Source organism: Eumetopias jubatus, unplaced genomic scaffold (assembly GCF_037043125.1).
Source record: "Eumetopias jubatus isolate StellerSeaLion01/CBP00866 unplaced genomic scaffold, mEumJub1_p1.0 scaffold_5, whole genome shotgun sequence".
NCBI classification, from domain to species: Eukaryota; Metazoa; Chordata; class Mammalia; order Carnivora; family Otariidae; genus Eumetopias; species Eumetopias jubatus.
In genome coordinates, this window is record NW_028274811.1 from 100642215 (window position 1) to 100786393 (window position 144179).

Below are 144179 nucleotides of genomic sequence, written 5' to 3' on the forward strand. Positions count from 1 at the left end.
ACTCCAGGTGTGAGTGCTTCTGAGCCGGACCTCAGAATTGACCCTTAATTTTCTTACGATCTAACCTTTGTCTCAAAAAGTAAAATGTCCTCACATTTATGTTGTATCAGACAACATGTCAAATAAAACTGTTCTTATTCATTCATTATTTTTGCATTGACCCATTCATATTTGTTTATACACCCAATATTTTTTAGCAAGTTCTGAGCCAGAAACTGTGCAAGTTGCTAGGACTTCCAACAAGGACCATTGGAGACGCAGGTCCTGTCCCTCCCCGGCCTTACAGCCTAGTGTAATCGCACACGGTGCACTGTCTTCAGGGACAGCAGCAAAGGGAACATCACTGAACACCTACCATACGCCAGACTGCAGGAGGCACTTAATCTGCCTCCTCATTTAACCCCACAACAATCAGGTGAAATAAGATTCTCATCATTGCCCAAATGTACAAACAAGGACCGTGAAGCCAGAGATTAAGTAATTTTTTTTAACATATGCATAGGGTGAGCCCTAGCCAAAAAAATAAAGGTGACTGTGATGTAGCTGATCCACGGTACTATCTTGCCCTCACCTCACCACACAAAGCCTCAGACTGGCCTTTTTCTATTTTCCTTAAATGCCACTGTATGAAGGATTATCCACTCAGCCAAATTAGTGCTCATTAAAATTTTAAACCAATGAGCAACATTTCCCTAAAGTCCAGTGACTCTCAGACTACTGCAGCATTAAAACTGTTTGAGTGGCTGATTAAAACAGCTTGCTGGACTCCACCCCAGCATTTGATTTAGTAGGTCTTGGGTAAGGCCCAAGAATTGACATTTCTACAAGATTCCTCCAGGGATGCTGATACTGCTGACTTAGGGACATTTTGAGAATCATTACTCTAAACGAAAAGAACAAGTAGGGCTTCTAGCCCATATAATCTAAAGAGTTCAAAGTTAACAACAAGAATAATCTACAAAACTTGTCTTGTTACCTACTTAAAACTTGGAGACAGGAACATCCAAGCACATGAGAGAAGTTTCTCAATTATACCATTTTACAGGTGAAGCAAATGAGGTTCAAAAAAGTTATGTGGGGGCACCTGGGTGGCTCAGTTGGTTAAGTGTCTGTCTTTGGCTCTGGTCATGATCCCAGGGTCTTAGGATCAAGCCTTCATGGGGGGAGCCCCCCCCCTCCCTGCTCAGCAGGGAGTCTGCTTCTCCCTCTCCCTCTGCCCCTCCCCCTGCTCAGGCTCTCTTTTTCTCTCTCAATTGAATAAATTTTTAAAAAATCTTTAAAAAAAAGTTATGTGGATTCCAAGGTAAACTATGGACTTTCAGTGTAATGATATGTCAATGTAGGTTCATCCATTTTAACAAATGTACTACTCTGGTGGTAGATGTTGGTAATGGGACAGGCTGTGCATGTGCCCAGCAAGGGGTATGTGAAAAATCTCTGAACCTTCCCCTCAATTTTGCTGTGAACCTAAAACTGCTCTAATAACAACAACAACAAAAAGTTACGTGGTCCTTGGTTATGCAAGAAGTGGCAAGGCTAAGGCCGGGAGTCAAAGGCTGCAGGATATATAGATCAAAGAATGAGTTCTGCACATGGAGAGCAGTAAATACATTACAGTTATCAGCTATGGCTCCCCTTAGTGCCCAGAATGGCAGAGTGGGGATAACTTGGGATGGCCTGGATCTCATCATGAACCGCTTTTTCCAGACAAAATTCAACTGAATCACCTGATTTTCTCTTGCACCCTGCTTCACACCTGCTTGCAATATGTAGATCTGATCTGGAGTAGGACGCAGAAATCTGCATTTCTCCTATTACATTGAATTTTGAGAAAAATTAGACAGTTCTGAATGCCCCCAGGAAATATTAACTATGTCCAAAACAACCCTTCCATTGTCACTTCTTAAAATGTTCTGACTAGGCATTAAATATTAGGGTCAACAACAAAGCCCAGCAGGCAGCAACTTGCTTTCCATCGCTCAATTTCCCACATGGTCAATAAGCTCTGCAAATCAGGCTCGTATTGGGTCAGTGGATCTTTAATCTCCTAGATGATCTGAACTAGAAAGATGGCCGCAGCAGCAAGCCAATACGGAATTAATTTCCCTTAAAAATCTGTATTCCATATATTTGGTCATCCCTAATTTTCAGTTAATATGACCTAGTTTCATCAGAGTGTCTGCTCCCCCAAAATGATTCTATTACTCAAAGAACCTGAATCTGATTAAGCTTTAAGTATGTGTGTGAATTTGAACAGGAGAAAAGGGGGAGGTTAATTAGTATGTGTTAGAGGTTAAGAAACCGATCTCCTACCCAACTCATGTCCTCATTAACCAGATGCCTACCCTATACATGTGCTCTGTACTAGACCCTAAAGCCCTAAAGGAGCATGAAATCATGGTGTCTACCCTTGTAGAGCCTACAGTCTAGTGAACAAGAGTCTGCTAACCAGCAGAAGCAGAGGGGGAATAATCCCTGCCTCAATTACACACATGTGGATACCCAACACAAAACCAAGCTGGGAAAAAGTGACAAATTACAGTAGTAAAGTAGATGGATTTAGCAGCTTCACTTTAGAACAAAGGCGCTGTATACTTTACCTCAGCAACCTCAGCATTTATCCTGAATAAATGGTCCACGTTTTCCATCCTGCGTAGGATTCAGGACAGCCCTGATCAAATCTCTCCCCAGCTAAACCCAGGGTCCTTCAGTTACTCATCCCCTCCTTTCGGTTATGCTATTTCCCCTGATACCTTCCTGATGTCAGTTACTCTTCAGAAGATTTATTCCTTAAGCCGGGAATTCTCAGAGGTTTTGTGAGTGCAAGAGGTCTCTTAAAAGTACAGATTCCTGGGCCTTTCCCTCAAGATTCTGAGTCAGTTGTCTAGAATAATATTCAGAAAACTTCATTTTTAACAAGCACCTTAAAGGCTTGACTCTTCTGGTGCCAGACACAGAGCTTTATAAGTGGTGTGTCATTTATTGCTCAAAATAGCCCTACTTAGAGATGGGGACATGAAATGCAAGAAAGTTAAATAATTTGCCCAAATTTACACAACAAGGAAATGGCAGAATCGAGATCTTAACAGAGCTCCCAGACTCCCAAACCCAAGGACAACCCAAAGTTGGTAAGCCAAATGCCAGAGGCAGTTAAATTAAAAACTAATAAGGTTTAAGGGGAAATATTAAGAAGTTTTAGGTTCAGAGAAGAGAAAAATAAGCAATGAAATCAGAAGGGGCTCAGAAAGAGACTGCCAGCCACTCAATTTTGCCTAGGGCCAGCTCCACTCATGCTAAAGCCACAGTAGTACCCTGACATAAACAAGGCAAAGCACCTTCTATAACTGTGTCAGAAAAAAAAAAAAAACTTGAGATTTTACATGCAATTAATTGCAAAGACATTTCTTAATGGCAGCCTTCTCTTGCCTTTCCAAATTAATGAGTCAGAAAAGCACTGCTCTCAATAGCATCTTTAGAAGTGGGCAAGCCCCCCTCCTGGGCTCCCATTAAAACAGAACACAAGACCTTCAGCTAAATGCTGCAATGTCCTCCAATTCAGAAAGTCACCTCAAAGCTGTAAATGCCTTTGCACAGATTCCTTCCTCAAATTCTTTTTGGTCCCAGAAGAAAAAAAGAGATGGGGAAATAGATGAAGATATGTAACTTGGATAACATGTCATTTGGGTAACATTTTGAATAACACTACAGGCAGTTAACTTATGTGAAAGATGGTTCTTTCTGTAAAGGAAAATGTCCTTTTTATTGATAAATAAAAAGTTATGCAAGTAAAGAGGGTGGAGATGGACAAAAAAACCTAAACTATCATTATGTCAGGAAGCATACTTAACAGCATTTTCAAGTCCTATTTTCCCTATAGGTGTGTGTGTGTGTGTGTGTGTGTGTGTAACATATATCAGGAGGAACTAATATTGAACACATTTTCTTTTTATAACGTCCAATCTATAGATAGACTAGGTGTGATGGGCGCCAGCCTATTCCCAAATTAAACTCCAAGTTAAAGGCCTGGGTGGCTACCTGGTGGTTTGCATTCTGCAGAGCCTTGCCTTTTTAATGAACCAACAAGGGCCCACCTGTGTTTGCTACATGTCCCTCGGATAATTAATGCTGGTAATAACACCTAAGTGTTAGCACACAAAGCACCTGGAATGCAACTCGCTGTACACATTCTAATCACATCAGCCATCGAGCTCTCCAAATGACCTTCTTCAAAACAATGACTGTCTTTGAAACCACAGAAGCCAACCTAGGAGAAAGCGGTTTCCCAGGATTTGGCAGCGGCTGAGCAGTTCTTAAAGCTAGAGTGGCACCAAGTGGTCAGGAAGGGAATTGGGCTGCCAGTTCGTATTCAAATCCTCTGGCCAGGCTGCAGGCATGCCAATCCAACAGTTTCCAGGCAGTCAGAGGTCGCAGTCCATCTTCTCAGAGCCGGTGACCAAGGCTGAGGAGGAAAACGGAGCCCCACGTACCTCTGACATTTCGATCTGATTCTGAAACTCACATAAGCCTTAAATTATCCTAATTTTAAGGAGGTTTATGTTTTCATGAACACACATACCGGGAATGGGGGTGGGAGGATAGGGAACAGCAATGAGGACCTAGTCCTTATCATTGTTTATAATATTTACATGGCATTTTCGCTTCTTAGTAAAGTCTGTGTCGTTGTGCCCCACAAAGACGGTGAGAAATTCTATCTCTGTATTACAGATTTAAAAAGAGGGTGACATGATAGGAACAATAGGAGGATAATTACTCAGAGAACACGTAAGTGTTCTATGGCTTTATAGTGGCTTGTTTAACCGCTAAGACGATATCTCCTCCTGTAATTAGCTTTTCATGGCCAAACCCAATTTTTTTTTCCTTTCTCATGCACAGTCTTTGCCTAAACCTTTATCACTACTACATATTCTGATTTTCTCTTCTTTTCTTATATTTGTCTTATTTTTTCGACTTGTTTTTCCCCCCTAATGGCTCAAACTCAGATAACTTGGGTGGCTTCAAAGACCAGTATCAGAAAGGCTTTCTCCCTCCTGTGGTTTCATATAATTATAGACATATCATTTTCCCATAATGCTGCAGCATCGTTAATCACTTCAAATACAGAGAGAGCCAGGCAAGCTTTTCTGTGAACAGAGAGCTCAGGGTCCCATTTCAATTTGTGATTATATCAATAATCTTGAGACTGTTTTATGTGAACTAACCCATTATTTCTGGAGAAACTGGAGGGAAACTGCTGAAATCATATAGGGCATACCCTTGCAGACACAGGGAGTATATGTTTGTATGATCTAAAATTCCAGATGACATTTGTCAGCTGCTTTGTCCTGCATTTCTAAGTGGCAAAAAGGCAATTTTGTCTTTTCTGTCAGTACATTCACGTAAAGAATTGTGAGAACTTTTATCATTAAAAGCACAAATTATCTGTGGATCTCTCCCACACACAGCAGAGGCTAGTATGAATTTAAACTGCTTATAGATCAGAACAAAAACAACAAATTAATCCCGATGTACTTCTCTAAAATACTCTAGTGTAATTTTCATGCTGAAGTCCCTACACCCTGAGACCACAAGCAAATCTTGTAGCAATTTCACAGATAATCTTATGGCAGATTGGAAAGATTAAAGGAAGCAAAATTTCTAAAGAAATTATTTCACGGGGAAAAAAAGAGCTTAACACAAATATTGTCATTTGTATTGATTATTTCTCATAAATACATCTCTAACCAGGAGATCTCCAAGTAGACAATAAATATATCACACATCATCTCCAATCAGAAAAATATTTTATTTGGGATAATAAATGGGGAATAACATACACTACTATGGTCAAACAGTAGAACCACAAGACTGCAGGAAGGAATGTTGAGATATAATTTGCTATTCAGGGCGCCTGGGTGGCTCAGTCGGTTAAGTGTCTGCCTTCAGCTCAGGTCATGATCCTGGAGTCCTGGGATCGAGCCCCGCATCGGGCTCCCTGCTCAGCGGGAAGCCTGCTTCTCCCTCTCCCACTCCCCCTGCTTGTGTTCCCTCTCTCGCTGTGTCTCTCTCTGTCAAATAAATAAAACCTTAAAAAAAAAAGAAAAGAAAATGTATTCATTTGTTTAAAAAAAAAATGTTTACTGAGCACCTACTGTGTGTCAGGTACAATCCTCAGGACAGGACACAAGGCTCCCGCCCTGCGGACAGCCCTCGCAGATATTACATTCTAGTAGGGGAACTGTGAAAATTGTTCTGTGTAGAAACAAATAATATAATATCAGGTAAGGATAAACGAAATAAGTATGAAACAAAGTATACCATTTGAGAACTACGTTACAAAAGCTGCAGCTGTAGATTGGGTGGTTGAGGAAGGCCTCTCTAAGTATATAAATTTGAGGCAATGAGGATCCATAAACAGATGCGCACTTTAGGATTTAGCCTTAGTAGCAGCCAATAGAAGTACCAAAGGGAGAAAAGAGTGGAGGCCCCCAGTAGCTGGGGCACGCCTTTAATTCCATGGGGACTTGGGTAAAGAATAACCAACCATCAGGCATATTAAATGCCTATTCCTAAACTTCTTAGAATCTAAGTGTTTATCCAATGTCTTCTACTTTGGCAAGGGAAAAGACCCAGGGTCACACTATAAACAGATCATCCTTGACATTTCACAGTGGTTGGAATTAATTACCATGGGATAATAGCATCAAGACTTAAGCTTATAACAAATGTTACTTTCAAATCAGTTATGCAAATGCAGCTTTAAGAAGCCTAATATATGTAGATTTATGACTAGTTCCTTAAAGGTAATGATTTAAAAAAAATTTTTTTCAACACCCCTAAATTCTAAGAGGACTTTATGATATAAAATAAAAAGAAAAGAAAAACAAACAATGGACCTCTCTTTAATAAACAAAGAAATGTAGCCTTTTCTACTAGAAATAATAATATAAACCCACTGATTTCTTTTCTCACATCGCATATTTTACTGAGCTTTCGCATATATCAGAAGGCAAAGGCAGCCAGCAATCTGGAGCTCTGGCACATAGTAGATTCCATCTCATTTTGCATATATAGGGCCTCATGCTGTGGAATTAACAACTTTTAGATTGTTCTAGTGTAACCATTGAGCTGTTGCATTTGAATATGATGTATATTTTTTAATTTAAATAAAATGCATTTAATATTGATTTTTTTCATCCATATTCAGTATGCTAGCCAAACTACAAAATATACTGATGATATAAAAAGTCCTTTCCGGAGCTTAAGATATCGTCTATGATTCTGTATGATGTTTCATTTGTACTTAGTACAAATTTGCCACTCCAGAATTCCTCAACCTTCTCTAGTCCAATCAATAAATGTTGATAGTTTATAACGTGAAAAGTTTTCCTCCACATACTAGTAAAGTATAGTACACAATGGCTTTTTGAGATTCTATAAAGATATGGAATTAATGTATTAGATATGAGGCTATCAAATTAACAAAGCACTGGTATACTACCAAAACAGCAAATTTTATGAGGAGACACAATAAAAATCATGTTAGTCTATATGTTAAGCTTAATTAAAGATGAATATCTTCAAGACAACCTTCCTGTCCACATTAAAACCATGGGATGGCAATTCCCCAGAAATGCTTGAAGGACCTAGTACATTGGAAAGTTTTCAAAACAACTCCTGAATGGTATGGGAAAGCAATTTAAGAATTTATTTATTATTAATTTATTATTAATTTATTAGACATTAAAATATATTAAATATAGTAATAAAAATAAATTATATTAAATTATAATACATAAATAGAATAATACAAATATATTTTATACATTATATTAAATATATAATATAAATAATATTGATATGAATATATTAATTATAATATATTAAAATAAATATATTAAATTGTAATGTATTAATTAAAATATATTAAAATATATTCATTGTTGATGTTTATGGAATTTTACATAATCCCATCCAGATTGCAGATGAGAAAACTAGCAGACAACTATATGAACAGCACGATTGTGTCACGTAGGTCATGGGTAGATTTTGTTTGTTTGAGGTGGTGATATTCTATACAATGACCAAGAGAAGAAAGATAAATAATTTAACAGTTACAGTTCAGTTGAGACCATCGACCATCTCTATTTTTTTGCACCAGAGATTAAAATTTATTTCAAGTTTTTCAATTTAGTAAAAGTACAAGAAATAATACACACACTCTTATTTATAACTATAGCTTCTTTCTGAGTTTTATGTGAGCTCAAGTGAAAACTTTTATTAAAATGCAGAAAAGTCAGATCATACAGTACAGAGAAGCAAAAACCATTTACTTTAAAATGAATCCCACAAAAAATTTATAATTTCCTGATAGATCTTCTCCTGTCATCTTCAAAGACTGTCAGTGAAAGTTTTATTTTCATCATTTTTAAGCAGAAAATCCTTAATCATTATCAAAAGAATTTAAATTTGAGGTATCCATCTGTTGCATTTTTTCAAGGCGCCAAACACCCTTTGCAGAGAGAAACCTTGGTTTTGAACTTCAGTGATTAAACAGTGGTCTCCTTTGTACAATCTGCTTATACTGCTGTTAGATAGCAAGTATTTTAATGCCAACCTTCAGTCAAGAGCCTCTTGTCCTACAAGACACTCATTATTCAAGAAAAAAAATATCATCTACATTTAAAAAATAAAAGGAGGGAATCTGTGTTCACACAAGTATTTTATGTTTTTTGTTTTTTTTTTTTTAATCTCTAATTCGGAGACTTTGCAATCACCAGAATTGTGAACTATTTTTCCTCTCTGAAATAATAAAGGTACCACTTAATTATCATCTCATGGTCATTTTGCCTGCTATATGCAGATTGCAAAACTCAGTAACAAGTCTAATGAAAAGCATGTCTTCATGGCCACAACCTCTTTATACCTGGACTGAAGCTTTCAGAAGATGATTATATGGTTGCTGCAAGAAAGTCACCACACAAGGCCAGAGGAACAATCCAGATGCCTGAACTCCTCCTAAGCACCTTACTAGCACACTGCCCACTGAACAGCCCCAACCAATGGAGTGGCTTATAAAAGAGGCCATTTTTAAATATCCTAATAAAAATGCTTTGAAAAGACAATTTTAAATAAACATAATAGTACAACGAGGTTAAGATAATGGGCTGGCTTTATTAAAAAAAATAACCAACTTGTAGTTTGAATTAAGAATAATGCCAAAAGGAGATAAAAACTGATATTTTACAGTAATTTTCACCAAATGAATGAAACAGTGCTTAGATAGGAGAACCTAGAAAGAATGCAGAATTCTATCCATCAATTTGTTATAAACGACAGCATATGTTGTGTTTTATTTTGAATTCTCTGATAAATGAATGTTTATCCTGGGATCAATGGCTCTGGGTGAATGGCAGATTGCAGCAGCAATTGCTTTCTTACCAAGAGAATTATCTTAAATCAGATCTCCTTTGTTTGATGAAACCTAAATTGCAGGGGGAATATTTAAACATCTAAGGAGAAAATCCATAGATAAGCTAATACATGGCTCCAAGATGCATTTAGCAGAACTAATTGTCTCTATTATTCTTTTATTCTAAATGCTACAGATAGAACATACAATTCAAATAACAAAATACTGTATCATTATAGGTGCCCTGATAAGGGACAGTAGGCCACCAAAATAGTATATTTATGGCAAGTGATATTGGAAGGTTGGAACAAATTAGACAATTATGTGATAGTAAGTCTAGCTTAATAAGTGGATTAAGAACATAAACTCCTTCCCTGTGTTGTGACATACTTTTTCGAGGCAAGCAAAACACAGCAGCTATCTCTTCTGTATCTGTGGCCACAAATGTATTCAACAAGCCCTGGGACCAAGACGGCTCTCTATTCCATAGGTAACCACATACCCATGGCCCTGATGAAAGTGGTAGAAAAATTAACTGCAGTTAAGAGTACAGTGCTGCAGGGCAGACATTTATATGTTTGAATCCTGTGTCTGTCACTCATTAGACGTATAATCCCATTTAAAGTACTGAACCTTGGGGTGCCTGGGTGGCTCAGTCGGTTAAGCGTCTGCCTTTGGCTCAGGTCATGATCCCGGGGTCCTGGGATCGAGTCCCGAATTGGGCTCCCTGCTCAGTGGAGAGTCTGCTTCTCCGTCTCCCTCTGCCACTCCCCCTGCTTGTGCTCTCTTTCTCGAATAAAAAAATAATCTTTAAAAATAAATAAATAAAGTACTGAAACTTTCTGAAGCCCTTTTAACCTAGCTGGTTAGCTATGGAATAATAAGCATATGTAAAGTATCAAATAGATGACTCACCACCATATTCTTACCTCTCACACACTTCTCAACCCACTCCATCATGGCTTATTGCCTCCCCACTCCACTGAAAGAGCTCTCCTTAAGGTCACCATTGTCACTAAGCCCAAAGGCCATTTACATAGCCTCCATTGTTCTGCTACAATGCCTCAGAAGCATTCTCCTTTCTAGAAACATCTCCTTTTCTCTGTAGGGGGAGAGAGAGAGAGAGAGAGAGGCAGACACACAGAAGAGAAGCCACCATGTTCAGAGAGAAAACAGCCACCTGTGCTTCTTCTGGCTCTTGGAACCTGACCTTCCTAAGTATGAGTTCTGTGACACTGCCATGAATCTTTACTGTGACTGTCCCTTTGGGGCACCTTAAAAGACCAAGGACACTATGCAAATGGAAGACAGGATCACCTTTAAATCTATTTTAAGCTTTCTCTTCAATATCCAGCACCGTGTGCCTTCCCCACCTGGATTTCTTAAACTTTGGCAACAGATAAGCATACAACACATTCATTTGACAGGTACTGAGAAGCAGTGAAAAGAAACGTGAAGGTCCATGGCTCAATGTGATCCATTCTTAAGCCCCTTCACCAATTAAGTGGTGTCCCTGGAGGGTTCTTCCAGGTCAGGTGTTGGAAAGGTTTCCTAGAATTTAGAAGAAGCTAACATAGGACAGCCCCAGGCCTGTGATTTTTCTTCACCCCTTAAGAGACTTATTTAAAATAAATAGCCAAGGCTTTGTCTCTTTGCCATAGCCTTCCTTATTATGAACTGAGGTCAGGACAAATAGCTCATGTCCCTGACTCAAAGCTAAGGATGAAATGGCTCCTTTGAGGAATCAGTAAATCACAAAATCCTCCTGGCAAAGGACAAATGGAGTTTGCCCTTCGCCACCGGCTCAAACAGGTATCAACAGGACTTGGAACCGAGGCTCTTATGTTTCTGCTTTGCTTGAGGCCCTTCTAACTGCCCCTTGAATGGGTCACTCCATCTCTCCCCCATCCCATCAGTACCTAGGTAGAGAGATTCAGGGCTATATTACTGTCAATGTTCTGTGACTGTCAGTGATGCGTTTGCTAAGACAAAGACTGACAAATTGCACTCTTCACATTAATTTTCAAGTACATTTTTAAAGCACATGCCTCTGATGAAGTATTTTGAATAGTTCTGTGGATGTCAAGGAGACATTTAAAATATCTCACTCATAATTTTTGAAAATCTTCCTCATTCAAAGTTGTCACAGCTTGACAGCTTAGCTCTGTTTTGAGTATATTCTTTTACAATGTACTACAAACTGATTGAAGAGCTGACAAATCTGACTTAACCCAAACAAGAATCTTTAATATATCTGATTGAAAAGAATGTTTAATGAAAATGCATATACAGACATTACATCTAGCATCCTATTTTTAAAAAGTCAAATTACACAATTAAAATCTTTACTGAAAATATGCCTCTATCCCCCCACTAGAAAAAAGAAAATCACTCCACCATCTATTGAGACAAAATGCTGAAATTATTAGAAATCACCATGATTGAATATTCATGTATTTTTTTGTCTAAAGAAATTTCAAGATTTTATTTCCTACATGTACCTTTAAACAATGTTTAATATAGTTATTTTCCAATTTATCCATTCCTTTGAATCCAATGACTGATCCTGGCTTGTACAAACAACTTATAAGAAAGAGAGTAAAACACTGAAATAGGGTTATTATAATTCTTCTCTAATCCAGGCTGGAAAAGTAACCTTATGATTATTAAGTACAAAAAAGGAAGAGAAGAACAAAAGGAATCTGTAGCTAGATAAAAGGAGAAATTGCCTGTGTAATTGAGTTAAGGTTCTTAGTGCAGTGAGGGTTCTACCCAAACATCCATAAGCAAAGTAAGTCCATAAAATTCTACTGATAGCAGAACAAGAAACAGCCATAAGATAATCTCTCTAAATATTTTTTTGGTTTCGCTAAAATACACTTGGTTCCCTGCATCCTTTTCTTGCATTAAGATTATGCCACTAATAAGGAGTAGAAAAATAATACACCATAACACAAGGCACAAATTCCTGCCAGACAGGAGGATGAACAGAGAACCTTTCCAGTGCTGGGAAGAAAGGAAGAAATAAAGGAAAGAAAGAGAAAGATGGGAATATCCCAGCCACTTACATCCTTCAGGGTGGAAAAGTCACAGAAATATCCACATAGTGTTGTTGGAATTTAAGAACACTGGGAGCGGGTGCCCCATTTCCACAGGTATAGCTGAGGAAGCCAGAAGCATCTCAGAAGAGCCAAAGTAAGTGCACATCACAGCAGTACATCCCACATAGCATGAAAGTCATAGAGCAACATCATGCCCTCTGCGCCTGGCAGATATTTAAACTATGTACTTTTGCGGGCCTTTCAGAGCCTCCTTCCCTTCTGGGCAGTTCCAATGACATGGATGAGATTCTCCTTCCGTGTGGTTCTCCAGTGGCCACTCTACCAGACTTTCACAGTTAGAAGCCCTTTGCCTTCCTCCTGGGTAGAACCGAAAGCAGTTCAGAGACAGGTCTGTTCTGGATGTGTCCCACATTTGTTCCATGGAAAAGATGCATTATCTGTTTGGCTGTTAGTGGACATGTAGTTATTCCCTAAATGCAGTCTTCCAGTGGCTCTCTCTGCTTTTACTTAGGCTTCTGTAGCTCTTTCTGACATGATTGAGCTCCCAAAGTCCACAGAGGTCCCCGCTGTAGGTTCTCCTAACAACCCTCCCAATTGCATGAGCCAGTTTCTTAAAATAAATCTCTTCATACACATGCACACATACACACACACTCACACACACACATGCATACACAAACACACATCCTCTTGGTTTTGTTTACCTGGAGAAACCTGACTAATACAGGGTTTAGCATAATATTCTCTAAAGGAAATCTCTTCACCAAATCCTCTCTTGTCAGCATTTTGACACCTTTCTACAATTTTGATTTGACTGAAAGGTTCCTGTCCTTTAAAGAGCTATTTTAATCTGACACCTTACTTAGTTAAGGAGCATCTATAACATCCTTGTGCCTTTGAAAAATCCTATTGCAACATTCTGTTCTAGGTATTAATAGGTCTAGGGGAACAAAAGAGCAGTGCTCAGGACAAGGAGACTTCACAGAGGAGGGACCTCACAACCAGAGACAAGGATAGGATTCATGGTGATCAAGGCCGGATGCCAGCATTTGGGGGACCAAAGCAGCAATTCAACACCATGGCAATCAGCCCGGGACAAATAGCCCTGAGAGGTTAGTGCCAACACTGAATTGACTCCTTTGTATCTACAAGAGATGGTTTCAAACTAGAAGAGTCCCAGTTAACGTGTGACTGGCAAGTTTGTGGAGTTTTTTTCTTCTACTAGAGGGAATAACTAAACGAAAAACATGAGCGCAGTATGAAATTGGTTTTGGAAAACAAAAAAAGCTACATGTTTATTCACATCTGAGTCAAAATGAGAATTCTGACTTTTCTGATTTTATTTCAGAGGGAAGGTTGAGCAACTGCAGGCTACTCGATATTTTTGACTGTCATAAATCAACCCTGATATAATATGATATGCATGAGTGTATCATGATACACTCGATATAATATGATATGCATGAGTGTATCATGGATTTGCGTAGAATATGGAAAAGCAGGGAACACAGAGATGATCAGCACCCAAAGGTGAAGCAGGACAAAAAGTAATAACTACAAAATGATGAGGACTGGGACATTTCCATTAGCATATTATGGGATTATCTGGAAATGCCCAAATCTTTGGAGAGGACAAATTATAAGGAAATGCCAAAACTATAACATAGTTAGAACTGTATTTTTATTGTAGTGTGTGTGTGTGTATGTGACATGCATAAATGCATACTTATAAAATATTCATTATATAGTCCTGAGGTAAGAGAGATAGGTCATAAAATTCATTTATTTCTAGATATTAATAGCCCCAAACAGTGATGGGTCCTGGAAGTTGACATTTTGAACGCTTCTTTCATTCAACCAAGACTGACAGCATAGTATAATAGTTGAAAGCACATAATCTGGGGGTTTCAAATCACAATTCTTTCATTTAATAGTACTGTGACCTTGGGAAAGTTATATAACTTCTCTGTGTCTCATTTCCTGATGGGTAAAAGAGGAATAACAGTAACTGCTTCATAGGGGTGTTACAAGAATTAATGAAGAGACTTAATATCTATGTAGCCCTTAGAATAGTGCCTGGAATATAGTGAGCTCTACATAAATATTTGTTAAATAAAAATAGTATGGTAATACACATTAAGATCACAATAATAAATTGTATAAATTGTATATTTAGGGGGTTTTTTTTGGATATTTCACTTGTTTTTCCTCTCCTAAACCAATCATTTTTATTTTCTTTATCACATTCAAAAAGGGGGGAAGAAACCTCAATTACATTTTTATTTTTTAATTTTTTATTGTTATGTTAAGCACCATACATTACATCATTAGTTTTTGATGTAGTGTTCCATGATTCATTGTTTCTGTATAACACCCAGTGCTCCACGCAGAACGTGCCCTCTTTAATACCCATCACCAGGCTAACCCATCCCCCCACCCCCTCCCCTCTAGAACCCTCCGTTTGTTTCTCAGAGTCCATCGTCTCTCATGGTTTGTCTTCCCCTCCGATTTCCCCCCCTTCATTCTTCCCCTCCTGCTATCTTCTTCAATTACATTTTAAAGTTGCTTAAATCAAATGAGCCAATGTAACAACTACAATTAAAGTTGAGGGTCCAGTATACTTTTAGAAGTTTGGGAACAGCACTAAAATCAAGGTATTATAAGATTGTGGAGATATTAAATTGATATTTAAAAAGAAAGGAAGGGAACTGAGAAATATAAATCTTTCATGAAGAAAATATAAAAATACAGTGGAGTTTTGAAATTCAAACTACCAAACTTTCCACTCACTAGGGTTTTCCCATTTGACTGAAAGAGTCCTCTCCTTTAAATAGGCTATTTTAATCTGGCACCTTACTTGTTAAGGAGCATCTGTAACATCCTTGTGCCTTTGAAAAACCCTATTTATAAAGGTGACTTTTAAGAATTCTAGATATGGTTTGTAATCAACCAATGTTTAGGCCAGTCTTCTATCTACAATAATCAATGAAAATTGATAAATTGGAAAGGTTTACCTAGTGCACTATTAGATTTTTAATTAAAAGTGGCTCTCATTTGGTTTAATATACTGTTTTTAATAACAGGGGAGTGAACTCAAACATTATTCAAGATTTCCAGAGTTGCGGGAAAAAAAAAAAAGTTGCCTAACTCTCAGCTAACCAAGAAATTTTTTGAATTTAATTATCCAGAATAACCCAGCATTCAAGTTTATCCAAGTCTTACTACTATGTCCTGAGTTTGCTTTTGCCATATTGCTTATTACGTCCTCAGTTCTAATTTTTTATGTTGGCAAAATCATTGAAAATGCATATAATTGAGTAATGTGCTTGTTAACAAAAACAAGACACATTTCGACAACTGGTAACACAAAAAATAACCACTCACGGACATACTCATAATAAAAGTTCACAAAGAAGTTCAGCAGCTTAGTTCTTTCTGTGAGGAAAGTGTCTGGTTTTCCATACAAACTAACCCAGAATTGAGAAATAGGAAGGAAATTTAATATAATGGCACTCACCAAAAGCATTCAACCTGAGGTAGATCAGGACATGTGCAAAAAGATATCAGGACATCTGCACACCTGGCTTTAGGGAGCTGGAGTCTGTGGTCGTTACCACTTGTAAACTTTGGGATTTCCCACAGTTATTTATACAAATATAGCCTCACATCATTAAATCTCATCAGGGCTGCCACTCTCTGCCTCTGTCCACACAGAATGCTAAATAAGGAAATGGTGTTTCAGAGCTTCATCTTCAGGAGACTGAGATGTTACAATTTTCCTTCCTAGAGGACCCTGGCTAGAGGTTGAGACTCTCCTGGATATTTGTCTTCAGTTTCTCTCATTTGTCCTTTGTTCAGAAAGGTCATCATGTGCTCCTCAGAAGCATCATGCCAAGCCTCTTCTTTGAGACATATATATATAAATTCTCTTGTGAAACCCGCAAAAGAGGCAACCTTGAGCATAAATGCTCAGAGAACATTCTTGGCTTAAGTTGGGTTGCTACAACAGAATACAATAGACTCGGTGGCTTCAACGACAAACATTATTTCTCACATTCTGGAGGCTGGAAAAATCCAAAATCATGGTATAGGCAGATTTGGTTCCTGGTGAAAGCCCTCTTGCAGATTGCTGCCTTCTTGCTGTTTCTTCACATTGGAGAGAGAGAGAGAGAGGGTGAGAGAGAGGTCACTCGGTTTGGTCTCTTCTTATAAGAGCTCTTAATCTCATATAAGGACTCTACCCTCCTGACCTCATCTAAACCTAAGTACCTCCCAAAGGTCCTACCTCCTACTACTGTCATATCAGGGTTAGGGTTTCAACATAGGAATTTTGGCAGGACACAAATATTTAGCCCATAACAATTTTTCTATCTGTTCCCACTTTCAATATCACTAGATGCTATCCACACCATCACTCTCTCTTTGTATTATACTCTCTGGCCTGGCAAAAGGACAGTTTGTTAACAAAGGTAAGTAGCATTTTCTGATCTTTCTCTTCAGCATATATGATTCAGGGAAAATCAAAGATTAAAATGGGACAAAATGGTTTAAGTAAAAAGATCATATTTTGAAATCAGTATCTTTTTTATTTTATATACAATGCTTAATCTTGTTTCCTCCCCTGTCAAATGAGGTAACAATAATACCTACTTCTCAGATTGTGCCGTGGATACTAAATAAGAGCCATTTGGTGATTCCTCCCAGTACTTCTTGAGGGCCTAGTCTGTGCAGATACCGTACTATACACTCAGGATAGCACAGTGAAGAAGACTGTCAAAATCTCCACATCACTGAGCTTCCATTCTAATCGGTGTGATAAGCAAATATGTACACTTTACAGTTAGGCAGTGCAGAGAACTTTGTAGAGAAACAAAAGCAGTGTGGAAGGCTAGAGAGTGACAAAAGGTACTATTGGGGATAGGGTGGTCAGGCCAGACCTCTCTTTGGAGATTAATATGAGTGGAAACCTATTAAAGTGACAGAACAAGCCATGCGCAGACATGCAGAGAATTCTAGGCAAAGAATAGGAAGTACAAATTCCAGAGAGATGGCAACTTCTTGGGATCTTCAAGGAATAATGAGGAAGTCATTGTGGCTGGTACACAGTGGTCAGTGGGGAGATTGGTGGGGGGGAATGAAATCTAAGAAATAAGGGGAAAGGAATGGAAGCAGATCATAGAGAGTCTGGCAGAGTGAGTAATCAAAACATAGCTATTCCTGACACATTTCAACCCTGTATTGTTGATGCAGGTTGGGATAGATAGTTCCCTTCATATTGTCAATAAGTCCTCTTTCAAAAGAAGACACTTGCTGAATAGATGATGGTCCTGTCACTTTCCCCCAATGCTATCAGTACCATATTTGGGTTCTCATTGACCCTGGGCTTTCAGCAAATGACAATTGCTTTTCCTCTATCCAAAGCCCTGTTCATCCTAATGAAGATGCATCATTGGCACTTGCTTCCTGCATAGCTGGGAAAGAGCAGTAGAACCAAAAAGCCCCATACAGATGGAGGAGCTCAGTAGAACATCTGCCTTGCGTGTCTGTCACCTCCCTACCTTCTGCTCCTGTGTTAGCTGCCAGCCATTGCAGCAGTTCCTGAATCAAGGGACCCTCCTCTTCTGGTGTTTTCTTAGAGCTTTGACAGATTATCTGTACTGTTATTCCCAACAGCATCACGCCATCTTTCTTAAAACTGTAGGAAGATCCTGATGGAAATCTCAGTCCTTAAAAAAAAAAAAAACAAAAAACTGCACCCAGACAGATCCATTAAACCATAGCCACACCTGCAAGTGTCCTATCAACTGACATTAGGCAGTTAATCCATTGCATCAATTACATGGATGACCTATACTGGTCCATATGACATTAAAGAAACAAGACAGCTATGGAGAATGTATTTGTCCCTCTCCAACTCCTGCACAACCACTCTAGTCCAAATCACCCTCATCTCCTGCCTAGATTACTATAGTAGCCTCCTGACTGATCTAGTGGAAACCGCTTTAATCCAAACTATCACTCACCTGATTATTACTAATACTAAATAGGCCTCCTAACTAACCTATTTCCAGTTCAGTTCCCTTTACCCCAGTTGATTTTCCACATTTGGGCATATGAAGTGACATTCTGAAACTGAATTCTAAACACCTGAGTTTTGTATAAAACCTTTTTATGATTTCCCAAAGCTGTTAGAAACTATTTAGTATAGGTCAAGATTCCTATTGGCACCTTAAGGTGATGCCTGATCTAGCCTTTGCCTAGCTCTTATCTAAGAACAGTGTTCCTCCACCCTACCCCATTCTCCATACTTTAGTCCTAGTGGTCTTTATTCTGTTCTGCCAACATGCCATGGTCCTTTCTGCCTTGGGGAATTTTTTAAAACTGTTGTCTCAGACTGGAAATTCTTCCCAACCACATCTCACTTCACCTACTAAACCTGCAGCTTTCACATACAACTCAAACATCTAGGGTTACATGCCTTGTGCTTCTCAGACAGGTCCACCACTCTCTAATCCTCACTACAGTTCCTTTTACTCTAGTTTTGAAGCTCTTCTAGTTTGTAGTTACATGTCACTGAGATTGATTATTTTATTAAATACCCATCTCCCTCCACTAGGCTGTACTCACTAGGAAGCCAGGGAATTTGCTTTTTTCACTTCTTGAATCCCAGCACTTTCTGGTTCCAAAGCTAGTGCTCATTCTACTGCTTTCTGGACCAATTTGTCAAAGAACAGATAACCATTTAAACTGAGACAGCTCTTAATATAAAGACTGCCTGTATAGGTTTTTTAAACCTATGCCATTTGTTTCATTTTATACAGGAGAAATAATAACATCAGTTCTTTCAGGCATGAGTTTGAGCTAAGAACTGAACGAAGAGCTGAGACATCCATAATACGTGTTTTGAGCAACACTTTGCGAAACCAAAAACTTTGATCTTTCTTCTCATTGAAGGTATATCCAAAAAGCTTGACTGTGGACATAGTGAACATAAACAAAAGGTAAAAATGCGGAGCGCCTGGGTGGCTCAGTCTCTAAGCGTCTTCCTTCGGCTCAGGTCATGATCCTAGGGTCCTGGGTATCCAGCTCCCTGCTCAGTGGGAAGCCTGCTTCTCCCTCTCCCTCTGCCTGCTGCTTGTGTTCCCTCTCTTGCTGTCTCTCTCTGTCAAATAAATAAATAAAATCTTTTTAAAAAAAGGTAAAAATGGAACTAGTCAATCTACTGCTTCCATGAGCATACCTAGTTTGTTCAGTGAAAGTGAATATCTACTTGTTTACTTGTGACAGGTTCTACTTGGGTTCCTTGGTACCAATTCCATATTTTAAGTGAATAAAAAGGCAAATGACAGAGTTGCAACATCATGCCTTCCTACAAAAAAATAAACTATTTTTATAAATGTATTTAATAACACTACCATAAACTCCTGAGCTTTTAAAAAAGCATTACTTCATACTTGAGGAAAAAGAATAAAAGAATATCACCAATCTACCCAAATTATAAATTCCCATGAAAAAAATAACAAGAAAGAAGGAAAGACAGAAAGATATAGAAAGCAAAAAAAGGAAACCAAAAAAAAGAGAAAGATACAGAAAGATAGAGAGACAAAGCAACATTGAGAAAGCACTCAGTCGTAAGTCTTAGAACTAGGGATTCTCTGTGAAATCATCATGTCATTCTAATGCAGATGCAGGAAAATGTAATAGTATTATACATATATATACATATATAGTTATATACCCTATAACTAACCTCTCAATTAATAAGGAAATCGGAGGGGGAGACAAACCATGAGAGGACTATGGACTCTGAGTAACAAACTGAGGGTTCTAGAGGGGAGGGGGTGAGGGAATGGGTTATCCTGGTGATGGGTATTAAAGAGGGCATGTACTGCCTGGAGCACTGGGTGTTGTACGCAGACTATGAATCATGGCATGAAACACTACATCAAAAACTAACAATGTAATGTATGGTGATTAACATAAGATAATAAAAAAATAAAGCACATAAAAATGATGTTTGATATTCAAATCACAGTATCAAAATTCCATCAAATGGTGGGCAACAACTTTATTTCTTTAATAAAAGCAATACATATTTATTGTTAATCTACTGTATGCAAGCCACTGGAATCCCTGTCTCCATAAAATTTAGATGTTAGTAGATAAAGGTAATCAATAAATAATAAATATAATCAGTACATTATATGATCTGTTGGAAGATGACAAATGCTATGAAAAAGTAAAATAGAAAGGAGTTCAGAGTGCAGGGACAGGGAATTGCAATTTAGACACGATGGAGATAGTAAACCTCATTAGGGTGGTGACATTTAGCAAAGTTTAAAAAAGTTGAGAGAGCTAGCATTGTGAATATTTGGGGGGAAGTGCATTTCAGGTAGAGGTCAGGACTGTATCTGGGACATTCTAGAAACAGCAAAGATATGTGTGTGGCTTGATGTGGAGCAAGTGAGGCAGGAAAACATGGGAGAGGAACTCAGAGAAGTATTAAGGAGCCAGACCACATATTTTCATTTCCCTGCTGGTTAATGGTGTTGAACATCTTTTCATGTGCCATTTGTATATATTCTTTGTGAAGTACCTAAATATTTCCCAATTTTTAAATTTGTTCGCTTGTTTCTTCACTAGGGAGTTTTGAGAGTTTTTATATTTTTTTGGATACAAGTCCTTTGTTGGACATGTGGTTTGCAAATGTTTTCTCCCAGTCTGCAGTTTGTCTTTTTATTCCCTTAATAGTCTGTTGCAGGGCAAAGGTATTCAATTTTGATGAATTCCAATTTATCAACTTCTTTTATGGATCTTGCTCTTGGAATTCCATCTAAAAATACTCTGGCTTAACCCCAGGTCATGAATATTTTCCTCTAAAAGTTTTATAATTTTAAAATTAGATTTGCAATTCATTTTGAGTTGATTTTTATATAAGGTGTAAGGATAAGATTGAGTGTCATGTTTTGTAAATGGGCTCAAATAGTGCCAACACTGTCAAAATGACTATACTTTTTCCATTGAATTGCTCAGGTGCCTTTGTAAAAATCAAATGGCAATTATATAATGGAATATTATTTAGGAGCAAAAAGGAATGGGCTATCGAGTCATGAAAAGATATGGATGAATCATAAATGCATATCTTTAAGTGAAAGAAGCCAGTCCAAAAGGACTACATACTATCTGATTACAATTATATGGCATTCTGGGCAAGACAAAACTATAGACACAGTAAAAAGATCAGGGGTTGCCAGGGGTTCAGAAGGGAGAAGTTGAAGCATGGGGGATTTTTAGGGAGGGGTGTAACTATGCTGTATGATACATAATTCCTGACATATGACACTACGCATCTGTCAAAGCTATTCAATTTATAAAAATTTACAAGGGACCTTAATGTATGCAAAATTTTAAAAATTACTTAGGATGACATGGGATCCCAGGATGGAATACAGAATGTGACTGTATTATGGATGTATAAAAAAACCTCACTGGAAGAGGTGATGCTGACCCAAGTAACTTTGGAAATTGGTGGAGTTTATAAAATTAAATGTAAAAGAAACTCTATTGAAATGCTATGCTCAATCACTTCTCATTATTTTGGTTAAGATTAAGTGTAAACACTATGTTCTAGTTGATAAAGTTTTTCCCATACAAGATTAAGAAATCTAACTCAGCTATACATGTATACTGGAATTAAACAATTAAGTATATAAATGGTGAATGATGGGAGCCAGAGTCTCATTATTGGCGTGGGAGTTTACAGATAAGCAAGAGACGGAGCTAGAATGATCCATATGGTAATGGAATTAGAGTTGAAGACATCATTATTAACTCATGTTTAGCTTAATATAAATTAAAATGATCACATGCTGAAATATTTACAGACACATGTATAGACACAGGATACACACATATATTTCCTTGATCCATCAACCTAGAGGGCCTAGAGTCAGTGACATCTCAGTAGCAGTGAACAAACCTAATGCCCAGGTCTTGGTTTCTAACACTATTATCCAAGAAAAAGAACCAGGTCTTCTTGGAGAATGGGGGAAAGGGGCATTCTAGGACGGGAATAGAAAATATAGAAGAGGTGCCTAACAGGAAATACACAAGATATGCCAGGAGTATCTTGTAGTGCCAGGAATTAAGGAAATACTTTCAAAAACAAAAAACACCATCAGGGCACATGAAAGTGAAACAGGAGCCAACTGAAAGAGATCCCAATGTTCCAACTTGGAAGAATTTGAGCAACAAAATAAAATAGTATTGGATTATAACCCATAAAATAAATATCCATGGGCCCATACTGATCAAAATAAATTAATTAATTAATAAATAGGGAGAAGAGCTAAATCTTCCACACAGAAGAATTTCAAATGATTTATTTGCATATTCTTCCCTCAAGGAGGGGGGAACATAACTCAACTTGGGTTGATCTATTTCTGGACTCTCTTCCAGTCGATTGAGCTATGTATTTATACTTTTGGCAAAGGAAAAAGAAACTGTATAAAATTTATGTTAATTATTCTTTACATGTTTACTAGAATTCACCAATGAAACCACCTGGGCCATAGATTCCTTTTACAGATTTTTAACTACGTATTCAGCTTCTTAATAGTGATAGGACTATTCAAGTTACCTATTTCATCTTCAATGAGTTTGGTAATTTGTATTTTTTAAGGAATTAGTACATCTTACCTATTTTTGAATATTGAATTCGGCGTGCATAGAGTTGTGTGTAGGATTTCTTTAATGTCCTTTTAATGTTTGTGGAGTCTGTAGTGATACCCACTTTTTTTTTTTAGTTTCAGAGGTAGAATTTAGCGATTCATCAGTTGCTTACAACACCCAGTGCTCATTACTTCACATGCCCTCCTTAATGCCCATCACCCAATTACCCTATCTCCCTACCCACCTCCCCTCCAGCTACCCTCAGTTTGTTTCTTATAGTTAAGTCTCTTATGATTTGCCTCCTTCTCTGTTTTCATCTTATTTTATTTTTCCTTCCTTTCCCCTATGTTCATCTGTGATACCCACTTATTTTATTCTTGATATTGGTAATTGGTATCTTTTCTATATTTTTGTTTGGTCAGTCTTACTAACAACAACTGTATACTTTTTTTTAATTTTTTATTGTTATGTTAATCAACAACTGTATACTTTTGATACTTCAGAGATTTCCTACAATAAACATTTGTCATTTTATAATTAGAAAATATACCATTTTAAAATTACTTGTTTCTTCATTTAAATTGTGGATAATAATATTTACAACATGGGACTGATATGTGAGTTAAAAGTGGTAATGCATATAAAAGTTCTGTGCAATTTATAGACAGATGCTAACTATTATGATTATAAGATAAGCAAAGGAAGAAAGTTGCATGACTAAATTAGAAGAATATTGTTATCCAACCTAGGAATAGATGGCAATATTTATATTATCATTTTATGGATTTGAAAGAATCCACATTTTCAAACATGGTTTCCCACAACATTTCGGGTAAGATTGTTCACAATTATACGTGTGACATTTATTTACTTAAAAATTTTTTTTAAAGATTTTATTTATTTATTTGACAGAGAAAGACACAGCGAGAGAGGGAACACAAGCAGGGGGAGTGGGAGAGGGAGAAGCAGGCTTCCCGCGGAGCAGGGAGCCCGATGCGGGGCTCGATCCCAGGATCCTGGGATCATGTCCTGAGCCGAAGGCAGATGCTTAACTGACTGAGCCACCCAGGTGCCCCATTTACTTAAAATTTTTAATCACTTTTGAAAATGACTAGTCACAACTAAAAATTCAAATATCTTTGTAAACAAGTATAAAAGAACAGGAGAAGATAGGCAATTGTCTCATTAATTCTGCAGCATCCAATGTATTTCTTTGAAGACCAGTCACCTAAACTCCCATATACTTAGATGACTCATATTGCTTAGGGCCCCAGGTAGATTACCTGTGGGCCTAGAGCATGCTGGCTTATTCATCCTATGTTTCAGATTAAAAAACAAAATAAAATAAAACTAATATAATCCTTCCCTGAAAAAAAAAACTAGTTCAGGTAATATAATACTTTTAAACCTCACCTTTTATATTAGCATAGAGTTTAGAGGCAAATAGGAGGGTGAGAGAATTATATCTTCCTTTAAAGCACTTAGGTGAGATGGTACAAATATTCTATCCCACAAAAAAAATTTGCTAAATTCCCTCCCTGTGAAGACCAGAAACACTCTATCTGGCATTTGGAAGATGCCACGCTATGAAGAAGTGGTCTCCTAAATACTGAGCTCTCAAAGCCCCACGAATTTGCAGGTAGGAATGAGGAGAGAGAAATGACAAGATAAGAAGGATTCCAATTGTAGGAGAAAGAAGAACATTAGATGAAGCCAACACATTCAGCTATGATTTATGCAATACCTAAGTACTAACTCAAGCCAACAGCATACTTCCAGGCTATATGCAACTACCAAATTACCATAAATTAAGCTCAGGCAAAAATAAGGCCATAAAGTGGACATTTTACAGTGGCTATTGACTACGATGTTCAGTTCGCATTAAATCTTCTGAAACATTGTTACTTTGTCAACTGAATTAGTAATTGGTGTCTTCTTGGGAGGGAAATATATAATACTTCAAACTCCATATATATTACTCACCACAATTAAAGTCACTCGCTGTAAGAAGCTGCTATCTATATGCATCAGACTAATTATTTTGTGCTTTTTTACTAAGATAATGGGACACTGCTGCCAGTGGGCAAATCCTGATCATACATTATACCACACTTCCTAGCAATTTTTGATGAAAACTACAGGTGGAGACAGATTATAATGGAAACATCTAATTGAAATTCATCTCCATTTTGCTTCAGATGGAAGACATGCTGCTTGAGCCCTGAAACATATTCAATTTCATTCAAATTGGATGCAGATTTTTCCAGCAAAACTAAATTCAAAAAACATATATTTCAAAGGGTCCTGGAAGTACCCAACATTTGAGGAGTACCACAAATGTTGACCACTCAGGTTTATTAAGCTACTGCTTTCCAAGGTAGGAATAGAAAACTGAACTTCTGATAAAGGCTATTATCTTTGTGATACCACATTGCACTGGCAGTTAGGAAGTTCAAAGCTTCACAAAGACCCTGAGGAATACTGTCCAATCCTTTAGTAAATTTCTCTAATGCTCCACAGTCAGGTCTCTTCATTCATGTGCAGGACCTCGCTGTCTCCTTTTTCCATGTCTGCCTCTGGCGTCATCTCCTAGGCAGAAGATGGAGATTTTCCAGTGAGATATTGAGTATTAAGCCATCTCCTTCCTGGGCCAAAAAAATTTTATATACAAACACACTCATACTCGTACATACACATACACACACACACACACACATTCTTCTACACACTCATACACTCATACACATACGAGCATACACACTCATATATATATTCACATTCATGTATATATGTGTGTGTATATATGTGTGTGTGTGTGTATGTGTGATATGCATATTTCCCTCCTTTGCAGTAAACCAAAACATCCTTCCATTGGCAATAAGGCTGATAAAATGCTTATCAGATGAGTACTCAATACAATATTACTTAAAATGAAAATTTTATGAGTTATTTTTGCTAAATGCTGGATCATACACTTCTTAAGAATAACTGATTTACTCATAAATCCACTCATTTATTTATCAATATTTGATGAGCACCATCTATGTGCTGTGTACTAAAATAGAGGTCAGAGATACAGCAGTGAACTCCATGATCTTGGCCCTTAAAAGCTTTCATTCTCATGGGGATGAAACAAACATGTAAATATGTCAGGTGGTGATATGTGCGAAGAGGAAAAATAAAGCAGTGAAGAGAGTGATGGTGGGCCATATATATATATATATATATATATATATATATATATATATATATATATATGGTGTTCGGTGAAGGCTTCTCTTAGAGGGTCATGTTTTAAGAGACCTGAATGAAATGAGAGCATAAGCCAGGCAAAAAACTGGAGCAAGAACATAGTAGGCAGAAGCAACGGCATATGTAAATGCTGGGAAGCAGGAGCATGCTGTCGCTGGAATATAATGAGAGAAGGGGAGAGTGAAAGGAGATGAGGTCAGAGAGAGAGCTGAGGAGAAGAAATGATTCAGCCTTCTAAAGCTTTGGTAATGGCTTTGGCTTTTCTTCTGAGCAAGATGGAAGCCACTGGAGGGTTATAAATAGAGGAGCTACATGATCTGATCTTTTACAGGGCTTTCTCTGCTAGCTCTATTAAAAAAAAAAAAAAAGATGGAAGGGAGAAGGGAGAGCAGGCAAAGCATTTAGGAGGTGACTACACTAATCCAGGGGAGAGATGATGGTGACTTGAACCAATGCCCTGCACTGCAGGTGGTGAGAAGTGGCCAGATTCTGGACATATTTTGAAAGTAGTGACTTCCAGAGTTTTTGACAGATTTATGTAGATATGTGGGAGGAAAGGACTCAAAGTTTACTCCAAGCTTTCTGCCTGAGCAACTGGAAGGACTAATATGGCATGTAATGTGCTTAGGATGCAGTAGGTACTAAAAGATGCTGGCAATTGGTATGCACATTACTCCCTTGGTGGGAGACCAGGACTGTCCTCTTTACCATGCCCAGGTGGTCTAATGAATCTCTGTAATGCAAATCTTCGTTTTTGAGCTGTTAGTTCCTATCATGAAGGGGGACTCTAAATGCCAAAACTTCTCCACTGGGGGAAGGGGCTGGAGTCTTAAAACAGAAGCTACAGAAAAAATCTCCAGAGATTCCATGAACAGTTTCTATAAAGTTTCTTTTACTGCTATATTTTAAAATGTGCTCAAATCTTCATAGGCAACATACTAAAATCAAAATTAATCCAGTCCTTCTGATGTGGAGTTATAATTACAAATGAGCATTAAATGTATGCTTCAAATACAGTGAAATAAATGTTTGACATAAAACCAAAAGAAAGCAATGCAACTGAATTCAGTCTTTTAGGAAGTATACAATGTGGTTTCTTTAAAGAGATATACTCAGCATGAAGATCTTGTTGGTTACAAATATAAACAGCTTCCTATAAAGTATAAGTAACTTCAAGAATATGGAATGATAGATACATAATTACTTAACAATAGAAAATAGAGCATCCTTAAACTATATTACTAAATGTAAAGTTGACAACCAGGTAGACAGTTATGATCTTCCAAAAGATTCTCCTTGCAACCCTTTCCAGAGAAGGAATATGAACTGGCTGAACCATGGGCAAAGTACAGGAAGATAAATCTAAAGATGTCACCTCTGTTCTTTAAGAGTTTCCAGTCTCCATGATGGAACTGTGGAGGAGGCAATTTTATACAAAGAGAAAAAGCATGCCTGCAAAACAAAACATATCTTCATATTTGCCATTCACATATTGACACAAATGTGTAACTAGAAAATGTCATCTGTACCAGCATGTGCTAGATACTCTTTATTTGCCCCTCCAGGTCCACTCTCCAGCCTTCTCCATCTTGTTTGGTGTCTCAGGAGTCCAACTTTTATAGACCATATTGCCTAGACTCCCTGGTCCTTCTGGTTTGTCCAAAAGCACAAGGAAGAGATCAAGGGGCAAAAGGAGAGAGAGGTTTTATTCTCCCTGCTGGATCACGGACTGACAACGGCTGTCCACTGTTCCCGTCCAGAGGTCCTCTCTTACACCTACAAGTCTCACCAGGTTCTGATAACTACTTCCTCCTCTTGCACCTATTTCCCATGACTGCTAGCTGTGGATGCCTCGCTATCCCTTAAAAGTTCCTCTTAAACTTGCCCACACATTTGTAAATAAGCCATTATTAAAATTTTGTTAATAACCCCTTTGAGTTTACTGTTTCCTTCTACCCAACTGATACACTGATCTCCAAACTTAATTCATAATCATTTGGAGAGCTAGTTAGAAACTGATTCTCAGATCCTGTCCAAGACCTAATGAATCAGAATCTCTATGCTTGGAGCTAAAGAGCAAATAGCTTCAATAAACAACATAGGTGATTTTGATGCAGCCAACCTGGCAACAATCCCCAAACCAGCATTTGGGAACCCCTGCTCTGAAGACCCTTCCATGCCAAACTGAGGCATTTGAAAACAAATGTGACACTTCCAGAATACAACCTCAGCTACACTTCCCTCTGACACTGGAGCAATCAGTACACAGAAAAAAGTGGATTTTCTACGGGGACATCAAAAGCCAAGGAAAACAAGCGAATGGTCTGAAGTGAAAGGAGGTACTCCTGAGCACATTCAGTAAATGCTCAACGACCCCCTTCGCATTTTATTAGATCCTCAATTGAAAATCACTTTTCAACCATTTTATAGGAAATGAAATGCATTTACACCTCCATCTGGTGCCAAAGTGAACAAAGTGGAAAACGCTGACTAGCTTCGGCCTGCCCAACTTTAGTTTAGAGAGGACACTGGAGCACCCAGTGCCCTTCAGCTTTGGGGAAACAGGGCCTGTTTATTCCTGAACACCATGAACCTCTAGTAGGACTGGCAAATAAACAGAATCAAGAGCCTAACCTGCTCCAGTCTCATGAGATCTACTCTCCATTCTGAAGCCAAAGGCATCAGGAGATGGGCTAAGCTGACCATCTGTTCTTCTCTCTGATAATATGTAATTAAGTAATTTATTTATTCAGCACTTGAACCCCCTCCTCACACCTCCCATTACTCAGGGATGATTATGCCAGACCCAGCTGTAGGTAACATATTGCACACTTAGACAAGCTCTGTGCTACAAAGCACTCTGCTAGCCTCCTGGCTATCGCCACCTCTCAGACCTGACCATAGGAGTGACTGCAGGAGGCTTGCTGCTCTGCTGCATTGCTTTCTTCCCCAACTCTTAGGCACCACTTTCCTGCTGTGCATTAAACCATTTACAGTGCATATTTAGTTCATTTGTTCAAAGACGAATTTACCCACATCCTCTGATCACTTCCACCAGGCCAGCTAGGCAACACCAATGGATTTCTCCCATCTGGTAAATTTTATCTAAAATATAAACAAACACAAATGTACACAGAGCCTGACACACAGCTATAGAGCACTGGGATTGATTCCATAAGCCTCCAGCAAAACGTACAGCTGAAACTATGATTACATATAGCATATGTAATGTTTTGCATATTACATGTGATGTTTTACAGTACGTCTGTTTTTGTAGCCTGACCAACAAGTGTTTCCTTTTTGCTGATAGTGGCTTTTTAAATATTTCATGAGAGACTCCTTACTCTATATCCCTGCAGTGTCATTGGGGCTGGTTTGATTCAAGGTTGGGCCAGCCCAATGAATGAAAATTCTAGAAATTATTTTTTTTAATGGAGCTCTTTCCACTGATATCTAAGAAGATAGAAAGGTTGCCCAGGTCGTTGGTAATCATCTTGTCATCCTAGCATTAGCTTGCTAAATAAAATAAATTAAAAAAAAAAAAACAGAACTAAGAGATGGAGAGACCAACTTCTGAGCAACCAAGACACCATCTGCGTACCTGGATCCCGCTGAAGCTACATTTATTACAGGATTTCTCTGGTATATAAGCCAGTAAATTCCTGTCACTGCTTTAGTCAGTTATTTTTTTAGCACTTGCAAACATAAAATTTTGATTAATATACTTTCCTTATTTTAAATGTTATAGGTCACTATGAAACCTCAATAACTGTTCAGGCATGGATTGGGTAAATTCACCTGAACTTAGCACACTCTTTTTTTTTTTTTAATATAGATTGCACAAATGGAAAGTAAGCAAACATAAATGAGATTGCAAAAGGAGTAAAAATCAAAACTCCAAAACCATGGATTCTTGAAAATAGGAAAGGGTTAAAAGTTATTTAGTACAATCTAATGGCTGATGATATTAGTTCTCTCACACTGACATTACTCAAGGGGAGGCTGGAGGACACTTGCCCAAGATGTTGTAGAAAGTGTTCTTAGAGCAAAGAAGATAGTTTGATGTTCACAAAGATTGCTGTGGTAGGCTGAATAACAGACCTCCAAAGATATCCTGCCCTAATCCCTGGAATCTGTGAATATTATCTTATATGGCAAAATAGAACTTTGCAGATATGATTACATTAAGGATCTTGAGATAGTGAGATTGTCCTGGATTATCCAGGTGGGTTCTAAATGCAATCACAAGTATCCTTATAAGAGGATGTTTTGCCATGCTAACTGTCCCTGTCATAACACACCACAAGTCTATTACTCTGGAAAGTGCAATATCTAGAACACAATGCCATGTTCTAGTTAGGTCTTATCCTCACAGAATAGAAACTATTACCTCTACTGGTCTGGTCTCAAATTCCATTAGGCCACTTTAAAAATATATTCTTTAACATGAAAGGCACTCAATATCACTAATCATCACAGAAACACAAATCAAAACCACAGTGAAATATCATCTCACACCTGTTAGAATGGATAGCCTCAAAACAACAAGCTAGAACAAGTGTTGGCAAGGATGTGGAAAAAAGGGAAACTCTGAACACTGTTGGTGGAAATGTAAATTGGTGCAGCAACTACAGAAAACAGTATGAAGATTCCTCAAAAAAAATTGAAAATGTAACTACCACATGATCCAGCAAGTTCATTCTGAGTATTTATCCAAAAGAATTGAAGAGATATCTACCCTCCCATGATCAATGCAGCATTATTCACAAGAGGCAAGATATGGAAACAACCTAAACATCTATCAATGGATGAATGGATAAAAAAGATGTGGTACACATACAATGGAGTATTATTCACCCATGAGAAAGAAGGAAACCCTGCCTTTTGCAACAACATGGAAGGACCTTATTATGCTAAGTGTAATAAATCACACAGAAAAAAATATATATTATATATTACTTATAAGTGGAATCTAAAAAAGGTAAGCTCATAGAAACAGAGACTCTAATGGTGGTTACCAGAGCCTGGGTGGTAGGGCAATGGGGAGATGTTGGTAAAAAGTATAAACTTTGAGTTATAAGATGAATAAGTTCTGGGGATCTACTATCCAGCATAGTGATTACAGTTAATAATACTGTGTTACATACTTGAAAGTTGCCAAGAGAGTAGATCTTAAATGTTCTCACGACAAAAGACATGGTAATTATGTGATGTGATGGGTGTGTTAGCTAACACTATAGTGGTTGGTGATCATTTTGCAATTTATAAATGTATCAATTTGACACATATGCACCTTAAATTTACCCAATGTTATATGTCAATTATATCCCGATAAAGCTGGGGAAAATACTTGATTTAGCAGCGATGCCATGGGGAAAATTACATATACTTTCAAAGTGAGGATAACATTCATGGAGTATACATGAAATAATTCAGCAAGAAAAGTTAATTTTAGGACTTCAGGCAACAATATTAGATCAGATAATATGAAACTTTCTGCTATAAAACATATAGATATTCTGATTTAAATATCACAAGTATCCTTCTAAACACATGTTTGAACTCAAATAAAAGTAAGAGAAATCCCCAGGGGTCAAAAATGAAGATGAAAGGAAACTCAGTGAGATATTATCATGTTGTCCTAGTTTGGTGATTGAGGAAGGGATTAGTCTGGTCTCAGCCTAGGGGCTTTAATTTTAATAGCTACACACATACTACATAAGACCTGGAACCTATGAGAAGCAGAGAGTTGGAAATGAGACCCTCATCCTTAATCCAGGATCTTTGGAGGACTGCATTTTTAGTGAAATGGTGTTCTATATGCTCACTGGCACAGAAAGGTAACAAGGAGGCTGGTGTAGTCCTACATTTCAGGCATGAGGAGAGGGGGGAAACTCCCCTAAAACTTCTTAACTGGAAACCCATCTTCCCATGAGTTTCGGTTTTATTTTACACTCTCTTTGCAGAGTCCTGTGTTCCTAAGGCATGAAATTAACATAAAAAGACATCCTGGAGCACCTGGCAGGAGAAAATGAGAAACTTCCAAATGGAGAAAAACTCAGCCCAAACCACACAGAAACCCCATAGATAAAGCTTCCACTGAGGATGTACATGCAAAACAAAATTATAGAGCTGAATAGGAAAAATCTAGTATTCATGTTAAATCAGCAGATAAACAGAAGGAAGACCTCCAAGAACTTCACATAACAGATTTAAATATATATACATATATTAATATATATATGTGTATATATATATATATGTGTATATATATATATATATATATATATATTAAAAGGGCAGTGTAGTAAAAGCATGCATTCAGTTCTGGTTCTTCCCAAAGCCCTACTAAGATGATAGTAAAACTTTTACCTCTCTGAGGCATAAACTCACAGATGCAAAAAGAAAAAAAAATGAGAACAAAAACAGAAAAAAAAATTGGAGGATAAAATCTAATGGACTACAACATCGGGCTCCCTGCTCCACAGGAAGTCTGCTTCTCCCTCTCCCACTCCCCCTGCTGTGTTCCCTCTCTTGTGTTCTCTCTCTCTGTGTCAAATAAATAAAATAAAATCTTAAAAAAAAAAAACTAATGGACTAGTGATAACTGACTAGCAGACAAGTAAAATCTAGCAATAGAAAGTAGCAATGAGAAAAGCCAAGAAGCATCCAATTTACTCCACAGGTGACAGCCACACAGTCAACAAAGCCCACCCATATGATCAAAATGTTCACAATTCCACTGGTACATAGAAGCAGATAACCCAAGGATGAGTTGAGAAAGAAGGTGTAGAAGTCAGACTACATTGAATTCCAACTCTGAAATTTTATACTCTGTAACTTTAGGCAAGCTATTTACCGTCTTTATACCTCAGCTTCTCATCTGTAAAAGTGAGGAAATGACAATAGTCACCTGTGATATTTAATGTGAGAAGAATGAAATAAGGTAATACATATTAAATAATATGTATAATCCACTAGAAGAGTGATGACCACATAGTCGTAGGTGCTCAATAAATGTTTGCTACTAAATTTGCCATTGTTGTCTGAAGAGAGTTCTAACATAGAAGAGAGGACAAAATGAAGAAATTAAAACAAATTGGAAGAAATGGAGATAATGTAGGGCAAAAAAATTTTTAACTTTTAATACTCTCCTCAGAGAGATAAAATATCCTGGCTATTGTGTCCAAGAAACAAGAGCAGACATTTATTAAAAAAAAAAAAAAAAATAGTACTCAGGGAATAAATTTGGCCAAAAGAAAGAATGGAAAATAGACTTCAAGAAATCTCCAAAGGCACTTCTGTAATGGTGAAAAAAGGATACCTGATAATCTGCTCCCCCATAAAAAGCAATGGAACACTAGCAAAAATTCTCAAAATAAACTTATTCTGAACTTTGGAAATTAACCAATGACATAAAACTATTCAAGGAGTGTTTATTCAGGGAAAACATCTGGGTCTCATAGGACAATGAGGTTTGTGGTATTCTAACTTAGCTTATTCCCAACACTCTCTACCTAGTTCTGCAATAGCTTTAAAAACCAACAGTTTAACAAACACAGTAGCTATGGAAACCAGCAGCGTAGGGAGTTCAAATGGTATACTAGGAAATATCTACTTAACACAAAGCAAAACTGCAGTGGAGGAATAGAGAAAGAAAAAGACAAAAGACATAGAGATATAAATAGCAAACTTGCAGACATAAATCCTACCTTAGCAGTGATTGCATTAAATATAAACATATTAAACACTCCAATCAAAAGGCAGAGATTGACAGATAAAGAGATAAAAGAGATACACTTTAGAATCAAAGACACAAATAGGTGGAAAGTAAAAGGACAGTAAAAGATATACCATGCAAAGAGTAACCAAAAGAAGTTAGAGTGATACTCATATCAAACAAATAAAACTTAAGACAAAATTGTTACTAAAGACAAAGACATTTTATAATGATAAAAAAGTCAACCCATCAAGAAAACATGATTATAAACACATTCAACTAACAAAACCCCAAAATAAATACAATCAAAACTTACATAATTAAAATGAGAAATACACAATTCAACAAAAATACCTGCAGACTTCAAAACCCAACCTTCAGTAATGGGTATGATAACAAGACAAAATATCAACAAAAAAACAGCAGAGATGAACAACATTATAAACCAGCTAGACCTCGCTGAGATCTATAGAACTCTCCACTCAACAAGAGAAAAATATAATTATTAAGGGCAGGTGGAACATTCTCCAGGATATACCATGTGTTAGGCCATAAAAGAAGTTTCAGTATATTTATAAGGATTTATATCATACAAAATGTGTTCTCCAACCACACAGAAATGTAATTAGAAATCAATAACAGAAGGACATTGGAGAAATTGACAAATATGTGGAAATCACACAATAAAGTCCTAAATAACAAATGGGTTAAGAGAAATCACAAGAAAAATGAGAAAATATATTAAAATGAATGAAAACAAAAACACAACATACTAAAATTTATGGGATGAAGCTAAAGTATTCCTAGGAAGGAAATTTATAACTGTAAAAACCTATATTAAAACAGAAGAAAGATCTTAAGTCAGCAACCTAACTTTCCACTTTAAGAAACTAGAAAATAAAAGAGCAAACTAAACTCAAAGTGAGCATAAGAGGAGAGAAGGGAAGGGAAGAGAAGAGACCTCTCAGAAAATCAGAACATAAAGATGCAAAAATTGAAAATAGGAGAGAAAAGATAATAACATTAGAGATATAGTCCAGGAGATCCAATATCATAAGACGAATTAGAGAGTGAAGGAAATAAATATAAACGAACCATCCAAACAAGAACTATTATTATTATTATTATAAGCTCCAAATTTAAAAGGCACATTAAAAGGCAAAATGGATGAAAATATATATACACTAAAACACATCAATGTGAAATTTCAGAACGTTAGAAAAAATACATAATAGCATACTTCATGACTTGATTGTGAATAGTGCTAATAAAGCCATAATAATAAAGACACTGACTATAGGAATATCAATCTAACAAATTTCAATTAAACAGGGAAATGGGAAGATTTTGTTTTGTGGTAGGGATCAAGCATGAAATAGAGCTAAATCCTTTCTTATCTGAAATTGCATAGAGAACACTTAAAATTTTTAAATCTACAAAAAGCAGTAAAAGCATCTTATGTAGAGGCATGATGTTAAATTCTAAAATAAGTTAAAATAATTAAAGTGGTTTCCCTGGAAGAGTAAAACAAGGAGAGAAGAAGAGAGGGAAGCAGAATAAAGTAAAAGAACATGCCCCACTTTAAAAGAGCAGGAAAATTTGAAAAATCCAGGGACAAGAAATATAGTTGCAGTAGGAAAGTAGACACATTTACAATGAAAGGTGGGGCATGATCATTGAAGAACAGACATTTGAGCCTTAGCAACATTCTAGAAGACATTCTTTTTTCTACATAGAAATCATGGAGGCTCATCAAATCTCTTTCCAAGGGAGTACCAAATGGGGACATTTAGAGGCATTCAAACATTGACTGTGAGGGGGCTTTACCTCCCTATATCACATCCTGAAAGAGCTGCTAGGAACAAAAATTGTTAAAGAAATAAAAACTCAACTAAACTCTGTGCGGATGTAAACTTCAAGAGACGCAGCAGAAGATAGAGTATTCTGTGATTATCGTAACAACACTTAAGTCAAAAGAGACTAGACTACCCTGGCCAGTGACAAAGACAACACAGGCTTGTGACCTGGATCAGGATAACAATAGATAGAAAGGGCCAAGAGGAAGAACAAGAGACTACTCTAGCTGCTTCTGACAAAGGGCATCATCTACATACTCATAATGGGCAACTAGTAATTAACACCAAAGCTATATGTGATTACATATGCATGCCATTTGTAATTTCTTGTGGGAGAGTGCATATATTTGCATAAAATACTTAGAAAATCGTGGATAGTTCAGTATGCAGCATCAGTTCACAGCTCAATAAATGTTTTTGCTATTTTCATGAAGTTCTAGATCAGAACTTCATATCAAGTGGAATAAAATAATAACCATCTTCATTCACTAGCTGGGCTCCACACTGAAGGGTAGATAGGTAAGTACTTCTTTTTTTTTTTAATTTATTTATTTGACAGAGAGAGAGCGACAGTGAGAGAGGGAACACAAGCAGGGGGAGTGGGAGAGGGAGAAGCAGGCCTCCTGCCGAGCAGGGAGCCCGAGCAGGGAGCCCGAGCAGGGAGCCCGAGCAGGGAGCCTGACGTGGGGCTCAATCCCGGGACCCTGGGATCATGACCTGAGCCGAAGGCAGATGCTTAATGACTGAGCCACCCAGGCGCCCCTAGGTAAGTACGTCTTAATAAGTAGTATCCATAAACATTTTACATACCAACAAAAGAGTGAACTATTAATGACAGCTCTCTAAATTTTTCTTGACAGGCAGTATTTTACATCATTTGGGATTACAATACATACTTGGGGAAAAAGAGTTGCAACTTTTTAAAACTCTTCTTTTAATACAACAGCTAGAAACTTCCTCTGTGGCCTAAATCTCGCCCACAGACCTATATTAACTTTTATAAGTATTATTATTAAATTGGTGCCAAAATATAAAATGTGGAAGATTTTGCAACCCCCCCAAAAAAGTGCAGATTTTTGGATTCTCTGTTTCTAAAAATGTTGTTTAATAGTTGGCTAAAAGTAAGTAGAGGCTGCCCACTTCTTTACTCCAACCCCTTCCCAACCTCAGCATCCTTCCCTGTCTACCTGGCCCATGGGCATCTAAGATTGGGATCTTGGCTCTAACTACAGTCGCAGCCCATCCTCATGAAATCAGCTTTAGGCCAGATAGATCCAGTTTAGAACCACAGGTCTAGCTGACTCTACTGATGGTGAGTAATGCACTTACTATTTTAAGCCGCAGTTTCTCCATTTTTGGGAAAATGGGAATAATTTTGTCTTTCTCAATAGGACTATTGTGAAGATTAACAGGAAAAGTGCAAGTATTTAAAATGCTTGACAAATTTATTCAGTAAGTGATAGTTCTTCCCTTCTTCTAGTTGAACTCTCAACCAATTCAAACACATTCACATCTTCAATCTTTTGGCACACTTCTGAGTGACTTTACATGCAAGTGATTACACAAGGAGTGGTTGAGGGTAAAAAGACATGCATATCCCTTGCCTTCAAGAAGCATGTATGCTAGCAGAGAAGGTAAAATGTAAGAGCAAAATGAGTTAGAACATGATACCACCACACACCTATTTAACATGGTCAAAATCCAGAACACTGACAGCAGATGCTTAACGACTAAGCCACCCAGGCGTCCCTACTGTTTGTTTTTGTTTTTTTTTTTTTAAAGATTTTATTTATTTATTTGAGAGAGAGAGAATGAGAGATAGAGAGCACGAGAGGGAAGAGGGTCAGAGGGAGGAGCAGACTCCCTGCCGAGCAGGGAGCCCGATGCGGGACTCGATCCCGGGACTCCGGGATCATGACCTGAGCCAAAGGCAGTCGCTTAACCAACTGAGCCACCCAGGCACCCCCTGTTTGTTTTTTTTTTAATTGACTTTTTTTTTAGCGCTGTTTAAGGTTCACTGCAAAATAGAGGGGATGATACAGAGTTTTCCTGTATACCCCCTGCCACAAACCTGCATAGCCTCCTCATTATCAGCATCTCCCATGAGAGTGCTACACTTGTTATAATTGATAAACCTACATTGATTGACACATTGTAGCTGCCCAAAGCCCATAGTTTACCTTAGGGTTCACTCTTGATGTTGTATCATTCTATGGGCTTGGACAAATGTATAGTGACTTGTTCATTATGGTATCACACAGAATATTTTCACTGCCCTATGAATCTGTGCTCTATCTATTCATCCCTCCCTGCCCACGTTAAGCTTGGCAACTGCTGATTTTTTTCCTGTGTATGTAGTTTTTGCCTTTTCCAGAATGTCATATAGTTAGAATCACAGAGTATGTAGCATTTTCAGATTGACTTCTTTCACTTAGTAATACGTACTTTAAGGTTCCTTCATGTTTTTTCATGGCTTGATACCTCATTTCTTTTTGCTACTGCATAATATCCCATTGTCTCAGTATATCATAGTTTATCCATTTACTCACTGAGGGACATCTTGGTTGCTTGCAAGTTTTGGCGATTACGAATAAAGCTTCTATAAGCATTCATGTGTAGGTGTTTGTGTGGACATAAGTTTCAACTCCTTTGGGTAAATACCAAGGAAAGCAATTGCTGAATTGTGTGGTAAGAGTAGATTTAGTTTTGTAGGAAACCACCAACCATCAGGGCGCCTGGGTGGCTCAGTCAGTTAAGAGTCTGCCTTCAGCCCAGGTCATGATCCCAGGGTCCTGGGACCGAGCCCCACATCGGTCTCCCTGCTCCACAGGAAACCTGCTTCTCCCCCTCCCACTCCCCCTGCTTGTGTTCCCTCTCTCGCTATCTCTCTCTCTGTCAAATAAATAAATAAAATCTTTAAATTTTTTTTGTGGTATAGATCTTCATTTATTTAAGTTTTCTTTAATTTTTCTCATCAGTGTTTTTTTTATTATGTTATGTTAATCACCATACATTGCATTAAAAAAAAAAAAACAATAAAGGTGCAAGCAGGAGGGAAAACAAAAGGATAGAACATGATGAATGCAGAAGTAAAAACAAAATGCAATGACTCGACTGAGATCACATGTGATTAGGCAAGTGTTACTGTATTTTGTACAAACCTTGGTGGTACCTTTCCATGTGTTACCACTTTCCTCACCCTCACTTCCAACTCTACCGGTACAGTGCGGGGGAGGGGGGTGGGGGGGGATAAAGTCAAGGCTTCACTTAAAGAACTGAAAAATCACCGGTCTTCACAGGTCCACTTGCTGTACATCCAGCCGTGTTCTCTACAAAGAGAAACAACAGCCACAGCCGCTGTTTTAAGATAGGCTGTCATACCTAGCTGTGGAGGGACACTTAGAAGACTCTGCTTTAGATCCGAGTATACATGCGGGGAGGGAGAAGGAGGCCAATTTTTAAGAACAATCGTACTTGTCTGATGGGATTCACCCTTCATCTCAAACACAAATGCGCTATTAAGTGAATCTAAAATAACTGATACAAATCTCTCCTCTGAGCCAGTGGGAAATTCCAACCTTTATACGTTGGGAAGTGCTAAAACAACAACCCTTTAGAAAAGAGTATCTATCTTTTTGAGCTGTTTCTGGGGAATTGCATATAAAGCATTCTGAAAACAAAAATACTTCCTTATTTTTCCAAGATCTGTTTTGCCAGCTTGATACAAGGCTGCCCAGGACAGATATCGTCATGGCTCAAAGTGTTTTCAGAATTATATTCACAGTTTAAATGTTTTCCAATATGGTGTTGGAACATCAAAACCAAAACAGCCCTTGAGGAGATGGGGTGAAAAAAAAAAGCATTCCTTAATTCTTTAGTTTCTATAAGATGTCTAAAGGAATTTATTTTCTCTACCAACATTCTTATCACTTAATAATTTGACAGAGCTTTCTGAAAAAATGTCTTTAGGAGATTTACATTTAGAAGAACTAGGCACAATATTTTGATTGACTATAGTAAGCCACAAAGTGACACTCTGATTGATTTTATATGGAAAAGAAAAACCATATGCTAAATGTTTCTGTCTTCTTATGGATCAGAAGAGTAATTGTTGGTCAGGTCGCAGGACTTTCAGAAATGGTTAAGCACCCAAGCTTCATTTTCTAGTTAAATCTTTGAGTCATTCGTCTGAGGATTAATTCGATTTTGTAAAAACGATACTCCTGTGGCAACTTAACTTAGAGTAAGAAGTCAATGACAAAATCTTAACTTTATTGGGTTATTTTGGCACGACTGTCAAAAGATAACTAGATTTTAGGTAAAGATTAATTTATACATAAGAAATCCAAGAAAGACTACTAAAAGAGATTAAGAATGGAGCATATCCCTAATATTTGGGGGCTGTTATGGACTAAATGTTTGTGTCCCCTCAAAATTCACATGTTGAAGCCCTAACCCCAATGTGAAGATGGGGAGGTAATCAGGGTTGGATGAGGTCATGAGAGTGGGGCCCTCGTGATAGGATTATAAGAAGGAGACACCAGAAAGGTAGCCTTCTCTATCTCTCCCCCCACATTTTCGCACACACGGAAGGCCATGTGAGGACACAGTGAGAAGGCAGTCATCTGTAAGCCAGGAGGACAGTCTCTTGCAGAATCTGACCATGTCGGCACCCTGATCTCAGACTTCTACCTAGCCTATGGTATTTTGCTATGGCAAACTCCTAATACAGAGTCCATATCCCAGAAGAAAGTATCATGCTCTAACATCATTTAGAGACATCTTTTGGGATATGCCTGCCTGGCCCACATCCCTACTGCTGACCAGTGACTCCTCCACCCACAGGGTATTGATGGGACGCGCTCCCCTCTCCCCTGTCCCTAACCGACTGGCTCACGGGTAGACACCTAGTGAACTGCACTGCTCTGAGCCATACTGGAGCTTGAGGCAAAAGGAAAAGTCAGTAATAGTGACCCTGTCTATACTTATAATTTTGTGTTTTGTTCATTGTGGAATTTTTTGTATTAATTTTTATTTTTTTAAAACATTGCGTTGAAGTATTATTTATCCGGATTAACTGATATTTTTAGGCATTGCCTTAAACTTTGCACCTGAGGCTTTATCACCTCACCTTAGTCTCATCCTTGCTGACAAAGCTAGGTGTCCCCTGAATTTGGGAAATGGTCTAAGAAAGACTGGTCAAGGTAGCCTCAACACTACATTTGGCCATAGCACACTATGGCTATGTTTAGTTTTGCCATTAATAATGTTTAATTTAAAAGCTTTTAAGCAAGAAATGCATTCTGCATATTGGCACTGCCCCACCACTCACTGTTAATCAAAATGTGGCCCAGCTCCTGAAGGCCTTTGGGCCTGACTCTGGCTGGTGAGTGGGAATGGTCACTGGGATTAAGAATGTGCAGTCTGGGACCTGCTAATGTCACATATTCTGCACCAGGGCAGAGAGGCAGAAAAACGTAGAAAGAAAAACGAAGCAGATGTGCAAAGAGGAGCGAAAAAGAGACCTCTAAGAGAGATTGGAGTGTAAGCTTGACTGTGTTGACTTTGAACTTCCTGTTCCTGTCACCCACGAACAGCTCTAATTCTACCTTTAGTCTGAACCAAAAACCCATGCCCCTTCTCAGTCACCCAGCCCTCCCGCCTCCTTCCTGAGCAATGGCTCCTGATCCTGATCCATGGAAGCTACCAACCCGATCCAATGGGGAGAAATCATTTTCCTTTCTTACCTACTATATATTTACTGTGAAATGAGTACATAACCAAATCACCAAGCAAATTCTGATCTGCACAGAGTCCCCAGCCTGGAAAAACGCAGCCATTCGGGAGGAGGAATGATCCTCCACTCTAGTCTTTGTTGTGCAGTTCATAACCCCGTTGTGCAGTGAATATAGTTAATGCTGAAAAACTGGCAAGCACAGAGACGCTGGATGAAGACAGCCTCCAGGAGCTATAAAGAACTCTGCCCAGGCTCCTGCTGTGAATTACTGTTGTTATAATTATTCAGAATCAATTTTAATCAGGAAACAACACACCCATTTAAATAAAATGAAAATAAAACCACCAGGAAGAAAACCAGAGTTTGATTCCAAGCAAAACTGAAGACTTCAGCCTCTGCAAAGAAAATCTAATCCTGCCAAAATTTTGTACATTTTACGTTTAATTTTTTTCTGATTTACAACTGAATTTCCTGGGTACCCAATGGCATATAAAAAACCATTAACTCTGTGGAGGCAATTGTTAGTTTTTATAATAAAAAATGCATACTGCTTATACCCTTATTGCTTAGGAAATTAGGGAACAGAGCTTCTAATACCCTGAGTGTGGAATACTGTAGCAAACCACTTAACTTGCAATAATAGAGTATTGACTAGGTACAGTGATCTGTGAGACACGGCCACAGTCAGATTAAGCTACCATCACACTGGGCTCAATAGAGCTTCTCCTAGAATACATTTATTCCACCTTAGCCAAAGAATTCCCAACAAATTAGCTACGAAAAAGCTTTCCAAAAGGTTTTTCCTGTAAACTATATATCATTTTCCCTTTTTCACTTTGTTTTCAAATAGTTAATTAAAATACTGACTTCTTTCCCCTCCTATCGACAAAATCTTTCAGACTTTGTAATACTGAGCCCTTGATTTCAACAATATCTGAATTAAGAAGAGGTGTTTCTAAGGCTAATTTCATGTTTACCAAAGAAAATTACCATACAAAATGCATGGGGTTAGCATTTGCAGGCCTTGAAAGTATGAAAGAATAAGTTTAAGAGCTTTATGATGCGTTTCACATGAATTACACCCATCCAATGGTGTCAAAACACACAAGTGCACATGCTCTTTCTGAATACAGGCTGCAATCCATACCCCTCTCCCTCTTCTTCTCCCTCTCTTTTCCCCTCTCCCCCTCTCCACCTCTCCCTTCTTCCTTCTCCTTCTCACGCACACATCACATACAGTCACTCACTCACACACAGACTTTTCATTATTCCCCAGTAAATCGGCTGAAGCGATCTAGCATATTATACAGTGACGGGATATGGTAAGATATCTTCTGGTCCCTGTCACTCTTGCTTAATGGACACTGGAACATTTAATCTGAAGTCTCTCTTTTGCATCCCAATGCTGAAACCTATTAGCACCAAGGGCAGATCCTAAGCACCTGTGCCAGATGAGTTTAGGTAACAAGAAAAGAGAGATCTCCCTGGAAAATGTATCAAAGTTACAGGTCACAGGAGAAAAGCCTCAGTGGATATAACTTAAGAAACATAAAGGGGCACCTGGGTGGCTCAGCCAGTTAAGCATCTGCCTTCGGCTCAGGTCATGATCCCAGTGTCCTGGGATCGAGCCCCATGCCGGACTCCCCACTCAATGCGGAGCCTGCTTCTCCCTCTCCCTCTGCTCCTCCCCCTGCTCATGCTCACTCACTCTCTCAAATAAATAAATAAAATCTTTAAAAAAGGGGGAAACAAAAAACTAGCATGCCCCCCAAAAGATTCCTCTTGTTTTGCCATAACTGGTTTTATTCCTTTGACTTCAGGCATTACCTACCTCCAAAAATTATAAAAATGTGAGTCTTTGGAACATATTATTTGGGGAGAACTCTTCATGAGTCTCTCACATTCCTGCAAGTTTTCTGAGCAGAGGCACTGACAGTTTTTTCCCTAGACTATCTTGTCATGGATATTTGAATAGCAAACAGCCTTGGAAGATAGAGTCAGTTTTCCTCTGGGGCAGAAGACAGATTTGTTTCCTGACCACTTTAAGAAAGATAATGTCTCCCTCCAAGGCAAAGGTTAGTCAGGTTTCCCAATAGTCATTTTAAAAAACTGGGGTTTCCTAAGTTTGGCATTTCTCAACTGTGACACAAGCCCAGTGCATAGATAACATTCCCCTAAGACCTCCTCTGCATCATCCTATTGGACACGAGGTCTGGGGGGAACCAATGAGACCCTGGTGCTCTGCCTGCTGAGCTATAAGTAATTAAGTCTTTCGTCTCCACCCAGGAGTTTCATGTCTTTGGCCAACATCTATGAAACTGTGATGGGCTGACTTGTTAGTTTGCATGTAGGGTAAAATTTCAGACCATCACACTTCTTCATGAACTAACATGTAGTTAGTGAATTAACATGTCACTTGCATATAACCAATTCTACCCTCATAAGATTAACAAATTTCTTGACTCCTAAATTTTAATTGGTATAAGGGGTGTTTAAAATACTCCCCCAGCATTGTTGTTGCCAAGGCAATGCCTCACACATGCCCGTGAACTGATATGTCAACTGCAGCACTTACACAAAATTGCCATGTTCTCCCTGTCTGCGCCAAGCGCCTCCATAGGTGTTTTGGGCTTCCCTTCAGGAACTGCTGACTACATCCACCCTGTGAGTGGCAGTGTCCATGCAAGAGCGCAATCTCCAGAGAATTCTCCAAGATGCCAATTCCAAAGGTGCCACAACAGTGCCTAGAGACTCCCCTCTCTTCTATTCTGTGCCATACTCTGACATGTAGGCCTGAAATACCACTGCTGGGCATGGAATCCCTGAAGCATTTCATAAGGGAAAAAAAAATTATAGCAACTTCTGACCATTGACTATTAACCAGTGAACTCAAACCCATTCCACTGTACAAGGCAGAAAGACAAAACAACACCCTCAACATTTTGCCTCTCTCCTCTGTGTAACCTTTATTGTAACCAAACTCCTCCCTTCAATCAAATGAACAATCCAACGTTCTTAAATCAAAGGGTAAAGACAGATTCTGGGCAAGTATCTAAACCCTCCATTCATCCTATTAATAGTCTTATTACAAACCCTTTTAGTTTATAAAAATATCTGCCAACCAAGGAGCAGAGTATTATACCAGAAAAAATGAGGGTGCCTGGCTGGCTCAGTTGGTAGAGCATGTGACTCTTGATCTCAGGATCATGAGTTCAAGCCCCACATTCGGTGTGGAGCCTACTTAAAAAAAATAAATAAATAAGAAAAAGAAAATGGAACACAAGTTGGGTAACGTTGCAAAAGAAACAGAAAGAATTTAAAAAGGCAAAAAGAAATGGTCCAGACTTTACTAATACATGGAAAGAATGCTCCTAAGCATTGAATGAGCTCCTGGCAGAAAGGACAACATCGTCAAGATCATCTTCAGCCTTGAGCACCTCTATCTAGGGCAATAGTTTTTGCACATGTACCCCAAGCTTTGAAACTGGTCATGCTTTTATCTAGGTTGTGATGCTCATTTGTAAATTCAAATATGCTAACCGGTGAATATGAAAAGCAGTACATGTGAAACATAGGTGGAATAGAGTAATTGCTCAATATGAAGCTAACCCAAACCTGAGTTTTGTTATCTCTCGTTTTCTGTCTTCATCCTTAGGAAAAGAAGAAAATGTAGACTTTCAAGGAAATAAGAGAACCATCTGGATCAGAACACCTCCCAAATTTCACATTCAGTCCTGACATCCCAACAAGGATTTAGAAGCACTTTTCCTAAACCAATAATTGAGTGGTGCCTGCCAATTTCTCCCAGAACTTGGCTTTTCTTAACAAGCCATTCTCCCAACTTTGTCCCTTTTGTTTTTTGCAATGAGAATAAGAGAAACTGGATGAATTGTAAACAATCACCAGGATATCATGGGGGTAAAAGGTATGTTAATGAAGTGTAAAAAATAAAAAATAAAATACTGTTCAAGTATGGGATTTTCTGAGAAAAATCCACAAATAAAAAAATACCATCTAGAAAGCTGACAGTTTTATAAATTGGCCCATAAGACAGTAATGCTCAATTTTTTTTACTAGCCTAGAAACTGTTTAGTTTTGACAGAAATGACCCAAGTAGCAAGGACGATATTTCTATAAGGAAAGTGATAAATACGGAAAAGTTAGCCAGGACAAATTTTTACCAAAAAATCAAAGGAACTAATTAACTTCCAGAGAAGAATGGACTGACATCTAACACAACTTAGTGATTTCCTTGACAGAGATTTCTCAGGAAGGAGGTACCATCACCCAGACTTCTGGATCTTTCCACTATCCTGGCCCATTTCCACAACTCCTAGTTTGAGCCTAGATTAATCACTGAAACAATGTTCAGACTACACACTCTTTGAGAAGATCTAAGAATAAGAAAATTTCCATCTGAATCGTGATCCTGAAAGAGGAGTGTTAAGAAAATCTCTCATCCTTATAAAAGAGATTCTCCCCAGGCTGCATCTTCTTCCCGGAAGTAAGTTAAACTACTACAGATGTGCCGAATACTCTGCAGGATTATGTATCATGAAGTCAACAGCACAGTTTGGTGGAGGCCAGTCTCAGGTTCAAATCCCAGCTCTGCTGTTACCGCCCAGGTGACCTTAGGAAAGTTCTAAGATAGCCCTTAAGCCTACTTTCGGTATCTCTAAAAATATGGATAATAATATTACCAAACATGTCCTCCATGAAATAAAACTGGGATGATCAACCATAGATCACCTAGTTCTGAACTAGAATTTAGCTATAGGGCAGAATCCCCACAGGTCTCAAACAACTTTAACACCAGCTGAAAGAAGAGCACCACCGTGGAATAACAGCTGTTTTGTGATGAGATACAAAAATCCTTGCGGAAGGAAAAAGAAGCATTAAAGAAGAAAACAATTATTCACAACTTCTCCTTCTGGATCTGTTTTATTTCTCCAAACTCTAGAAGCTGTTGAGGCTTCAACTCCTACAAACAGGAGCTGACAGGTGATGAAAACGGGCTCAGAGCAGCAGCTGCGGGTCATGTAATCAGCACCAGCTGAGAAGCCCTAAAACCTTGCCCTGGCTCCCTGCTGATCGGCTGTGCCTGGGGCACCCACTTAACCTCCTTGAGACCCTGAATCCTCACTTGCAAAATCAGAGATTGAGCGGCATAGGTTCTAGAAGGTCCATTGGAGTTGATGAAAAACATTCTCAATTTCCACAATTCTACTAAATCAAAAACACAGATGATCCAAAAAAGATTGCAAGTCAGGTTACCTTTCCCCCCAAGAGAAATCGAGCTTGCGTTACAGGGAGCTCATGCCTTGTTTGGTAATGAGCATCCAGATCCACTGGGCTGGGCATCCAGGTGACCCACATTTCTGTATAAATGCTTCTGCAGGTGCCAAGGGCTGCATGCAGCCTGGAACTAGAAAGGAAGAGATTAAACTGAAGGCACAAACACCTGCCTCAAAGCCTATAGGGAGCTCTAACCATCCTGACCGGCCAGTTGTGGTAATTGTCCTGTCTTATCCAATAAACCAGCTATTCAAGCACTGAAAGGTTGATGCCTCCTGTCAGTTGACCATAATTCCAATCACTTCCACTGCACATATATGTTTTATTTGCATCACACCTGTGCCACCACAGACCAGGAGAGACCAATTAAACTATGATTAGCCCATATGCCACCTAAATCTGACAAAGGGCTGTTCTCAATGAAATCAAAGAACTGTGTTACAGAAAGCCAGATGATCACTTAGGTGTGAGAGGGTGGTACCAATGACATTGAGAATATGAGACACCCCGAAATAGATCTAAAAGAAATTAGACTTGTTAGTTACGTTTTCTATTGCTATTGAGAGATGAAGATTTTGATGGCACATGTTCAGACAAAGGAGAACATTTCATTTTAAACCCTTGTTAGTAAATAAAGTAGCAAAGGGATAGGATCATGTAGTTTCACTTATATAAGTACATCAACTGACAGGTTATCTGGACATTAGCATCTGGATACAACATCATCTGGACTACCAAAAGGCAAAACACAAATACAGGCAAGGTCATTACCCTGACTGATACACTGTCCCAACTCCCCTCCCCAGATGTATTAGTTAGGGCAATGCCACTTGCTCTTAAAAATAAAACTGTTACATCCAGTGAAAGTGTTCCTGGTGAGTAGGCCATTCTCCTCCACATGGAGATTGAGAGAACCAGGGTCCTTCTAACTTGTGACTCCATCAACTCCCAGGCCTCTGGAGTCTCCTGTATCCAGACAGACAGAGGAAAGATGATTAAAAGAGATATTGACATCTTACAAGTCCAGCTCAGGAAATAATACTTCTGCTCCTTTGCCAAAATGGTAACATGGCCACATGTGCATGCAAGGAGGACCAGGAAATGTAGTCCCTTAGGTGGGCAATTTCCTCCCAAGGTTGATCCTGTACCATGGAAAGCACAGCGCTAAATTTTGGCGGAGAGCTCTCCTCTCCCTATAATCACAGACTCTTGTGTAAACAGTTCTATTTAGGAGCTGGTTTTAGATCTCAATTATTTCAACTTATATTTTATCATTGACTAAAAGTGTTACATCATATCTTCCTGCTTCCTCATCATCGGTAATTTTATGTAGTATCATGCTGAATGTGTTTTTTCAAGATATTGGAGTTTATCCAACCAGATAATAAAAATACCTCACAGGTGTACTATTAGGCCCAGGCATATTATTAGGAGCAGGAATACAGGACAGTTGCCTTTCTCATGAGGAAAGAGAAACTACTGATTTGTCTTTACTTTTTTGGTTATTCTGGCTTTACATAGTATGGTGACAGACTGGTTAAAGTGTCTAACTTTGCCTCAGGAACGTGGATCATCACATGAGTCCAAACCAACTCTGCCACCAACATGCCAAAATCAGGGTTACAACTCATGGCTATGTTAACTGTGGGGGGTGGGGGGGTGGGGAGTGTAGATGATACTCAGAGACTGTGGTCCAAGATAATAGATGGCATGTGAGAGAAGAAAGAGATGAATTGAGAATGCCCTACTTGGCATATCACTTAAAAATCTCAAACTCCTGGGTGCCTGGGTGGCTCAGTTGGTTAAGCGACTGCCTTCGGCTCAGGTCATGATCCTGGAGTCCCGGGATCGAGTCCCGCATCGGGCTCCCTCCTCAGCAAGGAGTCTGCTTCTCCCTCTAACCCTCCCACCTCCCATGTACTCTCTCCCTCTCTCTCTCTCTCGCTCTCATTCTCACTCTCTCAAAATAAAAATAAATAAATCTTTAAAAAAAAAAATCTCAAACTCCTGGGGCACCTGGGTTGCTCAGTTGGTTGAGCGTTTGACTCTTGATTTCGGCTCAGGTCATGATCTCAGGATCATGAGCTCAAGCCCCAGGTCGGGCTCTGAGTTCAGCACAGAATCTGCTTGTCCCTCTTCCTCTGCTCCTCAACCCCCACCTTGTGCTCTCACTCTCTCCCTTTCTCTCTCTCAAATAAATAAATAAATAAATAAAATCTTTGAAAAAAAATCTCAAACTCCTGCTTGGCTTACATTTCTTATTCGAATTCCATCTTTTGTATCACCTTTATGAGTGATGGAGCATCCAGGGATGGCTAGACTTTGAGGGGAAAAGACCATAGTCTGATAAATGTAAAAACAAATCCCAAAACATGTCATTCATAGGCACGGCACTGAAGGAAGCGAGAGAATGTTCACAGACCAGGTGATAAAAACTACCACTCCCCAGTTTATTAACACATTGTAATGGCAGTGTCCCTTTTGTCCCTGAGTATAGCTAAGATCACCACCAACATGTGTCTCATGGACAGCAGGCTGAAGTAGCTTATGTCACTCAAGCAGGGAAGATGAGACCATGTGACATTCAGGAGAGGGGGGAAAAGGCAGATCCTGCAATCATAAGTTATCACACTTAAAAAAAAAACTATTTAAAAGGAGTATTCTGATAACATTTGTTTTGATGAGATCATAATATTTGTGCCAAAAAGGACAGACTCTCTGAGCTGCAGCTTTTGTCCAGGGTAGTAAATCATTAAAGATCTCTGAGCTTAGATTTTTAACTTCTAAAACACATGATGTAAAGTTCTGTTGATTATAGAGAATCTGATTTTCTAGTCAGCATCCACCAAAAGCAGCAACAGAAAATGCCTCTCTAGCACAGTTCTGCTGACTTATGATCCCTACTTCGCCGACTCTCATCTGCTTCTAGGCACAGCTGTTTCCAAGTGGAACAGCACTTTATGCAAACAGTACCAGCCTGGCCTCAGAGCAAGGAAGCCCAGAGAATAGGAGTTGGGGAAATCAGTATTTTATAGTTGGAGCCAAGAATTTGGACCATCACCTGCGACTTCAGATACCTGTGATCGTCCATGGCTTGCTCTTGGCTGAAATGCACTGCCTGAGGCAGATCTTAAAGAGCTGTTGTGGCAAACCCAGTTCTCTGAGTCCTTGTGAACTTTTAAGAGCCTGCCAAGGAAATGAGCAAACCGAAGGATGATGAAGAAGGCTGTGCTATGCACAGCACCTCCTCTATCTTTGCTCAACCTCATGGGGAAAACTGCAACCAAGCTGATCATTACAAGATTAGGATCCATGGAGTTTGTTTTTCTATAGAGTTCAACAGTGCATGGTTTCTATTAAAAACAACAACAACAACAACAACTAAACAAAATGAATACACTCTGTAGGATACTTGGAAGAGAGTGGGATATCAGAGCCAACAAAATATGAGTCATCAACAAGAGTAGGACCTTTGGAAAACTAAGAGAAGCAGACTGCTTAAAGAACAGCACTCCCTTTGGGACCCAACAGAATGTTTCACAACAGTTGTCAACCTCCTCCACTCCGCTCCTGACTGCTGGCTTCGAACTGCCATAATCCTACATCTTCCAAGACTTCCTAAGGCCAGGATTTGATCTGTAAGGCAAAGTATAAATTGTAGTGTTTAAGAGCAAAGCTTTGGAATAAGTTTGCCTTGTTCCATATAATGGCTTCACTACTTACTGTATGATTGTCAGTAAGTAACCTAGTTTCTATTAAGCCTAATTCACACATGGGAGAAAAAGAGCTAAAGATACATATATTTTTAAAGTTAACAGTAGTTATTTCTGGTTAGAAGGATTAAGCATTAAATTAGTTTTATTTAAGGGTGCCTGGGTGGCTCAGTGCGTTAAGTGTCTGCCTTTGGCTGGGGTCATGATCCCAAGGTCCTTGGATGGAGCCCCGCATTGGGCTCCCTGCTCAGTGGAGAGCCTGCTTCTCCCTCTGCCTTTACCGCTCCCCCCCACCCGCTCATGCTCTCTCTCTCGCTCTATCTCAAATAAATAAAATCTTTTTATAAATTCATTTAATTTATCTGCATTTTCTAAAAATATTTGTAATTGAGCATATATTATTTTTGTAATAAGAAAAGCAAACGTTATATAATAATAAAGGTAACTAAGGAAATTAGAACTTAAGTGAAGTAATAGTTTTAATAGAGTAATTCTTGATGAATCCAAACAAGAGTCAGATTCCAACTTTGTTCCTCTAAGTGTTATAAAAAATGCCAAAAGTCAATTCGAAAATCAGTTGATGGGCTTAATTTTAAATAAAGGCAAACAAAACCACAACACCAAAATAATAGATTAAAATACAAGACCTCCCCCATCTCCCAACTTGGTCACTGGATTCCAGTCCTCCAGGCTTTAGCCGGCATCGTAACTGGCTCCCATGACAGCCCCATGATGTCTCGTGTACCAAACTCTGTGCTATTTTCCAGATATATACCTCCCAGGCTTACCACAAAACTGCCCTTCCAAAAGATTCCAGCAAAATAAAACATTCTGTTGGAATATTTTTAAACAGGTTATTGAAACACAGAAAGGACATTGCTTTCAAAGTTTTAGCCTGTTCCAAGAACCCTGTTGAAATTCTTGGCTCATTCTCCAATAGCTCTGGCACAAAATTGTCTCTGTTCATGCTAGTTGATGGAGCACAAGAGGGTGCATCGGCCAACCTGATCATCAAGGAATTTCATCAAGGAAAAAACATATGTCATATGATAGACAGTGAACTCCCAAAGAACTGAGATACCTACAGTCCCATGCACACAAAAGAGGAGACCAACAGAATTACAGAATAATTCCCAAATAAGAGAATCAGGTTAAGTGGGCAAGCCCTGGCGGAGACAACATATCTTGTGATTGTCCATGAGAAAATCAATTAAAGTGCTGGAAAACAACTGCATTAGTCCCTGCTTTCAAGGTGACTTCAATATATTTTGAATGACAAGCCTCAAATATATCATTCTAAATTGAGTGGAGGATATGTCCCCAAAGACAACTCAAGTGAGCATGGGAACAATGGTGGTGTTGCATGAAACCACTGCTCATGCAACTAAAGAAAAGGCTCCACAGACAAATGTTGCTCTGTTCTTCTGCCCCGCATAGCTGTAGAGCCACTCATCCCATAATCATAACTCAATTATCTACCAGGAGAATTATTATTTTCACTTGTGTTGAAGAAATCCACTCCAACTACTGGTACTTCTCAATCTAAACTCCAAATTAGGGGTGCTTGGGCGGTTCAGTTGGTTGAGCATATGACTCTTGGTTTCAGCTCAGGTCATGATCTCAGGTTCATGGGAGGAAGGTCCCCCCATCCCCCGTCAGAATCCCTGCTCAGTGGGGAGTCTGCTTCTCTCCTTCTCCCTCTGCCCCTCCCCCTGCTTATGTGCTTTCTCTCTCTATCTCTCTCTCCCCAAAATAAATAAACAAATCTTTTTTTAAAAAAGTTAACTCCAAATTATAAATATAAGCAAGGACGCCAAAATAACAAAACTTATGAGGAAAACTAACAAATGAAAGAGACACTAGGCTGAAAGGTAAAATAACCAATCCCTATAAACAGAGCTTATAAACAATACTGAATAGAAATTTAAATATATAAAAATTATCCTCAAGAGATTTGATACGATTTATCAAAAGAGCTCTGTGGAAAGCAATCATCAGTCTGCAAATTAAAAATATGATTGCTAAGATTTTTTTAAACTAAATCAGCCAAATACCAAAATGGAGATCAACTAAAACTGAATTAACAACTGAAAATCTACCAAAGAGACAGAAATTATAAGACAAATGACAAGAATCATGATAGAACTTATATCTTACTTCTTTCAAAATAGGCCTTAGAAAGCCAATATCTGTCTACCATGAATTCTAGAAAAATGACAAACTTGGAGAGGGAATATAATGAAAGAAATAAAAGTCAATTTTCCTTGAGCTAAGGAAATTTTCCACAGGACATGGCCCACTGTGGAAAAGACAGCTAGTTGTCCATCGATACCCATTCTCGTTGTCTTTGAATAGAAACCTCCAAGAATTTTAGCTAATCACAGAAGACTTGGTGAAATAATTTCTCACTCTCTCTTGCAAATTGGTCTTGTGACAAAATTCTAACCAATAAGATGTGGATTAAAGCGATATATGCAGGGCGCCAGGGTGGCTCAGTTGGTTAAGCGACTGCCTTCGGCTCAGGTCATGATCCCAGGGTCCTGGGATCGAGTCCCACATCGGGCTCCCTGCTCAGTGGGGAGCCTGCTTCTCCCTCTGACCCTCTCCCCTCTCATGCTGTTTCTCTCTCTCTCAAATAAATAAATAAAATCTTTAAAAAAAAATAAAGCGATATATGCAATTGTAAGTCATTCTCTTAAAGAAAAGAAGATTGCCACTTCGCCACCCCTCTATTGGCTGAAATACAAATGTGATGGACATGGATGTCTTAGACCAAAGATCACCAAAAATAGCCATGTCCATTTGTTTACTTATTGTCAACAGCTGCTTTTCCAGTTCAGTGGTAGAGCTGCAAGGTTACAATAGGAGCCTTATGGGCAATAAAGTCCAAAGTACTTACTATTTGTCCAATTACAGAAAAAATTTGCCAACTCCCAGTTAAAATTTAAAGATTGACAACATATGTGTTGGTAAAGGATAAGAAGCAACTAGAATGCTCAGGCATTGTCAGTTAGAGTGTAAAGTATTTACAAGCACTTTCCAATACTGCTGGAACACAGTGTTAATAAAGTTAAATACACAGCTACCTTATTATACAGCAATTCCAAATCTGTGTATATTCTCAAGATAAATGAAAATATACATATATTCTCTCACAAAAGACATATTCAAGACTGCTCAGAGCAGTTTTATTCATTATAATCAAGAGTGGATAAACAAACTGTGATATATCCATGCAATGAAAAACTACACAGCACTAAAAAGGAAGACATTACTGCTACACCAATGACAAAAATGGAACCCAAAACATACTGATGAGTAGAGAACAGACACCAGACAGAATTTACTGTCTGATTTCACTTATATGAAGTTCAAGAAAAGGAAAAATTAACCTATGAGGATAGAAATCAGAATGGTCGGTATCTGCAGATGGTGTGTATTGACTGGAAAGGGCACGAGGAAGCCTTTTGCGGTGTTAAAAAGCTGTATAACTTGATCCTAGTGGTGATTACCAGGCATCTACATTTGTAAAAATTCAGCGAGCTTTGCAACTTAAAATTTGTGTACTTTTTTGTATACATGTTATACCTGAATAAAAATAAAATAAAAAAAGCTGAGGTAAACAAACAAGAAAGAATCAATGTATCTTATACTTAATACAAGAAAGTTATTGTTGATGATTTTTTGTCAAAGCAATAGACCAAAGCAGCAGATTGAACACATTTCCTGAAAATGTAGACTTAAAAACGTAACAGGCTAGAATAAGAGGTGAACACTTCTAAATCATGAATAAAAATAAATCCACCACAGCAATACTCAACAAATATTACAATGTTTAGTGAAAAGAATAAGACACCAAAAATGCACACAGAATGAGTCCATTCATATAACATTCAAGAACAAACAGATTTAAAGTATGGACATCAGGAACGCATGCTGAGGTGGTAAAGCTGTAGGAACACAGGGAAGCAAGTCTCATTAAGTCAGGAGGGTAATTACCTTAGGCAGTAATAGAATAGAACTTCCCCGTGATAAGGAGGTGATGGAGGAGAGGGGCTTCTGGCATGGTGGTAATGTTATTTCTTGATCTACATGATGAGGACACCCATGTTCGTGTTATTACTATGTTAAATCGTACATGTGTTTAAGCACATCTCTCAATGCATGTTTTATTTCACATAACCAAAGGTTTAAAACAAAGTAAAGATACAGAGGATTTGAATAACAAAAAGGTTCATTCGTTATTACATATATGTTCTTTCTTCATATATAAGTATGAATATTATATTCATAGACACAGTATTATAGATATAAACGCATATGAATTATATAATATACATTTATATGCATGTATGTGTATGTGTGTATGTATGGACCAAACAGAGAAGATGCAACGTATTCAAACGCCTATAAAACTGTTTTCAAAAGTCCATCATGTACTTCACCAGGGATGATTTCATCTTTGCTGCGGATTAGGGGCTGGCTGTGAGTTTCCCATGCTTTCAGTTTCCAAGATGAAGCTCATTTGTGTGTGTGTGGTTATACTGTCATTATTGGGTGTATGGTAGGGGTTGGGAAGACAATTCAGCTTTTGGTTCATATGTTGCCAGGCACAAGGAATCACATCCGTCCACACTTGACATAAGACCACACATTACTCTGAAAGCCTGTACTTTGACCTGGATTCAGTAAGTGAATGGGACTCTGGATGGTCTTTCTTAGGGAACAGTATGAGAAGAAAGGTGCTCTGAAATATTTGGTAGCCAGAGGAAAGAAGTAGAGCAAAGATGGCTAAGAGATCACCAAAAATCTGTGTTCCACTCCCCCCCCCGCCCCAATGGGTAGAGTTATCTCCGAGAGCTGGCTGGTCAGCCAGGAACTACATTTCCCAGTTCCTCTCACCCTTAGTGGTAGTCCTGTGACTAAGCTCTAGTCAATTAAATGTGAACCGAATTGATCACCATACCTTCCAGACCTGATACATAAAGACCCCCACACAGTACTCTATCTATATTCTTTTCACTTCTCAGTTGGCTGGAATGGAGGTGATCCCCCAGGGTGACCTTAAAAATTACTTGTTGAAGAGAGAAAAGCTCCTTACAGCCCAGGTTCCTGAATAACTGTATGGATGCCGGTGACGCCCTCTAAACTTTTCACCTACACAGTACTCTTATGTGAGCCATAGTATCCGAGCCATCATTCATTTTGGGTCTATTTGTTAGCATAGGTAGGCTACACTAATTAGTGCAGGGAACAATTATAGTACCTACCCCACAGTGTGGTTGCAGAGCTTAAATGAAATCATGAAAAAAAGAAACTTAGCACAGTGCCTCACACATCATAAGTGCTGTGTGTGTGTGTTAGCTTAGTAAGTACCCAGGAAATTATGACAAGGACTTTAGGGTCTTCAAAATGATTAAGTTTCAGGACATGAGCTCTTGAAAATAAAGGAAAGTGATTGATGACAATCTACTCAGTCCATTTCTTCCAGGTAATCACTCCTTCCTCCTAAGAATCCTCTGGGCCTGGGCATATGAGTAGCACAGTAGGGCGATCCAAGCACATTTGAGCAAGAAAGCTGTGAAACAAGCTCAATATGCTAACCATCAGGGACAATGATGAACCAGCTGGAGGCTCTGAGATGAGCCCCTAACATAAGTGAACAGAAAGAAGGGACTCATATGTAAATACGTGTGCAAAGGTAAGGTTTTTTCCTGCATTTTCCTTTTTTGCTTGCAGCGAGCACATGTGTGCACACACATACACACACACACTGACATACAGATAGATTGCTGCACTGCAAAGAGTATTGGTGATTTTATCGATGGGTCTCTCAAATCATCACTAAAACAAAAATAAGCTGTTCCCTTCACAGCTGGAGTCAAATGGAGTGATGACAGTTGTCTCACCCTTCTTTGATGATAAATGAGCCCTCCCCTGCTTACTCGGGTCCTTGACCCAAATTCACAGTTATTCCAGTGACCCAGGCAGATCTTTGGGAAGAAAAAAAGCCACACTCACAAAGGCCTAATGAAGCTTGTCTCAACTATTACTATTGTACCCTGTCATTCTAACTATAATTGATTTGCTAAGGTAGCTTTTTTTTTATAATCAGCCTAGCAGACAAAAATACCTAATATAAATTAAACACATCTCTCTCTCTCTCTGTCTTGGTCTCTCTCTCTCTGTTTTTCACATTTCACCAGCCCTACTACACCATGTTTATTTTAAACTTTCTATGAGACTTCACATTCTCCTCTTTTATCTTGGAAGTAAGCAAATAAGTGTCTGGCCTTTAAGAAGGTCTTTGGTAAAAGGATCTTAGAATCATGTAAAGAGGACTTCATTCCCTCAACAATCTTTGTCATAAGGCACAAATTTTGGTTGATTGACGGTGACTGTCTAGAATCCTCTCTGAAAATGGTTTGGAAACCACATCAGAGCTTAGTAGGAAAGAATACCATGATGAAGTAAGCGAGTGCGGTGGCGTGTTAGAATATATTCCATGTATTTATCCTCCCTAGGAGTTAAAGTAGAATAATAGAAAATTTCCAGAAAGCAAGATACCTAGCCTATTGTGTAGACACAGATACAAATACAGGAATAGCTATGTAGATATTTAGAATCTGAATCCTTTAAGGAAGATAATACAACCACATTTCAAAGCACGTTCCCTGAAACTGCTTATACTTATTGGTTGTTTCCCACAACAATCCACTTTAAATTCCTTGTGTTGCAAGACACAGGGATAAAATTAAACAACTTACTCAGGGAAAAAGGGAACAAGAGCTCTGAGAAGTAAGGGCCCAAGATTTCTAGGTTCTTTTCAAGATCCAAACTCCCTGAGAGATCCTCGAGCCTGAGATTCTCCTGGAAGCCATGTGCTTTGTGGTTCCCTAGATGTCTTTCTTCCACAATGGAAGGCTGTGTGTTAACAGCCTGTAGTAACAAGACTCCATTATTGCCAGAACATAACATCTCAAAGGGACTCCTAGCTACCCAGAGGTTGCAGAGAGTTCCATTTAGCACCATCTTTGTGAGGCGTGAACACCTGACACAGGATGAAAGTGGAGGAACCGGCCCTGGGGAGGAAGGGCTTTTTCCCTTTCAAGTTTCTGAACTCTTCTAGGTCTGTGGAGGTCCAAACCACAGAACCAAGGAAACTCAAAAGGAAAGCAACAAAAGGAGCTACAAATCAAAAGCGCCCTATCCAATGTACAGCTCCCGCTGTTCTGCTTTCATTACACACCAGCGTCGTGTGAATGGATAACAGCACCTCAGCCTCCTCATACAAAGTCAACACACTGTATTGAGGAGTGTGTACAACTTGCAAAGGAGCAGACTGGCTGCTGGCTAAATTCTCCAGTCCTTTTCAATCTCTCTCCAAGCTTTTTTTTCTCTGTGGGGCTGGAAGCTGGGGAGTTTTCTTTGTCTGGTTACTATTAGGTTCCTTTGGGATCTTTAGGAATACCATAGACCCCATTGCTGCCACCACCCATCCCCATATGGCCATGCACTCCCTGAGAACTGTCCCATAATTGGGACTTTTCTTTGCCCACCTACCACACATGTCCTCTTCCTTCCTCTGGGTCCCACCCTGCCACTAATTCTTTAAAGGTATTTATGTTAGCCAAAGCTCTCTGGGTTGTAGGAAACAGAAACTCACTCCAACTAATAGAAGGAACTTCCAGACATCATGTAACTAAGTTAGCTCAGAAAAATAAAGCAGGATCCAGGTTTTCTAGGGCCCAGAGCTTCAATAATAGAGAAAGGGTGTCTCTTTAATTTCTTTAATTTCAAATGCAAAATTAGGTATGCAAGTGAGTATCAAAAAGAGAAATCACAGCAAACTGCAAACTTTTAAATGTTGACAAATGTCACAAATATGACAAAACCCAGAAAAAATATCCTAATGTTTTTGTTAATTAACTGGCTGATAACACTTCTGTAATAACTTTTATTGGCTTGCTCTTTGATCACCTCCCCATATGACAATAATTTTTTACTATAACTTTCAAGGGAATAAAAAGGTAGTTCAAGTCTTTCTTCTAGCATAGCAATCAAAATTCATTACTGAAGGTGGGATGCAGAAAACAATCAACATCACACACAGGTGTACTCCGGTCTGTCCTGACTCTTTTAAGACAGAAACTCTGACAAATTATAGTTTGCATGATTCACAAAAGGAAAAAAAAATATGGTGCATTTAAATTGTCTAAATTACATAATCAAACATATTCCACCACACTTCCATTTTGATTAAACATCAATAAGAACTGAATCCTCTTCTTATAATTTTCTATTTCTGATAACTTAAATGTACAAAATTCTTTCAAGCCTTCCTTCTCCTCCACTCCCCACATGTATTGGATGCTAGGAGCTATCCAGTATGTTCCTATAATAACCAGGTCACACTTTCCCACTGTGTCTTCCCTGCAGGAAATTATGGATGGAGGGGGTAGGGAGAAGAAGTGCAGAGTGGAAGCAGAGAGAGCAGTGTGGAGGCTCTTGAAACCATCTACGCAGCAGACGATGTGATGCAGACTAAGGCAGTGGTGGTAGAGATAGTAAGTGATCAGACTCAGACTTACTTTGACAGTAGAGCCAGTGTGATTTGCCACTTTGGTATGGGAGACAAGAAAATGAAGTTCACGGGCATCTGGCAGGCTGTCAGTGGAGCATGTGACTCTTGATCTCAGGGTTGTGAGTCCAAGCCCCACATTGGGTAGAGAGATTACTTAACAATAAAATCTTCAATGGGACGCCTGGGTAGCTCAGTCAGTTGGGTAACCCACTCTTGGTTTTGGCTCGGGTCATGATCTCGGGGTTCTGGGATGAAGCCCCATGGTAGGCTCCATGCTCAGCACAGAGTATGCTTGGGATTCTCTCTCCCTCTCCCTCTGCTCCTCCTCCTTCTTATATGATCTCTCTCTCTCTCTCTCTCTCAAATAAGTGAATAAAACCATTTGTAATAAATAAATAAAATCTTGAAGAAAATAAAATGAAGTTTAGGATAATGTCAAGTAGATGACCTGACCACTTCCACACAGAATTATTCTGAGCACTAACTGAATGAATGCTTGTAATCATGTCTAGCATGATGCATGGAACAAAACTGGAGCTCAGTAAACATTAGTTAAATCTGAACATTGTTTATATTACTTAAAAAAAAAACCTGAGGAGAATAAATTGTACAGCAGGCCCTATATCACTACTAACTTGACTATTAATGATGACAGCAAGGATCTCTGAAAATTTGCCTCAATGGCCCCTGCAAATCTGCTGAAGACAAGACAGGATAACAACCCAGGCAAATATTTAAAATAAGATATTGCCCCAAAAAGCGCATAGAGCACAATCCTGTATTTACCTAGGTAAACACAACTTACACAAAAGAGGATATCTAGGGTGGTCACTTCAATGCAAATGAGGAGCTACCAAAGTCTAATTCTGACAAAACACGCTGGGGATTTTGGATTACCATCCACGGTGACCTCAACCCTCAGCCCTACACCTTTTTTAATTCCTATTGGCTATCCAGCTTTGAAATTATACACTTGTAGGCTATGATTTTTAATTTGAGAAATTATTTTTATTAATTTACTATATTTTGATTATTAATATTTTTTAAGTAAGCTCCATGCCAAATGTGGGACTTGAACTCACGACCCTGAGATTAAGAGTTGCATATCTACTGGGGCACCTGGGTGGCTCAGTAGTTAAGCGTCTGCCTTTGGCTCAGGTCATGATCCCAGAGTCCTGGGATCGAGCCCCACATCAGGCTCCCTGCTCTGTGGGAAGCCTGCTTCTCCCTCTCCCTCTCCCACTCCCCCTGCTTGTGTTCCCTCTCTCACTATGTCTCTGTCTGTCAAATAAATAAATAAAATCTTTTAAAAAAAAAAAGAGTTGCATATCTACTGACTGAGCCAGTCAGGAGCCCCTAATTTGAGAAATTCTCATTTCAAATCCATACATTAAATGGAACATTAATGGGGCCTGTGGGTGTGTCTGGGTGGCTCAGTGGGTTAAGGTCATGATCTCAGGGTCCTGGGACCGAACCCAGCACCAGGCTCCCTGCTCAGTGGAAAGCCTGTTTCTGTTTCCCTCTGCTCCTCCCATCTGCTTCTCTCTCTCTCTCTCTTTCTCTCTCATTCTCTCTCAAATAAATAAATAATCTTTGAAAACAAAAAAAAATTAAAAAAATAGGGGGCACCTGGGTGGCTCAGTCGGTTAGGCATCTAACTTGATCTCAGCTCAGGTCATAATCTCAGTGTTGTGAGATCAAACCCCACATTGAGCCCTACATCAGGCTCCACACTGGGCATGGAGCCTGCTTAAGATTCTCTCTCTCCCTCTGCCTCTGCCCCTCTCCACTGCCCCCTCTAAAATAAATAATACATAAACAATGAAACATTAATATTTGTACTACATCATTTCACCATTTACTTAAAATTTGCACAATATAAGATCTTATTATACAACAAAATATTTCAAGCGGGTAAGGATTTGAAAAAAGCCAACCAGCTTTGCCATAATAGAGGGTACCGAGTGTTTGAAACGTGAAAAGGTCACTAATTCCTAACTTAGAGGTTTTTTCATCTAGTCCGTGGCCGAGAGAGTAGCTGCACCCCCCAAAAAAGAAGAGTACAGGAGAGATGGAGCCCATGAAAAGGTAATGGGCAGAAGACAATCGTACCAAGATTACATTCCATAAAACAGAATTGGCAACATCTGCTCAATCTACTGTAGATAAACAGTGAACTATTTTCCATCTCATTAACTAAGAGGATGAGGTATTAAATAAACCCCAGGGGCCTCATGCTTTGTTATCACGGTTAAGGCTTGGCCCAGACTTGCTGCATTAGCTAATCTTTGTAATGGTTTACAATCTAAAATCTTACACAATTTCTCTCTCTCTCTCTTTCTCTCTTTCTTTCTCTCTCTCTCTCTGACACATACACACACAAATCCCAAATGGCTTAAAACCAAAAGTTCCTGCTTAATCTGACTGTCTAATTACTAGTCACTTAGCTTAAATTATTAACCATGTCTTCAACTGTGATATATGATACCTGTAGGTCTCCAAACAGGATTCTAATAGAATTATCTAATTCTATTAAACTGCAAACAACTGCCCATTAAATATTTATTAGCCAGCTTGCATTCATTGAAGATAGATTGGAGTGTCAGCAAACCTCTGGGTTCCCTCTTTCTGGAGCTTTGTCACACAGAAGGTTCAGCCAAACCAGCTCATCAGAATGATGCCTATTGATCAACTGCCAATTACCTATTTAATTGAAATCAGTGGGGAAAAAAAAAGTTTAGAAGAACTTACAAGGTACGGTACGGATTTTTTTTCTAATACTTGGTTAAATAAGTACATTGGTTAAAATCTAGCTAACTTGATTGTAAACACTTAAGGTTTATTTTACCAAGGGGAAAACTGCTAGGACTTAAATAATTAGATTTTCTTTTTCAGATTGGTGAATTGTATTTTTAATGAAGGAGTTGAAGAACTGTCAATTTTATCCACCCAGGAGAGATGCTTTTTGATGCCAGGCTTTCAGGCTAAAATGTCTTCTTTCTTAAAGCCATATGAAAGATAACCTGACACCTTTGGCAGACAGCACTCCTTCAGATGGTAAGCATGTGGGCAGTTTTAGACAATTAGATTATGCAAGATGGCAAGTGTTCATTCACTAAAAATGCAAGAACCATCTGGATTTTCCCAGAGGATCTGGAGAAAATGAACAAGGAAAGTCACTCCTCTAAACGAACCTCTTTAACATGAATTGTTCAAAACCCAAACTGTAAATCAATTCTTAATAGCAAAAGGCCATCATAAAGAATAAGAAGGAGAGGAATGTCATCTGACTCTTGTTCAACTAACTTCTCAATAGTCAGAGAAAGGCCAAAGAAAAACAGGAATTGCTGTAGCATATAATCAGTAGTGGTATATATTTTTGCTTCCTGGTTGCTGTAATTAAGGATTCAACTTCAGACAACCACCTTATAGGTTGATCTTGAGAAGATACTACTGTCTGGAAGCAAAATAATTAAGACAGACATGAAAATCAGCGCTAGGAACCTCTAGTCATTAAAAACAAAGCAATGGGGGGAAAAATAAATCGTGTTACATTCACACACTGGTATAAAGTATTGCAATGCAAATGGATAGACTATAGCAACATAGAAAATGGATTAATTTTGTAGACATCATGTTGAATGAAAAAGCCAGACACCCCCCAAAAACAGAACATATTCTGTATGATTAAATTTATATAAAATTCAAAAACAGGCAACATTAAGCTATGTTTTAAGTAAAATAATAGTTACCTTTTGGAGTAGGGAAAAGGGTAGTGATTGGGGAGAATTTTGGAGTGCTTTCTATACCTGACCTACAAGTTAGTTACAGAAATCTAGTCCCTTTGGAAAAATGTTTGCACTTTTCTTAATGTATGTTATTCTTCAATAAAAAGTTTACTTGCAAAAAGTAAAGCAACAGAGCAATTTATTTGTGTGTCCTTAGGCAAGTCACTTATCTCTGAACCTCCAACTTTCCATCATGTGTAAAATAAGCAGTTGGACAAGATAGTCTTCAGATTTCTTTAGATTTCTTCAGATTGCAAAAATGCTTTGATACTACAAAAGATCACTTGTCTCACAAGGACAAATTGGATCAATAAATCTACACTGATATCAACCTCATTTTGGCAGTTGAATATATCCCTCCTCCCTTACCCAGTTCTTCAATCTTTACTTCAATAGTAAAAAGCAAGTTTTTTGGTAGCATATGTACATAGAGAATCCTCCCTCTAGATAAATAGATAGATATATATAATGAGAGAGAATTTTTTTAATAAAATAAAGCTAGACAAAAGGAGAGATGGGGAACTATCTCACTCTCAAAAACCTGCCCCTCGAGTTTCTTTCAGCTCCTCATTCACATAGAAATATTTAATCTTTGAGATATTTTATCCCAAGAGAGTCTGTAGTTCTGAAATCAGACAGGAATGGACTTTATAGGAACGTAAAAAAAAAAAAAAAATCTGCCCTAAAATGTCTTTAGCACAACTACCTAAGAACCCAACGTTCCCACCATTAGAGGATATTCTTAGGTTGATCAGCCCTTTACCTCACAGAGAACTGGCTTCTAAAGACATGAGATGTAGAAAACAAGCTTTGTGCTTCACAAAGAGATCACAAGCCTAGCACGTCTCTAGAAGAGAGGATGCTGACATTTGGTACCCAGACGGCACTTCCTGACCAGCCCAGAACCAAAAATCAAGAGAACATGGTAAGGGCATGGGGGCCAGGGATCCTCCCACTACTCATTCCCACAACTAACACCAACTTATTGCTGATTCTCCTCATGTTTACACACACACACACACACACACACACACACAAATCCTTGTGAATTTCACCAAACAATAAGAAAATAAAATTCCACTAAAGGCCTCCTTTCCCTAAACAACCATAAGTCAACCAAATAAACTGTTCACTTTTTAAACTATTAGTTATATATAGAATACTATAGGAGGACTGCTGAAAATTGCCTTCACTCACTGTAGAAACCAAAGCATAGATCTCTCTGCTCGTGGAGTTCTATAAGGAAATATTGGAGATTCATCAGGGAATGAACAAATGTCACCAATTCACAACCAAAATAATGGGCAGAAAAAACCTAAATCCCCCATGTATGAAATATTACAACTTTTAAATTCCCTAGTAGCGTATATCTTAAAAGGACAAAATAAAGTACAAATCAGGAATTGTTCTTGGAGGAATATTCCTAGATCATATTGTCAGGAAACAGATAATATGTCATTTCTCCTTAGCTCTGAGGGAGAGTAGCAGTGTCTAGAGAATATGCAATGAGCAAGTTACCTGCTGCTGTCTTTTACAAATCTTAAACAGAAACCAAAAGCAGTTTGGTTGGTTTTTCTTAATAAGGCACATGCATCTCCAGAGAACACATCCTCACCAGGCAAAAGCTGCCTCAAAATGTCTTTTCATGCCTTCCCAGCTGGGACCGGGGTTTTGCTCTCTCCTTTAAAGGCAAAGGGCTCTGCTACACAACTGGGGAAAAGGGCAGAATTACATTTGAAGGAATTAGTTTAGGTGTCAATATGCTTCTCTGAACTGTAAAAACATAAGCAATTGTGCAAATACTACTTAACTTGTAAAAAACACCACTGACCTCAGCCCAGTACAGAAAGATGCTGTGGTAAAACAGGCTTTTCCACCCCTACAAAGTAGGAGCAAGTTGGGAGAAGAGACAAGAACACAAACAAGGAAGTATAAGAGCAGAACTAGAGTTGTGACTGCGGCCAGAATCATTCCCTGAAGAATTCAGAGCTGCACAGATGCTGAGGTTCACCAAGATGCTACTCCTGTGGCCATCCCTGAGGACTACTGTGCCTGAGATTTCTAGTGTCCCACCCCACAACTATTTTTCTATAATAATACAAGTCTTTTCTGCATACGAATGCCAGGTTAAAGACTACGCTTCTCCGTTTTCCTTAAAGTTAGGCGTGGCATGTGACCAGGTACTAGCCAACGGGAAGTATGAATAGAAAGAAGTGGCTTGTGCAACTTTCTGGTCACATCCTTAAAAAATAAGACACATGAAGTTCTACTGTTCTTTCTTTCTTTCTTCCCCCTTGCTGGAAATCAGACATAGTGAAGGCGCATGCTAAGAATGGAAGAGCTGCTGAAGGTGCTCAGAAGCTGCTTGGTCCTCACACCATGGATCCACTGTGTAAGTCCTTACACTTACTCGGCAGCCAAACCAATATCCTAAAATTCACAACACCAATTGCTACTGGGATCATTTCTTCACCATCCTCTGTCCCATTGGAGTGATGATTATTTCTGCCCCAGAGGTTGCCCAGTGCCCTCATTAAGCATGGATGATCCCCCACTTAACAATCCGGCACAATGGCAATCTCACCCCACAATTACTACCAAGAATGTGGGGTTAACACAGACAACTTGCAAGGTCATGGTAGTTTGAATCAAGAGCCCTGTCCTAATCAAAGTGGGGCCATGATGAACCAGTTTCAAATCACCCACAGAACCTGGGCAGCAGGGCTATAATACCTCTGATGACAGCTCAATAGCCTTTTTTCTCCAGCTAGGAAATTTGAGGGGTGAGCCTGAGCAGGGTCACCTAAATAGATTGCACCTGCCAAGACCGGGTGATGGAATAAATGAGTGCATGTGGAATGGAAATTAGGGGGCCAGACCTAAAATAAATTTAACAGATTGCCTCCTCTTTAAGTGCTCCTTTTAATCAGCTGATTTCATGAGACTTTGCTTTGCAGAGGAGGAGATGTGACTCATGAGCATGCTTGCCAGAGACAGATGCTTGTGGGTTTTGTTGTTTTTTGTTTTTTGTTTTTTTAAAATTCTATCAGACAGGGATCTGCAAGAAATTTAGATGAAGAGAAAGGCCAATGATAAACATGATTTGAATCAAAGCAGATTTGGGGGTAAGATATACAAAATTTTTATAGACTCACAGTTCCTAAAACTATGTTCAAAGACATAAAAATAAAAGGCGAATCAGAGTTTTACAAATAAAGGACCTTAGAGATCACCTAGTTCAACTCCGTTTTCCCAAATAAACACTTAACATAGTATATAACACACAGTTGGCTATCAAATATATTTTTTCTAGTTGTTGAGTAAATGATTGCCTTACTAGAAAATAAGAGAGAACAGTGATTCATCCAAGATTACACAAGAAATAATCAGGTAAACTAAGATGTCTCAACACCAAGCTCAACACATTTTCTATGCTGCTTTCTCTCATTATGTAGCATAGTCCTTTTCATTTTTTAAATTAACCCCAAATTCCATGCACACACTTTCCTTTTCCTGGTGTCTCTATCAGTTAGGATAATTCTAGCTGTAGGTAACAGAAAACTTAGCAAAAGTAGCTTAAGTTAGAAGAGTATTTTACTTTACAGAAACCCAGAGGTGAGTTGTCCCAGGGTTGATGCTGATGGCTCAGCATCATCAAGGACCTAAGAATTTTCCATCTTTCTACTTTCCCATGTTCATGTGTTGCCTTCATTTAGGGCCCTATTTTCTCATGGTTGCCAAATAGTTGTAGCATTTCTTTTTATCTTCTATGAAAGCATTCAAGCCAAAAAAAAAGGGACAAGGGTAAAAATGTCTTCCTTTTCACACCACTCTATTAATAAAAAGAAAAATTGTTCCCCAAGGTGCCTGGGTGACTCAGTCGATTGATTAAGTCATGCTCCCAGGGTCCTGGGATCGAGCACCGCATTGGGTTTCCTGCTCAGAGGAGAACCTGCTTCTCCCTCTCCCTCTGCAGCTTGCCCTGCCTGTGTGCTCTCTCTCTGTCAAATAAATAAAGAAAATCTCTAAACAAAAGAAAAAAGAAAAATGATTCCCCAAACCTTCAACATACTTCCCTTTATGTCTCACTACCAGAAATAGATCACATGCTCACCAATCACTGGCATAAAGATGTGAGATAGAGATAACTGGCTTAGGCCAATCATGATTCATCTACGGGAGCTGGGCACATTCTATCCCAAACAAATATATTCACAAGGAAGAAGAGTAAGTGGCTACCTCAAGACATCTATGATATTTTGCCACATCCACAGATTGCCTTGGCAGGTCTACTCAAGACTAAGCCCGAAGGTATTATATCCCACCAATGTTAGATATAGGAGTATAAATTCAACTCAACAAACATTTGTCAATCACTTTCCATTTACCAGTCTCCACGCAGACCCTGCAACTAAAGCAACAAATAGAACTGTTACTTTTCTTACCCTCAGGGAGCCCACTGAAGAATGGCAGATGAAGACCACTAAATAGGCTATTACAATCCAATATGATGTGTGTTCTCATGGGGAAAGTGCCCACACATATGGAATAATAAAGAAGATATAACTAGCCCACATACGGATGGTCGGGGAAGGCTTCCAAGAGCAGGTGTCATCAACAGAATAAGTAAAAGCTAGCATGGAGATGTTATGGGACAATCAGAGTTTGTTCCAGATAGAAGTTTCAGAATAAGCCAGGTGCAAGAGACAAATGAGAATATGATGAATCTGGAGGCTGGAGGGAAAAAAAATTCAGTATGACTAAACCACTGAACATAAGGCAGAGAGATCAACTGAGACTAAAGAGGTAAGAGTTGGTATTCGAATTAGCCTATTTCAAGTTTTTGCCAGTTTGCTAAAGGATCTGCCATGACAGCTGTAGGTGGAGTCACAGGTGTAAAAACAACTAAAAGGCAGCAAGCACAGAGGCGACCTCCCCAGAGGAAATGGATCACGACACTGCTACTTGGTGACTCGCAATTCCCTTTGCCGATTTTCCATCTATTGAGGCTATTACAGACCAGGCTGAAAATAATGTACCAGTTCAGAGTGTCAACAGCTCTCCAGCAGAAGGACTAGTGTAGGTAATGAGTGTGCTTTGACAGCCCAAGGTCAGATATTTAACAATATTCCAGAGTTTAAGTATGATACACTAAGCGCTGTTTTAGCTCCTAACTTGAAAGGCTCACAGCTGCTAATATTTACAGAAATAGGAAGCAATTACAGTTCGCTGCCACAGGAGGAACTTAAATAATTTAAGACTCATAATGCCTCTGATTCTTTTCAAGCCATCTCTTCTCCAGAACCAGCTGCTTCTAGCACTCAGAAAGACCTCTGTTCAGAAGGCAGAGTCGTCCTGATGCACAGCACTGCTTTTGCTTGCCCAAAAACTCAAGCACACAGCTTTTTGGCATCCACAACATTTCTCCCACATTTGTACTTCATCTCTGGAAAGGGCCCCCTTTCTCACCAGCAATGAAACTCCACAGCCATCTGCCTGGGCTAATCTGGGTAAACTGGCATGATCAGAGAGAACCATAATGTAATTTCACAAATTAAACTAATTTATTTCAGTAGCCATTTTCATGACATGGATGTGGTAGGACAAGAATAGAGAAGAAAGGGGAATGGGGGAGAAATTGAACACGTTCAATGCCAAACAGAAGAAAGTCAAATTTCAAGTGCCTAAAGTTAACATGTGAACTACCCCCAAGAGTCTCTTCTTCTGATTCCATTGTGAATTCAGCACTTTCCCCCAGGGGTCAACAAGCTGATGAGTGGCATAAGAAAATGTAGACAATTGTAAAATTTTTTTTCGTTGAAGTTTAGATTGAAGAGCTTCTGATATCAACCTCTCAAATGATCTTTGCAAGAATTAGAGAATACAGAGGTGTCTGCTCCCATATAAAATTCTAAAATATGACCAAGAACATTGGGTTCCACAATCTTACATTTAACATCACAGATTTTCCTGGAAGGACATCAGGCTAGAAGGGAAGGAACATATTTTCTGGCGCCCAATATATTAGCTTTTAAATCTCAGCTCTACCCATTTGTGGCTCCCAACTCTGGCTGGTTAGTCCATGTTTCTGAGCCTCAGTTTCTGCATCTGCAACATGGAGATGATCTTATAAATAAGTATTAATCAGAATTAAATTATGGTAAATGAAATAACTTGGACAAAGAACCTAATGGTGTCTAGGCTATAGAAAGCATCCAATGAAGCCTGGCGCTATCCCTTCTCTCCCAATACCTGCTCTTCCATTTCTCTCATCAGGATAATATATATACCTTTCCAGTGTCTGTAGTGTTTAGGAGAAATGCTAATCAGTTCCTCCTGTCTGTTCCTTGAAAAATACAATAAAGAAACACTTTTTTTAATGTGTTGAATTGTGTTCCCCACAAAATTCGTGTGTTAAAGTCTCCACCTCAGTACCTCACGATGTGTCCTTATTTGGAAGTAGAGTTGTTACAAATGTAATTAGTTAATTTAAGGTCATTCTAGAGTAGGGTAGGCCCCTAATCAATACACCTGGTATCCTTTTTTTTTAAAAGAGTTATTTATTTATTATTTGTTTGTTTGTTTGTTTGGTGGGGGAGGGGCAGAGGGAGAGAGAATCCTGAAGCAGTCTCCCTGCTGAGCATGGAGTCCCACAGGGCTTGATCTCAGGACCCTGAGATCATGACCTGAGCCAAAATCAAGACAGTACCCCCATCCGGTATCCATATAAAGAGAACACCATGTGAAGAGACAGGCAGGCCCCCAAGGAGAACATCATGTGAAGCTGTAGGCAGAGATCTCAGTGATGCAGCAAAAGCCAAGAAATACCAAAGATTGCCAGCAACCCACCAGAAGCTAGGAGAAAGGCATGGAATAGATCCTTCCTCATGGCCCTCAGAAGGAATCAACCCTGCTGACATAGGTTTCTAACCTCTAGAACTGTGAGATAATGAGTTTCTGTCATTTAAGCTGCCCAGTTGGTGGTACTTTGTTATAACAGCCCTAGTACTAATACAGACCCACTGCTAAAGTTATTTTCTGTCAATGTACACATTAATAACTTTCACCACCACAACATTTTTTATAGGTTGTCAATGACTTTAGGTCTTTTGGGTAAACATTCAGTTATATACTGTGTAAATAACATGGCTGACTTGGACAATTCTGGCTGGCTGAGAACACAGAGGTCCTTAATACATTGCCTCCTTAGTCCTAAAGCACTTTGAATAAGAGGATTCATTGGCTCCGTCTACCTGTTTTTCTTTCCCCTAGATGTCAAGCTCTTTGAAAGCGGTGAAACTGTGTCTCATTCACCTTCATATCCCCAGCAGAGAGATGTGGAAGAGGCATAACATTCGTTGAACACCTTACTTTTTCCTAAGTACTTAAAACAGTTCCACAAACTGATCTGAGCGACTGCCATGTGCCAGACCACTTCCTCAAACCCGGAGAGAAAGGCATCAATGTCCCCATCTTATAAAAGAAGAAATTCAGTTCAGAAAATTAAGATTAGGGCACCTGGGTGGCACAGTGAGTTAAGCCTTTGACTCTTGGTTTCGGCTCAGGTTGTGATCTCAGGGTCATGAGACTGAGTCTCGCATCAGGCTCCGCGCTAAGCACAGAGTTCGCTAAAGTTTCTCTCTCCCTCTCCTCCTCCCAGCCTTGTGTGTTCTCTCTCTCTCTAAAATAAATAAATAAATCGAAAGAAAGAGAGAGAGAGAGAGAGAGAGAGAGAGAGAGAGAAAGAAAGAAAGAAAGAAAGAAAGAAAGAAAGAAAGAAAGAAGAAAGAAAGAAAGAAAGAAAGAAAGAAAGAAAGAAAGAAAGAAAGAAAGAAAGAAAGAAAGAAAGAAAAAATTAAGATTAAAAAATAGAAAAGAAAATTAAGATGAAAATGGCAAAACCTTTTTTTCTTTTTTATTGTATTTTGTGACATGATTTCAAGAAATCCAAAATATGAATCTAATGTACATGCTATCTTGGAGCTTGGACTCAGAGAAGCCAAGAAAGAATGAGAAAAATTGTCATCTCCCCAATAAATTTATTGTTGTCATCTCCCCAATAAATTCCCATAAATAAACCATACATTGTAAATAAACCACAGTGAGGACCCAGTGCTGACCCTGAGCAAATGTGAGTAAAATCTAAACTACAGTTACTTCTTAGAAGAAAAGTCTGACCCAGAAAGACTCAACCCCCTTCTAAATTATTTAACATCTATTAATTGTATCCTGTGAACTAAAATATTAAATTAAAATGATGCCCTACCTTTTCCTCTTTAACATATGAGAGTGTAGCAGATAACTATGCTAAAACCAAATAGCTGGATCAAATTCATATGTATATGTAGATCAAATCCAGATAGATGATAGAAAGATAGATCAAATCTATATACGAATGCAGATATTACGGGAAAATATTAAATCCCCTCAAAAATCTGAATACTTTCTCTCAAAACAGTGTATTAAGGGAAAGTATTTTTCTCTACCTTTGACAGGTTTCTGGCAAGATTTTTTTCACTTTTTTTGGAAGTTTGGTGTTGTGATATTTTCCTCTCAAGACACATACACAACAAACATATTCGCTGTAAGAAATAAGGAGCAACCCTGAATATCAAGACTACTTGCATCCCCAGCCCCTACTAATTTTCTGATCCATAAAGATCCAAACTTTTCTGATAACTTGGGACCAACCTGGACCCATGAGTGCTTGATGGCTATGGTGTAAATATTTGTATCCTTCCCCCCAAATTCATATGTTGAAATCTTAACCCCCTACGATGATACTGGGAGGTGAGGCTTTCGGAGGTGCTTAAACCATGAGGGTGGAGAACCCATGAATAGGATTAATGCCTTATAAAATAGGCTCCAGAGAGATCCCTGACCCCTTCTACCATGTGAGAACACAGCAAGAAGGCACTGGCTATAAACCAGGAAGGGGACTCTCACCAGAATATACCCATGTTGGTGTTTGGATCTTGAACTTCCCAGCCTCCAGGACTTTGAAAAACAAATTTCTGTTGTTTATAAGTTACCCAGTCTGTGTTACTTTGTGATAGCAGCCCAAATGAACTAAAACACTGACAAACCTTGACAAATGCCCTCTGAGTTTGACATTTCTTTCGCTCATTTCCCTGACTATTAGTTGGTTTTCAACTCTTTCAAGCTCCTTTTTTAAGGTATTATTCCATGAAGGGGGACAAAGAACCAACTTGACAGGATCCCACAGAAACTTTAAAAAGTCCCTCCGTATCAGGCCCTTGAACCAAATCAAACACTTGCGCTCTTGCCTGCAGCTTTCCAAATCCATTCTCGAGGAACTCAAAGAAAATCTCAACTCTGAACATTCATAGAGAATTGTTGCTAAATTAGCACCAAACTAGATGTTTAATGATTAACTACATGGCCCTTGATAAAATATTCAATCACCGGATCAACCTGGCAGTTATGCCTCGTTTTAGAACACCTCTCAGAAGGGTTGGCAAAGCATAACCAATTTTAGAAACTATCTCCTTCTCTATGGGAAAACACATGTAAGCAATGAAATTCAATATTTATGCTGGGTTCTTTTTCAAAGCAACTGTGAGCTTCTTGAGGAACCCTGTATTTTTTTTTTATCCTAAATACCCGTCACGAGGTTGGCACACCATAGGCTTCCAACAGATGTTGGACAAGACTGACTGACAGAGAAGGTACTGAGATAAGACTAAGGCTAACATCACAGGTGAGCAAAAGTCATCACAAGTATATCTGTTTGCATATCAATTCCCAAAGCTAGTAGAGGTGTTGTTAATGCTTGCCTTGAATAATAAGGCTCTAAGAATATGAAAGTAGTGACTTACCACGCCCAATTCCTCCATGCCAAGATGTAAGGACCTCAATCATTGCTGCAAAACACAAGCACAGTTTAATTTAAAGCAACAACTATAGGAAACTTAAAGCTTAAGCATGTCAACGGAACAATTCACTTCTTTATTTGAAACATACAACATATTTTAATTATTTGCTAATCACTCAATCCTCTCACATATTAGAAGCTTTTGAGTTATGCCAGCATCATCAATAATGCCTGTGCTTTTAAACTTTTCTAAATATGAAAAAATTACACGTGTCCTAGTATAGGGAGGAATGACAGAATGTCCTTGTGACCTGGATTATCTCTCTGCTCTCTGATACTTTTTCTTCCATATCTTTTCATTCAAGATCATATACAACTTTGTTCAAAAATGGGAGTCTATATACTGTTTTATAGTTTTTTTCGCCTTTCTTTGTCTTTCTCTAATGCCTGTGGTTTTTAAAATCAGATTAAAATATTAAGTGATTAGCTAGCAAACATATACTGACAACCACATACTACTTATTTTTCATAAGTAAGGAACAACTGCATGATTTGTACATTTCAACACCCCAGTCAAGCTGAGACAATGTAAGTAGAGACCAATCTCTGTTAGGAAATATATCAAAACCTAAAAGTCAGGTATTATACCAGAGCTCAAGAGATTGTCAACAAAATGTTGAAATTTCTAATATAGGCTGACCCTGGGTGACTCTGATTAACCCAAACCTTTCGCTTACAAGATAAGGAAGAATCTCTATTACTATATCAGCTCAACCAGTTGGGATGTTGACTATCTGACATCAGGGCTGAGAGTGGGGGGAGGAATGAAAGAAAACACTACACATTCAGACACTGTTGTATATCACCAGCAGATTCCCAGACATACTACGGCATACAAGCCCATCAATTATATAAACTCCCAGCAAGTTCAAATAAAACAATAAACAAAGAAAAGGTCATCATATAACAGCAAAGCAAGTCAGGGAAAACAACCACCAGTGTCAGCCAATGCTTGATCCAATCTAAGGCAGAAAATATCAGGAGAGGCGAAGAGTGCTTACTGGCTTTAAATCTTCAGATGGTGCATTTCCTCTGATAGGTGCAGTGTCTAGAAAGACAGTAATCAAAAGTAGTAACCCAGTGGCCCTTTCAACCATGGCTCTCCCTCCCCAAAATGGGTTGTCAATCCTATATGTGAGCTCAGAAGCCTGGAGTTCGTGTTATGGTTTGTGAAACATTAGAATGGGCTCCTAAAACACACACAAAATGTAAATCTGTGATTTACAAATTCTCCATGAGGCCCCCTTTTAGGAAAAAGCAATTTGATCGAAAGCTCAGACCCAGGGGCGCCTGGGTGGCTCAGTCGTTAAGTGTCTGCCTTCGGCTCAGGTCATGATCCCGGGGTCCTGGGATCGAGCCCTGCATCGGGCTCTCTGCTCAGCAGGAAGACTGCTTCTCCCTCTCCCACTCCCTCTGCTTGTGTTCTTGCTCTTGCTGTGTCTCTCTCTCTCTCTCTGTCAAATAAATAAATAAAATCTTTAAAATAAATAAATAAAGCTCAGATCCAGAATGAGTCTCTATCTCAGGTGACATGGCCTGTCTGAAACCCAGGTAAATGATCAAGGCATTAGCAGATTTCAGTTCCAGGTATGAGTCTAACCTCTTCATTAGAAGAGCTTTGACTAGAAAGAAGCAAGGCTTTAAAAGTTGAAGTTATCATATCTTTAAATATTGAGATAAATAATGTATGCTATTAAAATGTTTTTAAGTTGAGGTTGTCAAACTGCTGCTACTAACATATTTTGAGGGCTTTAACTCATATCCCTGAAACCTAGACTTTTGCCTAATTTCCCATGTATACCTTAGTGATAAAAAGTGATGGGATCATCTCATTCCCCTATTTAAAATCTTTCAGTGACACCAAGTCCAAACTTACCATGCACAAATAGGTCCTTCTGATCTGGGCAACGCTCCCCAACAACCCTCAATACACAGGCACATTCAGCCATATGCTGCTACTTACAAATCCCCAATATTGTTTCTCACCTCTTTGACTTGGTCCATGCTGCTCACTTGGCCAGGTAAAAACCTTCCAAAGTCCCCAGACTTCCCTCTACCTCAGCCCGACCTCTTCTGGGCAAACCCTTACTCAGCACTGCTTCGGTAAAACAGAACCACAAAACGGGACTAGCTTTGGAGCTAGCCAACTTGGATTTGCATCCGGCTTCTACTATGCAGTGGTTATTTAACTCTCTGTGCCTTTGTTTCCTCATCACCAAGATGTGAAAAGGAATAATACCTAGAGGTTTGGGGAGGTTTAAATGAAGTGAGACTTTAATCAGGTTGCTTTCCAGAACATACTAAGTGTTCAAAACTATTAGCTATTATCACCATGATCACTATCCTTTAAGATTCCCATTAAAGCTCTTTTTTTTTTTGGTAAAACCCCTTTGCCAAACACAACCTCTCCTCACAAACATACAATTACTTGCTTTTTTTGTTTCATCCACGAAACCTGAACATGCAGTAGTCTGCCCTTATCTGTGGGGGCTACATTCCAAGACCTCCAGAGGATGCCTGAAACAACAGATGGTACCAAACCTTATTATATATACTACTTTTTTTTTCCGATACATACATAATTATGATAAAGTTTAATTTATAAATTATGCATAGTAAGAGATTAGCAACAATAACTTATAATAAAATAGGACAATTACAACAATATACTATAATAAAAGTTATGTGAATATGGTGCCTCTCTCAAAGTACCCATTGTGCTGTAACTCACCCTTCTTCTTGTGATGATGGGAGATGATAAAGTGCTTGTGTGATGAGATTAAGTACGGTGAATGACGTAGGCATTGTGATGTAGTGTTCGTCTATGATATGTCAGAAGAATCATCTGCTTCCAGACCATGGCTGAGCCACAGGGAACTGAAACCCTGTAAGCAAAACCATGGATGGGGGGCGGGAGGGGCACTACCTCTAATGTAGCTCTCAGACTGGATCAAAAGTGTGGGTTTTTTGCATATCTGTTCCCTCCCTGAAAGCTTCTCAAGAACAGGAACCACACCTCATTAATCTTGTATTCTCAGCACCCAGCAGTGCCTGACACACGGGAGATACAAAAATAAATATTAGCTGAATGAATCAATAATTGAATGAGTTCCTAAAAAACCAAGTGGAAACCAAATACCAATCAATCAAATCATGTTTAACTGCACTAAGGAAATCTGATATTCAGAGAAATAAGAAAACTTCAAGGACCAGTAAAATAATGGAAAGCACATGGATTTAGGAGCCAGGCCTACCTGAACTGGAATCCCAACGGCTCCTCCTACAGGCTTTATGACACAGGCCAAGTTATTTAACCTCTGGGAGCCTCTGCTTCCACATCTTTAAGAAAATAACATCACGGGGCACCTGGCTGGCTCAGTCGGAGGACTGTGGGACTCTTGATCTTGGGGTTGTGAGTTTGAGCCCCATTTGGGTGTAGAGATTGCTTGAATAAATAAATAAACTTAAAAAAAAAGACAACCACATCTACTCATTAGGTAAACAATAAATAAGAAGACATAAAACAAAGTAGCAGGGCCTATAAGCAAGGGTTCATTAATTTATTATTTTCCATGATCTTTTATGAAGAACTATTTTTGTAAATGTAATTATTATTCCATTAATCTTTGTGTTAAATGTGTACCTGCTAAAATGGATCACACAACTATACCATCATAGGAGTCAAGTTTTTGTTTTCTTGTTCTGTATTATGTTCTTAAATACCTGGACATACATACTCCATCTGCTGTCTACCAGGGGACCAAATTCATGTATGCGTATACTATGGGCAAGTGTTCTTTGTTTTATGTCAATTGCTGTATTTGGCTTCTGCTCAAACCATTATTTTTAACCTCAGAATTTAAAGGGTACATTAGTAGTCTTTATCTGAGTTTCCAGGAACACAGGTTTTGTTAGACACAGACCTGAGAGTTCTAACAAATATATTCTTTAACATTGCATTACAAATGAATTCACCAGCTCCATATATCTAGGGGAGATAGAGCTGCAAAAAGAGAAGACAGAGCTAAAGGAAATGCACCAGACAAATCTCAACTCTTTTGTTCATTTGACTAGGTCTGACCATGATGATATAAACCCTCCACAGTCATTCAGCTTAAAAAAAAAAAAAAAAAAGATTGACCATTTTTCCTACCAATCAACCTAGAGAATTTACATATAAATGTCAAGATTATCAGATAATCTTATTTATTCCTATAGAAAGAGCATAAATTACTCATGAATTCCAACCAAGTGCACAGGTTTGGTGAGAAAGTTAAAAAAAAAACAGGGTGTGGTAGGGAATAACAGAGTTTCTGATTTCACAAGTCCAGAGCAGCATTCCCAGTTTATCCCTAAGTATTCTTATCTTTCATTGTTGGCACAAGAACAAAGGGTATCAATGTTACTATTCATAAGCAGAGAAATTGTATTAAAACCACCCCAAATCTTGAGACCTACTGGACAGACCTGAATCACATGTAGATATCAATCTGTTCTTTTAACCCCTAAAACCAAATTTTAATAGAACTGCAGGGGTAGCGGAATGGGAAACTGCTACGCTGAGAATGGACAGAGAGTGTCCTCTACCTTGTGATGTCATGTAGCAGCATCCATTGTGTCCATAACAGATGCAGATGTCATTAAAATTAGAAAACACACAATCCTCTGTCAGCTTCCTCCAAACTTAAAAATTCATGATTACTAAGAATGAACAGCCTATCTTTACTACATTCCAAATCATGAGGGCACCAAGAAACACACAGGCTAAGATCTGTGTTTGGCTCATGGGAGGCACAAAAAAGAGGAAAAGCAACTTTGTAAAAGTATCTAAAACTACAGTAGTGTGGCTATTAACAAACGCCCCCAAAATAGAACTTAGGTCCAAAGAAATGCAAATTTATTTAAAGCATAAGCCACAAAATAAGAGAGTTGGCATGTCAACACTACGTACTGAAATTTAATCAAACTAAAAAGAACAGTTGATCTGTCTTCAAGAGAAAGGGAGGGGGTAGTGTGTAATATCTTTAATATATGGATGGCTGGGTAGAGTAAATGACTGTCGTACAGAAGGTTTATCTGTAAACAATGCAGTGAGTCTGGGGTTTTTAACCACAATAAATAGCTGGTTTCAATCAGCTGCAGCTAGCAGGAAATCCATGGCCCATAGGAGCAATTACCCATCTCTTGACTGAAGCACAGGGCAATTACAAGCTACCGAAGTACGCTCACAGTACTGGAGCACTTGACTGTGGTGCTAATGGAACCGGGACAAGAAAGAGTGGTGTGTGGCTACACGTCTCAGCTTCAGCCCCTCGCCAAACCTTTCATACTTCTCTTATCGCACAACACGGCAGCAGAGACAGAGAAACTGTGGTCTGCAAAAGCAATATCAACTACACCCAAAACACAGACATCAGGGTTTTCTCTGCCCTGCATCCCTTATAAGCCCCTCAATTTATTACACTCATCCTAACTTTTCAAAATATATCACGCCTTCATCTGTGGTTTTGTAGATGACACCTTACCTGAGTCTCCTAGTCAGCATTTGGTGCTCATTATCGACTAGATCAGTTAGCCAAATTAGGACTTTTCATCTTAAGGAAGTGAAGAGGAACCTGTCAAGGAAATACATGGGAAAATAATTACTCTTTTATTTCACCATGAAAAATACGTCAACTAGGCATCCTTAGAGAAGTAACCTCTGTAAGATTAGAGAAAGAAAAATAAAAAGATAGTAAGTGGTCTATCAAGTTAACCTTCCAGTCTCATTACATTTATTTCTAACAGGTAACATTTACCGAAGACCTAATGTGCCAAGCATTGTATCATGTGCTTTAAATGCACTGTCACATTTAAGCCTCAAAGTAACCCAAGGTGAATACTGTGATCATCCTCACTTAAAGAATGAGACAATGGAGACTCAGTTTGAGTAATTTCCTCAAGACATCCCACTTAAACACAATGTGGATTCAGGACTTGAATCTGGTCTGTAGCAGTGCAAACATAGCTCTTAAATATCCTATCATCCCACCCCTAATGCTGGCTGACTCGGGGAGAGAAGGTGAATAATTGGCAAAGCCACCCTACTCGGCTCCCAAGATAGACATTAACAATGAATCCCAACATCCTTTCCCACTGGGTGTAGACAAGACCACAGATTCTCTCCTCATCACAGTATTTCAGAAAGCCAACTCAGTTTGATGCCAACTCCATGTCAGAATTCCTCAGCATAGCAGCCTTGGCACAGTGCTTGAGCCATCGGGAGGCATTCAATAAATGTTAGATTTTAAGAGATTGTTGTGTAAAAGGAATATAGACACTTCCTTTCACCCCAAACAGAGTAGTATTTAACTTCTGGCTCCACCATTTACTAATTACATGATTCAAGAAACTTATCTAACTATTAATCTTACTTTCATCAGAGTAAGATAGGGTCAGACCAACCTACTTTGCCAAGCCGAAGAAGGGTAAAGTGAGATGGTCTCTGGAGTTAGGAGGCACTACTCCCCCAGGAATACCAGGCCACTCGATAATCATCATTAGTTTCGCATGCACCTGCTGGCATCCCCAAAGCCTGAAATAGATCAGAGCCATGCTCCTCAGAAGGAAAAGTGGGATCCCAAGTAACTGAGTATAGTAGGAATCCTGGAAATGGGACTCAGGACCAAACAGAACCTATATCCCAGGAAGGACAGATAACATGAAATAACAAATTAAGAATAGTTAAAAAAAAAAAAAAAAAGACATATGAGGTCCTGAATTGATATAAAGAAGCAAAAAAGACCACCCCTCAGGAATGGGTGATGGGTTAAGATACCTATATTTTAACAGTGCAAGTGACCGAGAGAAAGAAAACCCAAGGAAAATAATCAGTCTCTTGTTTCTATGTCTTGGACCCAACTAGTAAAATTGAATCTTTGTCCTCATCCACTGGGAAATTCCTAAGGAACCATAATAATATATAGTATAAATAATAATAAATAAATAACATGGCACATACACAGTGGCATTAATTGATCCTCCCCAGAATACTGGTGACTGTGTCTTACTGCGAAATGGGATACAGGCCCAACCACACACAATATGGAGCATCAAGCACAATGCTTGACTCATAGTAAGTGCTCAATGCATGGTAATTCTCATCCTTGTTTTCCCTAAGAAAGAAGAAAACTGGGCTTAGATTTACCTCTCCAATGTAACCTAGGTTCCTGCCTATATAGAAATGTACCACTTCCGGGGAAGTAGAAAGATGGTGAAGGAGTAGGAGACTTAAATTTTGTCTGGTCCCAGGAATTCAGCTAGATGGGGATCAAACCATTCTGAACACCTACGAACTCAACAGATCAAAGAAAAGAATAGCAGCAACTCCCTGAACAGAAAAGTGACCACTTACTGGAAGTTAGGACGTGCGGAGAAGTGAATCCGAGGTGATATTCGGGAGGATAGACGGCGGGGGAGGGGGCCTCTGACAGCCGCTACTGGCAAGTGATAGAGCCACGGAGCACAAAATCGGAACTTTTAGAAGTCGGCTCCGCTGAGGGACGTTGCTCCACTGGCTAAGCAGGGGGTGGAACCCTCGCTGGGACAGTTTGGTCTCAGGACCCTCGGGGTCACAGAAAGACCGGGGGTGCCTGAGTGCGGCAGAGTTCCCACTCAAAATCCAGGAGGCACAGAGAACCCCCCTCAAAATCAATAAAAATAGGTCAACACCCCAACATCTAATAGTAAAACTTATGAGTCTCAGAGATAAAGAGAAAATCCTGAAAGCAACTCAAGATAAGAGATCTGTAATCTACAATGGTAGAAACATTAGATTGGCAACAGACGTCTCCACAGACACCTGGCAGGCCGGAAAAGACTGGCATGATATATTCAGAGCACTAAATGAGAAAAATATGCAGCCAAGAATACTATATCCAGCTACGCTGTCATTGAAAATAGAAGGAGTGATAAAAAGCTTCCAGGACAAACAAAAACTAAAGGAATTTGCAAACATAAAACTAGCCCTACAAGAAATATTGAAAGGGGTCCTCTAAGCAGAGAGAGAGCCTAAAAGTAACAGACCAGAAAGGAACACAGACAATATAGAGTAACAGTCACCTTACAGGCAATACAATGGCACTAAATTCATATCTTTCAATAGTTACCCTGAATGTATATGGGCTAAATGCCCCAATCTAAAGACACAGGTATCAGATTGGATAAAAAAACAAGACCCATAGATATGCTGTCTGCAAGAGACTCATTTTAGACCCAAAGACACCCCCAGATTGAAAGTGAGGGGATGGAAAACCATTTACCATGCTAATGGACACCAAAAGAAAGCTAGGGTGGCAATCCTTATATCAGATAAATTAGATTTTAAACCAAAGATAATAAGAGATGAGGAAAGACACTATATTATACTTAAAGGGTCTATCCAAGAAGAAGATCTAACAATTGTAAATATCTATGCCCCTAACATGAGAGCAGCCAATTATATAAGCCAATTAATAACAAAAGCAAAGAAACACATCGACAACAATACAATAATAGTGGGGGACTTTAACACGCCCCTCAATAAAATGGACAGATCATCTAAGCAAAAGATCAACAGGGGAACAAAGACTTTAAATGACACACTGGACCAAATGGACTTCACAGATATATTCAGAACATTCCATCCCAAAGCAACAGAATACACATTCTTCTCTAGTACCCATAGAACATTCTCCAGAATAGATCACATCCTAGGTCACAAATCAGGTCTCAACCAGTACCAAAAGGATTGGAATCATTCACTACATATCTTTGGACCACAATGCTTTGAAACTAGAACTCAATCACAAGAGGAAAGTCAGAAAGAATTCAAATACATGCAGGCTAAAGAGCATCCTACTAAGAATGAATGAGTCAACCAGGAAATTAAAGAAGAGTTAAAAAAATTCATGGAAACAAATGAAAATGGAAACTGTTCAAAATCTTTGGGATACAGCAAAGGCAGTCCTAAGAGGAAAGTATACAGCAATACAAACCTTTCTCAAGAAACAAGAAAGGTCTCAAATACACAACCTAACCCTACACCTAAAGGAGCTGGAGAAAGAACAGCAAGTAAAGCCTAAACCCAGCAGGAGAAGAGAAATAATAAAGATCAGAGCAGAAACCAACGAAATAGAAACCAAAAGAACAGTAGAACAGATCAACGAAACTAGGAGCTGGTTCTTTGAAAGAATTAACAAGACTGATAAACCCCTGGCCAGACTTATCAAAAAGAAAAAAGAAATGACCCAAATAAAATCATGAATTAAAGAGGAGAGATCACAACCAACACCAAAGAAATACAATTATAAGAACATATTATGAGCACCTCTATGCCAGCAAATTAGATAGTCTGGAAGAAATGGATGCATTCCTACAGATGTATAAACTACCAAAACTGAACCAGGAAGAAATAGAAAACCTGAACAGACCTATAACCACTAAGAAAATTGAAGCAGTCATCAAAAATCTCCCAACAAACAAAAGCTCAGGGCCAGATGGCTTCCCAGGGAAATTCTACCAAACATTTCAAGAAGAATTAATACATATTCTTCTGAAACTGTTCCAAAAAATAGAAATGGAAGGAAAACTTCCAAACTCGTTTTATGAGGCCACCATTACCTTGATCCCAAAACCAGACAAAGACCCCATCAAAAAGGAGAATTACAGACCAATATCCTTGATGAATATGGATGTAAAAATTCTCACCAAAATACTAGCCAATAGGATCCAACAGTATATTAAAAGGATTATTCACCACAACCAAGTGGGATTTATCCCTGGGCTGCAAGTTTGGTTCAACATACACAAATCAATCAATGTGATACAATACATTAATTAAAAAAAGGACAAAAACCATATGATTCTCTCAATAGATGCAGAAAAAGCATTTGACAAAGTACAGCATCCTTTCTTGATCAAAACTCTTCAGCGTGTAGGGATAGAGGGTACATACCTCAATATCATAAAAACTATCTATGAAAAACCCACAGCGAATATCATTCTCAATGGGGAAAAACTGAGAGCTTTCCCCCTAAGGTCAGGAACACGCAGGGATGTCCACTATCACCACTGCTCTTCAACGTAGTACTAGAAGTCCTAGCCACAGCAATCAGACAACAAAAAGAAATAAAAGGCATCCAAATTGGCAAAGAAGAAGTCAAACTTTCACTCTTTGCAGATGATATGATACTTTATGTGGAAAACCCAAAAGACTCCACCCCAAAACTGCTAGAACTCATACAGGAATTCAGTAAAGTGGCAGGATATAAATCAATGCACAGAAATCAGTGGCATTCCTATACACCAACAAGACAGAAGAAAGAGAAATTAAGGAGTTGATCCCATTTACAATTGCACCCAAAACCATAAGATACCTAGGAATAAATCTAACCAAAGAGACAAAGAATATGTACTCAGAAAACTGTAAAATACTCATGAAAGAAATTGAGGAAGACACAAAGAAATGGAAAAAGGTTCCATGCTCATGGATTGGAAGAACAAATATTGTGAAGATGTCAATGCTACCTAGAGCAATCTACACATTCAAAGCAATCCCTATCAAAATACCACCCACTTTTTTCAAAGAAATGGAGCAAATAATCCTAAAATATGTATGGAAACAGAAAAGACCCCGAATAGCCAGAGGAATGTTGAAAAAGAAAAGCAAAGCTGGCGGCATCACAATTCCGGACTTCCAGCTCTATTACAAAGCTGTCATCATCAAGACAGTATGGTACTGGCACAAAAACAGACACATAGATCAATGGAACAGAATAGAGAGGCTAGAAATGGACCCTCAACTCTATGGTCAACTAATCTTTGACAAAGCAGGAAAGAATGTCCAATGGAAAAAAGACAGTTTCTTCAACAAAGGTGTTGGGAAAACAGGACAGCCACATGCCGAAAAATGAAACTGGACCATTTCCTTACACCACACACAAAAATAGACTCCAAATGGTTGAAAGACCTCAGTGTGAGACAGGAGTCCAACCAAATCCTAACAGAGAACACAGGCAGCAACCTCTTCGATCTCAGCTGCAGCAATTTCTTCCTAGAAACATCGTCAAAGGCAAGGGAACCAAGGGCAAAAATGAACTATTGGGACCTCATCAAGATAAAAAGCTTTTGCACACAAAAGAAACAGTCAACAAAACCAAAAGACAACCAAAACAATGGGAGAAGATATTTGCAAATGACATATCAGATAAAAGGCTAGTATCCAAAATCTATAAAGAACTTCTTAAACTCAACACCCAAAGAACAAATAATCCAATCAAGAAATGGGCAGAAGACATGAACAGACACTTTTCCAAAGAAGACATCCAAATGGCCAACAGACACATGAAAAAGTGCTCAACATCGCTCGGCATCAGGGAAATCCAAATCAAAACCTCAATGAGATACCACCTCACACCAGTCCAAATGGCTAAAATTAACAAGTCAGGAAATGACAGATGTTGGCGAGGATGCGGAGAAAGGGGAACCCTCCTACACTGTTGGTGGGAATGCAAGCTGGTGCAGCCACTCTGGAAAACAGTATGGAGGTTTCTCAGAAAGTTGAAAATAGAGCTACCCTATGACCCAGCAATTGCACTACTGGGTATTTACCCCAAAGATACAAATGTAGGGATCCGAAGGGGTACGTGCACCCCGATGTTTATAGCAGCAATGTCCACAATAGCCAAACTATGGAAAAAGCCAAGATGTCCATCAACAGATGAATGGATAAAGAAGATGTGGTATATATATACAATGGAATATTATGCAGCCATCAAAAGGAATGAAACCTTGCCATTTGCAATGACATGGATGGAATTGGAGGGTATTATGCTGAGCTAAATAAGTCAATCAAAGAAAGACATGTATCATATGACCTCACTGATATGAGGCATTCTTAATCTCAGGAAACAAACTGAGGGTTGCTGGAGTGGTGGGGGGTCGGAGGAATGGGGTGGTTGGGTGATAGACATTGGGGAGGGTATGTGCTATGGTGAGCACTGTGAATTGTGTAAGACTGTTGTATCACAGACCTGTAACTCTGAAACAAATAATACAGTATATGTTTAAAAAAAAGGGGGGTAGCAGGAAGGGGAAAATGAAGGGGGAAAAATTGGAGGGGGAGATGAACCATGAGAGATGATGGACTCTGAGAAACAAACTGAGGGTTCTAGAGGGCAGGGTGGGGTGGGGGGATGGGTTAGCCTGGTGATGGCTATTAAAGAGGGCACGTACTGCATGGAGCACTGGGTGTTATACGCAAACAATGAATCATGGAACACTATATCAAAACCTAATGATGTAATGTATGGTGATTAACATAACATAATAAAAAAATACATTAAAAAAAATGTACCACTTCCACCCTGGCCCTCAAGAGCGAAGAAGCCTCAAGGCAGGTGGAAGGAACAGCTCACCTGATAGTTTCCCAGGAGTACCTAGTACTGCAACAGAGGCTTGGTGTTCCCTTCCCCTGCCTCTTTTTATTCATGTATTTCCTATTTTCTCAAGCAACTAGAAAAGCAGAGATGTTCTATTAGACAAATCTTCATTCATCCATCAGGTCAAATCCCATAAACTCTACAAACTTCACGGCAGAGTCCTCTTCTGGGCTTTTTTTTTTTTTATCAGAGAGAGAGAGAGAGACAGAGGCAGGCAGAGGGAGATGCAGGTTCCTTGCTCAGCAAGGAGCCCGATGTGGGACTCGATCCCAAGACCCCGGGATCATGACCTGAGCCGAAGGCAGACGCCTAACCGACGGAGCCACCCAGGCATCCCTTCTGGGCTTTAGTGAATACAGAGAAAAGTAGATGCAAAGGAGCAAAAAACATCCATACAACTGAGTCATAAAATAGCTGATGGACTACAATTACTTTCACAGAACTGGTTTGGAGAAAAAATGACAAGTATATATGGGAAAAAACATACACTATAATGTAAGGAGCCCAAAACTATTAGGTTTACTGTGATGGTCAACACCTCTGATTCTCTTTCACGTTCTCTTTTTCCCTTTATTATCTTTCCTTTTCTGTAGTTTGTGACTCAAGACTTAAATTTCGGTGTTAGAAGGGCATACCATGCCACTTTGCAGTTACGGATTCTCAATGATGTCTACACTCCCCATCCCACCATTGAAGATCTTCCTTTGCTGAGAGCACCTAGTTCTACTCCCCATTAGGTTTATTCCAATAAGTCAGAAATGTTTCCTGCTAAAGAGTCCAATGATGCAGATTTTACAGAAATCTGAAGACATTCTTACTCCAATGTTTATAGGGGATTCTTTGGAGAAAACAAGATCTGGGATCTTTAAGACACTAAACTGCTCAAAAGGTATTCAACTATGATATGACTTTACTTGAGTTTTTGAAAACAAAACAAATAGAAATGTGCTCTGATGGATTTGAAAAGGGCAAATAACTTTGATGATACCAGATATTCAACAGTGTGACAGTTAACCTCATTTTTATGAGGTTAGTTTTTTTCCCTTGGTTCACAGCGACTCTCTTTATCCCACATTATACCCTCACAAAGCATTGTGTTTATGACATTCACTCTAGTTTCCTTCGCCTCCTGGCTCCCTACCCCTTCCCATTACCTTCCAAAAAAGTAGCCACAAAATTAAGGGAAAATATCCAGCTTAAAGGGCAAAGATTTCTAGTAGGGGAAAAGGAGTGGGAAATGAATTATTTCAGACCAAAAGCAATTATATTTTGAAGGCAGAAGCAGACATCTTCTGGCACAACTGTCAAGATGTTACAAAAAGATTAAAGGAGGGGTTTTTTTTGTCATTTAAAACCTGTTTCTGGTTCTCAAAAAAAGGGGGATCTGTTGTTCAGTTTGTGATTTTTAGTAAGATTTCTCAATAGACTCCCTGCTTTTAAAAAAAAAGTATAAGGGAGAAAGAAGCAAAAAATTGAAGGCTATGTAACAACTACAGCCATGACTTTGATGCAGTATCATTCATTTTCACCATTTTGGTGGATTTAGACAAGGTTTTTGTGGGAGGTTATACCCTATTCAATAACCTGTCAACAAAATATACTTATTGCACGGACTTTTCAGGATTTAGGCTTCTATTTGGGTTAAAGTAGAAACATCAGATTAATTGCTTTCAAAACTCGGGGAACTTTTGCTCAGGAGGCAAAGGATGGCATTTTCCACTGCTGACAGGGTGTAAATCTCTCCCTAAGCTTCAAATGTCCACTCCTATTTTGTCCCTATTCTTCAGGGTATGGGCTCCCTCAATTCTCCATTAAGTGTTGCTTATCAAGTTCCTGCTTGAGAGACCAAGAGGTTATATCGAACACCTAACTAAAGTTATTCAGTCAAAGGGGGGTCATGATTTCTAATATATCCTCTACCCTGTTCTCCACCTTTATGACATGGAAGCCACACTGGAACTTGTTCACACTCCAGACTCTCTCCATAGAAGCTGAGCAATCACCAGTTTTCTTCCATCTCTCACATTCCCTCCATCTGCAGTTCATTCTTCATCTCTTTCCATTGTTGGAGTTCAGCATACTCATTTCAAAGTCTTCTCTTCTGGACTTCACCTATTCCTCTCTCCTGTACAACCATTTCTGTTGATGAGCATGGTGGCTCATAGCCTTGGCCTTCACACCTTCATAAAGTGAGGGGTACCGCGGATGGAAGATAGGTTCATGGTTTCATTTTCTCTCATTCTGCCTCCAGTTTGCAAGGATTCCTTTCTTGCTTAACGCATATATAGGATGGGGCTAGAAGCTGTGGGAAGCCACATCAAGTATGTGAGGTGATCTACCCCTTCAAGTATTCTGCAATATTTTGGAAAAAACAAGACTTTTACTTGGAAAACACTTAGAGGACAGTGTGTGATGGTAATCAATGAAGGCTAAATCACCTGCCAAATGGTATGATACATGTATTAAGATCTATAGACTTTCCGGAAGGAGGGGAGAGAAAGGGGTGCCTCTACTCGATCTAGTCTTTGCATTCATTTCTCATCCTATGAACTTATTCAGATGTCAACCTGCTATGACAAATTTAATTTTGAAAAGGAATAACTTCTCAACTCTCCTCCTCTGATTTACAATACTGGTGACCTTTCTCTTTCTTTTATTTCCCCCTTAAAACTCACTTTTGAGCACTACTGTTGTATTTCATACAGAATCCATTTAAAACATATTTCAGCTTCCCCTAAAATATTTACAAACCCAAGTACACCTTAACTTCCTACTTTTTTCACTTAAAAAAAGATGTGAAAATTAAACCTTCCAAGTTAGGTCAGCAAATTAAAAATTTTAACATGACATTTTATTGATATATTTTTCTTATTTTAATGGTCCCCAAATGGAAAAACTAAAATCTGAAAGAGGTTATTTTTTTTAATTTTTTTTATTAACATGGAATGTATTATTTGTTTCAGGGGTACAGGTTTGTGATTCATCAGTCTTACACAATTCACAGTGCTCACCATAGTACTTACCCTCCCCAATGTCCATCACCCAGTCACCCCATCCCTCCCACCCTGCTCCACTCCAGCAACCCTCAGTTTGTTTCCTGAGATTAAGAGTCTCTTATGGTTTGTCTCCCTCTCTGGTTTTGTCTTGTTTCATTTTTCTCTCCCTTCCCCTATGATCTTCTGTCTTGTTTCTTAAATTTCTCGTATCAGTGAGATCATATGATACTTGTCTTTCTCTGAATGACTTATTTTGCTTAGCATAATACACTCTAGTTCCATCCACGTCATTGAAAATGGCGAGATTTCATTTTCAATGGCTGCATAATATTCCCGTGTGTGTGTGTGTGTGTGTGTGTGTGTGTGTGTGTGTGTGTGTATCACATCTTCTTTATCCACTGAAAGAGGCTATTTTTGAAGTGATAAAATACAATGATGCTTCTAGGGATTTAGGGTTAGAAAAATACTTAATTTCTCATTTAACTCAATTTATGCCTTTGGCCAGTCATCTTTACTAGATATTGATAGGGGAGGGGAAAGAAGATGAAACTTAAATCGGCATTTACTAATTGCTAGAATGTGTCTTTTAAAAATAAACTTTGTAGGGAAAGAGATTGAAAGTACTGAGTAATTTGCCTGAAATTTTAAAATATTTTACATTTGCTTTCTTTTTTTTAAGATTTTATTTATTTGAGAGAGAGAGCATGGGGGGGAGGGTCAGAAGGAGAAGCAGACTCCCTGCTGAGCAAGGAGCCAGAAGTGGGGACTCCATCCTGGGACCCCAGGATCATGACCTGAGCCTAAGGCAGTCACTTAACCAACTGAGCCACCCAGGTGCCCTATTTTACATTTTCTCATATCCGATTGCAAAATACAATAAAACAGAAAGAAAAGGAAAAGGAAGACTAAGATGAGGAAGGGGAAGAATTTACAAAGGAAAGGAAGGACACAATTGCTGAGCACCAACAATGTGCCAGACACTTGTCTAGGTCTTCCCTATAACTTATCTTATGTAATCCTCATAATAATACTCACACACAGGGTTGTTATGATCTTTGTTGTACAGATGAAGCATTTGGGGATAAGGGAGGTTAAGTAACTGGTCAAGACCACACAGCTAAAAGCACAGAGCTAGGCTTTGACCCTAGATCTAACGTAGACTCTTGTTTGCTCTACACCACACTGCCTCTGCAGACAACCAATCATTCTTCCGGGGGTCTTTCCAGAATAGTCACACCCAACATATTTTGTAGACAATCTTCTAATGGAGAACTTGTAGGCTCAGCTAACCAGGGATGCAATGAACAGAGGGAAATGTATTTGCTTCTGTGGTCTCCCTGCACATCCACAGGCAAAAGCCTAACAACCTGGAATGTCAAGGAAATTGAAAGCTTAACCCATCAAGGTGGATAGAGATCAGGAGGAAAAGCATGGGATCATCAATCAATCTCCAATTCAGCACAAACCTATCATGACCCAGTAACCATGTGACAGACAGAATTCCCACCAGACGCCTGACCACAAGAACCAAATGGTCATAATTCCCCAGGGCAAAGGTACCTACTCAGTTTATCTAATTGAGAGGAAAGGTTGACAAAGGTACTACTAACAAGAGAAAAAAATGTGCTCAGAGTACTTTGTATTTGTCAGTGTGCAGTTGGCACCGGGGTGACCTGCTATATTGAAATGGGACTGGATGGGGGGGTGTGGGGAGCTGCTGAGAAGAGAGGAGAATGCGGGGGATGAAAATGAGACAGACAACTCAGAATTTTTTCCTTTTGAATTTCAACCTGTTGGATAAAAACAATAGCAAATGAGGCACTGAATATGCATGAGACAGGGAAGGTATTTTAAGTTTTTCAGGAGACAGCTCGCTGAACGGAATTGCTAATTATGTCTCACATTGCTCTGTCCAATTCAGTTAGCTTGATTATGGCTGAGTTGTCAACTCCCCTGCACTTGAGGTTCCACAGTTGCAGCCCATTCTGAGGCTTAATACAAAATTAGAAGTATCTTTTTCCCAGAAAAAATGTTTTCCCTCACTGAAGAGCTAGCTTTACCCATTGTGACAACATAACCTTTCTCAACAAAAATAAAATTAAAACCACCGAGGGTTCAGATTCAAGGGTTTTTGGAGTTGGTGGAACATTGGGAATGCAATCGCAGCTGTGACAATTGCAAATTAAGATTGAACAATGAGCCAAATTAAAAGGGTGAGAAAGAGCAGAACACCATATGGAGTATCTCGTTGCTACCCCCACAGGATATCTTTGATTTCTTAGGATAAGGAGGATTTGCCAACTGAGGGATGGACTAAATAGAGCCCTGGAATCTTGCTTTTTTTCCCCCTAGCCTACAGTAGCTGCCTAAGTCAAGGGAGTTGAATTTCCCATTTCCTTTACTTAGTTTCTTCACCTCTAAAATGGGACAAACCTCATTTGACAATGGTGCTAGTTCAAGAGAGGGATGATGGCTGAAATGGGGTGGGGGGTGGTCCTAGCTGGACAGGAAGATGGCTATCTAGAGAGTCAGGGCCTTGGGAGAATTTACCCTAAAAATAGAAAGAATGGGGCACAATAGTTTTAATCAAGTAAAATGCCATTAGATTAATTCCAAATTGTGCCATGGTCCAATCCATTCATTCCCAGTCAAGCCCATGCTGGATTCATGTCTTAAACAGAGGAAGAACAACAGAGGACAGAGAAAGGTGGACAAAGAGTCCTGCTTGGGGCCCCTCTAAAATAGTAGACCAGAGGGGAAAGAAGCAGTGTTCCCACCTTGCCCCAGAGAGCCCCTGGGGCCATGAGGGTCTGATGCGTGGATGAAGGTATGCAGTAAGAGAAAGATGTAATGGCAACTGGGCCATGCTGGAATGCACACATGGAGGGATAAGCAAAAACTGAAGCAGCTGGCTGAGCAGGACAGTTTCAGTGGGAGTGTCTTTTCTGAGAATATTTGTGACACATCCCCAGGAAATACAGGAAATGGTACAGAGAAGGAGGTGAACTGTTTCGTAAGGGGGATGAGTTTGATGCTATGTAGTTGGGAAGCTGTTAGTGCAATGAAGAAGCCCAGGATATCTTGCTAAGGAGGCATGCAAAGGAGAACCAAGCCCCCCAGCCAATTGCTGGGCATGTCAAAGAGGTTGTGGAAACTATCCAGTTGACCACAAACACTGCATGAAGCAGAGATGAGCCAGCCCAGCTGAGCCCTACCCAAATGGCAAAAGTAAGAGTAAAGAAATGGGTGTTGTGGAAGCCATTATGTCCCATAGTATTAGATAGCTGATACAATCTGTGCATAACATATAGTTCCCTCTGGTATCCTCCATTTTCAAGACAGAAACCATTTTTTTTTTTAATTTCTTCCCCTGTGTCATTTGCCCACAAAAGCAATCTTAGTTCCCAAGTAATGTCTGCTGCTGACCTTAATCAGAGGCATTAGAGAAGTAACAATTATCCTACTTGCTAAAATTCAAGTTTTAGTTACAGTATATCATTCTGCAGGAGCAGAAAAATCTTCCAATAATAACAGCTTTGATGCCCACATCTGTCTGCCCTGAATAGTATCAGAACAGGGTGAAGAACATGTATTTCAGCCTCAGGAATGCAGTGAGCCCCCAATGGGTTGTGAGTTCAGGAAATGACTGCAGTATCACTGGCTTGGTTATTTGCCCAACAGAGTTGCTTTCACAACTGCTCCCTTGGTCCGCCAAACATCACCATTAGGAAAAGAGAAGATAAAAATCACATCTATAAATAAAGCAGCCAAGCTCCAGAGAGAAGGGAAAGCGAGTCAGCTGCAAAAAGGCACGGCAAACAAAAACATACAATATTATTGATCGGCACTATTTTCCAGTATGGCAGATATCTCCATTATTCACCAGCTTCGAGAACATAACCAGAAGATTTCCTGAGGAACATGCAGGATTACTTCATATTAAACCTAACTGAGTGGAGAAGTTACCAGGGGGTGGGGAAGAGCTATTTTTAAAAAAAAAAAAGTTTGAAAGCTTCTTTCTTTCTGTTTCTCATCTCCTGTCCTCCTTCCTCCTAAACTCGTGTCTTTTGGTGGGGCAAAGACTGTTTCTGAAGAATTTCCTTTTGATTAAATCTGCTCTGTTCTCACGCAGTTCTATTGCTTCAGTTCTGATAAGCCTCAGGTCAGTTCTATCTGAGTTTACAATCCAATTTGAACTTTCAATGATCATGGAAATATAGATATCTCTTATTTTCAGTGATACCAGATTAAGCTGTTATCCCTAAGCAGCCAAGGTGGAGGAATTAAAATCACATCATGAAATGCAGGATCTATTTATTCAGTTGGACTCTTTCTCGTCGATGTTATAGAGACAAGTACATCAAAATGTTGTTTATAATCAAGGGAAATTACCCCCGAAATACATTGTGGTGCACATGATTTTTTATGTGCTCCTGATGTCTGTCTTTAAGAAAAAATTGGGTTTATTTCATGGGCTTCCAATGTCTGTCTTTAAGAAAAAATTGGGTTTATTTCAAAAGATTTGCCTGCTTGCTGTGATGATCTATGCCAGGTGGAAACCTCAACTCTAAGTTGATGGTGCTCAAATAAGAAGAGTGTTTCCATGGGTCTAAGTCAAAAGGTTCAACCTTTTCTTTTTCTTTTTTTTAGTCTCAACAATGCAACACATACAAGAAAGCTAAACTAAATTCTATTTTTCTCATTACATATTAATATTGGGCTCTATCTGTATGTGACCAGAGTCAGACTAAAGGAAAAAGTCAAAACTAAGATAAATCCAAGTCTGAGGAGACAAAAGGGCAAAATGTAGTGGTAACAGACTAACCAGTAGGAAGGGAATAAAAAGGAAAAAAACCAGAGGAGCCATAATCTTATGGCACTTTAATCGTTTTTAAGCCTGATTATTTGACTCTGAAGAGCAGTTGGGAATGGCAGTAGAGACTCAAGGTTAGTATATTCCTACAGGTACCACTGAAAATGAGCATTTATTATGAGGACCTGCCCATCAGAAAAGACAGGCTTCTTCCCCCTGCTCTAAGCCCCAGTGCCCTTCCCTGGGTTCATTTCTGTGAAGAGTCATAATGGCTGCCTTTCGGTTCCCCTCTTATCACATGACCTCCTACAACTTTTGCCTAGATGTTTGCATTAAACCTAGTCAGAGGCAGTTTAACTGCAACAGTTCAGGTGACTGATATCTGCAAGATGCCTAGAAACAAGTATCCTTCCAGTGAATAATAATACTAGTAAAAACTAAATTTTTCCTTTTTTTTTCTTTATGTGAGCACTTGCTATATACCAATGGTACAAAAATTTCTATCACTGAATTCTTACAACAGTCCTATGAGGAAACTAGTAGACATGGGTTATTTTTGTGTTTTAACACACCCTACACAACCCCTTTCCTCTGGGGAACTGCTTCTTCCAATCTCCAAACATATGATGACGGTGGGGCTGACAGTCCTAGAACCCTACATGACCACAGCCATAATAGGGCAAAGACACCAGGTCTAAACGCAATCAAAGCAACCCACTCACCAGACCACATGGTGAGTTCAGGGTGAGAATATGACCAAACTAGAACCAATTAAGACTATTTTATGGCCTGGGTGGCTCACTTGGTTAAGCGTTGGATTCTTGATTTCAGCTCAGGTCATGGTTGTGAGATTAAGCCCTATGTTGGACCTGTGTTGGGCTCTGCTGGGCATGGAGCCTGCTTAAGATTCTCTCTCTGCCTCTCCCCCCTCTCCCTGGCTTGCATGTGTGAACGCTCTCTAAGGAAAAAAAAAAAAAAAAAGACTATTTTATTACGATTTTTAAAAAGCTGTGACTTGTTAAATTTCAAATTGGAGAACTTGATACATTTATTTGTGTTAATGAGGGGCTATGACACCTTCTCTGCTGTGTGGACAAATCCTATTTGCAAAAAAAAAGGTTGAGGCTAAAAGAAAAAGCAAATCAAAAGAGGGTGACAAGACCATAGCTTAACTAACCACTCCTGGAGAGTATACCTGGATAGAAACAGAGACAGAGACAAAGGGACCTACACACGCACATGCACACGCACATACAGATTAGCTACCTAACTCCCTTTACTGCTTCAGCAACCATAGTTTGGATTAGTGACATAAGCAGAGCCTTGACGTATCAAGAAGGCACTATTTTTATCTTCTTTTCAAAGATGGGAAAACCGAAACAGAGACAGATTACACAACTTGCTCAAGGTCACACCAGTACAAACAACAGGGCCTGGATTCAAATCAAGCTCAGTAGGACCCCAGTCCGAGCTCTTCATCACTGCAGAGTATGATCTTTAAGAAAAGCCATCATGCCAAGCATTTTCAGAGTGCAGGGAGGAACAAACTTGCTCTTAAAGAAATAGTTTTGCAGAAGAGATAGATGGGAACATAAAGAGCAGCAATATAAAACACATTGTGTTATTATTACATACAGCACTCTTCAGTAATAATAGTGCCCATTTATGGTACATGATTTGAACTCCCCAACAACTCTGTGAAGTGGACAGAACAGAGATTTTTGTTATTCATTTTACAGATAAAGAGAATGCCTAAGAAAAACTTCTCCCCAGATGACCTAACTATGTGATGAGTAATGAGATAGCCAGGACTCTGCCTTCTAACTGCAAGTGAGGGCAGGGCCTTTCTCCACCACACTGTTTACTTACCCTGGCTTAATTTAACAGAAATGTTGTTGTGGAGCTCAAAAAAGTACGTGGTATTTAGAGACCAAGGTTAGAATCTCCCTCTCAACATGGAACTACTTGGGAGATCTCTGATCAAAATTTCTAACCAAAACTTTAAACAATGGGAAATTATTTTTCATCCAAAGTAATTCTTATACTCTGACAAATTTGAGTACTCAAATAACACAGATAAGTGGTACTCACCAATATTTTCTTCCAATTCTTTTATACTTTTAAAAATTTGACTTGGGGACGGCTGGGTGGCTCAGTCGGTTGAGCGTCTGCCTTCGGCTCAGGTCATGATCCCGGAGTCCTGGGATCGAGTCCCGTATCAGGCCCCTTGCTCAACAGGGAGCCTGCTTCTCCCTCTGCCTCCACTCCCCCTGCTTGTGCTCACTCTCCCTCTGACAAATAAATAAATAAATCTTTCCAAAAATAAAAATTAAAAATTAAAATTTGATTTGAATCCATCTTGAGAATACTTTCATGTAAGATGTTAGATGAGACTAACTTTTTCCCTTCCATATAACTGATCAATTCACCAGCTTCATTTATAGATTAATCCAGTCCTCTCCCTCTATATACTCATATATACACCCTTAGCTTGTTTTTTTCACAGCTATTATTTCTATAATCTTAGTGTGGGAAAAGCTTTATAAGGATAAAAAAAACAAAAGCAACAAAGGAAAAAGATGGAAAGTTTTGCATCTGTACAAATAAACACACACACATCAACTGATAGATAAAAAAAGATTTAAGTCAACAAACAGACTATGTGATACATGGCCAAGAATCTTAATTCACAGGATTGTTATAAATACAGAAAGATAGATATCCAAGTAGAAAAACAGACAGATTAGGAATAGTCAATTTGCAGGAAAAACAATTACAAATTAGAAAAAAAAATTAAAGGGCTGCCTGGGTGGCTCAGTCGGTTGTATCTGCCTTCAGCTCAAGTCATGATCCCGGGGTCCTGGGATCCAGCCCCGCATCAGGCTCCCTGCTCAGTGGGGAGTCTGCTTCTCCCTGTTCCTCTGTCCACCCCCCTGCTTGTGCTCTATCTCACACACATTCTCTCTCTATCTCAAATAAATAAATAAAATTTAAAAAAAGAAAAAAGAAAAATTAAAGTATGACAACATGGGGAAATAGGTATTCTTTTCTCTTACTTGAGACTGTGTAATAATTGACATGTTTCTGGAGGTATGTATCTAAGGCACTAAAGTGTCCCATACTCTGGAGTCTTTTAATTCTACTCCTAGGAATCTTTCTAAAGAAATAACTAAGGATAGTGGCACCTGGGTAGCTCAGTTGGTTAAGCATCCGACTCTTGGTTTTGGCTCAGGTTGTATCTCAGGGTCTTAATCTCAGGGTGGTGGGACTGAGTCCTGCATTGGGCTCTGTGCTCAGCATGGAGTCTGCTTGAGATTCTCTCTCCCTCCCCCTCTTCCCCTCCCCCTACTTGCACACACTCTCTTTTTCTCTCTAATAAATAAATAAAATCTTTTTTTAAAAAAGAAATAACTAAGGGCATGGGCAAGGCTGTTTCATACAATGATGCCTATTTTCCCATTTATAATAGTCAATAAACAACCTCAAAGTTAAATGATAGCTGGAGAAGTATGGAGTGTCTGAAAGTTTATCTTTCATTCATCCAAACCAAAGTTCTTGAAGCACCTATCGTGTGTCCAGCACTGTGTTGGGCCTTGAGAATATACAACCCCTATCCTTATGAGGCTTTAGATCAAGCAAACCTTCAACAGCTTAAAAAAAATCTCTTTAAATCCAAGAGGTTCACTTCAAAGGAAGACCTATGGGTGTTCTCAACCCAACTGACAGGTCAATTTAGTCATTTGTAACTAAAGATATGCAAGTGAGAAGCTTAAAACCAAGTGGAAGAGAAAAAACAATAAAAAAATCCCACAGGAATAAAAAATTACAACTGTAATCAGCACCCACAAGAAGACCACTAAGCAAAGAAAGTATCCAGTGGAGAATAGATAGGTCAGGGGGTTCAAAATGGCTCCCAAGGGTAAGATCATCCAGAGTGGGGCTCTGAAGGAAAAGGAGCAGTTCCTTGGGTAAAAGAAGGACAGGCCAGGCAAAGACAAGAGCACACACACAGTTACCCTTCACACGAAGAAAGTATATGGATGTGGAAGAAAGAATGACTATAAAACCATATGCACTTCATACTCCTCTGTACACACACATGCAAACACATGAGCTACAGGACTATCAAATTAATAGTGGTTACCTCTGGTTGTGTGATATTTGTCCCTACCAACCCTGACTCCTTGTTTTCCTGTTTTCCCTTTTATTTCTTTTTGTATTAATTTTGCAAATAGAAATATAAAGTATGAGGGGCACCTGGGTGGCTCAGTCGTTAAGTGTCTGCCTTCGGCTCAGGTCATGGTCCCAGGGTCCTGGGATCCAGCCCCGCATCGGGCTCCCTGCTCAGCAGGAAGCCTGCTTCTCCCTCTGTCCCATCCCCCTGTGTGTGCGCTCTCTCTTTCTCTCTCAAATAAATAAATAAAATCTTAAAAAAAAAAAAAAGGAGGAGCGCCTGGGTGGCTCAGTCGGTTAAGCGGCTGCCTTCGCTCAGGTCATGATCCTGGGGTCCTGGGATCGAGCCCCACATCAGGCTCCCTGCTCCGCGGGGAGTCTGCTTCTCCTTCTCCCTCTGTCCCTCACCACCCCACTCCCTGCCCCCGTTCATGCACTCTCGCTCTCTCTCTCTCTCGTTCTCTCTATCTTAAATAAATAAAACCTTAAAAAAAAAAAGGAATACGACGTAGGAAATAGGACAAAAAGCTGTATGGCTGCTTACTGACACTACCCCATCTCCAGGTGCACAGGGTCGTGTTATCCAAGCCAAACCCGTCTCGCAGGCAGCTCTAAGTTGTCCTTTTTTCTTAAGTTGTCCTTTTAACCGGAGAAAAAGTTAAGAAAAGCTATAAACTCCAGCATAAGCCGTGTTTTCTCACTTGCATATCTCTAGCTACAAATGACTATTTACCTGTCAGTTGGGTTGAGAACACCCATAGGTCTTCCTTTGAAGTGAACCTCTTGGATTTAAAGAGATTTTTTTTAAGCTGTTGAAGGTTTGCTTGATCTAAAGTCTCAGAGACGTTTGAAGTTGTGACTTAATGGAAGATTATTTTTATTCATAGTGATCAAGCAGTTAATGAGATAAAGTAGTGAGGAGACAAGCTTAATAGAATATGTGGTTGCACCGCATGTTAATCTTTATAAAGGCAGAATGAAAATAACAGGAAACCAGGAAGAAATTGGGACAGATGGCTGAACAGCTCAAAGATAGGAAAAACAACTCGTCCCTGCATAGGGCTTTCAAAAGCAAACCCCTCTCATGTTGAGTTCAATAGATAAAAAGGTGACGAAGAATAGGAGGATGGAAAGCCAGGACTAAAATTTTTCTGGTGGCTGTTCTCTTGAGACCTTCCCCTAACCCTTCCTCAATCCCTTCCCCAACCCTCCACTGAAGGGCAAAATGCATCTGGAGCAGCTACAACTTTTCAGTATGGGAGGAACACAAACAGTAAAGTCACCATATGCCTCAGTGGTCCACTATGCACCATTTTAACCTCCCTAAATTATAACAAGATGAGGGGTATTTCCAGCCTGGGCAGGCTCAGCAGCAATGTACTAGGGAGGCCACCAGGGAAGCAGACGGCAAAAGAGGGGGAGAGAATGTCACTCCCATTCACTCTCCATGTTAGTTCGGTATCATTATTTGTTGTTTGCTTGTTTTTCAGGCCAGAGGAGAAAAATTCTGACTACCTAATTATCCATTTAATCAGAAAACTGATAAAGCCTAATTAACCACAGAGGAAAAAAGGAAATTTGTCATTAAAAGGTATTCCTTTTGAGGCACCTGGGTGGCTTAGTCAGTTAAACATCTGCCTTTGACATCAGGGAAATCCAAATCAAAACCTCAATGAGATACCACCTCACACCCGTCAGAATGGCTAAAATTAACAAGTCAGGAAATGACAGATGTTGGCGGGGATGTGGAGAAAGGGGAACCCTCCTACACTGTTGGTGGGAATGCAAGCTGGTGCAACCACTCTGGAAAACAGTACGGAGGTTCCTCAAACAGTTGAAAATAGAGCTACTATACGATCCAGCAATTGCACTACGGGGTATTTACCCCAAAGATACAAATGTAGGGATCCAAAGGGGTACGTGCACCCCAATGTTTATAGCAGCAATGTCCACAATAGCCAAACTGCGGAAAGAGCCAAGATGTCCATCGACAGATGAATGGATAAAGAAGATGTGGTATATATACACAATGGAATATTATGCAGCCATCAAAAGGAATGAGATCTTGCCATTTGCAATGACATGGTTGGAACTGGAGGGTGTTATGCTGAGTGAAATAAGTCAATCAGAGAAAGACATGTATCATATGACCTCACTGATATGAGGCATTCTTAATCTCAGGAAACAAACTGAGGGTTGCTGGAGTGGTGGGGGGTGGGAGGGATGGGGTGGCTGGATGATAGACATTGGGGAGAGTATGTGCTATGGTGAGCGCTGTGAATTGTACAAGACCGATGAATCACGGATCTGTACTTCTGAAACAAATAATGCAATATATGTTAAGAAAAAAAAAAGAAGATAGCAGGAGGGGAAGAATGAAGGGGAGTAAGTCAGAGGGGGAGATGAACCATTAGAGACAATGGACTCTGAAAAACAAACTGAGGGTTCTAGAGGGGAGGGGGGTGGGGGGATGGGTTAGCCTAGTGATGGGTATTAAAGAGGGCACATTCTGCGTGGAGCACTGGGTGTTATGCACAAACAATGAATCATGGAACACTGTATAAGAAACTAATGATGTAATGTATGGTGATTAACATAACAATAAAAAATTATTAAAAAAAATCTGCCTTTGACTCAGGTCATGATCCCAGGACCCACATCAGACTTCTGCTTCTCCCTCTTCCACTGCCTGCCCCTCCACCTGCTTGTGCACTCTCTCTCTCTCTCTCTCTCTCTCTCTCTCTCTGTTAAATAAATAAATAAAGTCTTTTTAAAAAATCTTATTACTCTTAACCCACTAACATGGAAGTGGAGCCAAGTGTGAATACTTTTAGTATTTGAAGTGGTCAGTGGAATACATTTTAGGAAATTGGCACAGCTACATTTCCCAGAGGGTATCTTCTGGAAGATACCTGCATCTTACACTTTGAGGATGCCTTCTTCAAGTGCAGGTTCTTAGGCGCACCCCAGCTATCAATTCAATGGGACCCAGGAATCTGCACTTTTCAAACATTATAGACATACTTACATTCTGTATCTTATATCCAATGTCTGAAGTCCTTGGGTGTCTATATTTCTGCGAGGTCTTATTACAAAAGGATTTGGGAACTGCAGTTAATGTTAGACTGGGCTTTATTTATAGAATCCATAGACCCTTGGGCAGAGGGGACATACCTGCAAGGAAAAATACTTTGGCTTTTGCCCTCTGTGCATTGGTTCCACCAACCCAGGAACTTAGAGTTAGTGTCAGGACTGGGGTCTTTGTAAACTGCTAAGAGGGTTAGACTCCTTGTCCCTTCCCTTTGTCTTGTCCCTTCCCTTTGTCGATGGTAGATTGGTCTTTTGGTCTGCCTTTTTAATGAGGAAAAACACTCTTTAGGAGAGATGGATATACAGGAGGTCTCAATTCTCACTCCATGCCTTGGCTGAGCCTCAGATCTTGTCTTCTGTCCTACTGTAGCCTAAAATATACTACTATAGATTATTGTCCCTCAAGACAGCTGTGCCTTTAGCACCCAATTACCTCTCTGAGTCACTTCTCTCCCTTCCAGTTTTTGGCCCTAGAAATTTTCCTTTCTTGATCACATGCTTAGTTATGCATTTATAATGATGTTGGATATACTTTATCCAACATTTCTAGGAGTTGTGTAGTGGGAGGGTTTTTCGGGCTCTGTTGCCTTATGTATTGCTGGAAATAGAAGTGACATTCTCGAAACTGCATTCTTAGCAAGCACCGCAAATGACTCTTATCTACACACTAAAATTTGAGGATATTGTAATCTCGGCAAGTAATGAGACTTTATAGTTGTATAACAGTGGTTTATAAAATGTGTTCACATTCATTTATTTCATTTCATCCTTGCAACAGCCTTGCAAAATAAGCGGGACTGGTATTTTTATTCCCAACTTCCTGATGATAAAGCCTAATCAGGCTAAGTTTCTCACGCAAAGATATAAAAGTAGTTAAAGAGCAAAAATGAGGACTAGACCCCAGATATTCTAGTCAATTTTTATATCATATTACATTGTTCCCAAGGTGATAATTTAAAGAGATCATTATCTATCACATGACACAAACCACATCTTCCCACATCAGTATGAAGGAAGTAGGATCAAATATTCTTTGGAGTCTTTGGGTCTATGTTTTCCTTCTCTGTGTATGTCAAACACTGAAGCTCTAATTTGTGGCAACAGACTTCTTTAAGAGCAATTTCTCCAATTAAAAACATGTCACCTGAAACTAATGTAACATTGTATGTCAATTTTACTCCAATAATAAATTTTAAAAATAAATTAAAAACAAAATGTATGGCAATTACTTTTTAAATGATCTCTGTAGTAGATTAACATTATTTATAAGAGCATCATCATTTTTAATAATCATCTTCAACTTTGAATGAATTATATTGTTGTGTCAATGCATGGTCCCTAGAAGGTCTCTTCGGCAGTGGGAGCCTCTCCTAACTTCTGCCAGCTCCCAAGGGGTTGAAGAGCTTGGTTGAAATACTTTTCCTATTCCCCATTCTCCAGATCATGGGCATTAGTTGAATTTTAGCATAACTATACTGGCCTTCAGAGAGAGTCAGTGGAGGGGTCATGGTCCATGCAATGGTGGGCCCACCACGAGACCTCAGTCACATCACTGCTTCTGGATCTGCCTTTGGTCATTCCTCTCACAACCACATTCATTCCACAAACATTTAAGCACCTACAATGTGCCCGAAAACAAACTAGAGACTGTCTCATACCAGCCTATTTTGTAATACTCTGTGGGGAAATTTTACGATAGAATTAACACTGCAATTCCAGATTGCTTCAAAGGGCCTTTTAACAATCATACAACTTAAATATTTTTTGGCTCTGTCCAGTGTTAACAGAGTCTTCCATTTCTACTTGGAGTTATCGCTTTTCCTCCTGTCTTCAGGGTTTTCAGAGAATAAGTGTCTTCCCTATAGAAAACATGCCAAGAATTTTTTTCACAAGCACAAATTGCCATGAAAACTTAAAAGAATTTGTTTAAAGGGAAGTTAATTAATTTTATTTTAGAATTGTTGTTCAAATGTCTTTGAAATTGCTGCCTTTTTCCCTTTAGGGCCAAGCTGATTTTCTTTAGTCCCTTCAGCACATGGTAATTTGCATGCATGTGAAAACATTTTATCTGCATTAATATTCTAGAACATGACTAGTCTCTATAGTCAGGAAGACAATCAGGTTGGCCAGGAAGCTTACGTATCCATCAGCGAGAGAGTAGAACCCACAACTGCACATCTATTCAACAGAAAACTCAACTACCATCCAAAAAATGAGGTGAACTTATGTTGACTATACCAAGTGGAAAGCTCAAGTCGTATCATTAAATGAAAAAAGTTAAATTAGAGAACAGGCGATAAGTTTTGATCCCATTCATATAAATGCTTAGAAAGAGGTTAATTTTGAGAAAGGAAAAGGAAAATCAAGCATTCAGGCATAATATTTTTATTTATTTATTCGAGAGAGAGAGAGAGAGAGAGAATGCGATAGTGTATGCCTACAAGAGGGAGAGAAGCTCAAGCAGACTCCCCACTGAGTACAGAGCCTGCCTTGGGGCTCAATTTCACAACTCAGGCATATTTTGTATCTAAGCCACCAAATACTCCCTAAGTGATTATCATTGTGATTGCCCTCTAAAATTACAAGATAAGGAGACAATTCCACAATTCTTGTAAAAATGCTTGAGTTGTCTTTCTCCACATAAGAAATCAAAGAATAATTTTAGTAACTGTTAAAATGTATTGAGCTCTTACAAGGACCCAATCACAGTGCTAGCTGTAAAAGTGTTAGCCAAAAAGAGAAAGAAAAAGAAGAGCGCTAGAATCCAAAATCTATAGGTCCTCACTGTCCCAGAATTTCTATACAGACAGGGACTAGAGGCAGCAAGCGATCCAAAAGAGCACTGGGTTTGAGCTCTATTTGCATAGAATTTATAAATCAAGAAAATACAAATGGACCATATTTTTAAATTGGTGAGAGGGTGAAAGACTAATTGAATTGAGATAGACCAACCCCCTTGATATTTCTGATGTCCTGTGATAAGAAAATCCCCAATGGAAAAGAAACTACCTCTGGCTCTAGCTCTGAGAGAGAAAATTGGATTTTGTCTGATGGAAAATTCTAGAAACTGAACAAGGTTTCAAAAATTTATATGCGGGACGCCTGGGTGGCTCAGTCGTTAAGCGTCTGCCTTTGGCTCAGGTCATGATCCCAGGGTCCTGGGATTGAGCCCTGCATCAGGCTCCCTGCTCAGCAGGAAGCCTGCTTCTCCGTCTCTCACTCCCCCTGCTTGTGTTCCCTCTCTCACAGTCTCTCTCTGTCAAATAAATAAAATCTTTTAAAAAAAACTTTTATACGGAAGCATTTTCAGTGGTATAAGAGTTTCAATGACTTTGGATATAGCAACAACCTGATTGCTTCCTTTTAAAAGTATATACATATATATGTATATATCATATCTAATTACACACGACCAACAGCTTAATTATCCTCTCCTGTAGTACTTCTCAACCTGTCTATGGTAAAGGACAAGTTTGGTTTTGTTTCTTTGTTTATTAATGTCCATTTCATTGGAGGTTGATGACAATAAGTAGCTTGAACTATATGAGATTCATCATATGCGTATGACATCACCCAACTGGACCAGACCCTGATTAACAAAAAGAATCCACTGATCATTTGATTGGATGTCACAGCAGTGACAAATGGCTATAAAAATTTCTAAATACTAATTCCTAATTTCTATTCTTTTCTTGACTGAGACCAGTAACAAACAGTGCTGGTCTACACACAATTTAAGCAGCACTGGTAAAAAACATATAGATCCTATCTCAATCCATAGTACAAAATACCTTCAAATCAGGCACTGATCAAAAAAGAGACATATTTAAACAAAAAACATAAACAATTTAAGCACAGACGATAAAAAAGACAATTGAAGCAAAAATGTCCTATTGTTCCTCTTTTACACTTTTTGCTCAGTTTAATTGACAAGTATCTTGACACAGCAAAGCAATCTGTTTCTAAAAACTGCCACCCTTTGCAACTACTTATCTTTGTGAATTATAATTTTCTCAATATTGTGCAATCAAAATAAGATAAATTGGATACTGAGACTGGAAAAATACTAGCCAACACTCCTACAGAGATGCTCCTTGGAAAAATTTAAATTCCACTATAAAACACATGACACTGGGGGAGCCTGGGTGGCTCAGTTGGTTCAGTGTCTGCCTTCAGCTCAGGTCATGATCCCAGGGTCCTGGGATTGAGCCCCACATAGGGCTCCCTGCTCCACAGGAAGCCTGCTTCTCCCTCTCCCACTCCCCCTGCTTGTGTTCCCTCTCTCTCGCTGTGTCTCTCTCTGTCAAATAAATAAATAAAATCTTAAAAAAAATAAACAAAAAAAACATGATCCCAGTAGAGAGTCACAATATATAATGGACCTGAAACATCTTGTAGAAATAAGTTGGATTAACCTTTCAGGGGTTTGTGAGTTATTTAAACCATCACTCCCATTCTCTATGTTATGTCAAGGAACATGCTGATTTACATATTTTGAAAAATGCTGGAGAAGACCCCCTGTAAAGTACCTTGTCATTTCTAATGCCTCAAACTTCCTGAATCTCTATATTGCTAATTCAGATGCTTTAACATTTCATTACCCATCCCATCCCTGCCCAACACGCACACTTTTCTTTTAAGATTTTATTTATTTGAGAGAGAGAGAGAGAGAGATCGAGAGAGTGAGCAAGAGAGAGAGAGCATGAGCAGGGGCAGGGAAGAGGTGCATAGGGAGAGGGAGAAGCAGACTCCCCACTGAGCAGGGAGCCTGATGTGGGGCTCCATCCCAGGACCCTGGAATCATGACCTGAGCCAAAGGCAGATGCTTAACCAACTGAGCCACCCAGGCACCCCTACACACTTTTTAAATGCATCCACAATCTTTATTTTATGCCTGGGAATGAAAGATATCTAAGGCCTTCCCTTTCCACTATTGACACTCAGAGCTTTGTTTGGAGCATAATTTACCAGTTCCAAGACAACTAGCCATTGTGCTTACAAATAAAAATACATAAAATCTGTTTTAAGATATGGATGCTAGAGAGTTGACTAGAATCACACATTAGCTGAGGGACTCAGTCTTATAGCCAATGATCCAGTGAGCAGAATTCAGATCTGTACTTTGGCCAAATTGTAGTGCATTATGGGCTCATATCATCAACTGAGGATACTGAAAGCAAAACTGTTAAATCTATCATTGCCAAGGTTGTATGGAACAATGGTGAACTCCCTCCTGCCCAAAGACCGATGTAACAACAATAAAGCTCAAAGCAAATTGGGTGAAGTTCATGTAATCCATTTGATCCTGTCAAACAGGGTTTCTCAACTTGAGAGCCCAAACTATTTCATAGGAAGTCCCTTGTTAAAAATGCAGTTTCCTTTGGATTGTGGTGATAATAAGGCAACTGCATAAGTGACTAAAAAAAATCATTGAAATGTACACTTTCACTGAATTAACTGAATGGTATGTAAATTATACTTTAATGAATAGGTTAAAAGTGAAAAAAAAAATTTTAAACTCAGCTCCTGTGTCCCATCCTTGGAGATTCAGAGGTGGTAGATGTGTGAGAGAGTTTAGGAATTCACACTTTGTTGCAAAGAACCTAGTAATTCTGAGAACCAATGTTTAGGCTACATGTTCTGAATTACATCTTGGAGTTAAGCTGGACCATCAGAAAGCAGCATTTGCCTGGATTACATATGAAATTTTTTGAGTTGCTGTCATCAGGAATGCCACTAGAAGAGAATGCTATTCATTTGCTTTAGGATATTACTGTATCACTCAATACACCTCATAGAGGGGAAGAAGAATTATGTCATCTGATCATAGCTCTCAATCAGCTTTCAACTGATAGCAATAAGACAGACCGTTTTTAAGAAGCCCCTATGAAAATATATTTTAAATATGACTAAAAAAAACCATAGAAAATATAAATAGAATAATAGCAATTTAAAAATTAAATCACTAAGGGGCTCCTGGGTGGCGCAGTCAGTTAAGCAATTGCCTTCAGCTCAGGTCATGATCTCAGGGTCCTGGGATCAAGCCCCACATCTCGGGCTTCCTGCTCCATGGGGATTCTGCTTCTCCCCCTCTCTCTGCCTCTCTCTCTCTATCTCTCTCTCTCGCTCTCTCTCTGTCTCTCATGAATAAATAAAATATTTTTAAAAAATTAAATCACTACACACACACACACACACACACACACAAACAGAAAGCCAAGACTGTTTAAAAGGTAGATTCTCCCAAATTTTAAGGAATAAATAACCCTAATCTTATACAAACTATTGCAGAGAATTGAGAAAGGCAGAAAACTCCCTAATTCATTTTATAAGCCTAGAACAACCATACCTCAAACACAAATAAAGAATGTGTGTGAAGAAAAAAAAAAATACTGCTAACTCACCTGAGCTTAGTTGTAAAAATAACTTTTAAAAAAGAGTTCACAAACTAAATCCAGTAACATCAGTTCCCTACTTCACACCATACAAAAATAGTAATTCAAAACAGATCATAGACCTATATATAAAACTTAAAATTACAAAGCTTCTAGGAGAAAATAAGAGAAAATCTCTACAACCATAAGGTGGACAGAAGTGTTTAGATAGATAGAACATATAAGACACCAGTCATAAAAGGACAAAAAAAAAAGATAAATTAGGCTTCAGAATTAGACAACTTTGCTTTTCAAAGACATTTTTAAAAGTTAAAAGGTAAGTCACGTACTAGGAGGGAATATTCCAAAAACATATATCAGATAAAGGACTTGGTAGCCAGAATATGCATAAGAAACACCACAACTCAATTGTAAGAAAAGAACCTAATTTTTAAAATAGGTCAAAACTTTAAACATACACTTTATAAAGAAGAGGTACAAATAGCTGAGAAGCACAAGAAAGATAGAAAACATCATTACTCATCAGGAAAATGCTAATTAAAACCATAATGAGCTATCACTATACATAGATGAGAATGGCTAAAATTTCAAAAATAATCATACCAAGTAGAGGCAAGGATGTGAAGTAACTGGAACTCTCTTAGATTGCTGATAGGAATAGAAAATAGTACATCCACTTTAGAAAACAACTTGGTAGTTTGTTATTTTTTTAAATTAAACATTCACCTATCCAGCCATGGACAGAAGGAAGAAAGGCAAACAGATCCCTTATGATCCAGCCATTCTATTCCTAGTTATTCACTCAAGAAAAATAAAAATATATGTCCATACAAAGATTTATACATGGATATTCATAAGTTTTTTTTTTAATAGTCAACTGCAACAACCCAAATGTCCATCAACAAGTAAGTGGATAAACAAACTGTAATATATCTATAAATAGAATACTACTCAGCCATAAAAAAGAGTGAAGGGTGGTTTTAACTATAGAAACCTATCATTCATCATAGTAATAATTAAAGAAGAGGATTATGATCATCAGTTAATGCAGAAAAATTCCCTCCTAAAGTTCAAGATACATTTGGGCATTAAAAATAAACAAGGAAAGAAAAAGATACCAGGTTAAGCTGATAAATAGTATCTTCAAACAAAAACCTATGGCAAAGAGAATACTTAATGATGAAAAGCCAGAAACGTTTCCATTCAAGTCATAAACTGACCAAGGCTGCCCAACCACTGTTCTATTTAACATTGAACTAGAGGGCAGACAACTCAATAAGAAATTCTTGTGGCCTGATTGCATGCCAGATTTTTTTGTCCTGTTTTGAACACTAGCTGTTTTAAGAGGTGACATGTGATAGCACCAGGACAGCTGAGAGTGGAGGGGCAGATGGCCATAAATGTTTTGATTCTCCTCCCATTGAGAGGCAAAATCTATGTCCCTTCTCCTTTCATCTGAGCAGGCTCTGAGACTTCTTTGATCAACAGGACATAGCTGACTCTCTAACAGTTTTTAGACCCAGACTAAGTCACCAAGCGGCCTCTACTTCTTCCATCTTGGTTTACTGAGCTGCCATGTAAAGTGTCCATCCTGCCCTGTGGCTACCATACTGTTAGGAAGCCCAAGCTAGCCTAAGGGAATGGCCTTGTGGAGAGAAAGAAGTCAGCCAATCTCAAGCTCTTCCAGGCCCCAGCCATTCAAATCATCCCAGACCAGAGCCAGACATGTGAGTGATGAATCCATTTTGGACAGTCAGCCCAAGCCTAGCCAACCCCACTCACAATTTGATTGCAACCACTTGAGAGATTTAAGCAAGAACCAACTGACTGAGATATAACAATAATATAATCATGATTTTATATATTATTATATCATATATATTAATATAATAAAAAGTGGGTTTCCTCATTAAGTTTGTTACACAGTAAAGAACTGAAACATGAGGCTCCTCTCTCACCAGCCATTCCCTGCCATGGGAGGAATGACTAAAGGAACAACATATATTTAGCCTGGAAAAGGAAATACTTCAGAAAAGTATAACCACCCACAAAGACTTGAAACTCACATGTGAGGCTAGAGAACGGCTTCATTCTCCAAAGCACAGATCTAAGACCAAGACCAGATGTCACAGGGAAGTGGCAAACATCAAGGTTCCTAGAAAGAAGAATGTCCCAATAATCAGTGTGGTACAAGAATAAAAACAGAATCATTGTGATATCAGAAACAATTTCTCTGGACATGTTCAAATGGGCACATGGGATGTCTGGTCAGGCTGGGTGTTAAAAAGGAGCCTAAAATAAGATAAAAGACTAGAAGTATGGCCAGGTTGCTGTGATCCTACTGTGTGTTTCAGAAAGCTAACAACAGACCTTGCAGGTTTGGGTCTGAACTAAAAGTAGCCTAGACGTGTTCAATTTCTCCTCTGAAAATACTGACTTGGGAGGCAGTCAAATTCATGCCCTTGACTCCAGTTTACACTATGCTTCAACAAAACAAATTTCTTAGGAATTATGCATGTATTGCATTTGTAAGATGTTCATTGCACAAATGCTACTAGAAACCTCTTCCAGCACTTAAAAAAACAACTTTGTGGAAATGCTTTGAGACTAGAAGCGATGATCCTCCACCACCGCTGCTGTCTCCTATGTTTGATAACTTCTTCCCTACATTTGATAATCCGGAAACTGCGCCTGTCATTTTATAGTATTTTTTATGCCACTCTGTAAGATAAAGTCTTATCATTGTTTCACAAATGAAGAAACTGAGGCACAGAGAGATTAAGTAAACTGCCCAAACACACGGCCAATAAATCCTAAACTCTTACCCAGCTGGCCAGGTAGATTGAAGAATCCTTCATACAGAAAGCAGTGACTTTGTTTTTACTGAGAAATTCCTTGGAAGCTCCAGCCACACCTGTTCCTTTGTTTCCAGGAATGCCCTTACCTGATTATCAAATGGGATGTCAATTCGTTGTGTTAGAGAAACCAGGAGAGAAAATAGATTGAGGATAGGTAGCTCTCTTTAGGCAGAGATGCAGTTATTTGGCGGCTCCTGGGTAGAGTTGAAGAAGTGCTATCACATGTTACCACCTTCCCAGGTCTTCTTCCCCAAAATATAGGTTACTTCACAAATCAGACAAATACTATATAGCACAGTGCCACCTCGGTGAAAACTGGAAAATAAATTGTGTTGACCCAAGGAGAACAAAGAATAATTAGAGTTAATCATTATTGTTCCTCTCCATTAAAAAAATAATAACAACAGTAAAAACTTTAAAAAGAACCTTCCCTAGAAATCAGATAAACAAAATACACTGTTGCTATTTTCAAGAGTTGGTCTACCAAATAAGGTAGCCTCTGCAAATCTATTCAGAAAGCTATAAAAGTTCATTCACTTGGGGCCCCAATTTAGGCTTATCATCAGCATACTGATATTAAAAATACTGAGAGAGCAATAAATTGAAATGCTTAATGTATTTATTTACAAACCGTCTCTGGATTTTTCTTGATTTCTGGGGGCCCGGGGCAGGGGGTAAGGGGAAGTTTGGTGGTTGGATACACAGCTATTTGTGGGGGTGTCTTCTGGAGGGGCTTGGACCAAATGACCCTTCAAGGTGGTTTGGTGTCTTTCGAGTCCATGAGCTGTGTTTATATCCAATCCCAGATCAGACAAGCTTCACTAACCACAGAAGTTTGGGACAAAAGCCAGTTTGCAACCCACACATCCCTGTGGTCCTCCTGCCTTCTGGCAAACTCCAGGACCAGATTGGAAAATCTGTGCTCGGTTTGGGGGCCAAGTTTGGTACGATCTGGGGATGATTTATATGGCTTTGGTTGGAGTCCACATGATATGTGCTACTTTGGCCAAGTTCAGCTTTGGGGTTTCTGACTCATTTGAAATAAAATGTATCAGGTGGAGACAGATGGGCTCCCCAACAGGGATCAGAAGGGTCTCCTCCAAATCCTGTGGGACACCAAGAAAACCAAATTTCCCACCTTTCTACTCAAAAGTCCAAAACAACATGCAATACAGGTGGTGTCAGGGTGAAGGAGTTGGACATACAAGTGTTTCCCAGGATTTGCCAAAAATAAAAATAAATTGCTTTTAATTTCTGAAGGGAGAAAGGCTGGATTGGTTTTACAGACTCTCCTCTAAACAGCAATTTACATGCGGAAACTGTAAAGCTGAGGGTAAAATATCCCTTCCTGGTGATTTGAAATCCGTTGATTAATTTCAAGTTGATGACCTTGTTCCCCCACAACAATAGAACTTTAATTCATCTCACTCAGGCTGCCTCTAACTAGTTTTCAACAATCATGAAACAACCAGCAAGTAGTGGCTGTTTGGTGGCTAGAATCCCTATTAATAAATACAAATTAAATGAAGCATATCAAAAGAACCTGATCCCAATACCAGACCAAGTAGGATTTTCTCTGAATTTAAGGGCAAAATACATCCCCATAGGAAGAATCTCAGATACTCTAAGTGAACTCTGTCCAATAAAAACAAAATGCAAGCCATAAATTCAAGCCACTCAGTAATTTTTAAATTTTATAGTAGTCACATTAAAACATAAGAACAAGCAAAATTAATTTTTAGTCTATTTAACACAACCTATCAAATATATTACCATTTCAACAAGCAATCAGTATAAAAGGACAGATGAGATTTTTTTTTTTTTTTTACGTTCTTTTTCTATATAAGTCTTTGAATTCCGGTGTGTATTTTACACATAACAGCATCTCAGTTTGGACTTTCCACATTTCAAGTGCTCAATCGGCTTATGTGACTAGGGGCTCCTGATAATGGGCAGTGCCGATGGAAGGTAACAGCCACACTAGGGTCTTTCAGTAAGCAAATATTATAGCTAGTCCTGACACAAACTCAAAAGGATGAAGACTGGTTTTGATCTCACAGAAATGGCAACATGTGGGAAGTAGTATTGTAGCAGGCTATCAGGACTCTGGGGAAAGCCTGCCTAAGTTTTCACCACCACGTGCCTCAGTTTCCCCATCTGTAAAATCTAGCTAGCTCATATGGTTTAGCAGGTGAATTTAGTGAATACAAGCAGAGTACTTGGAATTACATCTGCCATGTCATACTGATCAACAAATCAGAGGAGTCTGATCAGAAATACCTCAAGGCAAGGACTGTTCCTCATTCACCACTGTAAGTCCCAAGACCTAGCACAGCTCTGGTACACGGAAAGTGGTCAATAAACATTTTCTTTTAAGACGTTAGGAGTGGTGGACACTGTGATGTGTGGTCCAGATCCAGTTTTCAGAAATAAAAGGAATTTTATGGGGCACCTGGGTAGCTCAGTCATTAAGCGTCTGCCTTCGGCTCAGGTCATGATCCTAGAGTCCTGGGATCGAGCCCCGCATCGGGCTCCCTGCTCCAAGGGAAGCCTGCTTCTCCCTCTCCCACTGTCCCTGCTTGTGTTCCCTCTCTCGCTGTCTCTCTCTCTGTCAAATAAATAAATAAAAATCTTAAAAAAAAAAAAAGAAATAAAAGGAATTTTACCCAGGCTGCTAGGAGCGCTGCCAGCAAACAGTCCTCAACTATCATCTCCCTTTGGGGATTGCCCCAACAAAAGACTGAAGGCTTGCTAAAATCAAGCACCTTTCCAAGGTTGTTTGTTTATATTACAGGGCAGGCTCCCTCCAGCTCAGGAAAGACAGCACCAAAAGGCCACTCTTGTTCCAGAGCCCCTCCTCCTTAAGTCTGTGTCTTGGGCGTAGGGTGTGAATCCTCCCCCTCCCTCTCCGTTCCTACCTCCCCTCCCTTCCACAGGTGTTGACCCCAAGAGCACTGCTTAATAAACATCCTACCTGCTAATACACAACCCACAGCACCCAACTGGTGATAAAAAGAAACAAGAACTGTCTGTTAAGAGTTAAGACAATGAGTAAATAATATTTACCAGTGTTTTCCTAACAACTTCTATTAACCAGGTGAATATAAGTGTTGCCTGTATATGGCACACCAGGGCCAATGACTTTGAGTCTTCCCACGAGCGGCTCATTTTTTCCAAGACACACAACCACGCCGTGACAGAAGAAATGAGCATAGCTGCAAGCACTGAGACTCTTTCCAGAAAGCCTCTTTCTTTTGGAGGTTATCCAAGACCCATGCGCTACAACCAGATGCATGCAAGCCGGAGTGCGCCCAAACCAGAGTTCTCTCGCATCTCGGACTTTCAAATTCTTAAATTTGCCCTTTACTTAAAAAAGTCAATGATTTCACCAAGAAAGTTTGATTAGTTTCTTTTACTTTCTGTAATGAAGTGCCATCCTTTTTACACTTGAAAGGATCTTTGTAATAATGCAACATTGATCTTTTGAATACAGATGAGCTAACCTAGATAATAGGATTTAGAATGAAAAAGACCAGACTTGTTCTGATATTTAAGGCTCCAGTGCCATCAAGAGGAATCGTGGCAAAAAACATGTTTCCAGAGACATTGTCTGATGCCACATTAATAAATGTAGGATCTTATTTACTCCTTCACGTTGCCTTATTTTGCTCAACACCTTGAGAGAAGTCAATATGCTGTGTCCCCGATGTCAATCACCCAGTGCAAGAAAAAAAAAAAAAAAGCGAGGGATGGGGGGGTGCTGTGGAGATTTAGCTCTGAGATCTGTTCTTCTCAAGTCTGCTGCTTTAAGCCACAAAGGTCGAGAACTAGGATTCAAACCTGATACAAGAAAGCAGTTGTTCTGATAAAACTTTAGGAAAAAATGGAAAGTCACCAATTCAAAGGTTATTTTGCACCAGGCTCAGTTGAAGAACTGACGAGGAGAGGTGGGATAGTTTCCCTCTGGAAAATGAGGTATAGTCTCTAGGAAGTCGGTTGCTATTTTTCCATCTCTCCACCCCTTAATAAAAAAGAGGGAAAAGAGAGACTTTCTGGGGGTCCCGTCCTCCAAGAGAGACTGAGCAGAGACATCCTTATGCACAGCCATCCTTATGCACAAGGAGTGACTTATTCTCAGTCACAGCCGATGTCAACGTCTCCTGTGTATGGAACCATGTGAGATTTAATGTTAGAACAGAAGGAGAAAGAACTGTCACAAAAGACCCAATCTAGGGCGCCTGGGTGGCTCAGTTGGTTAAGCGACTGCCTTCGGCTCAGGTCATGATCCTGGAGTCCCAGGATCGAGTCCCGCATCGGGCTCCCTGCTCAGCAGGGAGTCTGCTTCTCCCTCTGACCCTCCCCCCTCTCATGTGCTCTCTCTCACTCACTCTCTCTGTCAAATAAATAAATAAAATATTTAAAAAAAAAGACCCAATCCAGTGACAAGTACAAAAGGATCCTACAAAAAGATGCTATTATTCTACTTACAGCATGTTTGAAATTATCCATTTTTTTTTTAAATTAAGTCCAAATCTAGTGTGGGTAGCTATCACTAAGTCACAAACAAAATCAAGTGCTAAGTCTGTGACACTAATTATAAAGTATTTGGAGATGAGAGAGCTCAGTATGGGCTAAATTGATCAAAGAAGCCCTTGGGACTTGGATAATGTAGTAGCTGATAATTACTGATCTCTTACTATACACCAGGTGGTATGAGAAGCACTTCACATGGGCTATCTCATTTAATCCTCAACAACAGGACCGTATAAGGGAATTACATTGGCTTTGCTGAGGCCCAAGGTTAAATAACTCCCCCAAGAGTTCACAGTTATCAGAAGTCAGTTTATCAGACCCTAGAGCCTGAACTCTTCAACACCTAAATCTTATCAAAGTCGGCAAAGAGCAAGGAAGATTAGAGGGGCACAGGACCAAGAAGGAAGACCAAGATATCCTAACAGTTCCTGAGGGAAAGACAAATGGAAAGAAAACAGGTATAGATACGAGTGGGCGTTGTGTGGGGGGACAAGCAATATAGAATCAAGTTTGGGGACAGAGTAGGATGCCAGACTTTGGAATCACAAATAAGAGGGGTGCCTCGGTGGCTCAGTCAGTTAGTCAAGCGTCCAACTCTTGATTTCAGCTCAGGTCATGATCTCAGGGTCATGAGATCGAGACCCTCTTCAGGGTCCCGTGCTGGGCATGGAGGCTGCTTAAGATTCTCTCTCTCCCTCTCCCTCTGCCCCCCACCCCACCCCACCCTCTCCCTTGTACGCATGAGCACTCTCTCCCTCTCTCAAAAATAAATAAAAAAACCCACAGGAACTGGGATAGCAGACAGGAGACCACTTACTAGAATGCCTTATAAGACAGGGACTTGGTTACTGGGGAAGACGGTCAGAGCACAGTCCAAAAATGAATCCCCAGCAGAGCAGCAGCGGGATGATCGATGCCTTTGGTATTCCCCCCCTAGAAATACAATCGGTCCCAGAGTCTGGCCTTAGGCTACCCCTACTTAGGAATTCAATAACCTCAACTATAGCGGTCAGCGCCGTAGCTGCCAAAATATGTACCATGACATTCTGGCTCCATGAAATAGTAAAAGAACAGAGAAGCAAAGAAAGAAGGGAGAGTTTTAAATTCCTAGATCTAAACAATCTGAAAAACCCTACATGCAATAGCATCTTTTGAGGGATTTATAATGCACATTATCACAAAGCTCCATTGAAACAAGCAAACATTTTCCTAATTTATTTGGCCACTGACCCTCGAGGGCACATTCTGGGAAAGAATAGTTGAGAGAAAGGCAGGGACACAGAACCACATCCATATAGGCTTCCCAGAGGAAGGAAGAGTATTACCCAAAGAGGGGATGGTCTGAGAAAAAAAGGCATGCAGCGGAGCAAAGATCAACAAGAGATTATGGCCAGGAAGAGTCAAAGAATCACTTTGAAAAAATTAGGATTAGATTACAAAGGAACTAGCAGAACGTGAGAGGTTCCTGCCCTGAGGAATCCTAACGTAAGCAGGGAAGGCCGAAGACGAAGACCGAATGCACTGTATCTAAGAGCTCAAAATCTACATTGGGAGGAAATGTTGGGGAGGACAGAGTGGGGGGTGGGGAGGAGAGATGTGTTTCTAACATGATGGCAGTGTATCCGGTGGAGAGCTGGAAAGCCAGGGCTTTGAAAACAGACACTTCTGTGTGAGTGTCTGCACTGTCCTTCATCCCTGCGTCACCTTGCTTTCGGCGCTCCATCTCTCTCCACCCCTCTCTAGTCACGGACACTCAAGGCTTAAAGGAAGAATGTGACTTGCCCAACAGCTAAAAAGCATCACAGCCAGGATTCAAAACCAGAGGTAGCTGCCTCCAGAACCTGTGGGCTTGACCATGGGATCAGACCATCTCCAAGATATCTTCAGCAGCAACCCCTCAAGGGCAAGAAATGCAGTCGCTCACCCAATCTCCACAGTTCCCATGGTTCCTCAGGGTCTCCATTTTCCTATTAGTCAGCAGAGAGCATCACCTTTGCCTCAATTCCCACGGGAAATTTTTCATTGGAATATAAATTTACGTAAGATCTGTGATATTGTTGTTATATATTCACTAAACTCCACCTTTGGCCAACATATTTTTATTCCAGACACTAGTACAGTTGGTTTTATTTCAAGGTAACAGGTACACCCAATCCAGTTACAACATTAGACACCATTCAGGTAAAGGAACCAACACCACCCCTTAGAGATACCTTCTGTGGCTTCTATTCTTCCAGCAGCATGATTTATTTCGTGACTCTGTTCAGGCTGCGATTGCCTAAGGCCAGCATCTGTCAATTTCTTGCTGCTCACCTCACTCCACAACCTACAGGTGATGCTCCATTCGAAAACTCACCAGGGCTAAGGGGGGTTTTTTGGTTTTGGTTTTGGTTTTCCATCTCCTCCTTTCCCAAATTTGACCCTGGGAGGCCTGGGGTGAGCAGTCCTGGCTCCCCAAGAGGTAGAGAGCAGATTTTCATCCGAGCTGCCCCACCCAGTTATCCATCCGGAGCCCACAGCAGCCTGGCTCCTTTTAGCTCTAAGCCTGCAGGCAGCGCCTCACAGGTGAGTGTGCGTAGAAAGCCCACCTGAGCCTTGGCTTTGACTTGTAAACAGAGGCTTTGAAAGAGCAAAGTTGTAAGTTTGTCTCCACTAAAGCAAACTTCCTCTGCTGTTTGCTTTGGGCGTTTTGCCGATGTGTCTGCAGAGCAAGAATGGATTTCCTGTCTGTTCCTCCAATCCTCCTGGAGTCCCACGGAGCTCAGCTGCCACCTCGAGGCTCCAGAACAGGCATCTAGCCATATCCGGGTCTGAGCCCCCCTCCAAAGGGCTTTCCTCTCCCCCTCCCCTTCTCCTTTAACCCTTTCTTCCCCCCAGCCGGGTTGGGTAGTGAACTTGGGTGGTAGTTGCAACTTACCAAAGAATGAGGGTTAGGAGGCCCCGTGGAGCGCCAGCCTGAAAATCCCTTGCCCCCAAGAGGAAGGTAAGACAAAGTGAGGAGAAACTGGAGGGGGAGACGAACCATAAGAGACAATGGACTCTCAAAAACAAACTGAGGGTTCTAGAGGGGAGGGGGTGGGGGGATGGGTTAGCCTGGTGATGGGTATTAAAGAGGGCACGTTCTGCATGGAGCACTGGGTGTTATGCACAATGAATCATGGAACACTACATCAAAAACTAATGATGTAATGTATGGTGATTAACATAACAATAAAAAATTTAAAGAAAAAAAAAAGACAAAGTGAGGAGGTGGCCAACCACACCATGTTAAGCAGTGTGCCCAGATAAGGTAGTGATTACCTTCCAGGGCTGTTGTGAGAGTTCACTGAGATTATCCCCCATTTAGCCATGGGGATAAAAAGATCCCCAGAGTGCTGGTACTTTATCCCAGGTCAGCCCCAGAACTGCCCACCTTCCAAGATGCAGCCATCCCAGGTGCAAAATGCAAGGTGCTAGTGAGCTGGCAATGTTGCAGCAGAGAAGTCTACATTCAGGCTCATTTTCCTTGACACATGTGGCTCCTTCATTATATCTTTCATTTCGCTATTCTGAGACTGACATGGGTATTAAATTCTCATTTTCCTTTTTTGCTATAAGAAAAATAGTGCAAACGTGGTTATAATCAGTACCTCCCCTAGTATCAGGTAAACAAAAGGGGAGACCTGGGTATGTAATGACTACATATAGCCACAAAGAAGGTGGCTGTGGCCAAATGTCACCAAGAGACTGGGCAGGCTAGTCGTACCAATTGTCCAGTGTTTCAAGAAAAGCAAGAAACCTGGATCTTTAAGAGAACTCTTTGCATTTAAGTGTTAGCAGTTTTTAAAAATTCAACACTGTATGAGCCAATACAGCCTGACAAACCAGATATGCTCATAGGACAGATGCTAGAACTGTCCAGGGTTCTGCAGCAACCTCTGCATTATGCCACCCTAGGAAGAGTCAACGGATTAGCTCTGACTTAAGACCTCCTGCGTCCATAGGGGCCAGGGGACATTCGGAACCCCGCAGGACTAGACCCATTTGTGAAAGAGACACTTCAGAGTTCCCATGATCATGGGGTTAAGGAAGGTCACACGGTTCCATCTTCAGAGAAAGCTGGCTAGATTCTGCCTGCTTAATAGTTGAGGAGAAAGACTAAATGCAAAAATTGCCTGAAAGTAACAGCAGGATTTAAGTCATATCTGAGGGTATTGAGGGTTTGGAAGAAGGATGGGCTTCCGTACTATCTTTGTGACATTTCCGATTAAATGCAAAATCAACAGAACATCTTCTGCCAGGGTCACAGTGGTAATGAACACCCATCCCAGCTTGTTAGCACAACAATCTCTCAAAACAGCAAAAAGGAGGATAAATCAACTGCCTTTGCTATCTTTATCAGTATAAACAGATAAAGATACGGTATAAAATCTTAACTATCTTCCACCATTCTACCTGCAAATTTGAAATTCCCCTGTGCTTCAATAAAGGAAAAATACATCCAATGAAGTCTAACAAATGTGCCCATCTGTTCAGAAAGCAGAAGGCAGGCATCTTTTACATGTGACAACACTGCTTTCGTGTGGTCTAAAAACATAATGCAGCTGATCGCCGAGGAGGTTTGAAAGGTTAGGACTAAAAATTGTCCTTCTCATAAATGTAAGTCATTTATAACATGGGACAATATATTAAAAAAAAAACCTTCATTTTAAGGAACACAAATATCGCTTATATTAAAACCTCCATTCGGGCACCTGGGTGGCTCAGTCCGTTAAGCGACTGCCTTCAGCTCAGGTCATGATCCTGGAGTCCCTGGATGGAGTCCGGCATCAGGCTCCCCGCTCGGCAGGGAGTCTGCTTCTCCCTCTGACCCTCCCCCCCTCATGTGCTCTCTCTCTCTCTCTCATTCTCTCTCTCCCAAATAAATAAATAAAATCTTTAAAAAAATTGTTTAAAACCTCCATTCAAATCAGACCCTGTTTCATTCTGCACTGAGCTTTCTTACGAAAGGGAGAAGAAATCAAGAGGGGGAGAAAATGTCATTAGGAAGCAGCTGGATAGCCAAGGACGCACAACTCTCAGACCTAATGATGACATCGGTCATTCCCCTGTTGCCGTGCCCATACCTGGCTTCCCGCCTTACTGCCTTCCTGCATGGTTCCTGCAAAGGAGGGAAAAAGACCTTTTTACTTCCCACTCATTTATTGGCTCCACACCATCAGTTCGTACCTCCACACTCTGGCTGCACCCTTCAAATTCACGGTGGCAAGAGAATCCCAGAGGCTGTTCCCAGGTAGGGACAGGATGGCAGGAATTCAGTGCCCAAAGGGAGAGGAAAACCCTCCAGTATGCCGAACCAGACAGAACACAGACAACATTATACCTACAACTAAGTAAATAATATCTCTATTTCTTTTTAAAGATTTTATTTATTTCTTTAACACAGAGAGACACAGCGAGAGAGAGAACACAAGCAGGGGGAGTGGCAGAGGGAGAAGCAGGCTTCCCGCCGAGCAGGGAGCCCGATGTGGCGCTCGATCCCAGGACCCCGGGATCATGACCTGAGCCGAAGGCAGACGCTTAACGACTGAGCCACCCAGGCGCCCCACCTGTATTTTCTTCTATCCTCCACTGACCACAAGGAGACTGGGTCAGTCAATGAACAAATATTTAAAATGGAGTATCTACACACATAAAACAAGGTATCGGGCACACTCAGGAGAGAAACTCCTCTGAGCCAGCTTTCTTACCTGCAAAATGGGGGTAAGGCTTTCTATCTAACCCTTATCATCCCTCCATGGAGGGGTAAGATGCAATGAGACTTTCTTCCTCAAGACTGGTCAAAGGCTGCAGGCTTTTAGCATAATATTCTAGTTTGAATTTGGGTGCAAATGTTAGATTTGAATTTCATGAATGTGATTGTTTAGTCAATAATCTGAAAGCTGAGTAGGTTACTTGAGCTGTGTGACCCAGCACAATCATGCCTGCCTGGTCGTTCCCAGTAAGGGTTGAAATCGGGCCAATTGGCTGCAAAAAGAAAGAGCCTTCCAGGCCCTCCCCAGGGGAGCCCAGCATGGCTGCCAAGCCCCTGTCCCTGGAGACAGTGTTGGAGTTGCTGGCCGAGCGGCTGGCCATGCCGGGTCCTAACTAACTGAAACGAGAGCACTTCTGAGGGGTGCAGGCTGTGGGGAGAAAGGCCCCATCCCCACTCCCACCCCTTGCCCAGACTGTGCCGCAAGACTGAGTGGGACCCTCATTCCCCAACTAGTGACCAGGGGGCAATACAGCTGGTGTTTGTTTTATTTATATCAGGCAGGTCTGCTGATCTGTGTGAGGACCCAAGATAATTAGAGGGAAAGAATTAGCTGTTTTATTTATTCCACCTTCAGAAGTAAGAAATTAATCTTTAGTCAGACCTGCAAGTAGAATGATCCATTGAAGATTCGCTTTGAAAAGACAAGTCTGAGAAAATGGGCTTTGGCATCGGACACACCCCAGTTCAAGGCCCACCTCTGCTACTTACTAGCTGTGTGATCTCAGCAAATTAATCCATGTCTTTGAGTTTATATCCGAATCTAAAAAACTAAGGATCACGGTTTCTAATTCTTGGGTTTGTGTGAGAACGTGTGTATGCCTGGAAAGATCGTAGCCTAGTCCTTAGCACATCACACATGCTAAAGAATGATAAGCAAGCTGCCACCGTAAATAAATGAGGCAGGCTTTGAAGGCCAGGTGAATTTTAGCTTGGGGTGAGCAGAAGTATCAAAACCAGAAAGCCTCCTCTGGTCACGATTTAGACTTAGTGATTGTGAGGGATGCAGGCACTCCGGCATCAAGATCAAGGGCAGGATTGGGAGTCAGAAGGCCTGGCCAACATGACCCGCAGCTATTTGTCGAACATTTTCTTCTTCCCTTATAACCTGTCAGGGGCCGAGATCGATCATTTCCCTTCCCTGCTGAGCCATCCCAGCAGCCGGGCTGACAAGGGTGAACGGCGAAGTGATGGCTCCTAACTAGAAGGTTTTCCCACCACCACATTTCTCTGGCTGATGCTACAGTCTTTTCACACCAGGGGGACCAGCCCTGCCCTGCAGTGTTTCAAGTGTGGTCCCCCAAGTGCCACGGAAAGGCAAGTCCATGACCTTCTTTGTTTCTTCACTGTCAGAAACTGGGCAGATGGGTTAGGCTTGCAGTCCCTAGTCTCCCTTCAAACTAGCATCCATTTGCTACTTTGTATTCCAGGCCCTTTTATGGACCAATTCCCGACAGGAGCCTTGGCCCTTGATCCCTCATTACCTTTTCTGTGAACGGCAGTCCCTACTGCTCTGTGCAAACCCACTCTTCCTTTCGGTCACGCCACCTCCACTTTTTCTTTCCTTTTCCCTTTTTTTTTTTTTCCCTCTGCCAGTGAAATAGAGCACCGTTTGACCTACTTCGTCTATTATCACTTTCCCCAATAAAAATTGAAATTGAATGAAGCCCCAGTCTCAAGCTGGAGTTAGTTAGGGTTTTTTTTTTTTATTCTTTCTTTCTTTCTTTTCTTTCTTTCTTTCTTTCTTTCTTTCTTTCTTTCTTTCTTTCTTTCTTTCTTTCTTTTTCAGTTGTTTTGTGATATTTACATACCATAAAATTTACCACCTTTAAGTGTACGAGGGAATGAATTATAGTAAAATTACAGAGTTGGACAATCATCACCCTAATCTAATTTTAGCATATTCCCATTACCTAAAAAGAAACCTCATGCCTGTTTTACAGTCAGTCCATATTCCCACCCCCAGACTTTTGAACATTTCATATAAAAAATACAAAGTGTGCACTTTTGTGGCTGGTTAAGATGGGTTCTTTTTACATATCCTAGTGCCTTGGGCATCACCTTGGACAGCCTAAGTCCATATACCCTTTTGCTTTTGTTCCCTCACCTGTTAGAGAAGATGCTTCCATTTTTAAAAAACTCTGAGCACCTTCTACATACAAGACTCTGGGCTTAGCCTGGGGATACCGTGGTCAGCAAAACTAGATATAGTTCGTCCTCACCGAACCACACAAATATTTATTTCACCCAAATAAATTTAAAGTTATTAATGTGGTTTTTTCTACAAAGAGAGACAAAAATCTTGATTTTAATCTGAGCTCACTTAATGCAGTTTACACTAACTGCCTATTACCAAGAGAGTTAGCCTCTTGAAAAACAGACTTTCTGGTCAAAGTGGAAATGTTTTTGCTAAAAGTAAGCATGGTATTCAACGCAATCCTTATCAAAATCCCAGCTGCTTTTTTTGCATGAATTGACAAGCTGATCCCAGAATCCATATGGAGATGCAAGTACCTCAAATAGCCAACAATCTTGGAAAAAAAACAAAATAAAACACCATTGTTGGTCTCAATTTCAAAACTTACTACAAAACTACAGTAATTAAGACTGTGTGGTACTAACATAAGAATAGGCATATACATCATCAGAATAGAATTGAGAGTCCAGAGGGGCACCTGAGTGGCTCAGTTGGTTAAGTTTAGGCTCAGGTCGTGATCTCATGGTGGTGAGCTTGAGCCCCTAGAGCCTCAGCTGAGCCCCGAATAGGGCTCAAGGCAGAGCCTGCTTCAGACTCCCCTTCCCTCCCTCTCGGCTCCTCCCCACAACTCACCCCTGTGCACTCTCTCTCTAAAATAAATAAATAATTTCTGGGGGCCTGGGTGGCTTAGTCGTTAAGCATCTGCCTTCGGCTCAGGTCATGATCCCAGGGTCCTGGGATCGAGCCCCGCATCGGGCTCCCTGCTCGGCAGGAAGCCTGCTTCTCCCTCTCCCACTCCCCCTGCTGTGTTCCCTCTCTCACTGTGTCTCTCTCTGTCAAATAAATAAATAAAATCTTAAAAATAAATAAATAAATAAATAAAATCTTAAAAAATAATAATTGAGAGTCCAGGAAAAAAAGCACATACATATATGGTCAACTGATTTTCAACATGGGTGTTAGATAATGCATTTGGGGAAAAGAATACTCTTTTTAACAAATGATGTTGGGACAACTGGATATCCATGTGCAAAAATTAACTCAAAATAGATCAAAAACCTAAATATAAGAATTAAAGGCATAAAATTCTTACAGGAAAACATACATAAATCTTTGTGACCTTGGATTAGGCAATGGATTCTGAGATACAACACCAAAAATATAGTAAAAAGAAACAAATTAGACTTCATCAGAATTACAAGCTTTTCTGCATCAAAGCACATTTTCAAGAAAGTAGAAAGGCAACCTACAGAAGGGAGAAAATAGGGCACCTGGGTGGCTCAGTTGGTTAAGCGACTGCCTTCGGCTCAGGTCATGATCCTGGAGTCCCGGGATCGAGTCCCACATCAGGCTCCTTGCTCGGCAGGGAGTCCGCTTCTCCCACTGACCCTCTTCCCTCTCGTGCTCTCTATCTCTCATTCTCTCTCTCTCAAATAAATAAATAAAATCTTTAAAAAAAAAAAGAAGGGAGAAAATATTTGCAAATCATGTGTCTGATAAGAGTCTAATGTCCAGAATATATAGAGAACTCTTATGACTCAACAACAAAAAAACAAACAATCCAATTAAAAATGGGTAAGGGACTTGAATGGACATTTCTCCAAAGAATATATACAAATGGTCAATAAGTACAATTTCACTTTATAGAAAAAAATCACTGTGAGATATCACTTCATGTGCATTAAGATGGCTATGATCAAAAAGACAGGCAATAACAAATCTTCCTGAGGATGTACAGACTTGGAACCTCCATACATTGCTGGTAGGAATATAAAATGGTGCAGCTGCTATGGAAAATAGTTAAATCGTTCCTCAAAGTGTTAAACATAGAGTTTCCATAGGACCCAGCATTTCCACTATAGCACTGAAAACATATAGCCACACAAAACTTGTACACAAACGCTCACAACAGCAATACTCATAGTAGCCAAAAAGTAGCAAACCCAAATATCCATCAACTGAGGGATGGAAAAGCAAAATGTTGTATACCCATATAATGGAATATTATTCAGCTATAAGAAATAAGGAAGTACTGACACATGCTACAACATGGATGAATCTTGGAAACATCTTGCTAAGAAGCCAAACAAAAAAAAAGGCCACATAATGTACGATTCCATTTTTATGAAATGTCCAGAATAGGCAAGTCCATAGGGATGAAAAGCAGGGTTATGGTTGCCTTAGGGTTGAGGGGAGGGTGGAGGATGTAGTGGGACAGGAGGTGATAGCTAAAGGGCACAAGGTTTCTTTCCTGGCTAATGGAACGATTGCAGAATTCGTGGTCTTAACTGCACGACTCTGTAAATATACTAAAAAACACTGAATTGTATACTTTAATTGCATACTAAAAAGGGTATGTGAAATATATCTCAATAAAAAATGAGGCTTGGGGACACCTGGCAGGCTTAGCCGGAAGAGCATGTGACTCTTGATCTCAAGGTCCTGAGTTTGAGCCCCACGTTGGGTGTACAGGTTACTTAAAATAAACAAACTTAAAAAAATAATAATAATAAGCCTTGATCACTGTAACCCAATTCAGACAATGCGGAAGTACGTAAATGTGAGAGTAAGCGTCTGTGGTCCCTCTCCCCCACAGGACTTTAACTAAGTTCTTGGCTCTGGGCTCCACATCTACTTTCCCATAATCTGCTTTGGGATGATGCTTTGCTTGGGACGCTGTACCTTGCATTTCTCACAAGAGGGGCATTAGGAAGCAGGATGAGAGAAGAAAGTCCCACTTCCTGTTGGCTTGCTGCCCCTGTCAGTGTCACTCCAGCAGCCTCAGGAGCCCTGGGGTGCAGTTCCTTCTAGCCCCATCTCCAGCTTCTGCCAGCCCACCTAGCACCTTAGCCACAATACCCTTTTGAAAGGCACAAGGGGAAGGCAAGCGGTACTCCTTTCCCAGAGGCCAGAGCCCCACTCTGAGGTTCCAATAACACACAACCTCACCCTTTGTTTCTCACTCCTGGATGTGGCCGCTGCTTCCCACACTATTGTCTTTGTGACACCTCAATATCCCCTCCTGCTCTTTGAGCACTTCCAACCTTGTAATTATGTCTCTATGTGAAATCTCTCATGTTGAAATATTTTGTGTGGTTTCTTTTTGCTTAACTGCATCCTGAGGGACTAAGCCCATTAGAGACATATAGATTCCTCTAAGTTCCTTCTAATTCATACTGAAATATTACCTACCATTTTTCTTTATATAATGGGATAGTATGCAATACCATACCTGTTTTATATTGTGGGCATCTTTATCAGTGCACTTCCGCATCACTTTGTATACAGTTAGTACATCATTTTTATGGTAATTGGATCCAATCCATCTTCTCATGTGATGTTCATTGCTCTGAATTTGTCTAACATATATTGATCTTTTAAAGAACTTTAATTGCACTGAATTCTAATTATATTCATTTATTTGTGAAGCACCTACTCTGAAAACTTTGTTCTGAGTGAGGATAGACTGATAAGTTAGACATGGTCCTGCACTGAAGGAGCTTGAATTTTGTGGGGAGATGTGAACTATAGCTAGCACTATAAAACTGAATTTTTTTAGGACATTTCTAATTTTAATTAATCTGTTTTTCCCTCAAATACACTAATTCTCAAACCCAGATTTTTATTTTCAAAAATAAACACAAATCTCCATTCGTTACTATGCAACTCTTTATCCTCATGTTCATCTGCCCCATAAAAAAAGAAAGTCTGTTCATAGCTTGTAATGGTTTTGAGATAGGAAGAAATTCTGAGAGTGTATCTAAATTTAGTTCTTCTCCAGGCAAAATGGTGGCAGTTCTAAGGAGATAGATTTATCAAGCTGGAAAACAAATAGTAATATAATTACATTTAATATTATACTGGTTTTCAGAGAATTATCTGCGCCAAACTCAACTTTGACCCTACTGGAACTTACATAGACTCTCACTGGGTCACCAAAAGGTATTTTCTTAGACATCCTAACAAGGTCGTTTTTCTTAGTATACATTTTACCCACGGGCCAGATATCAATGCTACATTTCATTTACAACTGGGAGAAGCCCAGAGGCCCAGAATAATTTTTAATGACATTCTCTTTTAAATACTTCATAAGTCCATAATATATTCAAGAGAAAAAATGGGAACAAAATAAGCTCATTGGACATCACTAAGTGTTGCCAACTCATTACTTTGAAAATTGACAATCAAAATAGAAAGAACAAGGGTGCCTGGCTGGCTCAGTCACTAGAGCATGCGACCCTTTTTTTTTTAAGATTTATTTATTTATTTTAGAGAGGGGGTGGGGGTGCTGGAGCAGAGAGAGAGGGAGAGAGAGAGTCTCAAGCAGACTCCATGCTGAGGACAGAGCCTGACCTGGGGCTCAATTGCACAACCCTGAGATCATGATCTGAGCAGAAATCAAGAGTCAGACTCTTAACCAACTGAGCCACCCAAGGCACCCCTAGAGCATGCATCTCTTGGTCTCAGGGTCATGCGTTCAAGCCCTACCCTGGGCATAAAGCTTACTTGAATGAATGAATGAATGAATGAATGGGAAAAAACATCAACATATACTATACCTTTCTAGAGTAAATATATTCCAAGGCAATGAAATAGACTTGGGGAAAGAAAGAAAGTTTTTCTACTGAAATAATTCCAGCTAAGAGATACAGAAGAAATGATAGAATTCAAATATTACCATTTCACAGCTTTCAATGAAACCACCAAATCCAGGAAATGGCCATTGTGCTACTTTCCTAGGGCTGCTGTAAGGAAGTCCACAGACTGGGTGGCTTAAAACAACAGAAGTGTATTCCCTCACAGTTCTGAAGGCTGGTGGTCTGAAATGAAGGTGTCAGCAGGGCCGTGCTCCCTTTGCAACTCTGGATAGAATCCTACTTGGCCTCTTCCTCATTTCTGGTGGCAACCCCATCAATCTTTGCGCATTCCTTGGCTTGCACCTGTATTATTCTAGGCTTTGTCTTGTTTTTGTTGTTGTTGTTTTTAACTGGAGCCATGAACCCATTTTTATTGTCAGTTTAAGAAAGAGCAATGCTTTGGAGATCAGCTAGGAAAAAGACCGGTTGGTTGTATTAAAAAATATAAAGTACAAAACAATTAACCAAAAACAAAATAAAAGAATTTTTTTTAGGGGCGCCTGGGTGGTTCAGCCAGTTAAGCATCTTCCTTCTACTCAGGTTGTAAGCCCAGGGTCCTGGAATCAAGCCCCACATTGGGTTCTCTGCTCAGCAGGGAGTCTGCTTCTCCCTCTCCTTCTGCTGCTCCCTCTGGTTGTGCTCTCTCTCTCTCTCAATAAATAAATAAAATCTCTTTAAAAAATATATTTTTTAAAGAGATTTTATTTATTTATTTGACAGAGACCACCAGAGCCATCCAGGCACCCCTAAAAGAATATTTAAAAGGCTTTTCTGTTAAGTTCTAGGGCTTAGAAAATGAAATAAAAATACAACTCCTTATACCTAAGAAACGGGATTATAAAAAGATGTGCCTAGGATGTTGGGGAGAGCGTGGTGGGAGAAAGCATCCTTGCTGGTTCCTCATGTGTGCAGCCCAGAATCCAGGCGGAGGTGTCCTCACCCACCACCTAGATCACTGGGGCCAGATCAATCCTGTTTCCTCTGAGTGAGGGCTCTTTGAGGGGTTAAAGTCTCTGACTTTACATGACATTTTCTTCTTTTTAGCAGGACACCAGTCATACTGGATTTAAGCCCACCCTAATGACTTCATCTTTAAATTGATTATATCTGCAAAAATCCTATTCACAAATGAGATTACATTCATAGGTACCAGAGGTTAGAATTTCAACATATCTTTTATGAGGACACAATTCAATGTATAATAGTCAATAATAGATGATAAAACAATTAAATAAAATGTTGATGGGAAACTTTACCTTGAAAGAGAATATCATCACCTGAAACCACTGATTTATTAGTATCACTAAACACTAAACAACCAAAGATTATGTATCATGTGACATGATAAGATATAAATACATGAGACCACTATAACATATTCTTCCAAAAGAAATAAAAAATAAATTGATGTGGAAATTAATCTGCCTTTAGTTCCACCTCCCCCAACACATAGAGTACTGGAGATAGAGAAACAAGTTAACCTGTACCACGAGGATGCATTGGCCAGATCCAGAATATGGGACTTTCGATGGAACCATTACCTTCTTTCTTCAACAAGCAAAGACATGGGGGGAAAAAAGAAAAGGGAAGTGCTTGGGGGCAGGAGAGAGAGCGCTAAAAGAAAACTGAAATTTAAGAATGAAAAAACAAAAAAAAAGACCACATTTGGAAACCAAATCAATAAACAGAGCAAATGTTTAGAAAACGGAAATTATGATAATCAAAGCAGTTTTAATATGTACTGAATATTAGATACTATTAAGGATATTTTGTTAATTCTATTAAATCTTAATATGAAACAATGTTGCTTTATGAGAGGCATTCTGAAGTATTTAGTGCTTAACTCATAGACTATATAATATGTACCTTAAAATGCTCCACACATGGGCTCCTGGGTGGCTCAGTTGGTTAAGCGACTGCCTTCGGCTCAGGTCATGATCCTGGAGTCCCAGGATCGAGTCCCGCATCGGGCTCCCTGCTCAGCAGGGAGTCTGCTTCTCCGTCTGACCCTCTTCCCTCTCGTGCTCTCTATCTCTCATTCTCTCTCTCTCAAATAAATAAATAAAATCTTTAAAAAAAAATAAAAATTAAAAAAAAATAAAATGCTCCACACAGTGAGCCCTCCTTGGTGAATGAATGAATGAATGAATGAATGAGGGTTGCTATGGCCTTCACCTGTGGATTAGGTCTCCCTGTTTCAAATGTCAAGAGTTGCCCATCCAGGTGAGATCTAAAGATTAACTTTTACAGAAACCGGCATTTCAGAAACAGGCTCAATTCCTGGAAATGTCTTCACTCTTTTGACCATTTTCTGCCACTTTCACTACACTAATTTAAGGATGAGCACCAGGCAAAGGGCAGCCATTTCCTGAGCACCTACTATGAATCAGGCACTGTGATGACACATTAAATCTACTGTCTTGGTTAATCCCTAAAACACTCATAGGAGGCAAGTGTCATTTTCATCTTCATTTTACAAGCGAGGAAAGTGAGGCTTTGGCAAAATGAAGCGACTTTCCCAGGGTCACAAAGCTAGTCGCTGGCAGAGCCACTGTTTGAACAGAGTTCTGTCTCCCTCTAACACTTGTAATTGTAAGAATGGTGCAGTAGGACAAACTACGAGGGCTTCATAATCAATAGTATGCTTCACCTACATAGGAATAAAACCATAACACAAAAAAGGGCACCTGGGTAGCTCAGGCGGTTAAGCATCTGCCTTCTGCTCAGGTCATGATCTCAGGGTCCTGGGACTGAGCCCCGCATCAGGCTCCCTGCTCAGCGGGGAGTCTGCTTCTCCCTCTCTTTCTGTCCCTCCCCCCCTGCTCATGTGCTCACTCTCTCTCTCTCTCTCTGGCAAATAAATAAATAAAATCTTTAAAGAAAAAAACCCATAACACAAAAAAGTGTTTTATTATATAAGAAAGTGTTAGGAGACTTTCAGTAAAATTCAGGAAATAGAATACACACATTATCTCCTCTGCCTCCCAAAACCTCACTATATCGATACTAAAGGGATTTTAAAAGAAAAAGGCATAAACTCATAAGGACAAAGAATAGAAGAGAAAATGAAAATAAAATTTGGAGATTTGTAAAACAGACTAAGTGGTCATTGATTTAGCTAGCAGACCTGGGAAGCAGAAACTTAATCTGTCAGGAGGGTGACCCAAGAAGCAATTCATTCAATGTCAGAACCCAAAAGGCCCAGCGGTTTGTCACATTAGAGACTTCTGGGACTGTGAAGTAAGGATGGGACTAAAAACCTGAAAATTGGTGTCATCTGTTTCATGAGCAGTTAAAAGCACAGATTTCCTCCCCTCCTCTGCACAGAGGCCAGTGAGGATAATATGGAGGCCAAGGCAGGGAGCATCTACCAAAAATGGGAGGATTAAGAGAAAGTTTACATCCCACAACCTGAGACCCCAGCCTTCCTCCCCAACTTGAGCCCAGAATGTTGACACCCAAATTATACCCTATGGGCATGATATAACAAAAGACTTCTGCAAGAAATGTGACTAGCCAAAGAGGAAATACCTAACAATACTGATACTGGGTTATCCTAAAGAAATAGCCAGTAAAGTCACCTTACAGCAAAGCTCACAGTTGACAACCCTCACTCTCACACCAGCTTTTCGTGCCTTCTTCTTAAAAATGATCAGACTTGCATGATTCCAACTATATGAAATTCTGGAAAGGCAAAACCCATAGAGACAGTAAAAAGATCAGGGGTTGCCTTGGGTCAGAGAGAGGGAGGGTTGAAGAGGTGGGGGATGTTAACAATGGGGGAAGCTGTGAGTGTGTGTGGCAGGGAGTGTATGGGAAACCTCTGTACCTTCCCCTCAATTTTGCTGTGAACCTAAAACTGCTCTTTAAAAATAGTCTTTTTAAAAGGGAAGCTCTTTGTATTATTATTCTTACAAGTGTTTCAAAAGCTTATAATTTTATCAAAATAAAGTTACCCACACCATGAAACCATAGTGCTCCCTCTGTGCATGCACAGAGAAAAGGCCATGTGAGCACTCTTCCAGAAGGTGCTGTCTGCGCCCCAAACAGATGTATATGGAATTGATGGAAGGAGTCAAGTGATAGAAGGAACTGTGGTCTAAGAAGACTTCAGATCCTGCTTGCCAGTCTTTAAAGTGATTTTGATGCCCCTCCCCCTCTCTGGAAATGCTCATATTTCAAAGTCTTTTTGTCTATAACCTGGTACAAGAGAGAATTTCCAGATAGTTTAAAAAAAAAAAAAAAAAGGCCCTGATACCTATTGTAAAAGCAAGTTTCAGAATATAGACATTTTGGTTCTGATTTGGCAGAACAAGTATGCTGAAAGCAACAGCATAAAAAAGGCGAGCAACAACCTCAAAAGCCAGCAGTGGGGAAGTGATTAAATATATCGTGTTACATCTGCAGCCTGAAATAGAGGTATGAAATAGATATTTATAAAGATTATTTATTTTCATGATTAAATGTCTATAATAGCAATATTGAGTAAAATAAGGTACAGAGAAACCCACACAGGGGGTGTAGATGTGGAGTACCCTTAGTACATTATCTGTATGCATCATAGTAGTTTCTAAGAGTTTAAGATAACAAGATCTGTCTTTCTTTTTTTTTTTTTAAAGATTTTATTTATTTATTTGACAGAGAGAGACACAATGAGAGAAGGAACACAAGCAGGGAGAGTGGCAGAGGGAGAAGCAGGCTTCCTGCCGAGCAAGGAGCCCAATGTGGGGCTCGATTCCAGGACCCCGGGATCATGACCTGAGCCGAAGGCAGACGCTCAACGACTGAGCCACCCGGGCGCCCCCAAGATCTGTCTTTCAATGAATGCAAAGTATTTAACACATAACAAATACTCTGTCAATACTATTAAAATAAGGACCAGGTGAAAATAAGCCAAAATGTTAACAATGACTATTTCTTCGTGGTGAGATGATGAGCTTGCTTTCTCATATGTGGGGTTTGCTCTTCCTCTTCTTCTTCTTCTTCTTCTCTTCCTTCTCCTTCCTGTTTTCTATAATGATCATCCATAATCTTTTTTTTTTTTTAATCAGGAGAAAAAATAAATTTTCTTCTCCAGGTCATGCTGTTTTTACCTGAAGGCTAAAGGACCACTAACTGACCAGACATAATGTTCCATTGTAGGCATCCAGAGAAAGTCCTATGATTGAACAAACAGACCTGATTTCACCAGCAGCAAGAGCATTTATGTCCAAAGCACAATTGTTCCCTTTTGAAGACTGAGAGGCTTGACATATATAGAGTAGAATGAGGCAGGTTAAAAAATTACATGAACCTGAAGTTTCTCAAAGAGCACAAGGAAGACTGCATAAATCCTTGACAAAAGTGGTCATTAAGATATGCATTAAATCCAGTTCAGAAACATGTGTTTAGCTTGGTTGGGGACTGACACTAAAGGAAAAGGAAAAGGTGACTTGGTTATTAATTAACATATTTCTTGGGGTACCTGGGTGGCTCAGTTGGTTGAGCATCTGACTCTTGGTTTCAGCTTAGGTCATGAACTCAGGGTCCTGGGATGGAGCTCCGCACAGAGTCGGCTTGAAATTCTCTCTCTCCCTCTCTCTCTGTCCCTCCTCTTGCTCTCTCTCTCTCCCCCTCTCTCAAATAAATATATAAATAAAATCTTTAAAAAAATAATTCTTCCTATAAACAAACAAACAAACAAAGATGTTTCTTATTTAAGAAAGAAAGCTGAGAAAGCTTTTGGTAGGCCAAAGTATCACACCACCCTGTGGAAGTTCTCCAGGCTTGAATCTGGGCACCCTCATATGGGTAGATTGAAAAGTTTTAACAAGCTCCTGAAGCGGGACCCTGGGTTCTGGGTCAACATGAATGCTCGGGTCTGAGGCTCTGTCAGCACTAAAAAGTCCCATTTCAAATTATACATTCTCCTCTCTACCTACTTCAATGATAGAGGCTACAAGGGTTTTCACACTTGGGAAGAACTCTTTCAGAAAGATCACACACAAAAGTCCCTCAGAATTATCCATCTGTTACAGACTGAATTGTGTCCCTCAAAATTCATATGGTGAAACCCTAACCCATAATGTGACTATTTTTGAAGATAGGGTCTTCAAGATAATTAAAGTTAATAAGGTCACAACGGTGGGTCCTAATTCAATTGGACCGGTCCTTACCGAAAGAGGAAGAGAAACCAGAGCACCGTCTCCGAGCATGCGCAGAAAAAAGGCTTTGTAGGCACTCAGCAAGAAGGTGCGGTCTGCCAGCTTGGAGGTGAGCTCTTAACAGAAACCCATACTGACAGCACCTTGAGATCTGGGACTTTCAGCCTCCAGAACTGTGAGAAAATGAATGTCTGTTGTTTAAGCCTCCCCAGTCTGTGATACCTTATTATGGCAGCCCAAGCCAACTAACCTATCATCCTTTCTTTTTTTTCTTTTTCTTTTTTTTTTTTTTAAGATTTTATTTATTTGACAGAGAGAGACACAGCGAGAGAGGGAACACAAGCAGGGGCAGTGGGAGAGGGAGAAGCAGGCTTTGCGCCGAGCAGGGAGCCCGATGTGGGGCTCAATCCCAGGACCCTGGGATCATGACCTGAGCCGAAGGCAGACGCTTAACGACTGAGCCACCCAGGCGCCCCTCATCCTTTCTTTTTAACCCACAAAAATTTCACCATTACATAGTAAGGAAATAGATTCTACAATAGTCAGACTTAACAAATGTTGAGCTTGCACTTCTTAATTCCCTTCCCATAAAAATAAAGCTAAAAGGATATTTTCCTCTAATGTGGATCTTTTATAACACTTGATGGTTCACTTTATTCTGACTTTACTCTGAGGAATTGGATATATAAGAAGCAAAATAACTTCCTCTGATTACCAAATAAATGCATAATGAAAATATGCAAAAACCATCGAGGTCTACACGAAGCCATCCTAGATATCATTATTGCTCCCTTCAAGCCTGCTTAGGTTCAAATTAGAGAAAAAGAATGGGAAATTTCTTTAAGTTGTTTAGCCGTGATGCTTAGAAACACAGAAGGGATCATGGAGATTTTATCTTTGACACTAACAGAAAAGAACTTCCGTTGGAAAGCAAAATGCTTTTATGCTTCAATGCTAAAATGATCAGAGGGTCACTCAAAAATTTACTTCTGAAAAAGTGTCAGATTTTTAGTGACCTCATGGGAGCCAGATTTTGCTTAATTAGAAGCTCATCTATGAGCAGACATCTGAAAGTTCAGTGAGGAAACATAACAACTTTTTGGACAGGTTTCTCTTCATCTGCAGTCTGACAGAGAAGTCAGACGGTATTGGGATCCATCCCTTTTTCTTAAGATACAAAAGTCCAGCTTTTGCCACAATACACATTCAGTGAGCTGGTGACTTCTGAAGGACACGCTTTTGTTGGCCTCCTTTATTGATTTGCTTGACCCCAGAAATACGCAATAAATAGCATTCTGTTCAACTTTAAAAGAGAAACAAGACTCCCAACATTGTCCATCCAGTCTAAATCCTTCACTGATTAAAAGAAAGAAAGAAAGAGGGGCCCCTGGGTGGCTCAGTCATTAAGCGTCTGCCTTCGGCTCAGGTCATGGTCCCGGGGTCCTGGGATCGAGCCTCACATCAGGCTCTCTGCTCAGAGGGGAGTCTGCTTCTCCCTCTCCCACTGCCCCTGCTTGTGTTCCCTCTCTCGCTGTGTCTCTCTGTCAAATAAATAAATTAAAAAATCTTTAAAAAAAAGAAAGAAAGAAGCAACAACAAAAGAAAAACCACAAAAACAGTAAGCAGCAAGCCAAAGGCAAGACCATTATAAATAAAATGATCTACTTCAGAAAGGAGGCCTGGTGTTTGCCACCTAATTTAAAAAATTGTCATCCATTGAGTTAATAATCGGATCATGTCTTTATATGGTACATAAAAGGGGGAACCAGGAAGACCATCAGCGACAGAGCGAGAAGTGCTCATATATTGGAGGAGAGGGGGTCCTTGATCTCCTCCCCTTGACCCACTGTGACCTCAGCTTGCTACCCTGATTTTGCTGACAGTAATGTTTGTAGTATAACAGATGTCCTTCCAATTAAGAGCAATAAATCTAGACCTATTTAAGTGATTCTTCTCACTACTTGGCATTATATTTTTTTTTTACTGGTATATTGCTCTGGAGCTCAAACCAGAATCAAAGCCATGAAAGGCAGGGTTTGTATCTGTCACCTCCATTTCCTCAATATTTGATGAATAAATAAATTAATGAATGAAATACAAGGGGTTGAGACTGCTGTAGTTGCTTTCAGAAAGCCCCTAAGGATGAAATGAGAACTTAAGTGATCTAAAGGGAGAAAAATGGAACAACTACTATAATCAGAACATTACCCCTTGATCATTAGGCAAGAGGTGGGAGAAGCCATCTGGTATAAAACAGGGAGATCTTGTTGGGAACTATTAAAGGACAGTGCATTCCATAATCGATGACTATGTATATAAACCATAATATCAATACAATGGGGAACTATGTAACCATTTTAAAAATCAGAGCACAGAATATATTCTAAAGGAGAAAACAGTGACAGTATTTATATTAGGGGAAGATAGCAGATAGCAAATGCATAGCGTAGCTCCATTTATTTAATAATCTGAAATCCCACACCACTGTACACTCAGCAATTATTAGATTATTTTGGTAGGATTAGATTTCTTTGCATTTATTGCTGCTTTTATAGGTGTCCACAATGGATATGTATTCATTCATAATTAGAAATTGCTCAAAAAAAAAAAAAGAAAAAAAGAAAAATTGCTCAGTGGCTTTCAAGAAGAAAGACTTTGCCTCAGCCTGAAGCACATAAATAGATCACAGGACTAAATTTACTGCCCTCATATTCCTGTCATCTACCCTTTGGATACAGCATGGGTAAATGAAAGCAATTTTCTTTTTAGAAACAGGACTTTTTAAGAAAACAAACAAAAATAAGTCTACCTCTGTTTTGTGTGGGTCTCAGCCTATCAATAGTAATGCTAGCAATGCCTGGGGGCACTCACCTGGACTCCAGTGAGCTTCCCACAGACACTTTTCCAAACCAGTGTTACCACTGGACTGACCCTTGTGGTTCTTATTATGATAGCAAGACGCCCTTCAGCAACAACCATCCGGAAACTTTGAAAAAAAATAAAGGTTTATTATTTACAAGACCTGGAAATTACACAGCATGCCTGGGGCCACACAGCGAGGTCTCAGGGAGGAGTGGAAGGCGGAGAGGGAGGGAGAGTGAGCACAGGAGAGTGCCAAACATTCTGTTTTTATTGGGGTTGAAGGTGCGGGCCTAGGGTTTCAAGGGCTCTCTCTTTATTGGAGAATTTAAAACATAACAGGGGGAGTTTAAAGTGCAGGGAAGGGAAAAGGCAAGTGGCCCACATGGTCAGTCACCAAAATCAACCAAGATCTCTAAAACCAAGGAGCCTTGGTGCGGGGAGGTGGCCTGGCTTTTTACTGAATCATGTAGCTGGCGTGTGTTTATGAGAAATAGTCATTTTTGAAGTGGACGCCACTTTGAAATGGATGCCTGGGCAATCAAAGCTGAAATCAGGCACTTGCATCACAACAAACAAACCTAATCAGTCAAACTCCCTGGGACCCGCCCAATAGAGACAGGGCTCTTGCAACTATCCTCAGACCCTGATCCTTTTTTCTCTCTTTGGATTTCCTTTTTTTTTTTTATGTTATGTTAATCACCATATATTACATCATTAGTTTTTGATGCAGTGTTCCATGATTCATTGCGTATAACACCCAGTGCTCCATTCAATACATGCCCTCCTTAATACCCATCACCAGGCTAACCCATCCCCCCACCCCCTTCCCCCCTAGAACCCTCAGTTTGTTTCTCAGAGTCCATAGTGTCTCATGGTTCATCTCCCCCACCGATTCCCCCCCTTCATTTCTCCCTTCCTACTATCTTTTCTTTTTTTTTTTTTAACATATAATGTATTATTTTTTTCAGAGGTACAGGTCTGTGATTCAACAGTCTTACACAATTCACAGCGCAGTTTCACCTCCGCATTTGTCCATCACAGATCTCTGTGCTTCTTGCAAGTGCAAAGGGAAGGCTCCTGTCCTATCTGAATCTACCCAGACTCAAACTGAAAACTCAACATCTCCTGACAGCTGCAGGCTTAACAATGCCTGCAGAGTAGCATTGTCTCAAGAACAAAGTGGTAATCCCAGAAGTCAGATGCACTGGGTGGGGTTGGGGAGAAGTTCCTGGAGGATGTCCCCTCAAACTAAACATAAGAGTTACCTGGGGAGCTAGGTAAATAACAAGTTTCCACAACCTGGCTTCCAAGGTTTTTTTGGGGGAGGTCATTTTTAATGAGTACATTGAATAGATTTCTAAGGCAATCCTGCTGCAGGTGGGATCACACTCAGAGAGACCGTGCTCTCAGACTTTATCTAATGACACTGGGGCAGACGGTTAGGTTAGGCCAACGGAAGCACTTCAAAGTTTTACCCCATCTGTGATTGAACTGAAGTCAAGAGGTTTGCCTCTAGCTAGCTGTAAACAAGTTGAAGCGATAAAGTAGATTTTCTGAGCACTTGGGATTTAGATCTCAATTTCTCCTTTTAGGAATGTGACAGTGCTCTCACCTGGGGACTTTAGGCAATGCGGTTCTGCATTTATAGTTTATTTTGCTCAGTAATTATTCGCAAAGTGTTTTGCAGGGTATATTTGGTCTTCCCAGCTTGATCGTAAACTCCTAGGGTAGTTGAAAGGCTTTCAAAATATTTCTAAATGACATGGAAAAGAAGAAACTGTGCTTAGTGCAGTGTTGTTGACAAAAGTGCATTCAAGGTCATTAGGTGTATATTTTCTCTATACCTCCTTTAGTTCTAAATCTGGAGTATGCTTCCTTTTAAATTGGAGACCAGGAGTAGGAATATGAGGTAGAGAACATAAACTTTTTCAAAGTAAAGAAAGCTTACATTTTGTAATCAGAGGAAATTTTGTTTTAATGCAGTGGTGCTTAAAATGCAGTCCATAACCCCACAGAATTAAAAAGGAAAGTGATATTGTCAAAAATGCAAATTCTCTTGGGGCGCCTGGGTGGCTTGGTTAAGCGTCTGCCTTCAGCTCAGGTCATGATCCCAGGGTCCTGGGATTGAGCTCCCACATCAGGCTCCCTGCTCAGTGGGGAGCCTGCTTCTCCCTCTCCTGCTTGTGCTCTATCTCAAATAAATAAAATCTCAAAAAAAAAAAATCTCCCCCCAAAAATGCAAATTCTCAGGCTCCTCCCAAACCTACTGAATCGGGCCCAGTGGCAGGGAGCCCCATCTGAGTCAGCTCAGGCTACTATAACAAAATACCATAAACTGAAGGGGCCTGGGGGGGGTGCTTAAACAAAAAATATTTATTTCTCACAGTTCTGGAGGCTATAATGTCCAATATCAAGGTGCTGGCAGATTCAGTTCTTGGTGAGGACATTCTTCCAGGTTTGAAGAAATGTGTCTCTTTGCTGTGTGCTCACATGGCCTTTCCTAGGTGCTCTCTCTCTTCCTCTTCTTATAAAGGCACTATTCCCATTACCAGGGTCCCAACCTCAAAATAATCTTAATTACCTCTCAAAGGCCCACCTCCAATTCCATCACACGGGGTGTTAGGGTTTCAACAAGTGGATTTGAAGAGGACACCTTCAGTCCATAACACACTGAAATGTACATTTAAGACTGGGGTTGGAAAGGATTAGGGAATCTGTTCTGTGGATTTTAGAAACCAAAAAACTAAACAAACAAAAAAAACCTTGAAGACTATAAAATAGCAAAGCTACCATGTGATCAACATGTGCAATCTCCTTGCTAGAAAACTCAGAAAGTGTCAGATGCGCATGAAGAGAGATCCCCCTATATATCTATGAAACAAGTAAAAGAAATACACAGAAATGACCAAAAATATTTCTGCTGCATTTTACAAAGTGTTTTGTCTCACTTGATCTCAGTGGAGTCTCCTCACTTCCCTGAGATGAAGATTAAGTCCTATTATTTTCCTGTATTACAGCTAAAGATTCTAAGTTCAGAGATGACCTGGGGACAAGCCACATGGATACCCAGAGGTGCCTAAATTCTATATTCACTTCCCTCCACCAAAAAGTGTTTCCTTATTTTATTATAACAAGTGAATTCCCCTGTTCCTTCACCCTGCTTTGCAGGGATTGGGGTAAATGTTACATTCCAGAGCTCCTTGCTAGTTTGTTTATTGTCTTTAGACCTTTATCTTCATTCACAAATTAACAGCTTGTCCTCATATTAACCAGATGGATGGCTGCACCTGATTAATTGCAGTTGTAAGATGGATAAGTAGATTAAAGAACACAGCGGCTGGAGTGCTCACTTCTGGCCAGACATAATTAAGAAAGGAGTGAGCAAGTTCTACTGGGGCTTCCATGAGGGAAAGGCTCAGTGGACTGATTTCCTGGAACTGCTTCAATTGCTAAATTATGAGAAGTACTTGCTGCCCGCACTGGGATAATGTTGAAATCCTGCTGCTGAGAGGGCACAAATCCTGCTTTTTCCCTAAGATGTTCAGCATTTAAATCAATGTTTCTCAGAGTGTGTTGTTTGACCACCTGTCTCAGAATCAGGTGGATGTTTATTAAAAATGCATACTTCTGGACCTACCCAGGACCCACTAATTTGGGGGGGGGGTAGGAGGGGTTGGCGGTGGAGATCAGCAATCTGCATTGTTAACAATCTACCTCTGAAACCACTGACTTACTGATATCTTCAAATGTGTAGAATTTCCAGTCACCAAAAGGACTGCACAGATCCACACTTCGTGAACAATAAAGAGCCCTCGGTTACCAAAAACTCCAGCAACTGAATCTCCAAAACCCCCAAAGATCTGGCAAAGCAGAGAGTCTATGCCAGAATCCAAGCTTTTGCCTCAGAAGTCTCCTGATAGCCTTGTTAGAGATGCCAATTCTAGGCCTCAGAAACTCTGGGGATGGGGTACCCTCTGGATGAGTGGAGGCATGCTAACATTTGAGGATTACTGCTCTAGACCCGTGCTGCTCAAACTTCAGTGAGCACATGAATTATCTGGGGATCTTGTTAAAATGCAAATTCTGTTCCTGTAGGTTTGGGAACTAATAATCTCCCAAGTGATATTGATGCTAGCAAAACTCTAGGTAACTTTTCATCTAATGTCATGAGAGAAAATTCATTATGTACAAAAAAAAAAAAAAGGTCAGAAGCAGGTCCCTTGGCCTGGGCTGAGATGGTTGATTAATCAGCACACTCCAGGCATAGAAAGGGGAGGTGCTAAATCACCATCCATTGGCTTTGAGTTTTGAATACTGAGGATGCATGTGTACTGATTGGCTTACATGTCATCCTCCAAAACCTTGATAATTAAGTTCACCAGTTTTTATGTGGCTGGGAAAGGAAGCCAAAAATAGCTGTGCAGGAATCAAACTCTGCTTTGCCCCAACTTTCAAACAGCTAATAGGCTCCAATAAAGTGTACTAACCCTCTCTAGGGTGACACTGTGTTGTGTAGCCAGTTCTGTCAGGACCTTGGGGAGTGGCACCAGCCCAAGTCACTTCAATGGACCTCGATGTCCTCCGTTTATAAGGTGAGGGGTTTGGGGTCTCTTCCTACCCTTAAAAGTCTATGATTCTATGACCCATTTAATTCTTTATACTGACTATACTCGCTGTATTGTTTCTGGTGCCTGAAGACCGCCACTGCCTACCCTTTGTACTTACAAGTTCACTGAAAGCAAAGGCGTTTTTTTTTCCTTGGAGTCAGCCTCTCTTGCTGATCCAGGGATCACAAGCTTTGGCAACATGTGTATGAATTGGGATGCCACACAGTTCTTGTGTTTGTACGTTTCACCTTTACCTTGGTATGTTTTAAATTATTCAGCCTTGGTATTCCATCACGCCAAAATTCCTAATTTGGAAAATGGTCACATACAGGATTAGTTTGCTGGGCTGTCAAGGGTTTACTAAGTAGCCCATGTCCGCTGAGATGAGGTATGTATAAATTAGAGAGTGAGGATTTGCTTCTAATAGGGGCCTACCAGAATAATTTGTGCAATAAAGACTTCGAATAGCTAGTAGGTTTATAGAATTCCTCTAGTGTAATTAGGAGAGGCATTGTTGTGTAATGAAGAAAATTAATTAGAACTAAATGTTTAGGGAATGTGTAGTTAGGTAACCAAAGGCATATCTGCAGCCTAATTGTTTTTTGGCAGCTGGAGGCATTTTATACCCTTTCAGGGTATTTAGTTAATAGATACTTTAACATGCCCTACTGTTTGCTTTTTCTTAAATTTAAACTACTCCCATCTAAAAAAACAGTTCATCAAAGGCTTAAACCAAGTATGTATCCCATTGGAAAAATGCCTCAGTCATCTGGTTCATTAGATCATACTGTCTGTCAAATGTTAATTATTTTCAGAGGAAGTCCATATTGAGGCTAATTGGTATGCCTTCCTGTACCACATAATTAGAGAGTTTTACTGTATGTTTATAAAACACAAACACTAAAACATTTTCTAATATTTTGCCAATATTTCTCCTAACCTATACTCAAATCTCAAGTATTCTACTTCAAGTCTTCTCTGGTACAAGGTAGAGTTTTTGAAAATATAGTAAATTTTAACATAAGCTGGACTGCTTATCCAGTTGGTTATTTTTATAATACGCATAAAATTTTGAAGTCAAGCAGATGTAGATTCAAATCCTGGCTCTGTCATTTACTATATGAAAATTATTTAAACTACCTAAAGCTTTATGGGGCTGTTGTGAAAATTAACAAAATAAGTATACTTTATTAAATTATGGCATTTTTGGTTTCAGATGAGAAAAACCTAACATAAAATAACTTAAAATGACAACAAAAGAGGAGAAATAACTTTTATTTAGAATTTTAATTTCCAAAAGAATTACAAAAACACTACTCAATTTCCATATACCTTTCACCCAGCTTCCCCAAAATATAAACAAATTAACTACCATAAACTTTTTTTTTTTAGGATTTTATTTATTTATTTAAGAGAGAGAGCATGCATGAGCAGGGTTGGGGGGGTGGTTAGAGGGAGAGGAAGAAGCAGACTCCCCACTGAGCAGGGAGCCCGATGTGGGACTTGATCCCAGGACCTGGAGATCATGACCTCAGTTGAAGGCAGACACTTAACAGACTGAGTCACCCAAGCACCCCTGCCATAAACTACTAAAACCAGGAAATTAATATTGATAAAAATACCTTAATCTACAAACCTGAATCAAAGTTTGACAATTGTCTTTTTCTGGTCCAGGATCCCATGTTGCTTTGAGGCTTCATATCTCCTTGGTCTCCACCAATCTGGGAAAGTTCCTCAGTCTTCTTTATCCTTCTTGACTTTGACAAGTTTGAAGAATACTAGCCAGTTATTTAAAATAGGTCCCTCGGGGCACCTGGGTGGCTCAGTCATTAAGCATCTGCCTTCGGCTCAGGTCATGATCTCAGGGTCCTGGGATCCAGCCCCGCATCGGGCTCCCTGCTTGGCGGGGAGCCTGCTTCTCCCTCTTCCACTCCCTCTGCTTGTGTTCCCTCTCTCGCTGTGTCTCTCTCTATCAAATGAATAAATAAAATCTTTAAAATAAATGAATAAAATAAAATAAGTCCCTCAACTTGAATTTGTCTCAGATTTTCTCATGATTTAGATTCAGGTTATGCATTTTTGATAAGAATACCACAGAAGTGACATTGTGTCCTTCTTAGGGCATCATATCAGAAGCCACATGTCAATGTCTCATTGCTGTGATATTAACTTTGATTACTTGTCAAGGTAGTATCTACAAGGTTTCTCCACTGTAGAGTTACTAGTTTCTCCTTTGTAAATAAGTATTTTGTAAGGTGGTATCTTGGGATGGTGCAAATAGACTTTTCTCATCATACTTTCATTCACTCATTTTAGCATCCACCAATGATTATTGCGGGCAACAATTATTACTGTGGTGTTTGGCAAATGGTAAGCTTCTGTTTCCACCATGCATCTTACACTTATCAACCAGATTTCTACTGTTAAGGAAAAGCTGTCCCATTTCCCTGATTTATTTGTTATTCCATGATTTATGTAAATCGGTATGGACTCACATATTTATTACATATCAAATATTCTATTATTATTATGCTAAAATTGTCCCAGATGTGGCTCTTAGGAGAGTCTTCACATTGGTTCCTGTGTCCTTCTGACATGCCCCCGTTATTTTTGATCACTTCCTTATTTTCTGGCACCTATGCACACCTCATAATTCCAGCCCTGAATATGCCATTACTCCAAAGAGTCTCATGTCATTGGAAAGTTCAAGGCAATGAAGCTGGCTTCGAGCACAGCTGAATCAAAGGGTTCAACTGATGTCATTAGGAATTCCAATATTTCTCTCAAACTTTTGGCTCTGCTTTTCTCAAGTTCATTCCTAGACTACAATGTAGCCTACACCTGGTGGCTAATCTTTACCCTCACAACTATTTTTCCTAGGTAAAAAGAGAGAACTCTTGATAGTCACAGCAAAAATCCCACGAAGAGGTTAAAGTAACACAAACTGGGTCATATGCCCATTTCTGATCCAATCGCTTTGGCCAAGGAAATGGAGTTCTCTGCCTACGTACTGATCAAATGACCCTTCCTTGCCAGGCAGGGAGGAGGAAGGAGTCTAGTCTCAGGAGAACCACATGCAGTGGGTTTTCCCGAAGTAAAGTGGACTCTAATATGATACAGATGGGCTTCTACTACACACCACAACTACAAAGCTCTTTGCTTAGTACAGCACATAGTGAATATTATACAGTGCCTTTTCCAAAAACTCACTCTTCTGCCTCATTTCGTCACTTCCATCCCCAAACAGGCGAATCTGAGATGAGATAAAATTCATATAAATCAAATTGGTTACCTGTTGGCAGTGCTGGCCAAAGATTTTCAAAGTGAAAAGAGGAGTATGATGTTACACTGTGGCGGTCTAAACCCTCTATCTATCTATCTACAACAAAAAGCTACCTGGAATGGCTGAGTACTATTCCAGTTTACATTGTGGGTGGGTGTGCACATATACATACGATTGCATTTATGTATATGACATTCAGATCCACAGTTTTCAAAGATGTAGAGGTAGTGTGGCAGAACAGCATTACTAGGCCTTTGGATACAAGCAGACCTCAGTTCCAACTCTGCCACCTGCTGTATGATATTGAGTGAGTTACTGAGTCTCCCTGAGCTTTTCTCATCTGTAAAATAGAGTAATACAT

At 39.7% G+C, this 144179-nt stretch overlaps 4 long non-coding RNA genes across 4 annotated transcripts; all 4 read right to left on the reverse strand.

The window, feature by feature from the left end:
• Positions 1-15006: 15006 nt before the first annotated feature.
• LOC114211940 (uncharacterized) lies at positions 15007-19958 on the reverse strand. The gene is made up of 3 exons (XR_003609864.2): positions 19099-19958; positions 18030-18197; positions 15007-16617 (listed from the first exon to the last, which is right to left on the reverse strand). It is a non-coding gene; the product is annotated as an uncharacterized LOC114211940 (long non-coding RNA).
• Positions 19959-24638: 4680 nt separating this feature from the next.
• On the reverse strand, positions 24639-74230 carry LOC148164387 (uncharacterized). Its single transcript, XR_015768258.1, has 3 exons — positions 73984-74230; positions 72927-72971; positions 24639-25731 (listed from the first exon to the last, which is right to left on the reverse strand). It is a non-coding gene; the product is annotated as an uncharacterized LOC148164387 (long non-coding RNA).
• Positions 74231-75415: 1185 nt separating this feature from the next.
• On the reverse strand, positions 75416-76435 carry LOC114211861 (uncharacterized). The gene is made up of 3 exons (XR_003609853.2): positions 76237-76435; positions 75714-75867; positions 75416-75499 (listed from the first exon to the last, which is right to left on the reverse strand). It is a non-coding gene; the product is annotated as an uncharacterized LOC114211861 (long non-coding RNA).
• A 2078-nt stretch (positions 76436-78513) lies between these two features.
• Positions 78514-109915, reverse strand: LOC148164388 (uncharacterized). Its single transcript, XR_015768259.1, has 3 exons — positions 109852-109915; positions 108974-109062; positions 78514-78597 (listed from the first exon to the last, which is right to left on the reverse strand). It is a non-coding gene; the product is annotated as an uncharacterized LOC148164388 (long non-coding RNA).
• Between the last annotated feature and the right edge of the window lie 34264 nt (positions 109916-144179).